Source organism: Leucopleurus acutus (assembly GCF_964270905.1).
Source record: "Leucopleurus acutus genome assembly, chromosome: 11".
Classification (NCBI taxonomy): domain Eukaryota; kingdom Metazoa; phylum Chordata; class Mammalia; order Artiodactyla; family Delphinidae; genus Leucopleurus; species Leucopleurus acutus.
The window spans coordinates 93,025,393-93,165,153 of NC_139152.1; the positions used below are offsets into that span (position 1 = coordinate 93,025,393).

Below are 139,761 nucleotides of genomic sequence, written 5' to 3' on the forward strand. Positions count from 1 at the left end.
TGCAGTTTCCTCATCTGTACCTGGCGAGGTTAAGAACGCCTGTGCAAGGGTGCATCGAGACTCCATGTTGTCTTGGACTTCAGAGGCAATGAGACAGGCTCGCGGGCTGGCTCTGCCCTTGGTAGCCGTTCCCAGCATCATTCAGGGAGGCCCATGGTGTTGGAGCCTCAGTCTCATCTTCCGTAAGATGGAGGTGGGAACAGGATCAATTGCATGGGGCTGTTGTGAGAATTATGCACCGGCTTGGCCCGGTCCAGAGTAAACCCTCCATCGGTGACAGCTCCTGTCGCTGTTACAGAATGTCTGGGACACGGTCTCTGGCATGTTAGATGAGTAAAGGGTAGCTCCTGCTATCACCTGTCTCCCTGAGCACACCTGTTACATGGGGTGATGCGCTTAGAATAGCATCTGGCACATAGGAAGCACTGAAGCAGTGACATAAAATACAGCGGAAGCCAGTGTGAAGGAAGAAGACCGATCTCTGTCCTAAAAACACTCCCAGCATTGGGGAGTTTTTGTTCCATTCGCCCCTCCTAAGCCAGGACCAGTGACACCTGGGATACAGCAGCCCAGGGATGGTGTCTGTCCTCAGAATGATCACTGTGCAATGGGGGAAACACAAGAAAACAGGATATGAGCAGGGAGGAGGAGGGGGCTCTGGGCAGGTCACCCCCATTTCTCCCTCCCAGACCCAGGTTCTCGCCCCAACCCGACTGTGCACCAACGCCAGATTAAACTTCCCCAAGTGCCACACGGATGACATGCCTCCTTAGCTTAAAAGCTCCATGCTGTCCAAGTGTGCTGCGTGGTCCATGCTCCTCGCCAGGAGAGGCAGCCCCAGGGGGGCGAGGGCTGGCCCGAGAAACCTGGGGTCTGCTCCACAACCGCTGAGTAACGCCGTGCAAGTTTTCTATGCCTCCCGGCCCCGGCTTTGTCACATCTGCAGCAACAGGCTGGGTCAGGCAAGCCCTGGGTTCCCGCGGCTCCATGATGCTGCACTTCCGCCTTCTCAGCTTTCACTCCTCATATGAACTTGTTCATTCAAACTGCCCCTTCTTGGTCTCTGGGGTATGGCTCTTGTTCCCTGCTCTCCAGACTTTGTCCCATCCTCTTCATCCATTGGAGCCACCCCCCGAGAGGGCCTTCCTAGGTTCCTCCCCACCCTAGGCTGGGGCCAGCCCCACCTGTCCTCTCCAGTCCATGCTGCTTTCCTGCATATCACACCTGCAAGGACAATTTTTGCTTGGCCCACAGGCACTGCAAATACAGGCTCCAAACCAACCTCCTCAATGCTGATCACTCCCCGTATCTGCCTCTCCTGCTTCAGGGAAACACTGTTGGTTCAAGCCAGAAGCCAGGGCTGTCCGTGTGGCCCCTCCTCCTTCCTCCTCCTCCCTCCTTCCCAGTCCCTTCAACCTTCACTTCCGCCTCCCAAGTATCCACGGAAGCCGCCCCCTCCTGTCTGGCCCAGTTGACAGCACCTTGGTTGGCGCTTCCCCACTTCTCACCCAGGTGGCCTCCTGGCTGGTCTCTTGGGGCTTCGAACCATCCCCTCTGCAGCCCCCAGAGTGATCCAAGTTACATATCTGACCACATCACTCCCTGCCTACACCCCTTAAGTGGAAAAGAAATATTCCCTGCTCTGGTTTTGTTTCAGCCGACAGTGCTTGAGGACTCACCAAGTGCCAGGAGTCCTGCTGACCTTCCAAGGTCAGTTCATATCCTATAACCCATTTCATTCATTCACTCATTCATTTATTCAGTATACTAAAAGCCATGGGCTATGCCAGGTGTTTTACCGACATAATTTAATCTTAACAACAATGTTCTCCAGTAGCAACTATTCTAATTCCCGCTTTGCAAAAGAGAAAGCCGAGGTCCAGGGAGGAAATTGCTCAAGATCATACTTGGATTTGTGTTTAAGAGAACACGAGTCCCCAGGAGCAGAAGTCTAGCAGCTGTGACCCATTCCCTGCCGAGGGTAAAGGTTTATGGAGAAAGCAGAGCCCGAGGGGCAACAGAACCCGCCCCCCCCACCCTGCCACTGCCATGCAGGGCCAGGCTGCCCAGTGTGTGACACTGAGACCACTGAGGGGAGCCTCAGACCCTCTCCCCTTAATCCAGGACCAGGACTGAAACAGTGAGAAGGAAAGGAGGTTAAGGAGGACAGCTTCCCTTCAGCCCTTGTCCCTCCCTGGTCCCAAACCACATGAGGAGCTGCTGCCTTCCCACATCCTGCAGGGCCCGCGATAGCAGTCCCACCTCTGAGTTATCTGGCTCAGAAGGGCATGCACAGAACCAATCCCTCTTCCCCCTCCTGAATTACAGATGGGTAAACTGAGACCTCTCCCAGCACTTCACCCTACAAAAGCCAGGATGAAAACCCAGTTCTCCAAACATTCATCCAGCACCCTCCTGACTCTTCCTCCCGAGAAATCTTTCCCAAGGAGCAGGAAAGGGGCCTTGGTGGTGGAAATGCAGTTGGAACCCACCTGGGTTCATGCCAGCCTGCCACTCACCAGCTGTGTGAGTCCAGCAGGTCACTTCACTTCTGTGTCCTCGTCTGTAAAGTGGATACAGTAACAGCGACATCACAGTGCTGCTAAGAGCACCAATGAGTAATATTGGCTTGACCAAACAGTTCGTTTGGGTTTTCCGTAAGATGTTACAGAAAAACCCGAACGAACTGTTTGGCCAACCCAATATAATAGATGCATAAAGCATCTGGAATATAGAAGGTGCTGGGCCAACTTTTAAGCCCGACGGTGGGGTCCGCAAAGAATTTATGTGGGGAAAGAAGCCAGCTCTCCTCACCCCCCAACCCCCAAAGGCAGAACGAAAGAATATTAGAAAACATATACAGGTAAATGCTATAGGAATTTGGGGAGGGAGAAGTTCCTTTTCCTGTCAGCTGTTTGATAACCCAAACTGGACAAAGGGAAAACAATGTGGCGATCAAATGGGAGGACCGCTGATTTGGGGTATCACTATTTTCCCAGTGACCTCGAACTTGACCTTCCCAAACACAGAGTAACTTGGCCAAAGAACTTCTTTACTGAACTCCCGTTTGTAGTCCTCCCGGGAAGGGCAAAGTAGGGCGGGGCTGGAGAAGGCGGGATAGAGGGCGTCGGCTGACCCTCACCCCTGGCCACACTCACGCGGGGCGGCGCGGACTACAACTCCCGGCATGCCCGGCGCGCGGTACATGCCCGCCTCCAGCCGCCTTGCAGGCAGGATGCAGACGCTGGGAAGAGCGATGAGGATGGAGGCCCGGGAGGCAGCGCCGCCGGCGGGGGCGGGCGGCTGGAGCAAGTGGGTGAGGCTCAACGTGGGGGGCACGGTGTTCCTGACCACCCGGCAAACGCTGTGCCGCGAGCAGAAGTCCTTCCTCAGCCGCCTGTGCCAGGGGGAAGAGCTGCAGTCTGACCGGGTGAGGCCCGCGGGGTGGGCGGCGGTCGGGGATCCTTAGGTCGCCGGAATCTGGTTGTCCAGCCTGGCCCGCCCGTGGTGCTGGAAACCCGGCTGGGTTTATTTCCGAAGAGCTGGAGGCGGGAAGAACTGGCCGGAGGAGGGGAGAAGGAAATGGATCGGAGAGTGAGGGATGTGCCCATTGCCGTGGCAACAGGACAACGCCGGGCTGCGCCCATTTGGAGTTTTTGAGCGCTGATCTGGGCTCCCTACCCAGGAGGCTGATGGATGGGGACTCTCCCCCTCCTTTGGGGCTGTGGGAAGAGACAGACACCTAGGGCATTCTCTTCTGCCCAAACTGGACTCCTGCACCACGGAAGGAGTTACTGAGTCTGCTTTTCCCCGCCTCCCCGCCCTTTGGGGTATGGGTAGCCTTGGAGTACAGGGAGCTGGGTGGAGAAATCCCGGGGTGCCTTCTCAGCTGGGCTTCATCAGGTAGGAGCGCTGGCCTGGGGCACCATTTCTGGGTTCCCATCTCGGCTCTGCTGCAAACCTCCTGCATAACCTTGGGTCAAACCCTATCCTGCTCAGCCTTCTGTCTGTAACCCCAGAGGGCTGGCCTGGCGATGACCTCTAAGGCCCCCTCTCTCCTGTTGCCTGACCCTCTGATGCTGTGACCTTGGGCAAGTCCACTCACCTGGTGATGTCTCCGTTTCCTCTCTGTAGAGTTGTATTGATGCCTGCTCTGCCTCCCTGCAGGCTGAGGGTATCCAATGAGATAGTGGCTCTTTTGGAAACTTGTAAACATCCCCAGAATGCCAGGGGATCTGGTGGAGACAGTGTAGGGCTGGCTTCAGGGAATAACCTCCAAGAGGGATAATCCCTGAGCCCTACGCTGGGTCAGGTGCCACTCAGACCTCACGGGATGCTCACATGCTCGCCAGTTATGGGAAAGAAGAGGGTTGCTCCGAGAGGCCACATCACTGGCCCAAGGTCACACAGTCAGGAAAAGGCCGGGGCAGGGTTTGAACCTAGGTGCATCTGACCCCAAAGCCTTTTTACTCCATCAGGACACTCTGTTCCAGGGAAGAGCAGACACTCCGCCCCCTCCCGCCCTCCCTCTGATCCTTCACTGAGACTGAAGTGAGAGGTCAGGCAGGGGAGCGGGGCTCACTCTTCTCTCACTGCCTGTGCCCCTTACCTTTGTAGGATGAGACCGGGGCCTACCTCATCGACCGCGACCCCACCTACTTCGGGCCCATCCTCAACTTCCTCCGGCATGGCAAGCTGGTGCTGGACAAGGACATGGCTGAGGAGGGTGAGTTGGTCCCGGGGAGGCCGGGGCCCATACCCTAGCCCTGCCCTCTGCAGTCTGCCGGGGCCTCCTGTGGAGGCGCAAAGCCATTTCGGCTGTCCTCAGGGGACATCTGCTTTCTTCCATGTTTCCTGCTTCTTCTCATTCCTGAGAGGACTGACTCCCAAAGCCTGTGTCCAGGCTGAGCCTAAGGACTGTGCCAAGGTGACTGGCCCAAGCTTCCACTGGGTGCTGCTGGGGAGGTGACAGAAACACGGAAGCAGAGGATAGAGGGAGCCAGTGAGGCTGGGCAGGGATGCCCTTTCCCCTGGCCTTCTGGGAAGCCAGTTGTGGGTGGAGATGGCCATGGGGAGAGGTGTGGCTCTCTTTGTCTGGGTGATGGGGTATCTCAGATGCGTGGTGAGGGCTCACGTGGGTCCGCAGGTGTGTCGAGTGGGTGACTCCTCGCCCAGATCCGGCAGCCCCTGCAGCACAGTTGCGGGTGAAGGCAGGGGTGGGCGGAGCCTGCTCTCCAGCAGGGCTTTGGTCCCTCCCAGGCCTGGCTGGCTGAGGCCCTGTAGATGCCCACTTCTGGGCCCAACAGACAGTGGGGAGAAAGACCGGATGCCTGCCTGGGAGAAAGGCTTGTTGGCAGAGCCCCTGCCAGGAGCAAGGGGTGCCAAGTCCACTTTTCCTTAGGGCACAGGGTGTGGCTCTGGGTCACCTGACCCAGCCAGGCCAGCTTGGACATGTCACTTCTCCTTTCTGAGTCTCCACTTGTGTATATAAGGGAGGGGCAGTGATCTACATTAGGGACATGTTCTGGGAAAACCAGATGTCATGAGTCCCGGGGCTTGTACCCTGGAGATGTCTAGCACAGCCCCTCCCTCCTTACTCGGGCCCACGGTCTTCCCTCCTGACCCCTGTGGGACACAGTGATCGAGAAGCCAGGTGGCTCCCCAGAAGGCCACAGCTTCAAAATCAGAGCCCGCTGTAGGCATCGGCTCTGCGGAGCCCCACAGCTTTCCCGGCAGCCCCTGGGGCAGCAGGTACCATGGGCGTGGCCTGGGCCCAGGAGTAGGTCCCATGGGGAGGGCAGGTAAACACTCCAGCGTCACGGCCAACACCTGTTTACAGGTTCTGGGTTTGTCAAGCCCTGGCACTCCCAGCACCTTTAGACAGGGCTAGAGCCCCGATCCAAGGGGCCAGGGGATCCAGGAGGAAACTGACTAGTGTGTGACACCTGGAAAGTCACTTATCCCTCTATGCCTCCATGCCTGCATCTGTGGAATGGGGTGACAATAGCACCCACCTTGCTGAGCTGCTGTGAGGATAAAAGGAGCTAATGCAAGTGCGTCACTTAGCACAGTGCCTGGCACTGAGGACCCGTGATGCAGAGTTAGTTGTCTGTCATCTGCAGGGCTCTACGGGGGGCATCCTGGCAGTAGCACTCGCTCACTGTGTCCTCTGTATTAGGTGGGTGTGGGCGCCGGGGACATCAGACATGGGCCCTGTCCCCGGGGAGCCCAGAGTCCAGTCATGGAAAGGACAGGAAGTGTCTCTGCCCCGCAGGAGCTTAGGGGAGTCCTAAGGCCGAGGGTCGTCCCCTTCACTGGAGAGGGCACTCGCTCAGTCTCTAAGACTCTCAGTCTCCTTAACTGTATGGGGACAATAACGCCTGCTTCCTCCATGACCCAGGGGCTTGTGGTGAGCACGGGAGGGGCTTTGCAAACTGTGAAGTGTAGGGATTGGCGAGATGCACGTGCACAAAGATTATGCATTTAGGAGGCAGAGGAACTTGAGTGTGAATCCCAGCTCTGAAGAGTGCCAGGTGTGTGGCCCTGCACAGCTGCTGCTTTGCCTGGTCCTCAGTTTCCCTGTTTGTTCAGTGGGGGTGATGAAAGTACCTGCTTCTTGTGCAGAGAATTAACTGCAGTGAAGAGTGTGACATGCCTGGCACGGTGCCTGGCACTTAGCGTGTGCTTCCTAAATGGGAACATGTAATCGGGAGCCACCCAAGCCCCTTCTCACTGTGGCATAGGGTCCAGTCCCAGCGGGCCCACTGCCTCTGGACAGCCCCAGACTAGAGGGCTGGCAGCCACCCCCGGGTCCTGTGCTCAGCACAGCAGGGATATAGTGCCCCTGAATGGCAGCCTCTCACCCCTACTACAGGGAGTGTGGGACCCAAGGAAGGAAGTGTTCCCTCTTGCCTGACCCCAACTCAGAGGCTCATCACCCTTGTGTGACTGGAGCAGGGGGTGGAGGTGGAGGGGACAAGGTGAGAACGGGGCACGGGGGCAGTGGGAGTGACGAGGGTGGGGTGCTGCTCTGTCTGTGCCAGGGGTCCTGGAGGAAGCGGAGTTCTACAACATCGGCCCGCTGATCCGGATCATCAAAGACCGGATGGAGGAGAAGGATTATACCGTCACACAGGTCGGGGGGCTGCAGGGCAGCGGGGCCACATCCCTGGCCCGGGCAGGGGGTGGCGGGGATGGGGGAGGGGGGTCAGGAGGAAGGTTGGGAGAGGCAGAGCCAGTTTTCCTGGGGGAGGCCAAGCTCTCCTATAAGGGGAGGAGTGGTTGTCCAGCTCCCAAACTGTTCAGCAAAGCCCCAGACTGGGAGACGGACTCGGGGTTCTTTCCCTGCCTCGGTTCTGTTTGCTGTGTGACCTTGAGCCAATCACACCCTCTCTGGACCTTGATTTCCTCTTGTGGAATATAGAGGTGCTGAGAACTGCCCACCCTTCCCTTCCTCCCAGGCAAAATGGGGTCACTGTGGAGGTACAGGGGGCCCTGTGGGAGGCAATGTGGGATTATTACATCGTCTACTTCATGGGCTCAGGTGGTCCCCTGGAGGTCACGGCACAAGCTTCTGGAGCTGGTGTTTCTGAGCTTGGACCCTAGGCCTAAGTGGCCAGGCTGTAGGAGGAGCTGGAGAGATTCTCTGCCCACCTTGGGGGAGACGTGGAGGGTGGGAAATGGGTAGTGAGGCACCGTCTCCCAGCCCCAGGAGATTGAAGAGAGGGTGCCCCGCGTCCCCTGGAGGACCTGCCTCAATTAGTGCCCCAGGATGTCCCCTAAGCCCCTCCTCCTTTCCCACTTGTATCACCTGTGTTCCAATTCTGGCTCTGCTACTCTTTAGCTGGGTGACCTTGGGCAAGTAACTGACCTTCTCTGAACTTCCATGAACATCCCATAACTCCTAGGGTTTTTGGAGGGATTAAGTGAGAACATGCACGTCGAGTGCCTGGCACATAGTAGGTACTCAGAACATGGCTCCCATCTCCCCTCCCCCACTTCTATCTTTCTTGGGGGTAGATGGTGGGGGGAGGACAGGTGCTCTTCCCGCCCCCGGGGTGCCTGGCACTCCCACAGGTGCCCTCCACGTCCCCCCTCTGCCTGCAGGTCCCACCCAAGCACGTGTACCGCGTGCTGCAGTGCCAGGAGGAGGAGCTCACGCAGATGGTCTCCACCATGTCCGATGGCTGGCGCTTCGAGCAGGTGGGCTGGGCCACACCCCCAGGCAAAGCAGGCCCCTCCCTTCCCGCAGCCCCAGCCTTGGGGTGCCCACTGCAGCCCCCACCCGGGGTCTTAAGACAGACTAAACAAGATTCAGAAAGGCCACACTTGGCAGCCGACTGACCAGGAAGGAGAGAGGAGGGAAGCCCCAGTGGCCGCAGGGCAGCTCCTGGGAATCATCTTTAATGGGAGTCCTCCCAGCAACCAGGTAGTGGTCTACACCGTAGTGTGTGAGTCTCTGGCCCCCAAGCGACAGCTCTGGTGCGAGGAGACAAGATCCACATAGGAGAGCGGAGGTCCCCTTGGGGCCACACCTTGTGCAACAATTCCATAGGCATAGATTCCAGGTCCCCGCGAGGGACATGCCCAGTTCCAAGCGTTGCCACATTCAGGGCAGCCCAGAGCAGCGGCTTCCCATGAGGTATTTATGGTGACCTGTACTTCCTCCCAGTACCTATGCAGTTTACCAGCAGGAGAGATTTTTATCATAAACGGTGTTGCCCTAGTAATGCAGCTGACGTCACACCTCTCTGAGGTTTCCAGAGGATCAGAGCCAACAAGTTAACCCAAGGTCAAATTTGCCCTTAGAGAAGGGGAAGGGTTGGGTTACCCTTTATCCTTACAAGCTCCCTTGCACCTGGAGGTTGAAGAAGGCCAGGCTTCCCAGGATGGCCGGGCAGGATGGAGGAACTAGTCCAGTCCAGGAGCCGGAAGCCTGGCTTCATATCTAGACCTCGCCACTGACATGCTGTGTGAACTTGAGCAAGGCGTATCTCTCTGGGCCTCAGTTTCCTAATCTGTGACATGGACCAGTAGTGCTTCCTTTGCAGGAATGTTGTATAGATTAGAAAGACCATGGATAAAGCCCCTAGCGCAGAGTAGACCTCTAAACATTGGAGCCAGCTAGCATCCTGTGAATTAATAGAAGCATTTAAGTCTATAGGACCCGTGAGAGGACTCGGGGTCCCAGATTCAAATCCTGAATTTGGATCCATTCACATTCAGATTCTTCCTGGCTGTGGGACTTGACCACCTCTCCAAACCTCATCTGCCTAAGGGGCTGATTTTTCCTCTCTGTCTTCAGGATGAGGGTTCCTGGGGGCCGAACGAGACCCATCATGTGCAGGACCTTTATCAGTCAGAAGGGGCCCTGCAGGTGTGGTTATTTTAGGGACCCCAGAACAAAGGTGGGGCCACTCTTGAAAGCCTAAGGGAGTCTTTGGCAACTGCATGGGCTCTCAAAGGCTGAGCGGGCATGTCAGGGACCGCTGGCGTAAGGAACGGGCGACCTGTTCTACCTCTGCTTCCAACAGTGAACAGAATATTCTATGGAGCTCCACCAGGTCATGCCAACCCTATCCTGCAGCCTGGTTCTGGGGCTGCCTCAGCCACATCTGGGACAGAGGGAGACAGCCTGCCCATTACAGGCCTCTGCCTGCTTTTAGGACGTTGCCTGCTAGATATGGGAGAAGAACAGCGGTGCTAACCCTCCTCCTCTAAGGACCAGGTCCAGCCAAGCCACATCGGGGGCCTGGCCCTGGAATAGCCCAGAGCCCTAGGCGGGGGCGGAGGGGGACAGGACTCTGACTTTGCGCCAGAGGCGTCCTCCGGAAGCCCAGGGATGGGCCTGAATGGGACAGCAAGGTCAGGGCACAGTTGACAAGCGCCGGTGTCCGCCCACCCCGTCCCCTCAACCTCATCCTGTCGTTTTCTCCCCATGCTCCGCCCCTCCAGCTCGTGAGCATCGGCTCCTCCTACAACTACGGCAGCGAGGACCAGGCAGAGTTCCTGTGCGTGGTGTCCAAGGAGCTCTATAGCTCCCCGCACGGACTGAGCTCCGAGTCCAGCCGCAAAACCAAGGTGAGCCCTCTGCCCCAGCCCCTGCCCTGCCCCAACCTCGGCCTCCCTGCCTTTCCTCCCTCCCCTCGCCGCCCTCCACGTAGCCATCCGAGCTTCTTTTTCCCTCCCGCTGCACACGCCTGACCCCCTGCTCACAGCCGATGCCATCCATCCCATGCCACCCACCGTCCTGCCTGCTCACGCCAGTTACCCAGGCCCAGACTTGGGGGACAACGAGATGAGATTATCCCCAGGGCACGGCGAGGGTGGACTTAGATGCCACTTGGATGGTGGTCGCATGGTGGCCACGGGGCAGTGTAGCACAAGGGGGAGTGCACTGGACTAGGGGTCTGGGCGTGGTGTGAGCGTTCTGCGTGACCTTGGACAAGTCCCGCCCCCTCTGGCCACCTTGGTTGTGTTCTCAGAGGAGTGAGAGGGGTGGACCCCCAGCTTGCAACTTCTGGGATCCAAAGGGCCCATTTATTTCCCAGGGGCCTGGGCTGGGGCAGGGAAGCCGAGTCCGTTAATCCTGCCCCTCCCGCAGGCTCCCTCCTAGGACTCAGCGTCAGAGGGGTCTGGAGCCCTTGGGGTCCGGCCCTGTGTTTCCACCCTGGCCTGTGAGGCAGCATCAGCTGGCTAGGGGGCAGGGGGCTCATCGGAGGTCCTGCCACCCTGGACGCAGAGCTGGTCGGAAGCCTGAGGGGCCTTTGGTAGGACCAGTGGGGCAGGCAGCTAGACAGGCTGGGAAGAAGGGAGACCGTTCCTTCTAGGAGCCTGTCCCTATGTGCCGGAGACTTAGGAACTCCGCTTCCCGTCTGGCCGTCTGCCTCCCTGGGCTGTGACTTCCCCTGCCCACCCCAGCCCCATGGGGGCCAGCGGCCGGCGCGGCCTTGCAAGGGTGCAAGGTGAGCTGGCCGCTCCTGCGTCTCTGGGAGAGACCTCAGGACCTGGGGTGTGAGAGCCTCGTGCCGACATCTCAGATCTGCCTGGGCCTCCCCTGGCCTCATTTCTGCTCTGGGTCGGTCCTCCTAAAACGAGGCCTTCCCAGGCAGCCCTCAAGGCTGCCCCGGCCACACACCCACCCCTTCCTCTGACACCCCTCCCCCAGCCTTGCTCCACGTCCCAGCAGCCAGGCCCACCCGTGAGCATCCTCAGCAGGACCCCACCCTCTGCTGGTTCCCCCAGGCCCCTCGCGGGCTTCCCCGGGGATCCGACAAGATGCCCCGGCTTCTGTGGCTGTAGCACTCCCCTCCCCGGGAGGTGCCCCTCGCCCGTCCCCTTCACGCTGAGATGGGGGCCTGCGGGGACAGCCGCCAGCGGGCCCGGCCCCCTCGGTAGCTCTGCGCTCTTTCTTCCCTGGGTCTGCCGGCTGGTCCACAGCGCGCGGAGGAGCAGCTGGAGGAGCGGCAGCGGCAGGAGGTGGAGGTGGCACAGGTGCAGGTGGAGGTGGAGGCAGATACGCAGCAGAAAGGTGCAGCCAACCCCCGAGGAGAACGATCGCTAATAAAGGCCGTGCCTCCCGCCGGCTCCCCGCCGGAGCCCGCTGCGGAGCCTGGGGTCCCGGGACGGCCGGGGGGCGGGCCCTCCAGGGTTAGCTCAGCCGCCTGCCTGGCGCCTCACCTGCATAACCATCCCTTCTCTCACTTTCTCTTTGCAGCCCAGTCATCTCAGGATCCCGCTAACCTTTCCTCCCTCTCACCACCGCCTCCTCCTCCTCCGCTTCCCGCCGGAGGTCCTGCCTCATCTTCATCCACCTCTTCTTCCTCCTGGATCTCATCTGCACCCTGCCTCTTCCCTCTCTGCCCCTGTCCGGGTTTTCTCTCTGCCTGCTCACACCTCCATCCCGGGGCTGCTGTGGTCCCAGCCTCCTGTGCCCTCCACCCAGGTGCCCCGGCACCGCATCCCAGAGCATCCCGCCTGCCGCCTCCCGCACCCCTTCTGCCGCCTCCCGCCTCCGGGCCCGGGGCAGAGGGGCACAGCTGCACCTCCTTGGTGCCCGCCGACCCCGCCGGGCACATCTGAGGCCGGGCCACCCTGCTGCAGCGCCTCACCTCCTCACGTTTCCTCCTTGCAGGTTCCCGTCTGCGCCCCCTCAGACCTGAGGCTGCGCTTGCGGTGAGGGCTTCTCCTGGGCCCCTCGCCCGCCCCCAGAGCTGCCACGCCTGGTTTGTAGCTTGGCAGAGCTGGAGGCAGGGGCGGAAGCCAGGAGGGTGCTCATCTCTTGTATTTTTGGACTTGAGCCGAACTTCCGGCTGATTTTCTCCCCTCCCCCAAGTCTCTCAGCCTATCTTGGCCTTGGGGATGAGGCTCTGAGATGAGACAAAAGGGGGAGGAAATTCTTTCCCACCTGCCCAGCAGCATCAGAGCCACACTGGGAAGGAGGGAAGGGAAACGGAAGCCAGGTGCCCTGACCTCATCCCTGCATCACAGCCTCGAGGCACTGGGTTCCCTGTTGCTGCGGGGGTGGGAAGGACAGGCCACACTTGGATTCCCTCGGCCTAGGAGGAGGCAGCCGGAGCTGGCTGCGGATTGGGCTGTGGCAGAAGTAGCCCTGGCCGGGTGCCCACAGCCCCCACTCAGTCTTATCTGCCTGCTGTCTGACCTTGGGCAAGTCACTGTCCCTCTCTGGGCCACAGTTGCCTCAAACATGGGGACGGACAGCTGCTCTCTGTGACCTTCTGCCTGAGACAGTGGTGACCAGCCTCTGGGCCTCGGCCCAAGGTGGGGCATGGGGCCCCCGAACGGGCGAGCTGGGTCCTCTCCCCGCTTCCCCTCCTGCTCAGCTCTGAATACACTTTTTCTGGGCCTCAGCCCCCCTCCTTCCCCCAAGAAAGGACCTCGTGACTCACCTGACTCTTTCTCTCTCCCTCTCTCCCCACCCCTCCCTCCCTCCATTCCAATCTCCTCTCCACCCTGCTCCTGGCCCTGCACTACCCCTTCCTCACCGGCCTCACCCTCTCCTCCTCCTCCCGGTGTTCTGACCACTCCCCACCCTGTCTCCCTGCCCCCTCTTATTTTCTAGCTGTTACAAGCCAGAGGCACCCGGATGTGAGGCCCCGGACCGCCTCCAGGGACTTGGGGTTCCCTTCTGAAATCCTTTATTTCTGTACCACGGGGTGGGCCCCCAGCCCGAGGCGGAGGAAGAGCTCTCCCCGCTGTCACCTCTGTCTACACCTGCGGGGCTATGATTTACCCCTGCCTCCGGGGGCCCACTGGGACCTCGCAAGGCCTGATGTGGGCCCTGGGACCCCTGGGCAGAGCCGCCTGCGGGTGGTCCAAGTGTGGCGCTGTCCAGCTGTGTCTCCCAGGCCCCTACGTCCCCTCCCTCAGGTCCCCCCGCTGCATGGCAGATGCGCTCCCCCCGCAGCCCAGTCCCATCACCTCCTTTGGTCTCCCTGTCTGTCACATGGGTTCACTTCCTGCCCGACCTACCTCAGGTTTGCTGTGATTTTAACGAGAGGAGCAAAGGTCCCCGAAAGCCCTCAGGGAGGGCACAAGGCGCAGACTCGGACCTGCCCGGCCCAGGATGGAGGTGGAGGGACTGGTGGGCGATGAAGGGCGTGGCGTTAGCGCTGTTGAAGGAGGGGGTGGGTGACTCGGCCTTCACCTTGCCTGCTGCCCGCGCCCCTGCTGTCTGTACTGCCGGCCGCACAGTGCCCTGGCCAGGAGGAAGGGAGGCATTGGTTCAGCAGGGGCAGCGGGGCCACTCAGGAGCTGGTGACAGGGGAAAGGGGGACACTCCTCCCTCTGCCCAAGGGAGAGTCTGGGGTGGCAGGGGCTGAGCAAGGGGCCCCTCCTGCATTTATGGCCTCCCCAGCTGGATACTTGCTTCCCAGCGGTGTCCAACACCACCGTGTAATAAAACCTGAAGAAACAGCCAGCCCGGCTGTCTCCCTCTCTTTCTCTGGGCCACGTTTGGGGACAGGGGCTAAACTTAAGGTGGTGTAGACAGCCCAAAGGTAATGGGGCTTTTTCATAAAGCCCAGGGACCCCGCCCTGTTGTCACTCTCCCGTGCGTGCTGGGGGGGGTGCACATCACGGTTGCATTCTCTGTCCCGTGGCCGGACACCGAGGGTACCAGCTCTGCCTTGCTGGGTGAACTTTGGAAAGTACCTTCCCCTCTCTGGGCCTCAGTTTCCTCAACAGTAAAGTGACGGGGTGGACCAGGTGACTTCTAGGGCCCCGCCCCCTGGAGTCACGCAGGTCTCTTCCGGCCTCCAGGCAGACCTAGATTAGCTGGGGTGCTGAGGGCTAGGGAATTGGGCCTCTGGGAATCAGAATACCAGGTCCTCCCAAGCCTGGCTCCCTACGTCCCAATTCCCAGTCTCACCTCGCCATTCAGGTAAGGTGCTCTCCTTTCTGGCTTCACCCTACCACCTCAGCTCCCTCCTAACCTAGCAGGACGTCCCCTCTGCTTCCTGCTGTGATAGCTTCTGGTCACCTCCACCCTCTGCCCCAAGTCCTAGGAAATACAACCCCCAGTCTCCCCTCCATCTTCTCTCAGAGTCTGACGGGACCCCCACCCCGCCTGGCCAGTTCCTTCACCTCCCAGGTCCTACTGAGTGTCTGCCTGGCTCCCCAGCCCCGCCCCCCAGCAGTTCAGCGCTGCCGGGGGACATCTCTGCAAAGCAGTGCTCCCCTTGACCGAAGCCTCCCGGGGGGACCTCACCGCTCGCCCTGGGGCCACGCGGCTCTCTGAAGTTGACCTCGCTTTTTGTGTCCAGCTTTGCTTGCAAAAGAGTTACCAGGAGCCTTGTTAAAAGGACAGATTACCCCCTACCCCCTAATTCCTACTAAGGCCATGAATTTGCACTTTAGCGAAGCACCCTCCAGCAGTGTTCTCCCCCTCTGAAATCCCTGAGAGGCCACCCGGGGTAGTCCTGCCCCCACCCCAAAGGTGTCCCCCCATAGCGTCTGCTCTGTCACCTCCACAGGCAGGACCCAGCGGGTGGAGGGCTCTCCACACATGGATGCCATGGCCGTTCCCTGTCTACCTTTGAAAACCCTCTCGACACTAGGCCCCCTCCAAGGCTCCCCGCTTCCTTCTCCTCCCAGCTAGGCTCCAAGAAAGACTTGTCCGCCCTTGACACCCCCCTTCCTCCCCTCCACCAGGGCCCAGCACTGTAGGCCTCCCTGACCACGCCCACTCAGGCCACAGCCCTGGCTGCTAAGACCCCACCCCCCTCAGTTCCCCTCAGCCTCCTACTCCGGACCCGCACGTCTGCAGTCTGTGTCTCCCCCACCTCCTCCGTCTTCCCTGGACCACCGTCCTTGCAGGGCAGCTCTAAAATCCCTCCTCCAAACCTCTCTCAGGCTCCGCCTGCCTCCTGGACATCTCCCTCCCAGAAGCATCCCAGGTTCATGACACCTTCCCAGAGCTTTTCCCTCCCCAGGTGCCCTGGGTGGGAGCGGTCCTGGGTGACTCCTCCCTCACGTCACCCCATCCACTGAGGCACCTGGAGGACAGTAAGGGTCTTTCAACCCTATGTCCATCCTCCTTGCCCTGCTCCATCCAGGACCCATCCTCTTCTCCCTGGAATTCCACAGTGGCCTCCTTACTGGCCTCCCTGCCTCCCACTTCCTCCAGGCTGGTGCCGGTGCTGGTTCTAAAATGGGAATCCATCCTGTGTCGGTCACTTCCCTGCTCTAGAGCCTTCCACGGCTTCCCAGAGCGCCCAGGGTCAATTCATAGCTCCACTCCAAGCGCTTTGCCATCTAATCTCAGTTTGCCCCTCCCCATGCATTCCTTTTTAGCCCTACCGCCCACCCCACCACCACCCCTGCCAACCTCTGTTCCAACTAAAAACAACTTACTGTTCCCTAACAGGCCACTGACTTTGGGGACTGTTGCCTTTGCACATGCTGTTCCCCTGCCTGGAATGCTCTTCCCCACCTTGGCCACCTTTGAACCCCAAGTCTCCTCCAGGCAGCCTTCCCGAGTTGCAGTCTACCCCAAAGCCCCTTCACCCTGGATCAGCATCCCCACCCCTCCCGAGATGAGGAGCCAAGTTCTGTGCAGCTCTGTGACCCCAGTGCGGCCCTCGGCACGTGGTAGGAGCCTGGAGCTGCTCGCTGAATAAATGACTCAGAATGCAGAGGCAGTGCCGTGCCAGAGGGGAAGCGGTAGCCTGGGAATCAGGAGATGGGGCTTCCGCTCCAGGCTCCACTCCTGACCTCTCCCTGGTGCGATCATGACACTCTCTGCCCCTCAGCTTCCTTCCAGGCTTCCAGAAGGAGTGCATCACTTGTCCCAGCCCTCACTCTGACCTGAGGGGCACCAAACCATTGCCTCCCTGGGGTTGCTCCCAGGACCTAGGCAGCTGCCCTGGAGGCCACCGCTGCCCCCACTGACCGCCCCCACCCCTTGGTCTTCCGGACGCTTAGCCAACAGGCTGAGCAGATAACAGGGGCTGCTCAGTCAAAGGCGTGAGATTGGTGCCCGGGGCCCCATTCAATCCCCAGAACAGGACCTCGGGTCAGACAGCTTTATTCCACAGGGCAGCTGAGCTCACCTCCAGGTGAGAGTGGGCAGTGAAGGCCCGAGGAACAGGTAGGCGTGGGAGGACCCTGGACCTGGGGCTCCCCACCCTTCGGCCTGCCGTGGTGGCTGGCCCACTTGGCTGTCTCCAGGGCTCTGAGGGCCCTTCCTGCGGGGGCACCTTCCTCCCCCACCCCTCAAGTTAGGCCAAGGGCTTCAAAGGCTGGAATCTGCTGTCTGGAGAGGATGCTGGCCCAGCAGCCTCTGCGCTGGGGCGGGGGCAGGCGGGGGGCCTGGCAGCCACATGACTGCTGCTCGACCCTTGCCGACCAAAGTCAGCAGCGGAGGAAGGGGAAGGAGGAGAGAGAATCAGGAGGGGACAGGCTGGATGCGAACCCCCCAGCCGGGCCTGGTGACCGTCCCAGGCCCTCAGGGGAAGTCTTGACCACCAGCTGGTGGCCCCTCTCCCTCCTTGTGTCCTCACTGGGGCAGATGTCAGGCAACAGGTTGCGGGAGAGGAGAGACACCACCTCCTGTCCCCACGGGGCCCTGCCACCGGCAGAATACTTCCTCCCCTGCCTGGTGGGCGCCCGGGGCTCTCTGAGTCCAAGAGGTGGGGCCCTTGCTCTGCGGGGGCAGCTTCTCAAGTCAGCACCTGCTGGATCCAGCCAATCACACCTGTGATGCGGGTGTAGACGCCGAAGTAGTTGGGCCGGCCACAGCCCAGACCCCAGCTAACCAGCCCCGCCAGGAACCAGCGGCCACTGGGCTCCTTGCACACCAGCGGGCCGCCCGAGTCGCCCTGTAAGAGGGGAAGAGACAGGGCCACGTCAGGGTGGAGACATCCCCTTCCAGGCAAGGGTCCCGACTGCTGGGGATGTTCTGAGTGACACGTCCCCTTTGGAAGCCTCTGATAGATGGAGGCGGCCCAAACCAGCCCAGCCTGGCCTCCAGCAGGGCCTGGCTTTCGCGGAAGCGTGGATGTGTGTCCCCGCGCCCTGCCCAGCCCCGCCTGCCTTCTGTGGGCTCTAGTCCTTTCTGCTGCCTCACTTGGGCAAAGCGCCTCGTGGAGGGCAAGGAGCAGAGCTGGGCTTGGGCCTCAGCCCTGCCCCCCGGGGTCTCTTCTGATCTGGGGCCTGCAACCTGGAGCAAGTCTCGCAACCTCCCGAGCCTCAGTTTCCTCATCCATAAAGTGGGGACAGCCAAGCCCACCTGCCGTGAGGCTGCAGCAGGCCCTGGGTGACGAGAGCAGCGCCCTCTCTCCCCGATCTGGCCCACCCCGCAGGAGTCACCTGGCAGGCATCCTTCTTGCCCCTGCGGTAGCCGGCGCACAGCATGCGGGGGGTCACCTGGTAGCGGTAGGCCTCGCTGCACAAGTCCTGCGGGATCAGCTGCACGTCCACCTTCTGCAGACCGTTGCTGGTGGGGCCTGCCCGGCGGTGTCGGGGGCAGAGGTGAGAAGATCTGAGGTGCCCGGGGCCCCCACTCTTCCCGTGGCTCCTCCAGGAGCCCCCTTCCTCGCTCCTGCTCTGCCCACCGTCCCATCCCCGCCCTCCACGTCTCCATCACTATGTCTGGCTCCTTCTCCGAGAAGCTCATGGTGACAGACCCCACCCCGACCCTGCCCAGGGCCTATCTGGACTAGGGTCCTCCTGAGGTCCTCCCCCCGCCACCCCTCCTGCTTGAGGCTTCTTGGCTGCCTCCCCTCCGCTCTCTGACAGCCCTGGGAGATTTTTCCAGAACACACATCTCACCCCTTCACTCCCCCCTAAAACTCGTCAGCGTCTCCCCACTGTCCAGCCAGCACTTCTCCCGAGGAGCTTCAATCAACACTGTGCCTAGTTCCACCCGGAGATCCGGTCTGTTCGGCTGGGCTGGGCCCAGACATCTGTGCTTTTTCTCAAAGGCCTGATGCTTCGAGCAGGTCAGGAGGAGGACTCCTGGCTCCGGATCCGCACCCAGATCCACCGGCTCCCCTCTGGAGCTGGGTGTCCTCAGGGCTCCCTGGGTTGCCACCTGTGCTCTTACCAGAAGTGCCTTTCCCCTTCGCTGGGACACTGCTGACCTATCCTCCAAGCCTGAGCTCAGCCCGCCCTTCCTCTGGGCTGCCACTGCCCCCCGTACCTCCCCATCCATGTCAGCTCCCCAAAGCATGTTTCCTGTTTGTCTTTATATTCCCTTTGTCCAACTCGATGCCTGGCATATAGCAGGTGCTCATAAATGTGTCATTGAATGAATGAATGAGGAAGTGGACCAATCCTTGTTTTACACTATTCTCTATCATCCTCTTGGACATGTCACTTTTCACCTGAGCCTCAGTTTCTCCATCTTTAAATTATCCCTCAGTCCTGCCCACCTCCAGATTGTAAAGCACAGTACACATTTTTAAAGCCACCACCGCGAAGGGTGCAGGGTGTGGCTGTAGTTATGTACAGAACTGAGAGCTGGCCTCTAGGGATGGCCAGCTCCGGTCAGTGTAGGAGGGAAGGGGAGAAACTCATGTTTCTGAGAGGCAGCATCCAAACAGCAGGGGCTCTGGGGTCAGATCGTCCTGGGTTCTAGTCTCTGCTCCAACCCTCTCTGGCTGTGTGACTCTGAGTCACAGCTAAATGTCTCTGAGCCTCCGTTTCCCCATCCTTAAGATGGGGTCCGTGATAACCAGTAGCTAGGGTTATTGGATGGATTCAATGAAATCATGTTCCCCTAAAATCTAACCTCCATGCGGTAAGTGTTAATAATTAAGAGCCTCCCCCCAACACAGACACATACCCCCCCACCCCCCGCTGTCCAAGGAGCAGAGGGTTGGAGCTTGCCCACGGGCTGCGGGGTCCCTGGCCTGCCCCATCACTCCACACTTATCCCCTAGGATATCCTTCCATGACCTTGGTTCTCCTTAAATGCCCTTCTGGCAGGAAGGGAAGGGGAGAGGCCCACGGCCATAGTTAAAGGTTTTTTTCCATGAAATCCAGCCCAATTTAATCCCAGGACTAGCGGGCCTCTGGAGGAGAGCCCCAGGGCCCCCTGCCAGTTCACCTCCAGGCTCAGAAGCTACATGAGGGGGACCCATCCCATCTCCCCTGCCCGCAGTCCAGCTCACCACCCTCACGCAGGGCACCCCAGCCCGTGATCCAGCAGTGCAGGCCCGGCTCGAAGAAGTGGGAGCGCGCGGGCAGGCAGACGGGTTGCACGGAGGCCGAGCGCACCACGGGGTGGTCGAGCTGCAGCAGGGCCACGTCATAGTCGTGGCTGTCCTCCTCATGGTACGGGTGCAGGAGCAGACGGCTCACCTTGAAGGACACCTCACCCGGCCAGCGAGCGCTCTGCCACACTTTGCCCAGGAACACGGTCCACAGCGCCGGGGACGCCATGCTGAGGGCAGAGACGGGGACTCGCTCAGCGGCCGCCTCCCCGATCCCATCCCAGATCCCTAGGGTAGCCAGCTTTCCCCCGGGACACCAGCCTCCAACCCATCCCCGCCCTGCTCTGGAAGGCCAGGCGGCTGGTGGTATGGTGTTCAGTGTTGGCCCTGGAGCCCTCCTGCCTGGGTCCCAGCTCCAGCGTCATCCCTCCCGAGGTGTGTGTGTACCTCTCTAGGCCTCAGTCACCCCATCTGCAAAATGGGAACAGCATCACCTACTCATATGTTCCTGAGGGAATTCAATAAGACTGTGTATGTAACAAAAATTAGCACAGTGCCAGGCGCTGGCAGATCATTCTTTCCTTTTTTCTGTGCACTTTATAGATGGGGCAGCTGGGAACGCCCTGAAACTTGCTGGTCCTCAGGAGGAGGGGGAGGGAGTTGAGTGTGGGGGAATTGGAAGAGACTGGGCTGTGCAGACCCCTGGAGGCCGGGTCAGCGTCCAGGTCTTTCTCTACCTTGTGGGCAGCGGGGAGCCAGGGATGAAGTGAAAGAAGCTGGGTAGTCAGACCGCACCCAGAAGGGCACCCGGGCACCTGGGCAGAGGATGCAAAAGGGAACTGGGCTCTGGGCTGCCGGGGTGACCCAGGGGTGATGGTGGCAGCGTGGACAGGCAGTGGCTGAAGGTTCTCCAGACCACTGAGAGGGCCTGCTGCCTCGCTGAGTGTGAGGGGAGCGGGTGCCCTGGTGGCTCCAGGCCTTTGGCAAGGACTGTAGACCCAGGACAGAGGAGAAGGTGTGGGGACAGAGTCCAGAACTGGCCGTGCTGGGGGGCGGGTCTGGGACACCAGACCTCAGGCTAGGGGTGGAGAGTGGGTGCTGTCAGCCCACCACGGAGATGAGGAAGATGTCTGTAGGGCAGGGTGAGATGTCCCTTCTTGTGGGTTTCTCTGCCCCACCTCTCCCGCCCCGGGTCACAGACAGGCATGCCTGGAGGAGGGGGTTTATGGCCTATGAGCAGGTCAGGCAGTTCTGTTTTCTGCTGTCCCCCAGTGTCTAGCACAGCCCCTGGCACACAGTAGGAGCACAACGAATATCGTTGAATGGATGAATGAGTAAATAAATGAATCACTGACCCAGCTGAGAGCAAGATACCAAAAGTAGAGCACAGAGAGGTCAGGCAGCCTCTCCGGGGGCACAGCGCGTGCTCGCGGTGGAGCCAGGGCTGAACCCAAGGGGCGGAGCAGCCAGTCTGAGGGGCTTCCCACCGCCCTCCCCTCTGTCTGCTTAGGTTTCAGACACACCGTACCCCGTCACAGCCTTCCCTACCCCACCTCTCGCGGCCCACGTCCCCGTGCCATCCCCCTCACCTGTCCTCCTGGAAGCAGTGGGCAGCGGTGATGACCCAGCGGTCAGCGATGAGGGCCCCCCCACAGATGTGTCGGCCCCGAACCTGGAGGCTGGCCTGCCAGGGCCACTCACCCTCCGAGGACTCGACCCCGCCCACGATGCGGCCCGAGGGGCCCTGGAGGCCACAGTCTAGGGGTGGAGGAGGGGCAGGGATGGACAGAGGGCGAGCGGCCGCAGAGAAACAGACACAGAGAAAAAGAGAAGGGGGAGGCAGGAAGGGCGAGCAGAGGAACGACACGAAGGGGACAGGGAAAGAGAACGAAGGGGCGAGGGAGGGAGAGAGGCGGGCAGGACCCACACCAGGGGGCAGAGGCGGGGTAGAAAGAGACAGATGGACGGACTGATGAGCTCTCCCTCCAGCTCCGCAGGGGGGTACCTCCCTCGCTCCCACGCTGGACGGCCCAGCAGGCGGAGGGGCACGCCGCCCAGCCCAGCCTGTCGGGGCCCGCAGGGCTCACCACAGTGCTGCTCGTCCGAGCCGTCCTTGCAGTCGGGGTGCCCGTCGCACCGTGGGTTGGGCTTCTTCACACAACTGCGGTCCTCACACTGGAAAGTGAACGTCCCGCAAGGCACCCCTGGAATAGAGGGGGTGGGGGCAGGGCTTAGAGGGTGGGTCCCTGAGCCCAAAGGAGGCTCCAAAATGAGGCCAGGGAAGACAGAGCCTGGAAGAGGCCAGGAGGCGACCGGGGAGGGGTCTCTTGACCCCACTAAAGGGTTCCCTGAGGCTCCTTTAAGGTCCCCTAAAGGCCACGTCCCCTCCGCACCCCACACGCTGATCTGTTAAGAGAAGGCAGTGTCTCCCCTCTCAGACCTGGGCTCCTGACCGTAAGATTATGCCTCCCTCCAGGTATGGTACCTGAAGGCAGACCCGTGCCTCCACTTTCAGCCCAGTGAGGCTCCCAAGAGCGCGGCTCTGCCTCTCCCATCAGACTGAGCTCCCCTCCCAGCCTGGCAGCCCTCCGGGCCCTGTCCCCCCAGCCACACAGCTGCACCTCACTGCCTTCACCGTGCACAGCTTCCTCCTCCACAGTTTTCGCCTGCTCTCCTTTCCTTCGCTACTTAAATTTCACCTCCCTTCAAGGCCCAGTTCAAAGCCTGCCTCTTCCAGGAAGCTTTCTCAGCCTGATCTCATTCTCCAGTCTTCATATGCTACTGCACATGATGTCCAGAAGGTCTGGGCCAAAGAGAGTCACCCATCATTTTTTTTTTTTTCCTACTATCAGATAATCCCCAGAGGGCAGGGACCACTTTGGTGTCTTTTATTCCCATTTCTCAACTCTGCCTCGCATATCACTGGGTCGTCTGTGAGTGAAGGTTGGCTGGGCAGATGGATGGATGGACGGACGAATGGATAAAACACTGGAGACTCAGGAGATTGGGCAGACCAACAAATGGGTGACTTGATGGTCTGGTAAGAAGGCTGACAAGCAGCTATCTGGATGGATAAATGAGTGGATGTAAGGACTAATGGACAAACACGTAGTTAGAGAGATCCGTGGATGCATGGCTGGAGGATGGAACAATGGACATGCAGAGAGGCAGTTGGGTAAACCAGTAAGTGAGTAGATTGATGGCTTAGTGGATAGGGAGATAGGTGGTTGGACAGGCCGATGGATGAGTGAGTGAGGGGATGTATGAATCAATGGACAGACAAGATGGTTGGGGAGACCAGAAGATGGATGGATGGATGGATGGATGGACGGACGGACGGACGGACATATAGGCATACTTATAAATGGGTTGGGAAGCATTTGGACAAGAGAGCAGAAAGCTTTGAGGAAGAAGCATGCAGAAGGGCTGGGCTATCTGGCTGAGCGCATTCTTCGGTTTCCCTCTAGATACCTGGTCGTACCCCACCCTACCTTCCTGGCACAGCTCTTCATCACTCCCATTGAGACAGTCAGGCTGCTGGTCACAGACCCTGGACAGTGAGATGCATGTGCTGTCCTCTTGGCACTGGAACGTGGCTCTGCAAACTGTATGAGGACACAGGGAGGGGACAGGTGGGAGGAAGCCAGAGGCACCAGGCTGGGACGTTGCGCTGCCTGTGACTGTGCATCGTATCGCGTGTCATGATCGCAAATCTCTTTCTCAGCTACTTTACGCCCGAGTGTCACAGCAACCCTGTGAGATGCTCCATTTCATCGGTGGAAACAGAAATGAAGTGACTTTTCCAAGGTCACCTGGCTGAGCCAGAACTTGACGCCAGATGTTCTGGTTCCAAATAGGAGGCACCTTCACGAGCAGGATCAGAGGATCAGCGCAGAGGCAGGCACACCTCCCTTCCCTCCTGCTTCTCTCCCCACATATGTAAAACTTTGATGGGATGCAGGTGGTCTGGGGAGATCAGACTGGAACAGGCTGTACTGATGGTGACTCTGGGAGCCAGAAGCCAGGATTCAGAGGCAGAGGTATTGATCCGAGGGAGCCCTGGCTCGGGGGCCATCAGGACCCTGAGCCCCTTCTGCCAGGGCTGGGCAGTGGTGAGCACAACCTCAGGAAGAGTTGGCAGCTCCAGTCTGAACCCCTGCAGTGGAGGACCCCACTCAGAGGAGGCAGATGAAGGATCCTCTCCTTGGCCAACCTGGGTCTGCTGGGCTCTTCTTGATAGCCTTCCCCCTTCTGGTCCTACCCTCCCTCATCTGCTCTGTTCCTTCTTGGACGGCTGTCCTGGCAGAAGGCTGGGGGTGATGGCCTGGTGGGGAGAAGCCCTGAGCTGGGAGTCAGGACACCTGGGTCCCAGCTTGTCCCTGTCACTGCCCCACTGGGTGGCCCTCACTCTGTGCTTCCACCGTGCCGTGTCAGCACAGCGAGGGAGCCCTACTTCCTGGGTGCTGCTAATGGGAGCTGCCTGTGGGCAGCGGGTCTCGAAAGGGTGGGCTCAGCCCAGCACAGAGGTGAGGAGAGAGGAGCGACGGGGTGGGCGGGCAGCTCACCACAGTTTCTCTCATCCAGGCCGTTGGGGCAGTCTTTGACCCCGTCGCAGGCAGGCACACAGAGTCCATTCACAGAGCAGAGGAACTCTCCAGGGCAGGCTGGACAGGGAAGGAGCCATTAGGACACGCGTCAGCATGAAAACACGTGCAGACACAAGGCACCCGCGTGCTCACATGTGTACCCACAGGCCTGTGTACACGGTCCATGTGGACATACATGTCCAGGCACATGCACGCAGCACACACTCGGGTAGGTATGAGTGTATATACCTCGTGAACACGTATGACTGCCTTGCACACGTGAGCACACGCAAAGCTGCATATGTTTGTGCACACGTGTGCACATGCACAGACACACACACACACACTCCTTTTGACCAGCCTCTTGGTGCTCCCAGGGACAGCTCAGAGGCAGAGAGAAGCCGCGGGGGCTTAGGGGGTCCCCGCCCCAGTCCCCAGCCTGCCCACACTCACGGTCTGACTGGTTGTACAAGCCGTAGTGCACCTGCACGCCGGGCCCGGTGAGGGAGATCTGGGACGTGAAGTTGATGGTGATGCCAGCGGTGGCCACCACAGGGATCCTCTCGGCGTAGGGCTGCAGGGTGCGCAGGCCACACAGCCTGGGGGCGACCAGAGACAGGCTCAGGGCCACACGGTCTGGTCCTAGGTAAGGGACAGCCTGGGTCCCCGTGTACAGACAGGGCAAGGACAGGGCGGTCGGAAAGGAAGGGGGAGCCACATCCCCAGCCCACCCCCACCTCCTCTGTCTTGATTTCTCCCTTGGGTGGCCACTCACCCCCAGAGTCATCTAGAAAGCAGCCTGGCTATGTCACTCCCCTGCTCAAAAACCTTCAATGGCTCCCCATTGCCTGCAGGATAAAAGTTAACGTCTGGACTCTAGTTCCAGTCACCTAGGAGCTGTAAGAGTCTAGCAAGTCAGAGTCCTTCTCTGAGCCTCACTTTCCTCCCTTGTAAAACAAGGGAAATTATCATCTCTGTTGACCTGACATCTGACAAAAGTCTCCAATGTGTCAGTGGGAGCAATAGTCCTTGACTGGTCTACTCTCCATAGACTGGAAGGGATGTTCCTCCTGTGCTCGGTGTGGAGTGAGAAGGCAGCCTCGCTCCCCATTCAGGCCTTTCCCTCCCACTGAGAAGCCTCCACAGCCCTGGTGGCTTCCCTGTGACCCTCTGGGCATGAGGGAGGCACCAGTCCCGCTCCCAGGATCAGCAGTGCCATGCTGATGGGCGGCACCTTCTCCGTGAGTGGCCACACTCGGGTGGGACCACCCCCCAGCTGTGGGAGCACACTCACATCCCTGTCGGACACCCCCGTCCCCATCAATCATGCTCTCGTTCCCACAGAGCAGGTGGGATTCCCCGCAGAGAGCAGGTAAGAATCCTCCCGACTCCAGGGTGAGGGGCACGGCGCTCATCCCACACGGTGCCTGGTCACACCTGGCCTTACACAGCAAGAGGCCATGCTTTCATGGAGCAGGCGCAGCCACGCCCCCCAAGCAGCGGGACCCTCCTCAGAGAGCAGCCTGGGGTTCCCTGCCTTCCCAGGCGGGACACCCTCAACAGAACAGATGGGTTGGCCCCATCAGCTCCTAGGAATGCCTCCCACAGGGAAGGGAGTATCCTCACAGAGCAAACAGGAATGCATTTACAGGTGAGGGAAACACCCAGAACACGGGTGGAAAGGTCTGCAGACAGAGGTGAAAATGCCCCCAGCAGAGAAGGTAGGAGGAAGTCAAGAGAGCAAGTGGGAGTGCCCCAAAGCATGATGGGAACATCCCACAGCAGATGCAGCAGCCCACAGAGCCAGAGGCCAGAGGTTTCCTCAGAACTTCCAGAACACGGCAAGCATTTAATAGTTCAGTAATAGTTGGAGGCCCCGTTGCATGGGGATTTTGAGGTTCTCACAGCAACTCCACCCTGTGAGGAGGGATTGTTCTCATCCCGCTCTCCAGATAAGGCTCAGGAAAGGAAGTGCTGAGGTGGACGAGAAGCCAGCTTCCTCAGGACCCAGGAGGCCCCACCCAGCCTGCACTGTGCGGAGGTGCACCCTGACCGTCACTGCCACATGAGCTCTAGGGGCTGAGCCCTCACGTTCCCCATGACTCCCCTCAGACCTGGCCTAAGGTTTAGTTTCCCCATATACTGTTTGCCTGCAGTGATATTCTTGCCCCCATACCAATAAACAGTTCTCAAAGTATGGTCTGGGGACCACTTGGGGTCCAGAGTAAAAATTATTTTTATAATAATTCTCAGGTATCATTTGCCTTTTTCACTCTCTTCTCACACAAGGTAGAGTGGAATTTTCCAGAGCCTATGTGATGTGTAACCCATTGAATGAGGAAGCAGGTGTGGGGATTCATTTGTGGTCTACTAATCCAATTATTAAAGGAAGTTGCAAAAATATAAAACGGTGAGATTATTCCTCACCAAATGTTTTTAGTTTGGGAAATATAATTAATTTTTCATAAAATATGTCCTTTATGTTAAAATGTAATGGGTTTCTTATTATTTTAAATGAACTGATAAATATTTTTAAATGTTCTCGGTTTTCATTTCTAATACTGTAAATATAGGTTAAAAATATAGTTTTTATACAAGGCATAAAACTCTCTGGGGTGCTCCATAATTAAAGAGTACAGAGGGGTTCTGAGATGGAAAATTTTGAGAACCACTGCTCTGCAGCCCAGGGGGACCAGAGCGGGATGAGGTGCCACCAGGGGGCGCTCCTGCACAAGCCTCGTCCTTATCCTTTTAAAACTAAGGAAGCAAGGGGGTGTTGTGGTTTGTTTTTAAAGTAGATAAACAAATGCTATCATGGATTACTATCCCCAGAGAATTGCCCTGGAGAGTGGACAGGGGATCTGGGGGCTGGGAAATACCGGGCAGGGGGAAATGAGGAATCAGGTGCGTTCCTGAACATGCTTAAGGTTCAGGGGCCTGGGGCACTGTCCCCAGACAGTCACGGGAGACTGTGGAGAGACAGGGAAGGAACCAGAGCCGGGTTGGAGGGCAGTGGAATGTTTCAGTTTATAAGAATTTGAGGGCTGCATGGTCACCTCAAGCCTTAGCCAGAGGCTCTAAGACACCAGCATCTGTCAGTAGGACATTTCTCTACTGACATCCAAGAGAGGATTCCAGGGTCAGCCTGCAGCTCAGCCTGGTACTCAGGAACTGCTCAGCCTGGGCAGCATTCAGTTCTCAGCCTGGAGGCCTGGGGCAGACAGGAGGTGGCAGAATTTCTGGGGCGAGGCTCTTCATTAGCAGGAGCCAGAAAAGAGGCTGTAATCCGGCAGCTCAGGCTGAATCACTCAGCCTAAGGACGATCTGTTTAGCCTGTGCAGTATTAAAAACTTCTTTTCAAATGTAGTTGCCAGCTAATTGCACATAACATCTTAGATTCTTGCTTCTGAAAAATAAGCCCTAGAAACACTGGCTGGAAGTGATCAGAGGCTGCCCGAATTAGGCAGGGCACGTGCGGCCCAGCTAACCAGGCTCCTCCCTCCCTCCCTCTCCCCCACGCAGCCTGCCTCAAGGAACTACGCACGCACTGGCCCGGCCCCTTTGCACATCATCATTTCTGGTTCTTGCCACAGTGCCTTCTGCGTGAGGGTTTGCGTCCTCTGGCTCTCCAATCCCAAATGCTGTCCCCTCCCCCCAAACCCTGTCCAAGGAGCACCAGAAGTCTGAAAGCTGTGGAGCCCACGTCTCGTCTCAGCTACAAAGTGCTGGGGGTCTGACAGCACATTTTTGCCCCGGGGCTGCCTTGCGCTTTCTCACTTTTCTGGATTTGGAGAATTTTCCTTCCTGCCTCACCTAGACAGTAAGCAGGGATCCGGTCAACCTTGCATGTCAGCAACTCTACACAGGGAGGAGTTCAAGAAAGATTGGATGGTAGATGGATGGATGGATGGACAGAAGGAAGGAAGGGTGGGTTGGTGTATTGATGGATGGGTAAATGGATGGAAGGAAGAAAGAATCGGTGGATGGATGGATGGATGGATGGAAGGAAGGAAGGATGGAAGGATGGATGGAAGGATAGATGGATGGATACACACATACATGCATTCCCTTCCCTAAAGACAGGTTAAATGGGAAAGACAGTCAGCAAAGACAAGCACTAAGAAAAGGGAGGACAGCAGTCTCACTTGGTGGCCAGGGTGGTGGACCTGCAGCTGCAGAGCTGAGGCTGGGCTCTGCCACGTGAACCAGCTGTGCGACCTTGGGCATCTGCCTCAACCTCAGCAAGCTCCCATTTTCAAGTCTGTAAGATGGGGTGACAGCTCCCTTGTAGGGTGTTTTATGGCATGCGTGAGAAATGATTTCTTTGAAAACCAGCTGCTATCGTCGGGCTGTGCGCTCACCAAGGGCAGCAGCTGGAGCTCCTTCTTCCTCATCGCCAGCACCCGGCAGTGCCCGAGGAGCCTCTGTGGCCGCCCAGGGGATCAAAGGAGCAGAAGGGCCGCCCCATAGCCAGGCCGGGCCTGAGGGGCTCCAGCAGACCTGAGGAGCCAGGGGCTCTGCCTGTCCCCATCGGTGAAGTGGAAATGGTTGCCGGATTTCACGAGGTCAGCTCCCTGCCCCGCCCCCAGGCCACTCAAAGGGCATGAGGCCTCTGCTGGGGAGAAACTGGGTAGAAAACAGGGAGGTAGGGGGAAGGCAGAAAGGGCTCGGGGGAGTGAGGTGACAGTGCCCAAGGATGCCCCGCCCGTGGGGGAACCCGCGCCAGCCTCTCCTCATCACTGTGCTGGCACCTGAGGGGTGAGACACCCTCTCCCCACACCCACCCTCTGTCGCTCCTCGTCAATGGCCATTCTGGGCCCCAGGACTGTGCCTCCCCCTCCCTACAAATCCTGTGCCTGGAAATCTACACCCTTCCCCAGACCTCTTGTGTCTTTGCCACCCACACAAGCAGATTTTCCAACAAATGCTTATTCAAAGAATTTCCCAGCAACTACATAGGCCGCTGGTTATCAAAAAAGATCAGAACTAGAGGAAATGGTTTGTCCGGTGCTTACAGTCTGGAGGTACACCTCTGCCTTCCCTTCCACCCTCAGACACGGGCAGGAGCCTGGGGGCAGGGGGCCACGAGTCTCCACCGCGGGACCCCGGACCCTTAACGAAGGTCTGAGAAGTCAGGGATGGGACTTCCCAGGCTGCTCTCGGAGCTGACAAGAGGAGAGCCCCAGAAGCTGTCCGTCCCCTCAGCAGGATGCCAGTGCGTTAGTCGGGACGGCTCGGCCAAGGGAGGGAACAGCTGGCACAGCTGCTCGGAGGATCTGCAGGAAGATTCTGCTCGAGTGTGAGCGCACAGATGAGCACGCGTACGTGCATGGATGTGCGCACACAGGCCCGCACGCTGCCACACACGCTCTGGATCATGCTGCCTAGCTCAACTCTGGTTTCTCTAGTTACGAGCTGGGTGACTTTGTGTGGATGTCTTTGCCTCTCTGTGCCTCAGTCCCTCATTGGTCTATGAAGGAGGCAGTGCGGGGCCTGCTTCCTCACCAGGTTGCTGAGGGTGATGGAAACGGCACCTGAGCTCTGGGCCTGCCTGGTGCAGAGCCCAGAGCCAGTTACGAACTCATGGCCAGTGCCTTCTGGAGCTCCTGCCCATCCCGGCCTGCAGGAGCCGGCGTCCTCCACCCACGATCTCACTTACTCCTCCCTGGATGGGGACCTGCTGCATGCCCACTTTTCAGATGAGTTACCTGAGGCTGGGAGGGGTGAGTCCTCGCTGAATGGAAGGAGAGGAGCCAGGGTTTGAACACTGCTGTGTCTCATTTCAACAGCTAAGCTCTTTCCACCTCTCCAGCCCAACGTGGAATGACATTTCATTAGGAGCTAATAAACACAACTTATTGGAAGACATCTTTCTGATGGGTAAATAATAAAAAGTTGGGGCCCTGGACCCTGGGCAGGCCTAACCCCCTTGTTTTACAGATGAGGAAGGGGGTGTACCCAGAGTTACATGCAGAAACCAGGTAACCAGACGCCCCCAAGCACATCTTCAACCCCCCAGCGGGGGGGGGAGGCTTGGGAAGAGGGAGGAGGGGGTGGGAGTGCCGGGCCTTGTCAAACCTCACCCTCCCACCCCACCCACAACCCAGCTGCACCCTGGTCCCTTGCCACCACTTCAAAAATGCAAAAAGACAAGGACAAGAAGCCAAGTTTTTAGTCCTCCCTAGACCTCAGTTTTCCCACCTGTACAATGGGTGAGGGTAGGGCTCGATGGTCAGCCCAGCCCACTTTCTATAGCTCAACGGTGCTTTGAGACAGTGGGGAAGGTGAGACCCCTCCAACCCCGATAGACTCTGTCACAGTGCCTGAAATTTCACCATTGCACTATCATTCCTTCTGATGAAGACCCTCCCCATCTGTGGTCCACACTTGAAACCCAAGGGTAGCTCATGAAGTCCCAGCCCCCAGTGCCCACACCTTTACCTGACCCTCCTGGCTACGTCAGGGAGGCAGGAAGAAGGCCCTGCAGGGGGAGCACATTGTGGACCACCGTGTGACCTGCTGTTCATGGCTAGTGGTGGGCATGGGAGAGAGGCCCTGACTGCGGACCCATCTGGGTACTACTTAATCCCACTGAGCCTCGATTCCCTTCTCTGGGAAATGGAACGATGATGCCTCTGACATCACAGGCTGTCGGGCCATGAACTGATGCCCTGTGCTGAGCACCAAGCAGGTGGAATGGGGCGCCTGGTGCCAGGGCCCGGCTCCCGGCTCCCGGCTAATGGAATAGCCGTGGCGCTGGGGGCTAAGTGCGGGAGTATCAGGCCCAGGCCCTTCTCACCCCTTCCTAGCCCCTCGCCGAGATATCAGATTCAGCTATGGGGTTGAGAGGGTGGAGGGAAAAAACGTTATCATCATGTGGAGAACCGTGAATCGAGGACCACTCTCAGGGTCACTCTGGGCTCCTGACACTGGGGGGTGAGCCCAGCCATCCTCAGTCTGGGAAGCCCCCAGGCAGGTGGGGAGGGGCCCTGAGGGAGCACCACAGAGGTGGCACAGAAATGCCACCCACATGCTGGGACCCGTGGGACAAGATGCCTTCTGCTCTCCAAAAAGCACCGGGCCAGAGTCACACCACCTGACATCACCCCCAAACAGCACAGGCCTGAACTCACACCCTCGGCACGTCTTCTTTTTCCTTTTAATCATGGTCCCTGATAAATTGCAAACTCCCTGGAAAGGATGATGACGAGTGAACGAGCATCACCAATCCCCGTCCCCTCTCGTCTGGCTGACACTTTTCAAAAGGATCAACCGATAAGCAAAATACAAGCGTTGGACTTCCCTGGTGGCGCAGTGGTTAAGAATCCGCCTGCCAAGGCTGGGGACACGGGTTCGAGCCCTGCTCCGGGAAGATCCCACATGCCGCGGAGCAACTAAGCCCATGTGCCACAACTACTGAGCCCGAGTGCCACAACTACTGAAGTCCACGCGCCTAGAGTCCATGCTCCGCAACAAGAGAAGCCACCCAATGAGACGCCTGCGCACCGCAACGAAGAGAAGCCCCCGCTCGCTGCAACTACAGAAAAGCCCACGTGCAGCAACAAAGACCCAACGCAGCCAAAAATAAAAAATAAATTTATATATATATAAAAAATATATGCAAGCATTGGTGAACGTGGACACCAACCCCAGAATCCAAGAATTCCAGAGTCCTAGAACTTTCCAATTTTAGTGTGCTGGAATCTTGGATACTCAAAATCTTTGAAATCAAGAACCTTGCATATTAGAATCCCAGCCTCCATTAGACCCCTAGGACCTTAGGGTTGGAAGGCGAGCAGACGCCCAATCTGCTACTAGATGTAGAATCTTCTCTTCAGTATCTCTGTACCGCAGGTGGGGAGGGGTCTCCCCAGATCTGCAAGGCTACTTTGAGATCCCTTCTCTCTCCCCAAGCCTCTGCCCCCGCTGCAAAAATGGAACCATGGGAGGGTGTCCTTCTGCTTTCCCTCCATGCCCCCATTATCCCCTGTGCGTGACCCATCCTCTCTGCCTCTGAGGGACGCTCCCGCACAGCATTTAGACACAGAGCCCCTCCCCTTGTTAATACCCCCTCCTTGAATGCCCTAGTTCTCTCCTTCACTCCCCAGACCAGGAAAAGCGCGTCTGCACTGCCTCCGTTCCCTGCTTCCCTTGCAGCCGTCAGGACCAACAGTGGCCCACAGGGTGCCAGCCACAGTGGGCATTTCCCAGCCTTCATCCGACTGATCAAACTGCATCACGTCGACCAGAGGACGGCCTGGCCACGCTGCGTCCTGCCCACCTCCCCAAGGGACTCAATTCTTCCTCAGGAAGTTTGTCACCGGGGGGCAAAGGGCAGGACAGAGAGCAAGGGCTGGCGCCCCACAGGGGGCATGGGTGACTCAGGGTGGCCCTGGGAAGCGGTCGGGTTAGCAAGAGCGGCATGGGCGCTGGCTCTGCAGCTTCACAGCCGGGAAGCCGCTTGAATGTGGCCAACAGCAGGGAGCGGGATAAGCAAGAGGTGTCTGCATTTGCACTTGGGCGGGTTTAGGGAAAGGCACCCTAGCACTGCTGAGTCCTGTGGCTCTGCGTCGTCTCACTTAAGGATTTGGGGTGACAGCACCCAAGGAAATGAAACCATTTCACTCTAACTAGGACCAACATCCAAGGCGGCTGATGACAAATGTGTGTCTGAGACTTCTGGGTGGCAGGAGGGGAGGCTGAGGCCCGGGCTAGGGGCCGGGACAGGGACTGGGTCAAGGGTGAGGCAACAGGCCTGATGCCCCTCTGAGGTCCCAGACCTGGGCTCCCGAGGGGGGTTACCTGCAGGGACAGGAAGGGGGTTCCGGGCGGGTACCTCCGGTTCTGGATGGTCCACTGGCCTTGGGTGCATGGCATGTCGTATTTCTGCCTCCGCAGAGTGTAAGCATCAAACCAGAGGGCCAAGCCGTAGTCCAGGGAGGGCACCTGGGACAGAGGAGCCAGTCACCAGGCGGCCCATGGGCTGCGGCCAGGCGGTAGTCCCACCTCCCAGGACAACAAAGCGGGGAAGGGGCCTGCCAACACAGAGTGCCAGCTGGGGCTGAGGTCTGTCAGTCACTCAGCAAACAGGCGTTGCCATGGCAACAGAACCATCCCACCCGCCCTGGAAGGATTGGTACCCAGAGCTCAGCCTGTGGGTGCTTCAGCAGAGGCAGGACAGTGCTCCCCTCCCAGCTGGGATCCCCGGAGGTCTATAGGGTGCTCTGGGCAGAGGGTAGGTGGGCTCACCGTGAGGTGCCAGGAGCAGTGGGTGCTGGGTGAGTAGTAGCTGGGGAAGTATGGCGTGCTGAGGACACCCTGCAGCTCCAGCCGGCCTTCCAGGGTCAGATTCACCTCACAGGCTTGGCCCGGAGAACAGAAGTTACACAGGGTGCCTTGGACCCACCCCGCTGCACCTGCCAGCAGGTGGGGGGCAGCTGAAACCCATGCCCCCTACTGCCACTAAACAGTACAGCCTGATGACTGAGTGTGAATGTGTGACCTTGGGCCTCAGTTTCCTCATCTGTGAAACAGGGACAATAACAGTACGTACCTCATAGGGTAGTTGAGTGGATTAAACAGACGTGGTATGTAGTAAGTGCTCAATAAATGTTCGCTACTGACATCAGCTGTGCAACCCTTCACGGTTTACTGAATGTGCTCACTGCTGCGCCAGCCTCACAGTTACGGGGGTTGGGGAGGGAGAATCGATCCCCTTTTCAAAGATGAGGTTTGCGGAAGAGGAGCCACTTGGCTGACGTCACACAGTGAGAGGGCGAGGCATGGGTAGCAGGTGTGTTCCCAGCTAGCACAACACCTTCCATGGAAGTCAGGGGCCCTAAAGCCCCCATTCCCTCCCTGTAGAGCTATGTCAGAGACGCCCATGAGAACGGGCAGCTCTGGTACCTCTTTAGCTCCAGGGACTCCCAGGGGTCACCTGTGGACCTGGGCCACCAGCAGGAGACCAGTGGGGTGGACACCAGGGGACGGAGGGGAAAGCCGGTGGGAAGAGGCAGACTGACGGCAGAGGCGGGGAGAGGCTCTTTGTGTAGCTCCTGTTTGCAACCCTCCCTTCCACTGAGCCCAGGACAGCCCAGGACAGCCAGCCAACGGGTGTGAAGGGTGGGACGTGCTCTTCCTGAGAAAGGGGGTGGAGGAGGGGGAATCTGGAAGCAGGAGGAGAGTGGGGAAGTCTCAGTGGGGCAGCCTGGGGGACCCTTTCCCAAGGAATGCTGGGACTCGCCCTCCCCTGAGCCATCTCCAGGGACGACTGTGTGGTTGGCCTTTGGTGTGAGAGGGTGTCTGGTGGACCCCACGCTCGAGGCTCAGCCAGGGTGGGTGCAGAGGGAAGAGGGGGCAGGGGAGGACAGAGAGAGGAGGGCAGACAGACAGTAAACTCAGGAAAGAAAGAGTCAGAAAGAGGGCAGGAGAGAGAATGAGGGGGAGATGAGGGAGGGCGGGAGAGAGGGGCAGGGGAGGGGGTGAGGGAGAAGGTGGGGGAAATGGAGCGAGAATAGAGAGAGATAAAGGGGGTCCAGGGGTGGGGGTGAGGTTGGAGAGCAGAGGCGCTTCCAGAACCTTCCCTCCCCCATCCCATCCCCAACCAGAGCAAAGAAGGTGAAGGCAAGCCCGAGGAGCACCCCTGGCTTCTGCCTCTGTGCCCCTCCCATCCCCTGGGGACCCCTGACCCCTCACCCTCGAAGGCCACGGGCTGCACGGAGAGCACGAAGGGGTCATAGTAGCTGTGCAGGCCCTTCTTCCAGACCACCGCCATGACGGCGCCCGATGCCAGGACCTCCACCACGGGCTCCTGGCGACTGCAGCCATAGACCCTGGTGGGACAGAGAAAGGTGGCGACGGGGGAGGCAGGGTCTGAGACGGGCATCAGGGGGGGCAGCGGGTTTCCGGGAGGAGCAGAGGAGGAGGGATTGGCAGCCTATACATCTGGGTCTTCGGCTAGTCTGCTGTGTGTCCTCAGGCAGGTGTCTGACCGTCTCTGGCCCAGGGGGCTGACTGGAGGCCCTGTAAGGGTCAGGCCAGCTCCTCAGGGGAGAGAAGCCAAAAGGTTACCCAGACTTCTGGAGCTTACAATTCGACTGTGAGGGCTCATTCCAGGCCCATAGCACCCCTCCACCCCCTCAGAATCCCTGTGACCCCTGAGTGCCCAGTAGGCAGACCAGACTGGCACTATACACGCTGGCTGGCCACACCTGACCCCTGGCCCTGTTCTGGGCTGGAATAGAAAGAAGACAGGTGTGCGGTCTGGTGATCCCTTGGGCACCTCAGGATTCTACCCAGAGCCTGCCATGGGGGAGGCACAGAGGAAATAGCAGTATCTTAGAATTCTAGACTCTTAGAAGAATGTCAGCCCTGAAAAGGCTTTTCAGAGATTGTCAAGGTCAACCGCTTGGTTTCCAGGTGGGGAAACCCAGGCTCACGAACGTGCCAAGGCCCCACCCTGGGTCCACAGCAGAGACAGACCCACGCTAGGCACTGCCTGTGACGGCGCCTGGCGCCCCTGCTGTGTCCATGCCCATGGTCGGCCCATCTCAGGTGGGGTGCTCCCGGCTTCCCTCTCCCTCACTCTTTGCCGACATCTGCCAAACTTCCCCTTGCCTCCGACAGAATTCTCTGGAGCCCTTGCTAATCGGTGGACCAATTCCCAGAAAGCTAATAACCCTGCTTCCCCCGGAGGGGGCACGCCAGCATCCAGCTGCGGGGTACCGCCTGGCCGGCGCCGGCCCTGGAGCTCTGGCCTTGACCGATGGGAGTGGGCGGCCACGTGGGGGGCTGCAGGCACCCAGGGAAGCGCGAGAAATCCAAGCACAGCCTCAAAAACACCACCCACAGCAGCCCTGGCAACCCTGGCCACTGTGGAGGGGAGACTGAGCAATCCCAGGAATTTCCCCAGGAGGGTCCTGGGGCCCCAGGGTCCTGGGAAGGGGCATTTCCCCTGGCCTCCGCCTGGCCAGGCACTGGTCCCCACTTCCTCATCCTCCTGCTTTGACTACCGCTGGCTTGATCTCACTGCAGGGGGCGGGGGGAGGGGTCCACCCTGCGGTACCAGGCCCTCCCCAGCTCCGCTGCTCCTCTCCTCCAGGAGGTGGGAGGTAAGATATTCGGATTAAGAGGGACCTGAGGTCGCCTTTATTGGTTGCTTTTAATATTGGGGATTTCTTTTATTTACTTAGCAGCTGAGCCCTTGTTGTAACTAAAACGAGGTGAAAGTTGGTGGAGGTCCCACCAGCTCCCCCCGCCCTCCAACCCCGCCCCCACGTCTTCCCATTACCACCAAAGTCCCCCCTTCATGGTCTGGGGTGCAAGTCTGAGGACCTCTCCAGTCTTGTCTGACCCATCATTTTACACCTTCTCCAAGGGTCTGAGACGGAGTGAGCCACCTGGTGCCACAGTGAGTAGGGACAGAGCTGAGCTGGCAGTCAGGTCCCCTCTGCAGCAGCAGGCTGCGGGGGGCACTTGGAGAAGCCCCAGGGAAAGCGCTGAAGCGTTCCCACCCTCATCATTCCTGGAAATGAGCTGTGTCTGGCTTCTCTGGGCTCCCCAGGGCCCTCCAGGAACCCAGCCCACGCACACGCCAGATGGCGGTCAGCACGTGGCAGGGCGGTGGGGGGGCGGGGGGAGGGCTGCAGATGAGAGCACAGCCTCAGACCCTGGAGAGTCAGAGAGGCCCCAGGGGAGGGGGCCGGGGAGAACCTTCACCCAGCTCACCCTTCAGGACTGCCCTTGATCTTGAACATGCAGGTCCCACCCCCATCCCGAAAGCTGGAAGCTGGGTGCCTGAGAAAGACAGAGGAGGCAGCAGCCTGGTGCCCCACGGTGTCCCCTGACCTCCTACAGACCTACTCCCCTCTCCCACCCAGTGGGGGGGTGATCAGGCTCCTGGAGGCCAAGGCCATTTCCAGCCCCTTCATGGTCTCCCCACAGCCCACCACCTGCCCGCCTTCTGCATTCCATGTCATATCCTAAAGCCCTTCTCCTCTGCTCAAGAACTTTCTGTTAGTTCCTCACTTAGCAAGTATTAAGGTTCAGATAGCTCCTGGCATTCCATGCCCTTCGTGACTCAGCCCCAACTCGACTCTATATAGTGATAGTAGTAATGGATAGCTACTGGATGTTTAATGGATACATTTAATGTATAGTAATAATGGACAGCATTACTGTGTGTGAGGAGCCTGGCCCAGCAGGTCTGATTTAAATCCTCGCAATAACCCTGCAAGGTAGGCATGGCTGTGCACCCATTTTACAGGTGAGGAAACTGAGGCGCAGAGAGGCAAAGTAACTTGGCTTTCTAGAGCACACTGCTAGAAAGCGGTAGAGTATGGTTGGAAGTCTGGGGCTGCCAGACTCTGGAGCATTCTAACAAGATCACGTCGCCTCCCAGAGCTGACCTTAGGGGTCATCTAGTACACCTGTTTTGTTATAAATGGGGAAAACGAGGCTAGGGGAGGGGAAGGGGATTGCTCACAGCACATAGCCTTTTCCAGTCTCCTCTCACCATCTCCCTCTGGGCTGGCCTCACTGTCTCCCGGATACCAAATACCAGGGCCTGGGGTCACACAGCCCCTTGTCTCAGAACACTGGGTGTGGCTTTGGCCCCACACCGTCACCCCCTTCCCAACCTGCCCCCCACTGCCCTCCCAGGGACTCACGAGGTGATCAGCCTCCTCTCGAGGGGCCCAGCCACATCGTACATGGCCAGCCGGTCCCGGCAGTCAGCCAGCATCCACTCGAGCCGGAGTTTGAGCATGAGATCCTCGGGGCCCTGCAGGTGCCACAGGCAGCTGGAGGCCAGGGGGTCGGGCCCCTTCAGCCGGAGGACCTGGCCCTGGCCCACGTAGCTGTAGCGGTAGCAGCCTGGAGTGGGGAGAGGGACAGGCCCCCTGAGCCCTGTTAGCTGGGAGGAGAGACCCGCGGTGGGCCCAGCCCTGTCAGGTCCTCACCCAAGCAGGGGTGGGGCGAGGAGAGTAGCTGGATGGGGGTCAGCCCACATATGCTATATCCCAGCTTTCTGTTTCCCTACTGCCCCATCCCCAGCCTCCTCAACCATGCACTCATTCATCGGTTCATTCATTCGTTCCCTTAGCACTCACTGAGCTCTCCATGCCAGGCGAGCGCCAGAGAAAGGTCCCGTCACTGCCGGGAGCAACGGGAGCAGCAGGGACAGATGCAGGCACTGGGCGGAATAGCTCGGAAGTGAGGGCTCCCAGGGAAGTCCTGGGAGGTCACAGAGTGAGGAAAGGGCCGCAGGCCAGGGCGGACAGGGGACTTTGAGTCAGGAGGGCAAGTGGAAGGAGGGAGGCAGGACCCAGATCACGCCCAGGAGAGAAGCCTTTTCCTCCTGCGGCCGTGGGAGCCATGGAAGGTTAGGCAGGGCTGGGACACGGTCGGGCTTGGATCACAGACTCCTCTGGCTACTGGGAGCAAAGCTGAGGAGGCCGGGAGACCAGTGGGATGACCAAGCAATAAGGGGAGCGGGCTGGGGCCTTCATTTCAGGTGGAGAGAAGGGAGTGTGTTCCAGTGGGGCTGGGAGGCAGCCCGGGTAGAGGAAGGGAGCTCAAGCTAGCATGCTGCCATAAGTATGTCGTTTAAACGTCATCATGAGCCTGTGAAGCAGGGAGGATGGCTGCTCTGCCAGGAAGCAGTAAGGATTCGGGAGTAAGCCCCGGATGTGGGAGGCAGCCAGTATGCGGGGAGTCCAGACGCTGCGTGGTCGTCCCGGCACCACCTCTTATCAGCTGCGTGACTCTGGGCCAGTCACTCAGCCACCCTGAGTTCCGTCAAATGGACAAAGTACTAACCCCTGTCCCACCTCCTTCTCTGTGTGGTTCTGAGGACCAGGAAGGGAATGGAGGTGAGTGAACAGGCTTTGCTCTGATACTGCTGTCTCTTGTTCAACTTCTTCTCCCCTGGCCATCCTGACTCCAGCTGGGGAGCCGACCTCCCCAGGGAGAGACCTCTGACATCTGCAAGGGGAAGGGTCAGGACCCCTGGGGAAATGTGCCTGGCTGTTCCTAGGCTTTTATATTCTTTAAATCTTGCTCCAAGGTGATGCTTTGCTTTTGCCATTTTAATAATTACTTTTTTTGTGAAGCAAATTAAGTGGAGAGGGATGTGCTGGTTTCTGTTGATAATCAGAAACATCTTTGGGGAGCCTGGGCGAAAGTAAATGAAACTGCCTTCTGTGTTCTCCTCACCTGGCCCCTTCCCCGCTGGACCTGACAGATTCCTACCTACCCCCCAATCCTGAGTCTGTTGCCCCCTCCTCCATGAAGCCTTCCAGGACCCCCCGGTCAGGAGCAACTCCTTCCTCCCTCTAGAAGCACATCCCTTCCTCTGCTTTGGCTCACAGCTCCCAGGGTCCACCTCTGTCCCCAGGGCAGAACGATTCCCTTTCTGCACTGCCTCCAGGACCTCTGTCCTAGCCCTGGCACTAGGTGATGTGAGATTCCGTTTATGTGTGTGTCTCCCTCATGGGGCTCAGAGCTCCTCCGAGGGCAGGGGTGAGGACACGGTCAGCTGGTGTCTTCAGAGCAGGCATGGGGCCTGGCATGGACAAACCGCCCCAAAAGCCTGTTTAGAGGACTTGAATTGTCATCCTCGCCCCATTAGGCATTGCGCTCCAGGAGGGCAGGGGCTCTGGACATGCACTGAACTAAATAAGGATCATGATAAAGCAACTGCCAGAAACTTGGGGACACGTGGACACCCGGCACAGCCAAGGGCAAAGGAAAGGCCCATTCCAGACCAAGGGTCAGAGCAACATGTGCACCAATGCAGTGTTAGATGATAGACAGATGACAGATAAGCACAAGATGTGTTTCTTGTGCTCTCCTTTGGACACAAGGAGGGAACATCCTACTGGTCCCTTCATCAGTGAGTTAAATCAATCTTTGATATGTGCTCATATCTTTGTATGAGAATCATGATTTTCAGTATTTGAAAATTGTCCTTTGACTCCATCACCTCCATTCACCAAGGAAATAAGCATGTGACCAGCCACATGGGAGGAGAGGAAGGTCAGAAAAGGTATAACCAGGATGTCAACTCTGCCTCCCCAGGTAGTCTAGGAAGAATCTGGGAATTTTGGAACTCACGCTCGGAGCCACAGGGTACAGTAGCCTAGGTGACACATTGCACAAGTGCAGGAGTCTCCAGTCACACAGACCATAACGTGGGCAGTGTTCCCTGGCGTTGTGCAGCATGGTGGCCCTGCTGGTGCTTGGCTTCCCAGGGTTCAGTGGGAAGACTGGAGCCCCTTGGAGAAAAGCAAGGTGACTCTAGCAATAGGGCATGGGGGTGGGGTGGGAGGAGAGGGCAGATTAGCCTGGCTGGCTGAGAAAGGGAAGGAAAAATTGGAGGGAGTATCCTTGAATGTGACAGAAATATCTCCCAGAGATCAAGTTTTAAAGCCAAAGTGTTGATATACCTCGAATTGGCAAGATTATTTTCTACCATCAGTGGAAATGGTAGATTGTGGGCAAATGGAATTCCATGATCGAAAAGTAGGGTCACATTGACGTGCAAGTAATCTGCTACTCGCTCACCCCCCACACACGCAACACACACATACTTTTGTACAAGACACACACACACACACACACACACGTGTTCACATGTGCACAACACCGCCTCCCCTCCCCCCACAAGCCCCCAGTCTCGCTCAGGACCCATCACTGAGGCCACCGTGGTGCCCCCTGGGTAACCCCAGACCATGCCTCCTGCACCCATAGAAGCCATGTGGACCCCTGACACTCAACCAAACCAAGGAAAACACTGACTCAAAAGGAAAGTGGGGGGGAAAAACCAAAGTCGCGTACCCAGCGTGGAATTCAGTGCAACTATGTCTTTCACACTGGCTTCTGTTAAAAGGAAACGAACAAACAAATAAACAGAGATCAAAAATAAATAAATAAAATGAAATACAAAATAAAAATAGAAGAGACTATCAGAGCCAGCCTGTCTGACATTGACCCTGACTGCCCACCCTCCCCCAGGCCCCCGCCCCTCAGTCCTGGCTCCTGGCCACTCAGTGGGGGGCCCATCCCCGAGAGCATCCCAGCCCTGGCAGCAGCCTTCCCAGGCCTTGCCAGACCGTCCCACGTTCCCCGTCCCCAGTACTGACCCAGGATCACCAGGCCCTCGGGGTCCACCTCATACTCGGCCCTGTAGGGAGCAGGGGCCGAGCTGTTGGCCGTGGACAGCAGCTCCTCCACCAGCAGGGCCCGCACCACCTCGGGGCTCAGCATCGGCCGGCGGTGCTCGGGGATTTGGAGGATGAACCAGAAGAAGCAGGTGAGCGGTCCCTCCCTGATGCAGCAGCAGTGAGAGGGGCTGGGGGCGGAGCCTGGGCTTTGGGCCCCGCCCAGCACCCTGCTCCTGATGGGAGCTGGGGGAGGACACCAACTGCGGCTCATGCGCGTTGAGCGCTTACTACTTGTCAGGGTCTGCTCTCCACTATCACTTGGAAGTCTCCTAACAACCTCTGAGGAAGGGGCTCTCAACAGCCCCATTTCACAGATGAGAAAACTGAGGCACGAGAGGTTAGGTTGTGTGCCACGGACCCTGTCATAAGTGAATGGGACAGCTGCCTACCGCTCCTCCATGTCCTCACCTGATACCCGTCAGGCCGTTGCTAAGGGCGCCACGGCCACTGTCTAGGGTAATCCCTACCACACCATTGTGCCTATTCTCCAGATGAGAAAGCCAAGCTGGGTGAAGGGAGGTCACCTTGCAGGAAGCCAAGTTTCCTCTCCGTGCCTCAGTTTCCCCATTTTAAAACATGAAGCCATTGCCTCAGAAGCCTACAGTGTCTTTCATTCTTTGAGTCTAAAGATCTAGCAGGGGCCGGTCGTGGGGCCCGGGCGACTCACCCAAAGGAGTAGACGGAGCTAGAGTTGTAGTAAGTACCCAGGCAGGTGCTGGCAATGAGCTCCTTGAGCTAAAAGGAGGGGAAAAAAGCAGAGCCCCCTGGTGACCCTCTGTAGAAACTCCCTCCTGCCCTGGGATGCCCTTTGCCCCTCCCAGCAGCCCTGCTTGACAGAGGAGCCTATGGGGTAGAGAGGCTTTCCTGTGGTCACACGGTGGGCAGTGACCACGCCGGGAAACAAACCTCATTCCATCTTTTTACCCCTCCCCCTACACCCGGGCACTGCCCCTGACACCTCCACGTCTACCAGCTCTGACCTCAGTCAGACCGCCAGTGGCCTCTCCCCCTCATCAGAAGTCACTCCTCGACTCTGAGAAGCCCCACTAGGTTCCCAAGTCCCCTCCTCAGCCCCAGCCACCAGCCACGGGAGCTGAGCTGGCTGGTCTCTGCACGTGTTCAGTGGCAGTGCCACCGGCAGGGTGGAATGCAGGACTGTGGGCTCTTAAAGCACTCTGAACGGCGTAGAGGTAATGTCCACACTGTCCTCTCTCATTTCAACCCCACGACAACCCTACAGACAGGCACTGTTGTTGTCACTCCACTTTACACGGAAGGAAAGAGAGCCTTGGGCGGGTCTCCCAGAAGCGGGTCCTGAGGCAGGCGGCTTATTTGGAGGTGATTCCAAGGAACACCAGTGGGGAAGACAGATGGGCAGGGAGGCAGCCATTCACGGCTGTGAAGGTGCCGGCCAGAGCTGTGGCAACTGAGGTGCCAGCCGACAGGGACCTCTGAGAGGCTGCGGGGGCATCTTCAGAACCGCTCCCACCAAGGGCCAAGGGAGCCGGGGTATTTATCCACCTTCTCCATCCCTCACGTCTGAGGGTTGCTGCTGGGCGTAACTCCTCAGCACTTCCGGCCCGCCCTTCAGGGTGCTGTCCTGCGACCTAAGAGTGACAGGTGCTGGCCATGGGAGACCATCCCCAGTGAAGTAAGCCATTGCCCGGCAAGAGAGGGTGTGTGGCTGGGTCCGGGCAGCATCCCTGCACTGCCCTAATTTCCTAAGGTCATGCTTCTACTAAGTGGCACAATCAGGATTTAGTCCAAGTGCATTTGACCCCAGAGCCCACTACCTTTCCCACCACCCTACACCACCTCGTTTCCATTGTGCTTGGAACAGGGCTCTGATCCCAGTGAGTGTGCTGGATGGACTAACCCACTGGCTTGACGTGATCAGGCCCCTCCCCTCTCCCTTCTTGTCCCCACCATCCTTCCCTCCCATCCCCGCAATCCTTCCTACCATCATCTGAGCTTTGGTGGTTTCACTGCGGAAGGCACTGGACTCCCGGCGGGCAAGGTCCTGGGAGAAGTGGCGATTGAGCACGCGGAGACTGCCTGAGTATACCTGGCTGACCGTCATCTCTGCCTTGTGCCCTACCCAGAAAGAAACCAGCAAAGTTAACCAAGGGAACAGATGGGGACGGCTCCTGTGTCCCCCACACCTTCTTCTGCCACCCTGAACACCCAGCTCAGCCTCCAGCATCTTGGGCCTCCAAGGCACCACCACCATCATCATCATCTTTGTCACTGTCATTCAGAGTGTGTGTAGTGACAAACTGGTCCCACAACGCCAGGGAGGAGAGAGGCCAACTGATGAATGGTGTCCCAGAGGCTCCCAGGCAGAAGCTGACACAGTGATCGGTCCAGGACACAGATGCCGAGAAACCCACATGGGCCCAGCAGGTCACGTTCTTGGTTTAGCACCTCTGTGTTGTCCAGCGGGTTGTCCAGGTGGCACCTACCATGTGGGGTACACTGATAAACCAAGACAGATGGGTCTCCCTGTGTGGAGCTGACAGTAGTGGGTAAGGCAGGTGTTCCCCCAGTAACCGTACAACCTGTGGGATTCATATGCCAGCAGCGTCTTGAAGAAGCACAAGTTGCTATTGAGGGGGGGACATGACAAAGAAAACCTGGGCCAGGGTGACCCTCCATCTGAGATGGGAGGAGTGGAGAGTAAACTGGGAAGAGGGGAAAGAAGGAAGTACCTTCAGGGCAGCAGGAAGAGCACGTGCAAAGGCCCTGCGACAGAGGGATCATGGCGAGGAGCAGGGCCAAAAGCCTGTTTGGCTGGAGCAGTCAGATAGGGGGAGGTATAATAAGAGATTGAGACATCAGCAGGGCAAGATTTTGGTCTTTCCCTAATGAGCAAGGGAAACCACGCAAGGTTTAAAATCAGGGATGACGTCATCAGATTTCCATTTTGCAAAGATTGTTTTGGCTGATGTGAAGACAATAGATTCACAGCCCAGGGTTTATACCCCTATTCAGTCATTTATTCATTCATTCAATAAATATTTATTGAGAACCTGCTATGTTTAGGGACTGGCCTAGAGCACTTGGGAATATACCAGTATAACAATGAACAAAATAATCAAGAAAAAACAAACCTGTCCTTCAGAGCTTGTAGTCTAACAAGAAAGACAGACAATAAACAACAAACATAGGGCATAACACGTTGGAGGTGTAAGTGGCGTGGAAATCAAGGGCTGGTGTGGGCTGCAACTTGGAGGCCAGAGAAGAGGGAGATGGTATCAGCCATGTGGATGTTAATCTATGGGACGAGCACTTCAGGCAGCAGACTGGCAAGTGCAAAGGCCCTGGGGCAGGAGCTTGTCTGGATGTTTGAGGAACAGCAAGGAGTGAGCTAGGGGAGGGCAGGAGGAGATGGCACGGGGGAGGGGGAGGTCATGTAGGGCCTTGCAACCCTGGAAGGACTTTGATTTTTGCTGAGTGAGACAGGAGCCTGGGAGGCTCTAAGCAGAGAAGTTAGATGATCTGATTTGCTTCGTAAAAATATCCCTCTGCCTTTGTGTTGAGAACAGGCTCTAAGGAGGCAAAGGCAGAAGCAGAGAGAACTACAGGAGGCTCCTGCAGCCGTCAAGTGAGAGTGGTCCAGGGGAGACTGGACCAGGCTGCGCAGCGAAGAGGGAGAGAAGTGATTGGAGTCAGCATATGTTTTGGGGTTAGAGAGGACCAGGTTTGCTGGTGGCAAATTGGGGCTGGGGAGTAAAAGAAAGAGAGCAGTTAGGGGAGCAACGGGAAGGATGGAATGGCCACCACCTGGGATGTTCTCTCCATTTTTTTTTCAATTCTAAAGGATTTTCTTAGGTCACTTATTTAGTTATTTATTTTTTTGCAGTACGCGGGCCTCTCACTGCTGTGGCCTCTCCCATTGCGGAGCACAGGCTCCAGACGCGCAGGCCCAGTGGCCATGGCTCACGGGCCCAGCCGCTCCGCAGCACGTGGGATCTTCCCAGACCGGGGCACGAACCCGCGTCCCCTGCATCGGCGGGCGGACTCTCAACCACTGCGCCACCAGGGAAGCCCTCTTAGGTCACTACTGATGATACCCTAAAGTTATATACCATTTTCTCAACATCTCGAACTTCCAAAAATCTCATATATAAACACACATTGCCTCTGAAACATGGAAAATCAATAGTTCAATATCATTTTATATTAACAACTGGTAAACATCAATTAAAAATGAAAGCCCCGGGGCTTCCCTGGTGGCGCAGTGGTTGGGAGTCCGCCTGCCGATGCAGGGGACGCGGGTTCTTGCCCCGGTCCGGGAAGATCCCACGTGCCGCGGAGCGGCTGGGCCCGTGAGCCATGGCCGCTGAGGCTGCACGTCCAGAGCCTGTGCTCCGCAACGGGAGAGGCCACAAGAGTGAGAGGCCCGCGTACCGCAATAAATATATATATATATATGAAAGCCCCTTTAAAATATCCTCAAAAGGTAGACTGACAATTCACAGGAGAGTTAACTGTCAGTGGGGTCTGAGATGCACTTAGACATCCTGAGGGAGGGGCAGGCCCCGGTGATACAGTGGCGCTCAAGGGAGAGGCCCAGACTGGAAATGAAAATTTGGGAATCTTCAGGGCATAAGGGAATGTCGGGGTGGCGGGGGAGCAGAGAGGAGGAGGAGGAGAAGTCACCATGAGCTGAGGGAAAAGAAAGTGTGGGCGCCCTGGAAGCCAAGTAAGGATAACGTGTCAAGGAGGAGGCAGGGAGGCGCCCGGTCACGTGCTGCCAATGGAACAAATGCAACGAGGACTGACCGCCGGATTCTGCAACGTGAGGACTGGTGACCCTTACAAGCACTGTTGGAGTTTCGGGGGTGAGGGGCAGGGAGTCAGATCAGAAAGGGCGCCCGAAAGAGGCGTGGAACGGGGGGCCGAAGCGTTTTCAAACAACAGGGATTTGCTGCAAAGGGGAGCAGAGAAATGGCTGTGTGTGTGTGTGTGTGTGTGTGTGTGTGTGTGTGTGTGTGTGCAGGCACGAGAGGGATTCGGTACAGGAGCAACGAGAAGCCCTGTACAGTGATGGACGATGCCACCGGAGGAGAGAGGGGACATGGCTGGAGCCTGGCCACCACGAGGACAAAGGGAGTGGGATCTGGGCCGGGAGGACAGCTGACTTTCGATGGGGCAGGGCTGGTTCACGCGTGGGGATGGGCAGAGCACAGAGCACGTGGGTACAGCTGGGAGGGCATCTATGGGGCTTCCCTTCGGAGTGGTTCCGTTTTCTCATTGAAGCAGGGGGCAAAGTGGGTGGGGGGTGAGGGAGGTTTGAGAATAAAGCATAAAACTGTGGCCCAGGAGAGCAGGAGGAGGAGAAGACCAGGGAAATACAGCTGGGCGGCATGAAGGGCCCCGCTACTGGGCTCCAAGTGGACCAGCCCAGGGCCCACCGGCCTTGGGAAGCCGGCCCCCACCCTCTCCTCTCCTGGGCCACTTTCTGGGTCAGGCTGCCACTTAACCAGTCATTCGCTCCTTCAGGCTTATCCTGTTCCAGTGCAATAGGCCTCTCGTACAGCTCCCCTTCCAGCCCAGACACAGCGTGTCTCTGACTCATCTCCTCGTCCAGTGCCCGGTACCCAGAGCACAGCCTGGCCCAGCGTGGGAGGAATCGTTCACATATCTCCAAAAGTGCCTCCTCTGTCCTCATCCCTCTGGGGAAGGGGTTGGCTTCCCCCAGTGGAGGCTTTGGGGCACCCACCCCCTGGGTCCTCAGCCCCACGGAGCACCCACCCCCAGCGGGGTGATTCACTCTAGGAGTGTAATCAGGAGAAATCAGACTCTGAGAAGAAAGACAATTGGCAGGTGAGTTCCTGGCCCTCCAGCCTGACTCTCTATGGTTTCCCCTTAAGACTAATTATCCCGCAGCCTAAGGAGGCCTCGGCAGCCCCGTGTTATCTGGGGCGCCGGCTTCCTGCCGGCGGTGAAATGCACACAGCTTCCACTCCCGGCCTGCGTTGCTCGGCTCTGAACAGAATCACAGTCCGTCCGGCATCACGGCCGGTGGGTCCTCATCAGATCCAGGCTTCCTAACAGCTTCAACCCGGGGGTTCCAGAATACCCCCCACCTCGACCCCCTCTAGAGCTGGGCCGAGGCTGAGCTCCCCAGTGGCTGCTCCAAAAGGGGTCCCCATTCCTTTCAGTGGACCTGAAATTCCACCAGGAGATGCAGTCAGTAAGAAAATGATCTAACTTTTGCAGAGTGCTTAATGGGAGGTCTCTGATCACTTGGGCGAGGTGGGCTGTCCCTGCTAGGGTTCCACCGGGGCACCCTCTGCTTTCTCTGTCCTAGCACATGCCAAGCATTATGGTGAGAACAGAACTATCTCTACAGCCTGGCACAGAGCTGGCATATAGGAGGTCCTCAGTACTGAATGAATGAACAGAAGGATGGACGAATGGACCCAGAGCATGGGCCAGTTGCTCCTGGGGCTCCAGGGGACTGACTGAGGGCTGTGATACCAGAGAGGGAGGGGCCAAAATTCAGGACATGGGAGATGCGGGAGCTACCTGCTCTGGGCATTCTTGCCCTCCCCCCACCCGCACCCACATTCCCTCTGGGTTGAATTCCACATGTGCCCATGCTGGGGTGTAAAGCCATCTACGTGCATGGACACCCCCCTGGACACCTGAGTTCTGTGCCCCCCTCCCCTTCGTTCCCACTCATGCTGGGCCCTGGAGACCCCAAGATGATAGAGCTATGGTCCCCACCCTAGAAGAGCTCCCAGATCGGCCTCCAGTGAGCAGACGCACTCATTGGTGCCAGGCACCACCAGCACCACTGGGCCTCCTCCAGCTGAGCCTGGTGGCTCCAAGCCCCAGGGGCAACCCAGGAGGGCTGCAGGCAAGGGGAGGCAATGTTTACACCCCTTCAGCTTGTCACTTTACAAGAACTGGGTACTGGGAGAGCACTCCTTCCGCAGCTGCTGGGAACTGTGGCCACTAGGCCCCAGCAAGGAACTTGCACTCCCATCTCATGGGACAGGAACGGAGACTCAGAGAGAAGTGCATGTCCAAGGTCACACAGTGGTTTCTAGGCATTGCTGAGCCTGGAATCCTGATCTGTCCTGCTGTGCCCCCTCGACCACCCCAAGTCCTCCCCAGGTACCTTTCCCAAGGGCCCCGCAGTTACCTAGGAGATACCAGAGCAGGACCCCCAGTGAAGCCAACACAACCAGGGCCAGCCAGAGGGGAGCCAGGCGGAGGTGGTCGCGGACTTTTCTCTTGGAGTCCTCGGGGGCCTTAAACATCCCCTCTGGCTCTGCCTCTTCTCCATCACCTCCATCGCCCTGCCCGCCAGCCGCTTGGGGGGCCTCAGCCATGGGCATCCTGGCAAGGAAACAGACCAGGGTTGGAAAAAGCCTGGCATTTGCAAGGGAGTCTTTACTGAACACCAACCTTGCGCAGAAGTAAGATGGCACCCCTGCCTTTTGGGGGAGGAGGAGAATAACGCCAGCTAGCAGTAATTGAAAGTGAGCACTGAGCCCGCTCACAGAGGAGCGAAGCACGTCTCAGAGCAACTCGCCCGGGTGACCAGCTGGACCTGGTCTGGCTCCAGAATCCCTACCTTTGCATCTGCGGTCAGAGGAGAGTTGGAGGTTTCACTGCCTGAACCCCACCCCCCGAGGTACCCGCAGATGGAACTGGGGTGCATACACGGAATACAAGTTTCTGTAAACCAGCTCCTCTTGCCCTCAGCTTCCCTCCCATTCGGGGGATGTTTTTTCCTTCCTCCTGTTTCTCAACAGCAAAGCTTCCACAACATCGATTCAATCCATTCACTTCACCCTCCCCCAGAAGCCCTGAGCCGGCTCTGTGCCGAGCCAGGGACTGCCTTCCAAGGAGCGCCGCCCCTCTTTTCTCCCCACTGCCCCAAAGTCTCTTAGGGGCAGAGGAAGGAGAAGGAGACAAAAACTAATATTCATTTAGTGTTTGTGCAAGACATTTTACGGATATCACCCCATTTAATCCTCTGGTCACTAGGATGTGGGGACCATGGTCCCCATGCTCTTCCTCAGCCCACTCTGTGTAGACACTTTACATATATTATCTTGCTTAACCTCCAAAAGCCTTTCAAGGTTCTGCACCCATAGGACAGATGAGGAAACTAAGACCCAGAATGTTTTAGCAATAACTCAGTCCAGGGGTTTCCTAGCCTCATTTTCCCAATATGATTTGAATGTCTGGCATTGACAACCAGCCCATTTTGCAGACGGAAAAACTGAAGCCCAGAGAGGCTAAGCCACTCGCCAAAGATCACACAGCAGGTAAGTGGGGGTCGAGCCCAGGTGTCTGACTCCCCGCTCTTTCCACTACTCTGGGCTACTTCCTGTAAATGAGCTGTTAATTAACGAATCATGATGAAATAATACCTGAATGCCACCCTGGCCAGTGCCCCAGACCTGTGGCTGTGTCTCTAGACCCCCAGGCAAACTTCTGAGTGCTATTTGCCTTCTCTGGCAGGTTTTCCCACAGTCCAGAGAAGGTCCTTCACTTGCCCACCCACCAGCAGAGCAAGTAGGAAATGAGCCTCCTCTTACCACATCCCAAAGGCCACTGCGGCTTTAAAATACATCCCCAGGTGTGCGTGGGTGGGTGGGCAGGGTGTCCTTTGCCTTGGGTCTTGGATTTTCACACAGAGGGATTCTGAAAACAGGGATCTTTTGTGATGCTCAAAGGTTCTCAGTCAAGGATCTCTGGCTCCAGCCACAGGGGTCTCCTGAGTGGTCCCCATGGATGCAAGGAAGGGAGGTGACCGCAGGTGGTTCTCACCTGGGTATAGGGCTCCCCTCCACCCCAACCAGAGGACATCTGGACATCTGTATCAGGCCCTGCTGGCTTTCACGGGGCCAGGGCCACGGATGGGAAAGGTCCTGCATTGGGTGGGGCAGCCCCTCCAGCCCCGCCCACTGCCCGGAGTGTCCAGGGCACCCCTGGTGAAACTGGCTGTCCCCCGTGAGCTGAGTGGGTGGCTAGAGCCGGGAAAGCCCAGTGACGGGCCGGCTTCTGCCCTCTCTCAGCCCCAGGTCCACTCCCGCTGCCAGAGAGGCACATCCCCATTTTACTCCGAGTCTGGATCACCAAGGAGATATTGGGGACTCGGGGAGCACAGAGGTGATCACAGCTGACATTTATTTGAATTGTTTCCCGTGCTTTATACGCACTGTCTCATGTAAGCCTTCCACAGACCTGGTGGGGGGGGGGGTGGTAGGTTCTCTCATTATCCCCATTTTACAGATGAGAAAGTTGAGGCACAGAGAGATTGAGCAACTTGGCCGAGATCCCACAGTTGGTTAGCGGCAGAGCCAGGCTGCAAACGCAAGCGGTTTGTCTCCAGAATAACACCTTGACCACTCTGCTCTACTGCCTCACAGGGTACGAGGGGAAACTGAGGCTCAGAGAAGGTCATAGGTCCATTAGAGGAGGCCCTTAGGGGAGCAGTCCCAGGTAGGATGCTCAGAACGCCTCACCCTTCCTCTCCCCATTCCCCAAGCCAGGCTTTCACTCCATGGATTTGCCTCCCTCATAAATGGCTCTCACATTCGTCTGGGAGAACTTTGAGTATCACAGAAGATCCCATTTTGAGAAAACCCAAAATTAGACACAGCCCAAATTGGTGGGGGGGGCCATACACCTGGGGTTCCCATTGCCTCCCACCTGGACTCCTGGGGCAGCCTCCCAACTGCTTTCCTGCCTCCCAGCTCCTCCTCCAGCCCCTCCTCCACATTGTCAGGAGAGAGCTCTCCCTGCCCACCTCCAGCCATTCACCTGCTCAGAATCCCCTCAAAGTTCCCAGCCACCTCCAAACCCCTCACCGTGGCACCCAAGACCCTCCATGGCCAGGCTGCTGCTCTCGTCCCTGGAGCCCTACCTTCCGTCATGCACATCACCCTGCAGGTCCACAAGATGCTCCTTTGTACAGACACGCCCTCTGCCTAAAGGATGGTGGGACCCTTAAAGGCCAGCTCCAAGGCCACCTGCCCAGCGATGGGCTCTGGGCCCTGGCGAGTAAGCCACCTCCTCCCCTAGGCAGCCCTTGGTCAGATCAACAATCTGACTGGTTTTGGCTTCGTTTCTCTCCCCCACAAAAAAGGCGGGCCTGTGTCTCATTCACCTCTGGATCCCCATGGAACCCAGCACAGGGCCTGCCACCTGGACAAATCCTCCGGGAAAGGGTGGATGAGTAGAAAGCAACCTTTAAAAACTGAATTAATATCGAAAAAAATACAATTAGAAAAAAAAGAAAGAATGGGTGAGTAGAGCCCCCAGGGCTCCAGACTCCCAGTGCAGTGCTCTCTCCTACATCTCACTGCCTTAGGGGCAAGGGCATGGAAGACGGTGCTGGTCTCTGGGGCCCTAGATTCCGTCACCAGACCCCTCCATGCTTATTGAGCATCTGCTTGGGGCCAGGCTCTGTGCTGGGCACGGGGGTCACACTGGTGAATATAAGAGACCTCATTCCCACCCTCTTGGGGCTGACAGCCCAGCAGGAAGTGGACAGTTGTGACAACTGACAGTTGTGAAGATGACCCCAAGCTCCTGTCTTTTATTCTTATTATATAATGGTTCCCCCATTGTTTTGAGGATCTCGTCACCAGAAAAGTCTGTGCCTCTACCTTCCAACCAACCCCAGAACCCAACCTCTTCTTGACACCTCAGTGGCTCCAGGTCGCCGTGACTCCTACACTAGCCAGTGGTCCGGCCACCCTCACTAGCCAATTCCCACATGACCACCAGAGGGGTCTTCACCACGTGGCCTGCTCACAAGCCCCGCCTACAGAGTTCAAAGCCCTCGTCACAGCCCACCAGGGACTCCGTGATATGGCGCTTGTGCGCCTTTCTGTCCTCTCCCTCCTTCTGCGGTAGCCACACCCAGCTCCTGACCTTCAACAGATGGAGGACAGGTCGCCTCAGGACCTTGGCACTTGCTGTTCCCTCTGCCAGAAATGCTTTTCCTTCAGTCTTGCCTCATGACCTGCTCCTTTACCTCCTTCAAGTCTTTGCTCAAATGTTACCTCTTCAGTGAGACCTGCCCTGACCACTGCCCTCTCTCTGCTACATTTTTCTTTATCGCTCTTTTCAAGACTAACGTGGCAGGATATGCTTCTGGGTCCTTGGTCTGTGTCCTCCCAGGCTGGAATCTGCACCAGAGCAGGGGCTTTACTCTGTGTGCCCTGCGTGCCCTGCACTGAGAGCAGAGAGCGCTTCCTTCGTGCTGGGCCAGGGTGCTGGGTGCACGTGTGGCCTGGCCAACTTCTTCTGCCTCCTTCTCCCCTTTCCCGCTCTTCCCTTGCTGCACCCCAGCGACATGGGACTTCTCGGCGATCGATTCTAAAAATGAAGATGGTAGAAACCTTTAACAGATCTAGGGTTCTTAGCCTGCGCTGGGTGAAGAGCATCGCAGGATTGTTTCTTGAACCCTGAAAGTTCTTGCTTACCACCTGCTTTCTTCCTTCTGCCTGGGCTGCCCACCTCCCGACCTGGCCCCTTCACACCTCAGCTCAGCTCTCACCTCCTCCTGGCAGCCCTCCCAGAGTGCCTCTGGAGGCGTGGCCGCTCCTCTGAAGCATCCTGGGCCACCCCCATCAATGCACAGCTCATCTTGGGGGTATTCTTTCTGCCCCCCGTGTCCCCCGGAAGGTGAGTGCCTGGAGGGAGGGACTGGGTGTACCCCCAATTTCCACAGGGGCCTGAGGCTTCTCGCCTGATCCAAGAACCTGGACTCCAGCCTGGCACCTGCTCCTCAGCCCCTCCTGCCCTTCTGACCACTGGCGGGTCCTCGGTCTGCCCACAGGAGGCTGAGCTCACTGGGGCAGAGCCGTTCCTCCTCCCGCGTGCCAGCCTGTGCTGGCTGTCACCACAGCTGAATTCCATTTCAAACTCCAGCAGCCTTGCTGTCTCTACTTAATGGCTGGGGAAACTGAGGTACAAAGAGAGAAAAGGACGTACTCGAGGTCACTCAGCCAGGGTAAGGCAGAGCAGAGTGAGGTAGAGCTGGGATTCTTATCTAGGACCTACCAGGGAGGCCATTCGGGCCTAGAGTCAACCGTTACCATGAGCTGCTTTGACTCTGAGTCCCCAGGCGTGGGGGGAATGGGTGAAAGTCCCTTCCATACACAAACTCATAAACTCACACACAGATGTACACAGATGAAAACACGCTGAAGTACACGCGCAGCTATCTGTGACATACAAACTGCTAGATGCATGCTTGCACACACACGCACACGCACACACACACGCACGCACACACGGCCACATTCAACTCTGAGCCTGCCCCCTGTATAGTGCAGTGTCGGGGGGCTCTGGGCCTGTCTCCCATACCGGAAAGCCCAGGTGGGGTACCTGCGTACGAAGGGGGCAGCTTGTCCAGCCCAGAATCAGGGTGGGGTGCTCAGACTGGCAGACCAGGCCTCTCTCCTGCCCCGTCCCTGCCCCAGAGTCCACCAGCTCCAGCTGAGCCCCAGGCGTCCCAGCCCCCGGAACCTGCAGCCCCTCCACTGCCCCGTGCCTGTCCATACACCTGGCCTCCGACCCCAGCTCTGTGGACCCCTCGCCTTCTGCTCGCTGGGTCACTCTCTGGCCCGTGAGGCCCAGCAGACCAGGCCTCGGAGCAGGGCAGTTGGTTTAAGCCCCAGGGAGCCAGGCCTGGCTCTCTGGGTAGACGCTGTCACCGGGTCATTCATAGATCCTGGTCCCCTGGCCTGGAGGTCCCCGCTTACCTTTGGGAGTGGCAGGTGGGTGCCGGGCCTGCCGCACGCAGACCTCAGAGCCTCTGTTTGTCCAGACCAAGGTCTCCCCACCCCCTACCCAGCCAGCCTCGGCTGGATCAATGGCCCACAGCCATGGCTGGGGTGTCTGGCCCTTGTCCCCTGTGGCCTGTGGCCCCAGGCTCCACGGGCCTCCTGTTGGGCTGGGGACAGCACTGTGACTGAGCACGTAAACAGGCCAGAGGCAGGAGGCAGGCAGTGCCCCGCCCCGCCTCGCCCCGCCCCATGGGCACCCTGGAGGCTGGCGGGCAGGTGCAGGAGATCTGAGCTCTCCCCCGAGGCCTGTTGCCTGGTGACATTCCTGCCTGGTTACAGCTCCTGGTCCCCTAGAGCATGAGGTGGGGTGACCAAGGACTGGGGGCTGTGTGGGGGCCCGTGCAGGGTGGGCAGGGGCTCACGCGGGTCTCCTTACCTGGACAGGTGAGACCAGAGGAGCCGGCGGCTCTGAGAGAGACAAGGAGGCTGGGCTCCTGTGCTCTGGGGACGGGAGGGCAGAAAAATGGAGTTGGGGTGGCGTTGGTGCTATTTTCTGTTTAGCTGGAAATTAGTTGAATTTCTACCTGATTCTGGAGAGCTGTGCTGTCCATTTTGGTGGCCTCTGGCCATATGCAGCTCTTGAGCCCCTGGGATGCGGCCAGTCTGAACTGAGACGTGCCACACGGGCAAGATATATACCAGGTTTCGAAGACTGAGTGCAAAGAATGTAATATGAGCTCAAGGAGCATTTTTTATGTTGATCACGTGTTGAAATGATAACACGTTAGCTGTATAGGGTTAATAAAATATATTACTGAAATTCGTTTCATCGGCTTATTTTTACGTTTTTTAATGTGACTACAAGAACATTGGATACTTCAATAAAGTTTTTTAAAATATCACATTTGACCAAAACGGAACACTGGGATCACAAGTGTGGTATTGAACGGAGCTGCAGCAGAGGTGGTGGGTTTAGACATGACCGTGCTCCAAAGCACGTGTTGAGAACCTAAACATGACCTAAACCCATGCTCCAAAGCACGTGTTGAGAACCAGGGTTTTCTGGGTGTGTACAGACTGATGGCCACCTCCAGGCAGGGGAATGGCTGGGCTCAGGCTCAGGCAGGGGGCACACTGAGGGGCTGGGTGGGGAGCACCTTAGAGACTCTTGGGGGGGAACACCTTCCCTCTCTTCTCCTACCCCTCAGCCCTGCCCAGGGCCCACCCTGACCTGAGATCACGGACCCCAGCCTTGCCCCCGCCCTGGAGAGTTTTCCCTACTCCCTCCAGTCTCCCCTCCTCTCAGGCCCTGGCCCCGCCCCCCTGCAAACGTTCCAAGGGACGGGTGCTTAGGATGGGAGCAGGTAGAGACACCCACAAGCCTTGCCTCTGTCCCCCTCCAAAGCGGCCCAGGCCCCCGGCCCAGGCAGGCTGGTAGCTGGACAGTCTTTGAAAAGCAGAAGGTCTTGTGCAATCACGTCCTCTGTACTTACCTGCCGCCAAGCCATCGATTGGCCACAGCCTGGGGGGAGGGCTGCCGTGGGGGGGGCAGCAAAGGGTTAAGGGAGGCATCTGAAAGCAGGGGCAAGGGTGCCAACTCCCCAGTTGCTCAGAGAGCCGTGGGTGGAGACTGCCAATGAGACAGGCTGCCCTCTGTCAATGGGGCAACCATATGGCCTGGAGACTCTTGTCCCTGAGGCAGCGGGACACGGTCACAAACAGGGGATGAAGGCCTTTCTTCTCCCTGGGAATCTGCATTCCACACTAACACTGGGTCCTCTTGGTCTGCAGGGACAGAGGAACCACCTGGAGGCCTGGCCGGTGAGGCTTGGAGGCCACGGGGCGCAGCGGGCTGACCCAGCAGGACAGGGAGAGAGACAGGCTTAAGCATGTGCACCACACTCGGGCGACAAGGGTCCAGCTGGGGGCTGGACAGCAGAGGACCTGGCCCGAATCTCAGTTCTTCCACCTGCTGTGACCTGGCAAGACACATCACCTCCCCAAGCTGCCGTCTTGTCACCTGTGGAACGGGGATGATAAAGCTGGGCTGCTGTGGAAGGCATCAAGATGGAACTGGGTGTGAATGGCAGACGCTGTGCGTGGCATGCGGGAGGCCCTTAAAAAACCTTAGCTGCCTTTCTTTCAGTCCAGGTTTAGGGTAGAGTCAGGGGCAGGGGCAGGCGGCTACACCCTCCCTCACCCTCCAGGTCCTGACTGATGCTGTGACGAGGGCTCACTCTGGGCCAGGCACTGTGCCCAGCACTTCTTGCATTGTATCATTTACTTCTCACAACCATCCTTCTGTCGATACCATTTTTAGCCCCAATTTGCAGAAACTGAGGAGGCCCTGGTGAAATTTGAACTCACGACTCCTGGTTTATTAATCACGCAAATGTATTAAGCACTTACAAAGTGTCAGGCTGTGCTGGGTACGGGGGACAGGGGCATGAATGAGACACGTCTGACATCTGCTCAACAGAGCTGGACGTTATGCAAAAGTCCTCGGTTGGAAAAGAAGACAGCTGGACATTAGCATCCCCCTTCATAAGACATTCTGAAGATGAGTTGACACTCCAAGAGGGAGGCTGGGGGGTGGCAAGTCACTACCCTGACCTCAGCCCTGGGTGCCTCCCAGCATGATGGGTGCCTCCCAGAGGGATGGGCGTTGCCTGCCTTCCTGGTAGTCCAGAGAAGATGCTTCATATATGGAAGCCCCAGTACCTCTGGATATGACCTTATTTACAAATAGGGTTGTCACAGATGTAATTAGTTAAGATGAGGTCACACTGGAGAAGGGTGGGTCCCTAATGCAATATGATTCATGCCCTTATGAAAAGGGGAAATTTGGAGACAGACACACACACACAGAGAATTCCACGTGAACATGAGGGCAGAGATCAGGATGATGTTTCTACTGGCCAAGGCGAGCCAAAGATCGCTAGCAAACTAGCAGAAAGTAGGGAAGAGCCGTGGAATGGATTCTTCCTCACAGCCCCCAGAAAGAACCAACCCTGCGAACTGCCCTGAACTTGGACTTCTCATCTCCAGAACCGTGAGACTTTACATTGCCAGTGTTTAAGCTGCTCAGTTTGGGGAACTTCCTGGCGGTCCAGTGGTTAGGATTCCGTGCTTCCATTGCAGGGGGCATGGGTTCGATACCTGGTTGGGGAACTAAGATCCCGCATGCCACGAGGCCAAAAAAGCTGCCTGGTTTGGGTATTTTGTTACACAGCCCAGGCAAACTAACACAAGGAGCTGGGCAAATACCACGGCAACTCTGTGCTGTGTGAACACACCAAGTGCTCACAGCTGGCCACCAAAGAGGCTGGAGAGACAAATATCTGAATTTTTAGCGCTGTCTTGAGCTCAGTCATGGTGGAGGAGGCTGGGGAAGCTGACCTCGTCTGAACTCAGGAAAGCCCCGCAGAGAGAACTCCAACAGCCCAGATGCAGCTCGTGTCACAGCGTGTCTCTGAAATGATCTCCCCCTGCTCTCTCCACCCCTAGACTGTGAGGCCCGTGAAGACAAAGAGTTTGTCTGTCTGGTCCCCTGCTGGATCCCAGCCTAGAACACTGCCTAGCACACAGGACAAACAAACATTTGTTGAGTGAACAAATAACAGTTCCTGTCTACTCCATTGATAACAGTATTTTGAGCTCTGGGCCCCCAGTTGGGCCCTTCACAGTGATGCCTCAGGTTCAGGCTTGGGAGTGGGACTGTGTGTCTCCACTCAGCAGAAGAAGAGACCAAAGTTCTGAGAGGAGAGGTTGGCTTGCCCCAGGATGCACCGCCCAGGGCGGGTGGAGCCGGTCTTCTTGATGGGAAGTGTATCGGCTTCCTAGGCTGCCGTAACAAATGACCATAAACTGGGTGGTCTAAAACAAAAGGAATCTCTTCTCTCACCATGCAGGAGGGGAGGCCAAAATCAAATGTCTGTCCATTCTCTCTCTGAAGGAAGAAAGAATCCTCCCTTGCCTCTTCCTAGCTTCTGGTTGTTGCCAGCAATCCTTGGCGTTTCGTGGCTTGGAGAAGCATCCTTCCAATCTCTGCCTTTATTGTCATGTGGCCGCTTTCCTGTGTGCCTGTGTCTCTGGGTCCAAATTTCCCTCTTCAGATATGGACTCCAGTCATAGAGGATTTAGGGCCCCCTCTAATCCAGGATGACCTCATCTTCACTGGCTTACATCTGCAAAGACCGTGTGTCCAAACAAGGTCATGTTCACGGGTTCCCAGTGGACGTGGGCTCTGGGGACACTGTTCAATCCAGCACAGGGGTGAGGGTACTGTTCCAGGGGGATCAGGCTGGGGGACAGCGGGAGAGCTCCCCTTCTGGTCCAGCCCTGGAGAAGGTTCTCAGCCAGCTGAGACTCCTCTGAAACCCTCTGAGGAAGCACAGGGCTCACAGCCCTGGGGCTGCGGTGAGGGGTGAGGGGCGGGCTCGGGGTGCCCCTGCCAGACGCCGTCTAGACAGTGTCTGGGAAAACGAAGCTCTTCTAGGCCCCGAGGCGGAGTAGTTGTTTCCTAGGACTGTCCTAACACGGTACCACCAACGGGGTGGCTGAAAACAACAGAAATTCATTCTCTCACGGTGCTGGAGGCTACAAGTCCATCAGGGTGCTGGCAGGAACACGCGCTCTCCCAAGTCTCTAAGGCAGGACCCTTCCTGCCTCTTCCAGCTGTGGTGGCTGCTGGCCTCCTTGCTGTTGCTTTGGGTTGTGGCCACGTAACTTCAACCTCTGCCTCCTTTACTGCATGGGTTTCTCCCTGTGTGTCTTTCTCAGTGTCTCTTCTCTTCCTGCAAGGACACCGGTCATATTGGATCAGGGCACACGCTAGTGACCTCATCTAGTCACAAAGATGCTTATATCCAAATAAGGTCACATCCAGAGCTACTGGGGCTTGGGATTCCCACATATCTTTTGGGGGACACAGTTCAGCCTGTTACAGACAGGATGAGAGGGTGGGAGTCAGCTGCTTAGTGACAATGCTGTGGGCTGCTGTTCCAAAGGTCCGAGTCACCCTGAGTCCTCAAGTCACTTCTGAAGCCTATTCTCTCTCTACACCTGAGCTCCTACCCTCCTCGCCCTTCTCCTACACAGACACAGGGGCGACCTCTGGAGACTCCGTGTGGCTGGGAGGAAAGGAAACCCCATGAGCTGCACCCACCTTTCCCATTGCCTTCACCAAGCCTTCAGAGGCCGCTCTGGCAGGTCCCTCCAGGGACACTCTGTCACTTCTGTCCACTCGCTTCCTCCTTCTTTAAACAGGTGTCAAGCACCTACGCGGTGCCGGCCTGTGTGGACCCCAAGGCCATGGAACCAAGCAAGTCTCGGTGTCTGCCCTTGAGGGATGCAGCCCAGCCCGGGGGACACAGACAGTGGGACACACGGCAGACACTCTGTCATCACAGCAGCAGACGGAGGACAGGGTCCTCGGTAGACTCAGCTGCCCTTCAGAGGCAGCTCCTTAGTGCTTCGAGAAGGGAAAATCCATCAGGATGGGCTCCCATCGATCCAAATGGGAGGCCTCTCAGGAGGCCCCGCCTCGGTGGCCTGAGTTCCCTCACCTGCAGAAGGAGCCAAGGTCCTAAGGGCCTCCGGGACCCTTACAGAGGCTAAGACTCCGTGACTTTATGCTACTGCTAACCAGACACAGGGCTGGCCTCGTCCCCTAATAAGAAAAATGGTCCCATTTACCCCATTTTACGGGTGAGAAAGTGGGGCTCAGAAAGCGATTGTCATTTGCTCTTGGACACACAGCCAGGACCCCCCGCCTTCAGAACCCTCTGACGTCATCCGCTCTGGGTGTGTGTCCCTCCCTCCTTGCCACCCCTCCCCTCCTGGCCCTCCCAGCCCTCCTGGGCCCTGGCCTCTGGTCTCTGGCTGCTGGGGGAGAACTCACAGGCCCCTGGCCTGCCCTCTGGCTGCTTTCCCAGCGGGCAGTCAGGGAGGTGGCGTCTGATCAGGGGTTTGAGGTTTGAGAGGCGCTGCCTCAAGCCAGGCCGCTGGGGACCCAGAGTGGAAACTCTTCATGTGTCATTCAGCCTGGCCTCCTCCACCGTGGGGTCTCTGCGGGAGGGGTTCCAGGCAGGGGGTTGTGGGGAATTACCCAAGGTCATGGGGCAAGGCTGCGGCAGGGGTGGGGCTGGAACCCAAACCACCAGGTTCCCAGTCGTGTGCTCCTTCCTGCATTCTGTCCAAAACTAAATGTTTAAAAATAAAGTCGAAGGGCTGTATCATTACTGAACATGCATGTCCTTAGGTGGAGAATTAACAAAAAGTTCCAAGGCACACAGAATTCCAATTATATATATATATTTTATATATATATATAATATATATATAATATATATATAATATATATATATTCTCTATATATTTCTATGTATATATTTTTCTGTGTGTGTATGTGTATATATATATATATATATTTTTTTTTTTTTTTTTTGCCTCAAATGTTGTTGCAGCCGGAGCTCCTCCCTACAAGCAGTTGAGTTTGAGGGTCCGGACCTTGCTCTCCAAGGAGCCCCTTTCCTGCTGCCCTTCAGAGGCAGCCCCAGCACTGGCTCCAGCCTTGGGTGGTGCCTCTCTTCTCCTGATACTCCGTGTCATGAGGGCAGCTGTTCGTGCTGGTGGGGCTGTGTGAGGTCCTAATGCCTGTGGGCTCTGTCCCTTTAGCCATCCACGTTGGTTTCTGATTTCTATGCAAGTCCAAGTTCTTGGAACCTCTATGTAACTGCCCCTCCCTCCCTCCCTTCTTGCCTCCCTCCCCTCACCCCTTCACAGTCTACACGTTCACTCAATGAACATCCTGTGGCAGGTGCTGAGATGCGTGATGGATGGGACTTTGAGGGTCAGGGCCAGCAAAGGCTCACAGAGCGGCTCAGAGCACAGGGGCGGGAGGATGGGGCACCCAGCCCAGTAGAGGTCAGGGGGAAGAGACCTTTTGCAATGGATCCCAGAGGATGGCTTTCCTTTCTTCCTCCTACGCAGACACATTTTGCTTAGCCTGCTTGTGTTGCAAATTTTCTTTTAAAGTTAGTTACCGATATTTAAAACTCAGGACACTACACATAAAAAGCTGAATTTCCAGCTTCCCTTAAGTGTTTCGAAGATCTGGTCGACCTCCCAACATGGCAGCCATCAGCAGTGGCTGCCCTGAGCGATTTCAGTACGACACAGACCCCACCACTCTCAACTGTCTCCACTGTATGGGTTAAAAACACAGGTACTGAGGTCAGCAGCCTGGGTTCAAGTCCTGACTCTGACTCTTATTATAAGACACATGACCTTGAGTTACAAGTTATTAGACCTTATTGTGCCTCTGCTTCCTCATACATAAAATGAGACAATAACCATAAGTGGCGTGAAAATTGAAAGAGATAACTTACGTGGGGATCTTAGAACAGTGCCTGTACCTACTAAGTGTTCACTGCACTTTGCTGGCATCATCTTCTGTACTGTTGCTATTGTCTGCCCCCCTCTCCTTCTCACATCAGTGTCAGCATCTGAGTTGGGATCCTAGCGGTCATGGGTTTCATTGTTAGTTTCATATTTGCATAAATCACAAGCAACAGACTTCGCTCGCTGACTCAGCTCCTGGCTGGTTGCTCTGACTGCTGCAGCGGGCGCTCTCCTGCACCTACTTTTACAAGAGTCACTGGACCCTTTGCCAGGGGCACCCTCTCAAACACTGGGGTTGACCAACACCAAGCCCTGACCCGGGCAATCCCAACTCCCTCCAATCCAAATGTCTACTTTGAACAGTGCCGTGCACACAGGAGGAGCTCATGAGTTTATCAGAATGAATGAGGCATGGGTTGCCTGCTGCAGAGTGAGCTACCAATCATGTCACATGAGGTTTATCTAATTAGTAACTCCCCCAGGCATTTAAAATTTAGGTGGAGATCGGGGAGGAAAATTGCAATGGCAGATTTTCTGGGTCATCTTAGCCGAGTGAGTGGGGACCCCATCCCAATCCTTCCAGAGGCCACAGAACAGACTGGGTCAGCCAGAAGGAAGCTTCAAGGTAAGACAGCTTCCCCTCGCCCACACCTTTCACCCCAATTTACAGACAAAGAGACTGAGCCTCAAAGGGGACAAGTGGCTCAGAGTTGGAACAAGTGGGACAGCCTGAGTGCCCTTGGCCCTGGTCTAGGCTGGTGGCAGCTCACATAGATGGATTTGAGAGGCAGGCGGAAGACGCAGTAGCTTTCTTTCCACCTTTCTCACACCTCCTGGAATCCCCCTGTCAGAGATTCATCCCTTTGGGCATTTGAGTGCCCATAGGGAGGGTCACACTTTAAACCATTATCCCCTGAGACCTACGCAGGTGCTTGGGGGAAGATAGACACTGCAGTGGCATCCAGCTCAGCCCCGCCCCAAACAGCATCACCAAGGCAGCAGAGAACATCTGAGAGGCCGCCCAGCAAGCCAGCTGCCTTCACACCTGCGGCCCTTGGGTTTCCCCTGGTCACAGCCCTGTCCCTGTCCCATCTGCCCTGAAGCCAGCTCGTCTCTTCTAAGTACTTTATAGCCACTCACTTCTTTAATCCTCACAACAGTCCTGGTACTCCTCCCTTTTTACAGATGAGAAAACTGAGGCACAGAGAAGTTTAGGCACTTGTCCAAGGTCACAGCTGGTAGGTGGCAGAAACAGGATTTAATCCAGGCCACTAGGTCTAGAGTTAATGCTTTAACCACCACCCCAGTTGTCCCAAAGGGGCTGCAGGGGCCTCAGGGCAGGCTGGACGGTGTTTCTTCCACTGCTGCATCCCTGGCAACTGGCACCATGCCCTGCACGTAATAAGCTCTCAGTAAACGCACAGCGAGTGAATGAATGAATCTCAGAACAATTCCTCCCTCTTCCAAGAGCCAACCTCGGCCAACTTCAGAAATCCCCCCTCATCTGAGGTTTCAGTTACCTGCGGTCAACCTCAGTCCGAAAACATGAAATGGGAAACACCAGAAATAAACAATTCCTAAATTTCAAATTGGGCTCTGCCCCACCCAGGCTGTGAATTATTCCTTTGTCCAGCATATCCTTCCTGTTAGTCACTTCGTAGCCATCTTGGTTATCAGATGGACTGTCGTGGTATCTCAGAGCTGTGGTCAAGTAACCCTTATATTACTTAGTCATGGCCCCAAGACTCAAGACTAGTGACACTGGCAGTTCCGATATTCTCTTACTGTGCCTCATTTATAAATTAAAATCTACCCTAGATATGTAGGTATAGGAGAAAAATATAGTATGTATGGGATTCGGTACTATCCTCGGTTGCAGGCATCCATTAGGGGTCTGGGCTGTGTTCCTCTCGGATAAGCAGAGACTACTACTGTGTGTGTGTCTGAAACTAGCCGAATGCGGCGGAGCCCCTCTTGCTAAAGCCCCATACGACGTTCCACCCTCCATGCCTGCGTTAGGAGCCTCCAGAGCCTTCCCAGGTCGGGCATTTTCCATAGAGGCTCTGATTGACCGCCTTCCACAGCAGGAGGCTGTGACTGTCAGTTGACTTATCTGTGTCCTCCGTGGCCATGCCCTCCCCCACAGGGCTGGGGACTCTTTGCAGACCAGATAACACCCAGCCTCCTCTCTGTGGCCAGGGCTTGGCGTGTAGCCAGGTGCACAGAGCAATGGAAGATGATGCATCTCCCGCCAGCTCCTCCCTCCCCTCTGCATCCTGACTTCCTGGAATTGTAGACTGGGTACCTTTTATCCCCACAAGCAACAGTCCCCCCACTCAGCACTTCCGGCCATGCTTTCTCACAGCTTTGTCCGACACCCTCCCTCCCGGGCGCTGCGATGGGATGTGTGTCATACCTGCGGTGGCGGAAAATGTCTCAGAGCCAGCCAAGGGGATGTCCCGGGGCTGTCTCAGGGGCCAACCCCAGGCTGCTAGTGCTGAGCTCAAGTTTAATCAACAACCCAACCCCCCCTTCCCTGCCCCCAAAGACAGTGGCCATGAGACAGCAAGATGTAGGGGTGAGACCCCAAGTTTCTAGTCATCCCTCCACCCACACTTACTGTGTGGCCTGGTAGAGGGCGCCATCCTCTCAGGGCTGCCTGTGCGGATCTGTGACGCAGAACCCAGAATTTTGGTCATTCCTGCCTTGCCAGGTCTCTGAGAGATTGTATGAGATCCTTGAATGACCACACTTTACAGCAGTGAAGAGCTTGCCCGTGTGAGTGCTAAAGACTGCCTGGGTTCAAATCCTTGCTCCACTGTGTTCCATCTGTGTGGCCTCGGGCAAGTCATTACCCACTCTGTGCCTTAGTCTTCTCATCTGTAAAATGGGTAAGAAGAGTCCCTCCCTTGTGGCATTGTTGTAAGGATCAAGTGAGTTGATAATACAATGCATTTAGAGCAGAGCGTGATGCCTGCTAAGTGCTCAAACGCCCCTCTTGAAGAGACCCTGAAGGATGGAGAACATTCTACTGTGGCCCTCACAGGTCCTCGTCCCCATAGCTGTCCCTCCCCCACTGCCTGTTGATAAAATCCAAACTGCCAAACGGTGGCTGCTGATCTGTAAGAACAATTTCTCTCTCTTCCAAGAACCATCCTCAAACAGTTATTTCCAATACAAGCTGAACTCTGGCTGCCCCTTACTACAGCCCTGCACAAAATTTTGTCTTCCTTCCCCAACTTAGAAGCTCCTTCAGAGTCTCCTCACGCCTGGTATTCCCAAATAAAGCTTGTGCTAATGGGACTCTGGCTGATTTTCTTCCAGAACCATTGTCATCACCCCTGTATCCCCAGAATCTAGCACAGGATCGGGCCCATAGCACAAAAGATGGTTTGAAAAGAGCGGTCTCAGGAGGAGACAGTAGAAGGAAGTAATTAACCCTAATTGGAATGAATTAGAGGGCCTCCGACAAGTGGGGATGCTTGAAGGTCTTGAGGGATGTGTAGGAGTCCGGGAGTGGATTGTTTGGATGGCGGGACTGTTTCAAACCTAGGGACCAGCGTGTGCCAAAGCAAATGAGTCAGTTGCGGTCCCTGCTCTCATGCCCACCCCCTGCAGGCCCAGCCTCCCGCTCTTGAAGTGAAATATATGTAGTCCCAGCCACAAGCCACATTCTGTGTGGCACCTGAAACCACAGACTATCAGGGCTAGGGGAGCACTTAGAAATCACCCAGTCTGACTACCCCATTCACTGATGGAGCGACTGAGGCATGAAAGCAGATGAGACCTGCCCGAGGTCCCCGCGGCATTGACTATGACATTAAGGAGTTCGGCCAGGGTACTGAGGGTTTAGGGAGTCACTGGGGGTTTCCCTGGGGATTTAGGCAAGGGTGTGGCATGGCCAGATGTGACCATATCTTGAATCCTGGATCCGCCAGCAATCAGCTGCATTTCTTAACTTCCCTGAGCCTCAGTTTCCTAATCTGCAAAATGGGGAGTATAACACCTGCCTCACAAGGTCCCTGTCAGGTGATGAAATGATGCTTGAAAAGTGTCTGGCCCCGTGTCTGGAACATAAATATTAGCCTTCTTCCCACTTTTAAGATGTGCTTCTTGATGATTTTTGAAACTGTCCTGGCTGTCCCCAATAATTAGGAGGACAGTGGTAAGTTATTCATCCTAGCTATGAACTGGTTCACCGTAATTTGCTTGGTTAACTGCAGACATTGAAAGTTGCTTAGAGTGGGAATTGACAGGTAGGAGGAGAGCAGAGATAGTGGGGGATTGAGGAAGTGAAGGAACAAATACAGCTCAAGAAATTGGAGACCTGAGGGGCTGGAAGGCCCTCCCACCTCTCCTCCCTTTTCTTTTATACCCCAATCTGCCCTGGCTGCCTCCTGCTTCCTGCTCTGCATCTGACAGCTCTCCAAGGCCCTAGGCTGCCTGGTCCCCGGCTGGTGCCACCCCTCTCTCCTGGAATCTGACCCAGGCAAGCCTGTCTCTCCTTCATCCCTTCCACCCCTGCCAGCTGCTCCCTCCTTGCTCCGTCTCCCACGGCCTATACTCTAATCCACACTGGACATTCACACTGTGGCTTCTAGCCCATCAGTCCATCTGCACTTGGTGTAAGGCGGTCCCTTATGCCACACACTACCAGCTCAGGTCTCCCACCGGACACAGTAAGGACAGCTGGGTTCCCTGGGTGTACTTGCTTATACGGCCCTCTCAACTTTCCAGTCTCCACCATAACAGCCTCAATTTTCCCTGCCTAGAAAATCGGAGTCAGGAACAATAGTTTCTTATCTTATTTATTTATTTATTTTTGGCTGCGTTGGGTCTTCGTTTCTGTGCGAGGGCTTTCTCTAGTTGCGGCGAGCAGGGGCCACTCTTCATCGCTGTACACGGGCCTCTCACTGTCGCGGCCTCTCTTGCTGTGGAGCACAGGCTCCAGACGCGCAGGCTCAGTAGTTGTGGCTCACGGGCCTAGTTGCTCCGCGGCATGTGGGAATCTTCCCAGACCAGGGCTCGAACCCGTGTCCCCTGCATTGGCAGGCAGACTCTCAACCACTGCACCACCAGGGAAGCCCAGGAACAATAGTTTCTGTTGTGGAAGGAACCTGAGGGATTATCTGGCCTAGACATGTCACCAGGTACCAGCTATGATCAATCCGGCCTGCCTACAGAATCTAAGGCTGCATCCAAGCTCCAGAGAAAGGAGGAGTATGGTCAGTTAGCAATGTCTGCCAGGCACCACTGCAGTTGATTAGCAATGTCTGCCAGGCACCACTGCAATTGATTAGCAATGTCTGCCATGAGTGCAGCTTTATGAATGCCAGATATTGCTATTCATGATCTGGTCCAACTTTTCAGAGTCAAGGATACTTGAGATAGATAGATGTAAAATCAAGAGCAATATTTTCCCATGAGACCATATCAGATGGTGCCTGGACACCGAATAAGATCAATCTGACTCCTTTTAGTGAAAAAGATATTTCCCTTACAATCCTTCTGCATTTTCTCAAGGAAGAAGTCTCTGGTTCTGGCATGTCTTCATCAGCTTCCCAACACTTGCTTATCTCCCCTTTAAGCTAAGAGGTAGAGCAGATTTCCAGCAGGCAATAAACTGAAACATTTTGTTTTATTGTACTTACTTTGTACCATTACCTTTTATTTATAGTGAATATCAGTTTTCCCATTTACAGAACCAATATAAAATGTTTTCTTTAAATAAAAGTATTAAACAAAAAGTGAATTGATTGAAAGAAAAATATTAAGTAAACAATAACAAAGATGGTACACATAGATCATTAAAATATATATATATATATATATATATATATATATATATATATATATATATATATATACACACACACACACACACAGGACCAAAGCCTGAGAAATGTAACCCTCCCAAGAATTCTGCAAAGTGGAAATTCACTTGCAGAGAGATTTCCTGGTTTGCCCGAGGGCACACAGCAAAGCTGTGGGCACTGAGCTTGGGTCTGATGCTCTCCTCAGGACTGAGGAGTCTTACGGCCCAGAACACACAGCACCATATGGCAGGAGGTGGGAAGTGCGATGGCCCGGTAATTAAGCTATTCCATGGTAAGGATCCAAGACTCAGACAACCTCAGGAAAAGGGAGTTTATTTTGGGCATAGAAGAAACAGGAATCCTGAGTGAAATGCAGTAACCCCCTGGGGAGCAGCAGTATTAGTAATAGGAGCCCAGGCCCCTCTGCTAACTCCTCTCTAGCCTTTTGGGGCTCTTCTCCACATGCACCTGCTCCTTGGGGCCACCCTCCTGCCCTGTATTCAAATGCCCAAGACTAAGAGAAACCTGATTGGTCAGTTCAGGCCTGGCCTCCCTGATTGGACACAGCTTCTGTTCTAAGTCATCTCATAGGCTGCTGCTGAACCTATGGGTGGGCTTGTGTCAGGTGCCCAATCAGCTGCAAGCATGGCCTATAAATGCAGGCACTGTGTTTTCACACCTTGGGGTTAGCTGGGACTTGCTGGGGTTCCTGCCTTCCGAAGAACTCTGGTCAAGAAGGGAGGTTGTGATAGGCATCACAGGTGTGATCAGTGCCAGGGACAGAGGGAAGAGAAGTGGACGGGTGGTGGGGAGCACTGAGAAGGAAGGGGTTAGCTGTGTGTGGCTGGGGCGACTGCCACGTGAGGGGATGAGCCTCTCACTGAAGCGGGCATGCTGGAATCTAATGGGCCTGGATCGCCGCCTCTCCAAGTCTTGACCTCAGAAATGTCAAGGCGCCAGGGGTGCTCCTGTGAGGTGGAGGGTACCCCCTGCACGAAGGCAGCTGGGCGCAGGGAGCCCAGGCAAGATGCTGCCAGATAGTTCATCAGTTCACCCAGGGAATATGATGGAGTGCCAAGTGCGCTGTGCCAAGTGTAGTGAGTGGAGCTGCCATCTGGAGGCGGTGTGCCAGCCCCTGAGCTGCAGAAAAGACCAGTGGAGGCTGGAGCGGGAGGGGCCCAAGGGAGGGCTCCCTGTGACAGCATCAGGACCTGCCACTAGGAGGGGTTTACTTTCCAGCAGCAGGCTACTGCGAAGCCATTGTGGAAAGATCCAGCCGGTGTCCACTTTGCCGGGGCATTCGTGTCCATACCTGGGCCACAGCGTTAAGGATGCTGTAGCCAAGCATTCAAAGGTCACAAGAGATCCCAAATGGGAAGTGACAGGGCCACTTTCTTCAGCCACCCTGTGACCCTGAGAGCCTGTCCCTCCAGCACCGAATCTCAAAGTTTGCGCACATTGAAGGAGGTGGTGTTTCCCTCCCAGGGAAGCAGAACTGACACTTGAAGGATGAAGGGAGCTTGTCACCTAGATGAGGGAGGCGAGGGCACCCCAGGCACAGGGAAGAGCATGTGTAAAGGTGTGGGGGAATGGGGGAGCTCCAAGTGGCTCAGCAGGACCCTTGGGACGCTACCAGAAGGGAATGTCCCAACACGATGCTGGAGAGGCAAGGGGAGGGCCGAGAAGTGGTGCTCAGGGCAGTGGGGAGCCACGGCAGGGTTTTAAACCCGGAGCAGCACAGCCCTCTTTGTGTTCTGGAAAGAGCACTCTGGTTGTCCTGCGGTGGGTGGGTGCAAGGGGATGTGACTGGGGCCCTGTGAGGAGCGCAGGGTGAAGGCCCGTGGAGAACCCCAAATTCTCCCTGAAGAGGAGCTGCCGGGCGGGAGAGGAGAGACGCTTCAGAGGCAAAACCCGCAGGACTCCACGACTGATGCGGGAGTGTGGAGTCAAAGTGCCTCTCCCCCCGAAGTTCTTGGCTTGGGCCGCAGGACCGGGGAGGAGCAAATGAGGTGTGGAAGTGAACAGCCGAGTGTGCAGGGCTGGGTGAGGGCCCTCTGGCCAGAGATGACCGGGGGCAGCCGGACACCGAGTGTCAGCAGTGGACAAGCCTCACAGACAGAGAGTCCTCAGCTGGGCCTGGTGCAACAGCGGAAGGCCACCTGCCTCCCAGCCCTGGCCGTCTGTCTACACTGTGTGAGCCGGGTCCTGATCCTGGAGCTCTTGGAGGGACAGGTAGGCATCGGTGTTCAGGGTCAGGCAGGAGGTGGGGGCCCGGACTTGGCCTTGCCCAGGAGAGCTGGCCCAGGGGAAGCCGGCCCCCTCCCTTGGGCTGGGGACAGGCACCTCCTCTCCTGCTTCTCCCAGCGCGTGCTCCGGGGGTGACTGCAAATCCACCAGGTCAGGGGCTTCCTGGGTGGGAGGCGCCAGGGGCTGGGGGGCCCAGTCTCCAGGGACTCCCTCCTGCGGGGTGGGGGGCAGCCTCTCTTCACCAGCCCCAATGCCCCCAAGGGCAGTGTTCCGGGGGCCTGGGCCACCAAGGAGACTGGGGGAGAAGAGCAGCAGGTCGTCCCCAGAGGGGAAGGTGCAGTAGGCGTCTTCCTCCCCTGGCGGAGGTGGCAGGGGTGGGAGGAGAGCCCCCTCTGGCACCCTGGGCCCACCCTCATCGGGCTCCTCCGTGAAGGGGTCGTAGGCGAAGTACACCTGGCAGGCCTCGATCTCCAGCGCGTCTGGGAGGTGGAAGAAGAAGTAGCCCTGGTTGGTGAAGCAGCTGGTCACCGAGTGGCCGCTGGTCTCGGTTGAGGATGACGAGCCCTTGTCCTGCTGCTGCAGAAGGAGCAGCTGCGTGGCCTTGGCGTCCCTGTCCAGCACCTCCAGTGGGGAGATCTCGGGCACTGGGCCGCTGGGGCTGAAGGAGGATGAGGGGAAGGGCGAGGAGAGCCACTTCTGCAAGGAGAAAGAGCAGAGGGAGGGTGAGTGGCCACCTCTTCCAGACTCAGCAACATCCCCTATCTCATCCTCCTTCAGCAGTCCGCTCAGGGCTGCCCCCTCCAGGAAGCCCTCCTTGACTGTAGCCCCCACCTCCCAAACACAAACACACACACACAAACCCTGCCCACTGGTTTGGGGAACCCTCTGCATCAGCCCAGGGGGTGTGGCTGTTTCCCAGCCCCAGCACAGGCCTTCCTGGCTCTCTGTAGGTGCCCAGGGGATGTCTTGGTTCAACGTGTGACTGTTTATCGAGCAGCTCCTGTGAGCCTGGTACCGCTCTTGGTCCCGGGAACATAGCAATGGGTAGAATCCTCAGAATGTCTGGTGGGGACCAGTGTGAGTGTGTAAACCAGCCAACCACTGCTGAGGCAGAAAGGGTCCCGAAAGCACATCACGGTCACCATACAGACGCCCAGAGAGGGCCTGTGCCCTGGCCCTGGCCCTGATCACACAGCCAGCAGGTGGAAGAGCTGGGTCCCAGGTTCCCCACTCACACTGCCATGGAACCATCTCCAGTGGGGAGCTAATTGTCCCCCAGTTGACCACTCCCTCCTGGTGCCCTGCAGCCCTCCACCCCCCACGCCCTCCATCCACAGAGAGAGGAAAGCACCCATCAGAGCACTTCTCAGTTGCTCTGGAACCCACAGAGGCCTGGCAAGGAACAGGGAGACCCGGCTTCCAGCCCTGGCGCTGGCACTCTCTAGCTGTGTGACCCTGGGCAGGTCACTGCACCTCTCTGAGCCTCAATTCCACAACATTTAGCTGCCCCTTTCCTGACTTCCTCACTATGGGCCAGCAGAGAGATGTCAAAGAAGACAATGAAGGTGGAAACACCTGGCACAGGTAAAACGCAGACTACCCAGCAGAAGTGTAGGGGCGTGTTCACCCCTCAGGGCAGGATGATGAGGCCTCAAGAGGGTGCACTTGAGAACCCCCAACAGCCTTCTGTCCTGGGAGCCCTCTGCAGCTGGACTGTGGTCCCCCCAGCACAGGGACCAGGCCTGATGGGACCAGGCCCCCTGCACTCTTGTGCCCAGCACAGGGCCTAGGGGCCCAGTTGATGTTCTGCAGATGAATTAATGGACCAGAAGAGAAACATCCTGCTTCTCCATCCCCGGAGTGAGTTCCCGGGGCTGAGCCACTCAACAAAATCTACCCCCTCCCCCAAACCAGGAGTTCACGTTACAGAGAAAAGGCCGAGAGAGAGGGACAGCGAGGACAAACTAAGGATGGCAATGAGGAATAGCAGGCTGGGGAGGCAGGGCGAGAGCCAGGTCAGGTGTGGCTCCAACGCTAGGAGAAGCCGCGGAGGCAGGGCCAGGCAGCAGTGCTGAGCAGGGGCCAGAAGAAGCGGCCAGGCCTGGGGCCGGCGCTGGTGTGCTGGGCCTCGCTGGGCCGCCCTCAGAGGTGTGTGTGGTCAGGCACTTCCTGGGCCTAGGCCTCCACCCACAATGCCCTGAAGTGCAGGTGGGCGGGGGGCACAGGAAGAAACTCATCCCCCTTCACATACACTGGCACACGCACTCCCAGGTCCCACAGGCAGGGCAGTGGGCCTTGCGGTCGTGGAGCCAGGGGTTCTGGGGCAGAGAGAGAGACAGCAGCTGGCCTGTCACCCACATGCAAAGGAGGGCGTGGGGTCCCTCTTGGCCAGCCCCCAGTCACATCATGCATCCCCAGGGCCTCCTCGGGATACCCCCTCCACACAGCAGGCCTGGGCCAGGCATCTAGACCTGGGGATGAGCTCGTGGGAAGATGGAGTGGCTCGCAACTCTCTAGAAAGGACCCCAGTCCCACCACAAAATGTCCTAAGCCCATAGAATGAGAAGGACTTCAAGGCAGAAGAGGTCTGAGGATGCATCTAGTCCTGCCTCCAGCCGGATGACTTGAATACCTCTGTTGATGGGGAGCTCACTACCTTTAGGGCTGAAGGAGGAATTTTAAGGAGATACATTCCCCGACATCAAGAGTGCTGTAGGTAAGCTACCCCCAGTCATGGGAGTTTTCCGAAGAATTCCAGAAGGGGCTCTGATCAGCCCTGATAGAGAACACCAAAGCCGGCTCCTGACAGCTCTGGTCCAGCGTGGCTTTCCAGCCCCTCAACTTTCCTCCTGGCTTCTCTCCGCCCCCACCTCACCCCTCCTCCACCAACACCAATCCAGGGAGCCTAGAGTGGGGGTGGGGCGGTAGAGGCAGCCCACCACACCCCCCTACCCCCTTGAAGCTTCCTTCCTGAAGCACGTGTGGGCTGAGGGAGGGGAGACGACTAAACTTTAAATGGCGCTGAGTGTTCTGACATGTGGGCGTGCACTTTTAAAATGAATCTGTGTTTTGTAACTAGAAATGCCTAGAGGCCTTGCTAACATCTGTGATAAGTCAGGGAGTTTCTGCAAGAGCAGGGAAAGCACTAGCCCCACGGAGCAGGTCTGCACAGGGAGCAGGGTGGAGAGAACTTGCACCTGGCAAATCCTGCTCCACCAACAACCTGGCGCCAGTCATTCTGGCTAGAGCTTCGTGAGCACTTGCTGTGTGCCAGGCAATGTCCTTGGGACCATACACAGAGTAACATTATCCCCCCACCACCCATCAGTTTACAGGTGAGGAAACTGAGACACCGAGAGGTTCTAGAGCTTGCCCAAGGCCACACAGCCAGGAAGTGGTGGAGCCAGGGTTAGAGCCCAGGCAGTCTGGCTCAGACGGGAGCTGCCATTCAGCCTGAGAACACAGGGGAAAGGGGCCCGTGCCCACACGCGAGGCAGCTCACTTTACATTTCTTCTTCCAAAAAGGGCAAAAACCCGCTGTTCCTGCACCTCCTCCCCACCCATTCCACACCCCCGCCCACCCTCTGGCCAGCCCGTGCCACCTGCCTACTCTGCCCTCCACCTCCAGACGCCTACCTGGAAATCTCCTCCATGCTCGGAGCTCAGCTGGGAAAAGAACTCCGAGGGGTCTGGGATGTGACACTTCAGAACCTTCTTCAGCCTGGACAGGGGAGAGGAAGGGAGGGAAGGAGGGTGAGAAGGGAAGGGGATCGCAGTGTCCTGCCATCAGCCCCGCAGCTCTGAGGGCAGGGCGCAGAGCTGTTCATTTATTTTGTTGGTATTGATCGTGTGCCCAGTAAGGGAGGGTATTGTGCTGGGCACTGGGGACACAAGAATAGCCAACAGAGAAGGTCCCTGCTCTTAAGGAACTGACATTCTAATGGGGAGCCAGACAGTGAAGCAAGTGTGCAAGTTTACCATTCATTGTAATGTGGAGACAGAGGGCAGGTTGCCATGCAAGAGAAGGATGTGAGGGTGGGGGACCTCGCAAGCCAGAGCGGTAGGGGACAAAGAAGACTGGAGCAGAGTGAACCAAGAGGAGGGAGGTAGGAGAGAGGCCAGATGGTGGGCCACCTAGTCAAGGCTGCCATGGACGGTGGTTCAAGCTGTGCACTGCCCAAGAGCACCTGGGGATTTTTGGGGGGTGGGGGGGCAGTGGTGAACGGAGGCTGAATTCCAGCCCATGCTCTGCTTGCCAAGCTGAGTGCCCCAGTATCTGTGTGCATCTGCCTCAAGTTGTATGCCACAACCTCAAGACCCCAGAAAACCTGGCTGCCACCCAGAGGTCCAGGCTCGGGTCCCAAACTCCTTTCTGGTCTCTGGCCACACCCACCTCCCTGCATTTTCAGTTCCTGGAATGCTCCTGCCTTGTTCCCACCCAGGATCTTTGCACAAGTTATTTCCTCCTCCTGAGATGTGTTCCCCGACCCTTCCCTGCCTGGTTCAATTCTCCTTCAGATTTCAGTGGAATCATTACTTCCTCAGGGAAGCACCCCCCCAACCCCCGGCCACCCCTTAGCTGAGGTTCCTTTCCCTGTTGTCTGCTTCCAGTACATATGGTACCTTCCTTCCTTCACCAGCCTAATCACGTGTGTCGTTATAAACGTGCATGATTAAGATGTATCTGCCTTCCCCCATGGGACTGTGGGTCCATGAAGATGGGACGACATGCCTGTGGTTGCCCTTGCGTTCCCAGCACTCAGCACCGTACCCAGCCCAGAGGTAGGACTCAGTAAATAAAGGAATAAACAAATGAGTGCCCAGATGCATGAAGACCGCCCCCAACACACAGGCAGCTGGAACGTGCGCACACACATACTCAAGCCCTGGGCATGATGCTCTGGGCAGGGCTCCCATGGGGCTCTCCCTGCCCCACTCCCCTCGGGCTGGTTCCATGGGCTTCCATCTTTGGTGGAAAGGCCAGGTGTTAGGCAGGGGGGGCTCTTGGGAGGGCAGAGGGGGCACTGGAGAGTGAGAGCAGGGCTTTCAGCCCAGAGCCTGACCTGGTGGGGAGGGGGTCGTGTCAGACAGGAGGATGAAAGACAGGGAAGGGAGCGCTCTTACCACAGCCCGTTGTACCGAAAGCTGGTCAGCATGTAAACCAAGAGGGCGAAACCGAAAGTGCAGGAGAGGCCCAACACGATGTGGCCCATCGAAGGAAGGGGCAGGGTCTTCTTCCTGGTTGCTGCCGGGGTGGGAGGAGGAGAAGGGGAGGGGTTAGAGAAGTGCTCCCACCCACCCTGGCTCAATCCAGCATCCCCCACCCATGACCTGGTGCTGAGGGACAGGCCGACCTCTGACCCAAGGCCTTTACAGGGTCCCAGCTGGTCCAGCAGAGCTGCCGTGTGCCCAGCCAACAGGGGGCATCACGGCCGACAGGATTCGTCACAGCATCCCTGCCTCGGTACCATGGTACCCACTTTACAGATGAGGAAACAGGCTAACAGGTGAAAACAGCCCACCCCTGACCTCGGCAGAAACCAAGAGTTTGAAGTTTCAGGGTGGAGAGAGTAGAAGGAGCCTCACCGGCCTCCCCACTAACTCACGAGGCCAATGGCAAGTCCCACCCCCTCACTGATCCCCTGTTCCCATCTGTAAACCACGCCCATGTTGCCCAGCCTGTGGTCACATCAAGTGAGCTAATGATGGCCAAAGGGCTGTATACCTACACCCCAAGCCTCCCGCACCAGCCTCTGCCTCCCGCCGGAGCTGCATGCCCACCCCAGCTCCCCTTCAGTACCTGCAGGCCTCGTCCTGAAGACCAGAGGCTGGCTCCAAGGGCTCCAGGCCTCGTGGCTGCCTAGCTGGGGCCTGGCCCGCACCTGAAGCTCATACAGCGTGTCTGGAGCCAGCGTCTCCAGGGAGATCCATTGCTGGTTCTGCCTGAGGGTCAGCAGCGGGGTGTCCTGGGGCAGAAACAGGGCTGTCAGACCAGAGGGGTCCCCACTGCCCACCTCACCTCCTGTGGCAGGGCTGGCCGAGACGCCGAGCAGAACAGCACCTTCCTTTCTTCCCTCCAGCCACCTGCCCTCCACTGTCCCCTCATCCTACAGAAAGGCTGCCTGACTACCCAGTTGCTGGGCCCCAAAACTCCAGGGTCATCCTAAACGCCTCCCACACCCAAAGCCATCTGCCAATCAGCTGGTTCCACGTCCAGAGCCTGGTTCCACCTCTGGAAACTATTTCTGCACCCTTCCGCCTTCTCTCCACTCCTTTCTCCTCCAGGTCTGAGCTCCCACCACCTCTGGGCACCATACAAGGTCGCCCTGCTTCCCCTCCGCCCCCCACCCCGTGCTCTGCTATAGTCTATTCTCCACTCAACCAGAAAGAGGGATTTCCCAAACACTTCTCCCACCTCTGCATCACCCTTTTTGCTTTTCTTCCGGTGCCCTAGACACACAGGCCATGTCTTGCCTTTGCAATGGCTCTTTCTTCTGCTTGGAAGACCCTCCCCAGATCCTCAAAAGGTCAGCTCCTGCTTGAGCCCCAGATCTCAGAAAGGCCTTCCCTGGTCACCTGAGTCTGAAGTAGCCTGGCCCAGCCCTTCTCAACTGTGTTATCACGTTTAATTTTCATGATAGTATGTATTGACATCCCATAGTCTCCTGTTTCTGGGCACCAGCTGTCTGCCCCCATCCCCCACGTGAGTTCCCTGAGAGCAGGCAGCTCACCAGGCCCGCCCTCCACTCTCTCCCCGCATCTAGCACGTAGTAGGTACTCAGTGAATGTTTGTTGAGTGAGTGAGTGAGCGAATAAAGGAATGGATAAATGAATGGGTAAGCAACCAACCCCTGTGGCCTTGTTTTTTTGTTTGTTTGTTTGTTTGTTTTTGGCAGCACCCCTTGGCATGTGGGACCTTATTTCCCTGACCAGGGATCGAACCCACGCCCCCTACAAGGGAAGGGCGTAGTCTTAACCACTGGACCGTCAGGAAGTCCCAACTCCCGTGGACTTGGACCACACTGGATTTGAAGAGGGAAGGGTGGCTGCTCAGGGCCTCTGAGATCTCCAGAGAGGGCAGTCGCCTGCCCCTTGGCTTTGTAAGTCTTGCCTGGAATCCACCACCAGCGGGACCCCTGGGGCGTCAGGGGACACACGGAGGGAGAGGGAAGCAGGGCAGGCAGTACACAGGAGCGGCAGGGGTTGCTTAGGGGCTTCTGTGGCTTTGCTGAGATGAAGGATGGACAGGGTGACGAGGACAGGAAGGAATCAGGGCAGGTCGGGATGGAGCTAGGTACTCACCTCCCAGCTGTGGCCCGGGGACCTTGTCCGGGCCTCAAACTCCACATTGCTTTGAATGTAGTGGGAGAACTGGGAGACATTCCAGGTTATGTTGCATCTGTGGGTCTCTATGTGGACGACTTGGAGGGAGTGGGGGGACATCAGACGAACTGGAGACGGGAAGAGGAAAAAGGAGAGAGAAAGAGCTTGGGGGACACCGGAGGCCGATGCTGAGATGAGAAACCGTGCCGGGCTCCCACCTCCACCTTTGCACAAGCTGCTTCTCCCTCCCTGCGTTCCCTTTCCCCAGAGACTGGCAGGTCCCTGCTCAACTAGCACATATTCAGAGAAGGCTTCCCCAACCACCCACCACTCTCTGTGTCCCTCACCTGTTTCATTTCTCTTCCTAGCACTTATCAACACCCAACGTATTAAATATCTACTTCTGGTCCTTTATTCATTTTCTGTCTCCCCCACCAGACTCTGAGCTCATTGATGGCAACGACTTGATTCTTTCGGGTATCCTTGGTTCCTGGAACGTTACCTGGCACATGGTAGGCTCTTGATTAAATACCTGCTGAATGAATGAATCAAGGCAGCCTTTCTCTGCACTCAGAATTGACCAGAGAGTTTTACCTGGATCATCTCATTTTTTTTATTTAATTCTATCTCATCAACCTTATATGATTGTAAGATTGTATGATTCTGAAGTTCAATTGTTCTAAATTTTTATGCTTCTGAGACTCTGTAGAACGACACAAGTAATAATAAGCAAATGTTTACTGAGCACGTGCTAAGTAGTTTCTGTGTCTTGGCTTATAGACTCCTTACAGCAACCACTGGCAGCAGGTAAATGGTTATCCCCACTTCACAGATGAGGAAACTGAGGCTCAGACATGTTAAATGATCTGCCAGTCAGATTACACTCAATTAAGGCAGGGCTGCATGTAGAACCCTGGATCTCACCCTCTGTCCCCGTCTCTTCCCTAGAGATGACCTCCAAGTTCAGGAAGGGAGGGGGGTGAAAGCTGGGGGTGGGGCAGAGCACTCAGTCGTTCAACAAACCTTCCCAGAGCACTGACCAGATCGAGCCTGATGTTGACTATTCAGAATGGAGACACAGGGATGGCAGAGGCTCTGCCCTCAGGGAAGTTCACAGCCCAGTGAGGGAGACAGACCCATGATCAGGCAGCAAAGACCCAGGACATAAACACCCTGAAAGAGGTGGGGGAGTCTGGGAAGGACTCCTGGAGGAGGTGACTCTTCACTGAGCCTTGAAGGGTGAGTGGGAATTTTCCAGGTGGGAAGAGCCTTCCAAGCAGTGGGGCCGGCGCGTGCAAGGGCTCAGAGGCATGGATGGGCAAGTTGAATCTGGAGAGCTGGGCTTTGGTGTGGCAGGAATATAGGCCATGAGAGGAGGCGTGCTGGAGAGGGACGCCAGGCCAAGTGACCTTGAACACCAGGGTAGCAACCCGGGACTTCATGCCAAGTTCAGCGAGCAGTGGGTTGGTCAGATGTGGACATGGAAGCTGATGGGGAGAGACTGGAGCAGGGTGACCCCAGAGGGGGAGACAGGGAGGGAGGTGCCCACCCCTCCAACCCCCTCCCAGCCCCACCCTGGAGTCCTCTCTCACTGTTGTCAAAGGGCTTGAAATTCTGGGTCATCATCCTCCTCCACCTCTCCCCTTCGCGGCACATCACGGTCAAGTTGATGACGTCAACTATGGTCAGTTTCTGAGACTGCAAGGGAAGGAGGCCAGGGATGTAGCTGCCGGCAGCTGGTGCGGGGAGGGGGAGGCTGCTGGGATGAGGACGGGGGAAGACAGGAGGGGAGACCGCGACTGCGACAAACAAGACCCCCTCCCTGAGCCCCTCCGCCTAAGGCAGGGCTCAGCAAGCTTTCTGAAAAGGGTCAGTTAGTTAATATTTTTGACTTTGCAGGTCACGTGGTCTCTGTCACAACTATTCAACTTTGCCGTTGTCGTGTGAAAACAGCCGTGAAAAAACATGAGAGCAAATGTGCTTGGCTGTGTGCCAATAAAATTTTATTTATAAAAACAGGCAGCAGGCTGGTTTTGGCCCATGGGCCATAGTAATTTGTCAATCCCTGATCCAAGTGAAGTGAGCTGCCTTGGGAGGGAGGGAGTTCCCCGTCACAAGAGGTGTGCAAGCAGGATGAGCCCCCAAGAAGGTGCAGGTCCGGACCTATCCTTGCATTATAGCTCTGAGTGTGAAAGCTTCCTCTCCCCATCTCTCTCCAGCCCCGCACCTTCACTTTTCTGGAAGGAAATGGCCAGGAACCGAGCATCTCCTGTGGGCAGGCCCTGTTCAGGTACCTTAGGCACTTCTCTGGCTGAAGCTCACAGCTGTCCATCCATACATTGCAGGTAAGAAACCTGAGGCTGGGACTGGTTAAGGACCTTGCCCCAAATCACGCAACCGGTCAGCAGGGGAGCCTGGATGCAAACTCAGGCCTCTGCGTCCAGAGCCCCACAGAGACTGTAGCCCTGGCCAAGTGAACAGCTTACGGCGGCCTCCTCCCTGTGCGGAGGGCAGCTCTGCAGCCCTGCAGGAGGAGGGTCTGGTGCAGGCTCTGTTAGCATCTGCATTCCGGGGTCCGGGGTGGTGTTTTCAGGCCCAGGACCCCGGGCACAGCCCCTCTGACCTGCCGCAGGGCCCACTGTGAGCAAACCTTGAACTTGATCATCAGAGTTCCTGGAGCGGAGAACAATTGCTTCGTCTCCACCCCGAGGACCCCGCCCCAGCCGTCTACCAGCTGCTGTGGGGGCCAGATTTTCCCAGATAATAATAGTATCATCACATTATTACAGTAAGTCCCCTACATATGAACGAGTTCCGAGAGCACGTTCGTAAGTCCAATTTGTTTGTTAAGTCCAACGAAGTTAGCCTAGGTACCAACTAACACAATCGGCTACATACCACTGCCTTTACACTGCTTCCACCAGGTATCCCGGGCTTGAAAGAAAGATACTGTACTACTGTACTCTATACAGTACTATCCAGTAAAGTGCATAAAACACAAGCACTTGTAGAGGATGCACGCACGTGACAATGTACGCCAGACACGTGAACTAACTTACACGATTGGACATGCAAACGCACACACGCACCTTTGAAAGTTTGCAGCTTGAAGGTTCGTATGTAGGGGACTTACTGTATTATTATTAATGTAATTGTCGTTGTTGCAAAGATGCCAATAATACATTCTGCTGAGTACTGACCCTGTGCCAGGCCCTCTACTAAGCACCTCACGTATATTATCTCATTTAATTCTCTCAGTACCCAATGAGACGGGCACAATTACTATTCTCATCCTACAGGTGAGGAGACTGAAGCACAGAGAGGCCGAGGGACTTGCCTAAGGCCACACAGCTAGATGGGGCCGGGATCTGGAGCCAGACCACCTGCAGAGCTGCAGGGGATGGGCACAGCGATCTGGTTCGAGGGGCTCTGCCATTATCAGCTACACCGTGTCATGTGAGCTCATCTCCACAGTCTCCTGCTCCTGGAGAATGTGTAGAACCTGATGAGGGTTGGAAAATGTGGTCTGGGCATCTCTGGTGCCCACCGCTGCCAAGAAGGGTTTGCCAGACAATAATTTGATGCACACAGCCTCCTGCTCTTTGAGAGGCAGCCTAGTGCAAGGTTGAAAGGCCCAGGCTGGGGGTCTCACAGACCTGGGTTCAATCCCAGCTCTGCCTCTCCCTGGCTATGGGACTTGGGCAGGGACCTCACCCCCCTGAGCCTCAGTTTCCTCATTGGTAAGAAGGGGACAGTGCTGGTACCCACGCACGGTCGTAAGGATCCCCTGGCAATCGGGTCAAGGGCACGTTCTGTCCTGGGTGGCATTCACTTGATTCTCAGAACAACCCTACCGGGTAAGGATCGTTATTATTCCCTTTTACAGAAGGGGTAACGGGGACTCAGAAGATGCTCAACGCCACCCAGCTGGTATACGATGGAGCCAGGGCTGGAACCCGGACCGTCCAGCTGTGCGATCCACACTGCTAACCCCACCCCGCCCTGTACTTGCCCAGACCTCGGATACGGAGGTTACTATGACTAGTAGGTGCTCTCCCCACTTGGTAAAGAACACAGGAGTGTCACGGGCTCCACAAAGCATGGGGGACACAGCAGGAGCAGAGGCAGAGCGGCCGATGCCTCACGCACCTCAGATCCCTCGACCCCCAGGTCAGGCCTCTGTTCTCCTTGGATGCCACCTCCCTCGTTCTGCCTCCTCAGCCCCAGAAGCCTGCTCTGCCGCAGCCCCTGGCCACCGGGCTTGCTGAGCCCCGGCTTCTTCCCCGGAATGATGCCCCTCTGCACCCACCGGCCCCCCAGCCTCTCCCCTCAGCTACGGCTACTCACATCTGGGGGTCCTAGGATGAGGTTACATGCCCAGGATCCCGGCTTCACTGGGAGCAGCTCACAGGATTCGTTCCACTGCCTTTCAAGACAAAAGAACCCTCTTAGAAGAAAAAGACGGACCCCCCCGCCCACCCCGACCAGAGCTGGCCCTTGGGAGAGTCCCATGCAGCGTCGCTGGTCTGTGCCCGGGCTCTATGCCAACCCCCACGTGCCCACCTCCCTTCTTGAGCATCTTTTCCTGCCTCTTCATCACAGCCAGGCCTCAATGCGGCTAAAGTGATCTAGAAACAAACCAGTTCAGGACACACGGCCTTCCCCGCCTAAAGCTCTCCAAAGTCTCCCCATAGGGTTCAGGGTGAAGATGACCCTTGATGGGGCCTTCAGAGCCCCTTGGAATCGCCATCCACCTGGGAGCCAAGGTCAAACCCCAAAGCCACCTCTGCTGGCTGCCACCAGGGTGTGTGGATCACGGTGACACTTCACCACCTCCTTCCCAGTCTCCAGATTCCCCAGGCACTCCCCAGCTCCCTGTCCCCACAGCTGCCCTAGGCATCTGTCAAAAGCCCAGGTTACTCAAAAAGTTTGGGGATCTCCCTTCTGCCCGCTTTGCCTCTAACACTGAGTCCAGCCTCGGCATAGCAGGTGAGCAGCCCAGTGTCCCCAAACTACCTTGTCTGGCTCACGCCCAGCCCCTCCACTGCAGCCTGGACTGCACGCCCCACTGCCACTCAGGGTCCAGGAGTCTAAATGTCCGACCCCCAAGTTCTTCCAGACCCCTGTGACCCCAAGAGTCTGTGGGTCCTATTAGTCCAAGATTCTCAAAGTGCAGAGTTCTTGGGGTCTGAGAGCTAGGACTTCAATAGTCTAGAAGTCAGTGACTATCAGATCTCACCTCCCTGAGATTCTCTACATTTGTCTGTCGACCCCACACACACCTTTTATCCGGCTGGGCATGGATGTGGCACGTCGTGACCTGCAGTCCCCCATCCCGGCTCCAGGCACAGGAGATGTTGGCTCTCGAGTTATAGAAGCACGTGAGCTTGGAAGCATCTGCTGGTAAGATGAGGCGTGCGTGGCTGGCTGCAGGGTGCCCATGGCCCTCTGGGGTTCGCCCGCCACTCCTGTACCTACCAGGTGAGGAAGTAGTCAATCCTGGCAGGCAGAGAAGGGGTTCATGAATCCATCTGAGAGAGGACAAAACTGAGCCCCATAGCCTGCAGTGACCCCCAGACAGGTCGAGGCAGGGCAGGGACAAGAAGACGGTGTCTTCCTGCGGCTTGGAGGGGCACATGGGTGCGGTACGGGCAGGTGGAGGGCTGAGGGAGAAGGCGGACACCTGGTCTCTGGTCCCACTGCCCCCCTCCCCCCCCCCGCCACCTGCCCCAGCGGATGGAGCTTCTGCCAAGAAGCAGGGGTCCTGGAAGAAGTTCTAGAAGGGCCTTGGTCTCCTCCCTGAGGGAAAGCACAGCGGTCCAGATGCCAGGGTCCTCACCGTTCACCGATGTAGATGCCCGAGGGATGGCCAGGGGCCAGAGGACAAGGAGGCACAGACACCAGGACAGGGCAGGAGGCGCCATCACAGCCACGGGTGGGGGCTGGAGAAGGGAGCCCTGGATGGAGGAAGCAGGGGAGAGAGCACGAGCCACGTCCTCCCCCGCCCAAGAGACCGGCTGGGCCCTGTCCTCTCAAGGCGCACCCGTCTGCTCCCCACCATGCCAGCCTCAGGGCCTTCGTCTCTGTTGGTCCCTCTATCCCACACACGTTCTTTCCTTCCCTTTCGAGATTCTGGGACCCATGTTGTCATTGCTGAAAGGACTCTCAGAGCAGGCCCAAGCCCTTGTTCAAAAGTTGGGGACACTGAGGCCCAGAAAGAGGAAAGATCTGCTTACGTCCACATAGGGAGGCCAGCTCAGAGCTGGAATTAGAACCCACCTCCTCTCTACCCGGCTGCTCCCTTAACCACACCAAAACTATTTGTCAACAGGTTCCTCTATGCTGGGCTCTATTTTAAACTCTTCAACTGCGGCAATAAGAGCATCTACTGGAGATACACTCATTATCCCCATTTTCAGATGAGAACCTGAGGCACAGAGAGGTGAAGAAGATTACCCAAGGTCACACAGCAGATAAGAGGCAGCTGTGGAATCTGAGCCAGGGTAGACTGCCTGGAGCCCAATAGACGTGTGCTGACTACCTCACAACAATACCTCACAGCAGTACTCGTGGAGGGAGTGGGGTGGCGGGTAGGGACTGGACACCCACCCTGTGCCGGGCGCTTCCCGTACACCAGCTTATCTAATCTGCCCAGCAACAGGGGTTGGGTGCATGCATTGTCCCCTTACACAGATGAGGAGACCAAGGCCCCAAGCCATTAACCAGCCCAAGGTCACATCGCAGAAGAGGCAGAGCTGGGATTCCGTCCCCGCGCTCCACCCCAAAGTCCATTCCCTCACGTGGTTCTGCCCTGCCCAGACCGTGTCCCAGGCGCTGGCCCCAGAGGTAAGGCCCACAGTATCCGTCCACACCCTGGGGAGGCAGGGACCGGCAGGGGCATGGCCGACCAGTGGGCATCTGGCCTGTGTGTGGAAAGGAGCCCAGAGAAGTACCCGGGGGCACCTCCTTGCCCGTCCCACTGTCCCCACAGGGCAACACTCCTGGAGCGGACCTGCTTGCCTCTTTCTTTGGACCCTCCAACCCCCTATAGCAAAGGGCGCAGGGTTGGGACCCCATAGGGCACAGAGCCCAGGCAAGGGGTTCCAGCAAGACCCCTGTGCCCCTTACTCATCGATCATGGCCCTGGGGAGGGGCCCTGGGGATCCCCTGGAGGGTGTCACCTGGGGCCGGACCCCCGCCAGCAGGGCCAGCCAGGACTAGGACAGGGTCTGGCGCAGAGCCTCAGGGTGAGAGGAGAAGGGTGGAGGCAAAGGTGTGCAGGATCCCAGGAAGGCCAGGGCCAAACCACAGCCCCAGCCGAAGCGAGTTGGGCAGAAGTAGCATCATCTAGAATGAGCTCCCCTCCACCTATAGCCGAAAGGGTGCAGCAGTGAACCCCAAGAGGGCAAAGCGCGAGGAGGATGCAGGGGGCAGGGTGAGGAGGGCTTCTAGCAGTCCCCAAGGCTGACCCTCCTGCAGAGGAGGAAACCGAGTCTCAGGTAGGTTAAGGAACCTGCTCAAGGTCACAGAGCAAGGAAGAGGCCCAGCCTCAGGGAGGGCAAGTGGGACCTCTGAGTCCCCAGTGCCTTCCGTCCTGGATTCTCACGCACACCCATGCACGTGTGCCCTGCCCTTCGTGACTGCAAAGCCGATCGCACTTACTGACTCATTAGGTCCCCAGCGCAGCCCTGAGCGTGTGTGTTGTCATCCTTATTTGATAGACACCGAGACTAATGCTCAGAGCTGCCCAAGGGATGGGACTCAAACCCGGGTCGTCTGATGTCAAGTTAGAGGAAGAGGATAACGCTGGTGATGATGGTGGTAATGGTGATGGTAATGATATGGTGGTGATGGTGATAATGACGATAGTGGTGATAATGACTAACACTCAGCCCTCAGCTGCCCGGCACTGCCATCAGCACTTTGCAGAGATTACCTCATTTAAAGTTCACAGCAACCCCATGAGTAGGTACCATTATGACTCCTTTTATCAGATGAGAAGACTGAGGTACTCGTTAAGCCTCTTGGGGTAAAGCTGGGATTTGAACTCAGTCAGTTGCCGTCTGAGGCTCTGCCAGGGCTGCCATCATGGGATGTAGGGTACAGGGCGGCTGGGGGAGGACACGAAGCACAAGCTCGGTAGCCGGAGACACGTCCTACCTGACCTCTGACCTTGACGGACCCCGTCTCCCCTCATCCTCTCTGGCCAAACCCCCCACCACAGGGCTCCCTCTTGCTGTTTAAGTCTGGGGGCGCCTCCCCAGCTGGGCGTGGGATGCTGGCTGTGGGGGAAGCAGGGGGACCCTTGGGGATGGCTCTGCCTCTCAGGTGCTCCAAACACAGTTAAGGGTGGGAGGTCTCGGCCCCCAGGAGTGGAGGGAGAGCCTGACCCGCAGGGAGCCCCAGAGGTGGAGTCCCATCCCCTCCAGAAGCACCTGCAGAGCCTACTGACCTGACCGGTCACACCGCCAAGTAAGGGACAAAGCTGAACTTGAACCCAGGGGTCCAGCCTCCAGCCCAGGGCTCCCAGAAACCTCGCAGCACACTCACTTCATAGCCAGGTCTCAGAGGCGTCCCTCTCTTTTCCCCTCGCCCCACAGCCTCCTAAGGTATCCTTTACACAGGGGCACCTCCCCGGTGTAGGCCGCACCTCTCCCACCCACATCCCACACCTCCTCTGGGCACCCAGCACATCTGAGTCTCAGCTGGCCTTGCCCCTCCCAGGACTCCCACCTCCTTCCCCACCCCTCTGGGTTGGGGGGCCCAACACAGGGCCTGGGGAAGCCCCTCATCCCAAAGTAGCCCCCGGCCTCCCATGGGGAGAGCTGGGAGGGAGGGAAAGCCTAGGACCAGGGACCAGCTTTTCCTCAAGCCTGAGCCATGAGAGCAGGGCCTGCCTCGTCACTGGGGGATTCTAAGATAAGGTTGGGGGTGAGGGCTGGCAGATGGGAGTTCAGGCAGAAACTTCTGGAGGATCTGAGTCAGAGCTGAAAGTCATCCCCGTGAGCTTCACCTCCAGCCCCCTGGCTGGTGGCAGGGGCCAGGAGGGAGCCCCGGGTACCTGGGGACTGGGCAGGGGCAGGGTAAGGGCAAGGTGGGACTTTACCTAGCTGGGACATGGGGCTGCGGCGTGCTCTCTCTGCTTCTCTCCACTGCTGGGACTGCAGCCATCTCCCCAGGGCCCAGCTCCGGCTCCCTCGGCCCAGGTAGTAGACGGCTGATGGGGCCAGCCAGCAAAGACTAAAACCCCAAGGCCAGCCCACTTCCTGTGCAGAGGATGGAGGGGGCAAGGCCTGGGGTGGGGAGGCGGGGGAGATCTGGCTGGTTAGAAAGCCTGAAACTCCTGTAGCACCGGGGGCCAGATAAAGATCTCCCTCCTCCGCTGGGGGTGGTGAGGGAATGGGGGGGTCCGGGGGGGCACCGTGCGTATTGCAGCAGGAGGCGTGAGTGTACACCCTCACACACAGGCTGTCTCTCACTCTCAGATAGATGCCTTGCTGCATACAGGAGCCCTTGGGGCAAGGCCCCTTCTTTTCCCTCCCACCCCATTCACAGGCCACCTCAAGCCTCTGATACCTTCATCCAGTCACACACAGTAACACCCAGACCTCACACAAACATGTCCCTTTAGGTGTACCCCAGCCATGGGATAAGACACCCCAACTTGCTGAGACTTCCCTTTTCACCCAGCCTTCCAGGAAGCCCCTTACTCAGTTTAGCATTCAGAGGCGACTATTTTGGGAGGCTTTGCAAACAATTTGATGGCTACTTATTGAACCTTCTAGAACCTTCCTCTTCTTCTCAAGTCATGGTTTATAATCCCTTTTTCCTCCTTTTTGGGGAGGAGGGATCAGTTCAGGGCTTTTTTTTTTTTTTTAATGATGAAAAGTGACAGACCCCTCTTTGGAAAGGTGCATGTCTATCTATGTGCAGTGTCACAGGCCCAGGGATCCCGTGAAGTTCCATCCAGTGTCAGAAGAAGCAGCTCTGCTGTCTCCTGATTTTAAACTCTGCCTCTGGGGGTTTTCCTGTGAGCTGCTGTCTCTCTCAGAAAAGGGAATGGGGAGAGCAGGAGGGAGAGTAGAAAGAACAGCTCTGCAGATGTTTCTGTCTGCAAAGAAGTGAGAAAACAGCATTGAAGACCTTGGGGAGAGAATCAGGCTGACTCCCTTCCAAGCGGGAAGCAGGACCCGATTCGAGGCTGCTTGGAAGCTGAGTGACCTGCTTCCCTGTGTTTCAACGTCCACACCTGTAGAATGAGGGATAACAGTTCCTGCAGGCGTGTCAGGAGAACCAAACGGCAGGAGAGCGTAAAGCACCTCACCTGGTGACCACGCGTAGTAGGCTCGCAATAAGCCCGCTTCTCCTCTCCCCTAGAGCAAGGCTTTCTGGCTGCAGGAGAGGGTAATAAACAGAAGCACCACAGAGATGAGAATAATAGCCGAGATTTATTAAGCCTAGAATAGTTCTGGAAGCTCCTTGAGAAATGGGGAATGCTGGTTCTCCCAGGGAGGAAAGCCAGGTACGGAGGGGACAGGAAGGCCGTTTTTCGCTGTAGACACTTTTACACCACGTGCATGTATTTCCCACCCCCAAATTCATGAATTCAGTTAAAACTTTAAAAAATGCATATAAAGAAAAAATCCAAGAAAGACAAATAGACAAATATCATGTGATATCGCTTATATGTGGAATCTAAAATATGGTACAGATGAACCTATCTGCAAAACAGAAACAGACCCACAGACATAGAGAACAGACTTGTGGTCACCAAGCGGGAGGGGGGAGGGGGAGGGGGAAGGGGGAGGGGGAGGGGGAGGGGTTGGACTGGGAGTCTGGGGTCAGTAGATGCAAAAGCTATTACATACAGAACGGATAAACAACAAAGTCCTACTGTGTAGCACAGGGAACTATATCCAATATCCCAGGATAAACCGTAATGGAAAACCATATAAAAAAGAATGTATATATGTGTATAACTGAGTCACTTTGCTGTGCAGCAGAAATTAACACAGCATTGTAAATCAACTATACTTCCCTTGATCCTAGCCAAAAGGCCGAGAAGCGATCAATCAACTATACTTCAATAAAAAATAAAAAGAGGGCTTCCCTGGTGGCGCAGTGGTTGAGAGTCCGCCTGCCAATGCAGGGGACGCGGGTTCGTGCCCCGGTCTGGGAGGATCCCACATGCCGCGGAGCGGCTGGGCCCGTGAGCCATGGCCGCTGAGCCTGCGCGTCCGGAGCCTGTGCTCCGCAACGAGAGAGGCCACAGCAGTGAAAGGCCCGCGTACCGCCAAAAAAAAAAAAAAAATTTAATTTTAAAAATTAAAAAAATAAATAAATAAAAAGAAAACTCCACCCCCAGGTGAAGGCAGAAATGCGCCCAGCTTGTAACAGTTTTGTCCATGGGGATGGCCTTGGTCTGCCCTGCATGTACTGCCCAGGGCTCCTCGTCCTCCATCCCTCTGTCCCTCTGTCCTTCTCTCCTTCATCCTGTAAACATTTACTGAGCACCCAGGATGCCCAGTGGCCAAGCCAGGTACGGAGGAGCCTGAGGTGACTGATGCCAGCCCTGCTTCTATGAGCAGCACGCAGGAAGGCTGGGGTAGGAACAGGGGAGGCGGCTCTATGCAGCCCCGTGCCCTGGGTGTCGGGGTGCAGCAAGTGCAGAATGGGGCAGCCCCCAGACTCAGAATCTTCTAACTCAGGCCCCGGGGGCTCTGCTTTTGCCCAAGGACCCAGGCTGGGATGCCTCAGGTGGAGAGGCAGGTGGTGGGCTATGGAGAGCCGGGAAAAGTTCAACATTGCACGCGCTTTGCATCCCCCGCCGAAACCTCACAGCTGTGGAGCATGGGGTTGTGGGTTGCAGCATGCAGACGGTGTGGGAATGTATCCCCTGACCTCGCTGTGCCCCTCCAGCCTGGGCATCAGCTAGACTCTATATGCCAGCCTCCCTGCGGTTAGATGCGACCGTGTGACAAGAGTCTGGCCAGTGAGATGTGGGTGCAAGTGATTTAGCTTACTTTCAGGCCTAAAAAACCTCATTTTGGTCCTCTTCGGTGTTCCTCCCTCCATCCCTCCATCCCTCCCCCTCTCCTCCCCTCCCCCTATCCTGCAAGAACCCACTGGAGAGAGTGAAGCCCTGCGGGACGGGGCAGGGGGAGCCACCTGAAGGACAGACCCTCACCCCCTGCTCCCCAGGCAACCCACATCGGACAGTCACATGAGCAAGAAATACACTTTTACTGTGTCGGACCTCTGCTATCTGGAGGCTCTTGTTTCAGCAGGTAGCGGGCTCTACCCTGACTAATAGGAAAAGTGCCCACAGGTCCCTGAGCTGGATGTTAAAGCCAGGTGAGGGGGTTGGGAAGGGCAGGCCAGGGAGAGGCCCCAGGGCTTGGGTGGGGAACAAGCTGAAAGAGACAACCAAATGCGTTATTCAGTCCCCACCCCAGTCCCAGCCTCCACTGTCCCCCCAGCCAGGTCCACGGTGACCCCCTTACTGGCCTCCCGGTTCCCCCTGCTGACCCCTCCAGTCTGTTCCCCGCTCAGCAGCGAGACCAATCTTTCCCAAGCTCAAATCAGCTCATTTCACCGCACCGCTCCCTTTACAACCTTCCAGTGGCTTCCAGTGCATTTAGAATTAAATCCAAACTCTTAATCTTGGCCTTGAAATCCCAAACGAGCTGGCCCTGCGCTCATCTCTGAACTTCCCTCCAGCTCTGGCATGACTGCCGCTCAGCAAGCATGCCAAGCTCCCCAGATCTACCCGCTGTGTACACCCTGATACCCACTTAGCTCCTCCCCCGCTCCCTACAGAGCTAGCGTCTTCCTCCCCATTTTACAGGCAAGGATACTGAGGCTCCTGGGTCACGCAACCAGAATGCGGCAGAGCCAGGATTAGAACCAGCCAGGATTAGAATGGAGGACATCAGATTCTTTCTGAGGTGACCTGAAGAGGAATCCAGAAACTTCTCCGATGGCAGGGGACCGACAGAGTCCACTCAGGCCTGCCCAGACCTTTGTCTCCAGAGTTCCGGGGGTTGGACCCAGCCTCCTCCAGCAGGCCCCCTCCCCTCCCAGCACCCAAACCACCAAGCACATGAACCCCTCGTGCCTGTAACTGCCTGTCCAGCACCCTCCACACTGTGTCCTCTGTGTCCCATTGTGAACCAACTTCCTGCACCCTCAGTTTTTGTGGACTAGCCCCGACCCCTGCCCAGAGACCCCACTTTCACAGGAGCCACGGGGCAAGTGCATGCGGGCTCTTTTGGCTCCTGTGTCCCCTCCTGACCATGACATTTCCTCTTGCCCATCGCGGGGCTGCCATTTTTTGGGGGATCAAGCCAGGCTGCGAGACCCCACGCCCTCCTCAGCCCTGACATCTACCAAGAGCCCCCTCCCCCTCCTCTGCGCTCCAACTCCTGGAAGACTTCAGGACTCCTGCAAAATCTTCTCCTCAGGGACCCTCTGTCCGACTCCGTATCTCAGCCCAGGCCCAGGCCCGCCCTGGGACCCTGTCATCACTCTAACTTGTGCCAACCCAGACCCCCGAACTACCACCTCACCTCCCTTGCTGCCATCACCCCTCCCACTCTCCAACAGCGTCCCAGTTAGAATTGGGTCCAGCTGCGAACTGAAGAGGACAACAGTGCCCTAAAGTAAGAGAGGAGTTGCTCTCTCACATAAAAGCCGTCCAGAGGCAGGCCATCCACAGCTGCTGGAAGGGCTCTATGCTGTCATCAGGATCCTGAGCTCACTGTCTGGCTACTGGGGCATCCTCAATACCTTTCTCCTACCTCGTGGACCAAGGGAGCGGTTCAAGCTCCATCCATCACATGTGCATTCCTGCAGCTGGAAGATGGAGGAAGGAGCAAAGAAGGGCATCCTCTACCTGTCAGGACCCTTCCCCAGAGTTGCCCTGGACACTTCTAACTTACATCCCATTGGCTATAACTGAGTCACATGACAAACCCAGCTGCAAAGGAGGCTTTGAAATGTGCCTGGAGGGTACACAGGCTGGGGAGAACAGGTTTGGAGGGACCATTAGCTCTCTCTTCTGTGACTGTCCTCTGCCATCATGAAGACGTCCAGTATCTCCGGGTCACCCACCCCGGCGCCGGCCCCCCTCCCTGCCTTGTTCAGCCCTGACAGCACAGTTGTGCATCTGATGGACCCTCCCACTTCCACGCTCAAGTCCCTGAGCCCCAGCCCTTCCGGGGCCAAAAGTCAGCAGGTGGCTGAGTCCTCAGCTGGAGAAATTCCTACCACCACAGAGCCAGGCTTCACTGGTAACCAGATACGGGTCCTAGTCCCTGGTCAGGAGGCAACGCCGTGGATGATTTTGCATCCAGCCCTCAGCCTGGTCCCTCCCACCCCACACACTGTGAGGTGCCCCTCACATCAGATGGGAAGCACAAGGTAGGTCAGAACTGCAGTGATCAGAGCAGGACAGGAGGAGGAAGAGCAGTTTGCTGGCTGACTGCGCCCAGGGCTCTCCTCCCAGCCACCCCCCCACAGACCATCTCTTTTCCCTGGGACACGCCACCCACCAGTCCCCGGAGCCAGAATGTGACCCTCCTCCACGGCTCCTTCCTCTCTCTCACCCCCCACTGCCAAGCTATCACCCTTGCTGTCTCTGCTTTGCCAGCGTCACCTGCTTGCCGGCCTCCCAGACTCCAGACCTGAATACCTGTGTTCATCCGTGTTCCTCCATGAGTGGCCTGGTTCACCGGCCACCCCAACACCAGTGCCTCAAGTAACTCATGTCTCATGTAAACCACGACGTTCACATAGAAAGCCATTCCCCGTTCTGGTTCCTCACCAACACGGCTCCAGGGAACCAGCTGTCCTGCTTTGCCGCAGCGGTTTCCAGGACACGGGACTCTCAGTGCTAAAATTGGGACAAAGTGGGTCACCCCATTCCCACCCCACTCTTCTGGACTATCTCAACTCCCCGATTCAAAACCAGCCCTTCCCAGATCCCCCACCCCAGCCAGGTCGGATTCGATGCACACGACAGTTACCTCAACTCATGTCACGACCTTCTGTTCACGTGTCTACACTGGAAGTTCCCTGAGAACAGGGACCATGTCTGATGCATCCAGATTGCCCCAGAGCCTAGAAAATGACCTGACATACAGAGGTGTCAAGATGCAAAGGAGGAAGTATAAAAGGAAAAGAACCAAGGTTTCTAAATCTCTAGTGGCCTAAAGGATCCAGAAACAGCAAGTTAAAAACAACCCGGGGAATAATATTTGAAGTTTCACAAGGTTTGCCGGGAAAAAACAGTCACAAGGGTGCTTTGCCTTGCTGGCATTCCTCTCTGGGAGGCAGCCTGACAACATCTCCCAATGTCTCCAGCACATGACCCAGCAGTGCTGCGTCTCAGACTCATCCTACAGAGAGATGGTGCCGCGTGGGAAAAGTGGGCGAAGGAATTCACGCGGTAACGAGCCTGGGGGTGGCCCAAACCTGCAGCCCCAGAGGACTGTTGGTGAGGAAATTAGAGACATCCACCTGGCGGAATACAGGGTCACCGTGACAAAAAGGAAGGGACAGCTCTCCGTTCCTGACGTGGAACCATCGCCAGGATGTGCAGCCGGGTGAGAAGAAGCCAAGTTCAGTTCAAAGTGTGTAGTGGGCCAGCGCTCGTGTAGGACAGGGGTAACCGTGAGTGAGTGTGAGAGGGCGTGTGCCAGGGTGTGGGTGCATGTTTGTGAGGGAAGCCTATGGGCATGTGTGTGTGCATTCGTAAGGGTGCGTGTGAGTGTGGGGGGGGTGAGTAGGTGTGAGTGCCTGACGGGTGTAAAAGTGAGCCTGTCTGTGTGTGAGAGCGTCTGCGGGTGTGAGGGGGAGTGTGGGTGTGCGCCTATTGTGCGTTTGTGAGAATGTGTGTGCAAGTGAGCGTGTGTTGTGTATGTGAGCGTGTCTGCGACCTGGCGTGCACGTGCACCGAGTTGCTCTGGAACGAGTTCCTAGGGTCCGGTAGCAGCATTTTCCTTCCGGGAGGGAAACTGGGAGACCCAGGAAGCAGAGGAGGGGAAGGAAATTTCCTGAATAACGTTTTGTCCCTTTTGAACTTCGTTTCACAGGAACATAATACCTATTTCAGAAAATAAATAAAATTAGAACCAAAACTAAAATGTAAATGTGTGGGGCCCTTGGTGGGCGCTGGAGCTCCCCTCAGGGCTCCCCAAACACCAGGCTTCCTACTACCGCTGATTACTTCCAAGCTCTCCTGAGGAACCTGAAAAGTTCTGGAGTCACCAGGCCCGGAAACCACGTCCCCGTGCCGATAGCACCCAGGGAGGGAAGCATTTTGTCCACAGTCACCCTGACTCCCAGCCCCCATCTCCTGACTGCCGGGCCAGAGTCTTGTTACGGGGACAGTCAGGAAAGCTCCGAAGACCCTCTGACAGCACCTGCAATGGTTTCCCCCTTTCCCGTGAGAAACAGGTAGAAAAAGATCTTTTCGCTTGTTCTTATTCTTAAGTAGGTTTCACCAAGATCTGTGATCTTTCTCAGAAGACGATCTAGGTGTTGCAGCGAGGAAAGAGGACGTGTGATGTTTGCAAAGTGCCGTGAGAAGTTCCTCTCTACCTAGAGGCTGTGCTTGCTTGCTTTTTCTTCTTGATGTTTTTATTAAGGAATCGGAAAAAATTTAAATGTCCCGTTACAGAGATTGTGCCCGGCTGTCAGCACTGCCCACAGTGTCTGCTTGGAGGAGAGCAGTAAATGGGGTCAGAAATTCACCCGAGCTCTGGAATAATGCCCCCGGTCAAGCCTGGATCCAGGGCCAGGGACCCTAGACCCCCCACCCCCTCAGAGAACGGGGACCTTGAACTCCCCTGAGCAGTGAAGATGCTGCTTCAGGCTGTGGGCAGGTGCAAGGTGGGCTAGATCTGGGTACCGCCTGGCCCAGCACCATAGAGAGAGACTGAAATCTTCCCCTGGTACCTGACTCTCGGCATCCTGGCACGTCGGTCTCATTGCCACCTCAAGAATCTAAATAAGGTGGGGCTGAGAGAAGACAGGCAGCTATATGTTGGCACATCCTGAAACAGCCAACATGAGGATGCAGAAAAGACCACAAGTCTCCTTCAGAACAAAGGGGTCAAACTGAGCCGGAGGAAGGGGAGCTCCAGGCAAGTGCAAAGGCTCGGAAGGCGCTGGGCCAGCAACAAGGATTCGTGGAAGAGGGGCCCCTTTGTGTGGCACTTGGGGAAGCACGGTGGTAGGGGGAGGCCCTGTCCTTATTCCCCTGCATCTGCAGCTCAAAGCCTCCCCTGTTGTGTGCTCCCACGGAGGCTCCACCAAGCTTAACACAGGCCTCCTTTGACATCGTTTCTACTCATCCAGGTTCGCAGGCCCGCTCGAGGGCCACCCCTACCGGACTGTATAGACATCAGGGACCAAGTGGAGTTTTTGGAGAATCAAGTAACATACATCTGACTCTCCTGGCCTCCCAACATCAATGACTTTCGGGTGAGGGAGGCAGCCTCGTCTCTCCCTCACCGTGGGTTTCGGTGGGGGACCGCAACTCAGATGCCATGGGGGCCGGACAGGAACGGAAGCCCGAGGCCGTTAGATGGAGACCATGACAAACTGGGAGCTCCATCTATAGGGGAGAGGGCAGATGGGAACGTTGGCTCAATACTGCCAGAAAATTCTCAATTTTTCAAAAAAAGCAGAAAATTGTGATTTTTTTTTTAAATATGAAATTCTCTCACTTAAAATAGTGGTCATTTAATGCTAACTTCAACCCACAGCAAAACACCACCACCAGGCCTGCCGCAGAGAACACACTGCTGACCACGACGTGTGAGGAAGGGGACTTCCAGAGGGAGGGTTGAGGCTGGGGGCTGACGAGGACCCTCTGTCGGGGAGGTTCCTTCTCAGGTGCCAGCCGGATATTTATTTTTCATCGTGGTCACACAGCAGCTTTGCACACCTTTCCTGTATTTGTGGTGTTTACATGTTTAGGAGCCCTGGGTCCCAAGCAACAAGCCCAAGCTTTACTTTCCCAGCCTCCCTTGCAGCGGGAGGGTGAGCACGTCACTGGGCTCGCCCAATCAGGAGCCTCCACGGCAGACCTCGGGATGGGAGCCAGGGATACCTGTGAGGAGGCAGAGAACTCCAGGACGCTGGTGAGGGTGACATCAGAGCATCGCATCTCAGATGCTGCACCCCTCCAAGCCTGGTTTGTAGAGATCCCTGAGCTGCAGAAGGTCCGGAATCGGATGCTTTTCTAAGGAAAGTGGCCAGCTTGGGCTCTACGGTTTACGCCTGAGATTCCCAACTGACACAGATGTTTTAGCCAGGCAGGGAGGAACAGTCACTTAGCAAGCAGGTTAAGACTCGACATCGTCTTTAATTACCAGCCCCCCAGCCCTCCCCACCTCAGCTTTCAGCTAGGGCTGACCAGCCTGGATGACGGCGAGGTGGGAACAGAGTAAGCGGGTACAAGAGAGTGTGTCTGCCCGGGGTTTTCTCTCTGCTGGGGCCCTTGGAATAGGGTCTTCGTTGTAACACAGGCGCGATGGCCAGGCGTGCGCACTGGGTCTCGGGAGCAACACAAGAGTGTCTAAAACAAAAGCCTGCCTCGTGTTCTCAAGTGGCAGGTGATTCTAAAGAGGGGGTCGCAGCTGGATGTCTTCCTCGCTGGCTCGGTGATTGAACGCCTGACTTCCAAGGCCTGGGAGGCCCATGCATTCCCCAGCTGGCTGGCTCACCTTGAATCTCTCTCGCTGACTGGTTTCCACTTTGGGTGCTGGTTAATAAAGAGACAGCCTGCCGGAGGTTTCAGAACTAGCAGAGGCGCCTGTGTTTGGTGGGTGTCTGGTTTCACTTTCGGGGTGAGTTAGACATGGCCCGTTGTGAGTCCTCCCACTGCCCGGAGGCACAAACCCACCCTGGCTTACCCGAAGCAGGTCAGTGCACGCTCTGTTTCCCAGATCCTCCTTCCCTGGGGGGCCTGCGCCCCTCATCCCCACCCGGAGCAGAGTTTCTACCACGTGCCAGGGGTGCTGGGCACGTGTGAGGGTGGCAGGGAGCCTCAAACACCAGCTGACCCCTTCCCACCTCCACGCGCCTCCTCCCATCCTGCCCGGCAGTCAAACCACAAACCCCCACGCCCAACACCACCGGGCCAGAGCTGAGAACACACTTATCTTCTCTTCGATTCCACTTCATTTCAGTCCTGCCGCTTCTCCCAGGCCAGGGGCTCCTCCCAGGGGACACGAACACTGGCTGGGAGTCTAGAGACCTGCGTCCCAGCAGTGCCCCCAGCTCCCGAGTTGCATGTCCTTCCCTGCAGTAATCGCTATTCTGGGGCTACAGACCACAGGAACAGGCTGGGGCTAACTTGGGTGAAACAGAAATAGAAGGATCTGGAAGGAGTGGTTCACAGGCTCTGGAGGCAGCTGAAGACCCAGCCCTCGGGGAGCAGACTCCAGGTCAGCTGCGGAGGCCTGGCAGCAAATCTGCCTCCAAGGCACCGACATCCAGCTGTTTCCTGGCCTCATTCCACTGGAATTCAAACAGCATCATTGGCTGTGATGAGGTCAACTGCCCACCCCTTGTCTGGAGAGGCTGGATGGGGTACTTTGATTCACAGCTTGACCAAGGCCTTACCTGATGCAGGAGGGTAATCTCCTAAGAGAAATGGGTGCTGCTACCAGAAACAAGCAAGAACCAGAGGCTCCAGGCTTCCCCTCTTTGGACCCAGCTTCCTAGCCTCCCAGCCCTACAAGAATGGGATCAGGTCAGATGATCCTGAAAGTTCTTCCAGGAAAGGCATCCTCTGATTGGAGGAATCTGAACTGGGCATCTTCCTTCCCTGGCAGGGGTGGGCAGGGTAGGGGGAGGCTGGGGGTGGGAGAGACTCTTCTCAGCTCTCAGGAGGGGCTCCTGGCATGAGGATGCTTTGCACACCCACCCTGAAGCCCCCCATTTAGGAGAGAACCAGGCAGGGTCAGGGCTGCCTCCTGAGTGGAAAGGAGGGAAGTTTACCTCCTCCCCTACATGTGGCTTAAACCAGTGACCTTGATCTCATGGGCCCCAGGGAGCTCATGAGCCAACCTGAAAGCAGCAGAGGATGAGGGGCCCCAGGCTGCATCACCCTCTCTCGGGGCGAGGCCGGAGGAACGCTGTGACTAGCTCATTCCTCGGGGCCTGGAGCTGCTGTCCGGGAAATGACCTAAACTGGAACTCGGGCAGCAGCCAACTGTACCCGCCAGTAAGCCCTCGCCCACTCCTGACTGATGAAGGGGACTTGTGTACCCACTTTTCATAGGTTGCCACATGGGACCCCTGGAAACACCCCTGGGAGGCAGAAAACAAAGACTGTGGGATGAGGGTGCTCAGGGAGGGGCAGCTCTTAAAGGCAGAGACGAGTCAGACGCTCGGCCATCCAGGCCCCCAACACAGGATTCTCTCTCTACACCACCTGCCCCCGGCCTCTTCACTCCCCCATCTCCCAACCTCCACCTCTTCAGAAGCACCTAGGAACCCCAGCGTTACCCCTGCCTGAGCCAGGGCTCGAGGACCAACCAGGCCTGGCCAGTGCACCAGGGCCCGGAGGCAGGGGAGCAGGGCTAGGAAGAGGCCAAGGGACACTTCCTTCAGGAGGAAGTGGCTGAGGGCTTCAGGCCTGTGGTCCCAGCCCAGAAGTCCTGCTGGCCCCTGGCTGAAGCCACCTGTGCCCTTCTCGCAGGAAGCAGGGGGCGGCAGGAGCAGAGGGGGCAGGGGAAGCTGCAAGGTATGCGGTTTAGGCTGTGAGGTTCACACCGGGGCGAGTCCGGACACTCGAGTGAGTGGGCCTGCTGAGCCGCCCTGCCGCCAGGCCCTCTTCCTGTCTCCTTCTCAGCTCTGTCCTGAAACCACCCTTTGCCTGCCCTCCAACACCTGTCCCTTCTCAGTGCCCAGAGCAGAGACCACCAAGAAGTTTCAGAACAACCCACCTCAGACAGCAGGGGCTCCAGCATCACCAAGACTCCAGAGAGCAGAGCACCAAGAAGGTGAGCTGGAAAAGGGCAGAAAGTTCTAGAAGCCTTCCCTGAGAGGTACCAGGTAACAGTGCTGACAACACTTCCCCAGTCCTTACTATGCTCCAGGCCCTGTTCTTAGTTTAAAGGTATTAATTCCCCAATATGCCAAGTGCTGTTTGAGGTCCAACAGCACCGGCATCCCCAGGTGCTTGTGAGAAATGCAGTATCTCAGGTCCCAGCCCAGACTGAGTCCGAATCTGCATCTTATCCAGGTTCCCAGGTGATTTCTGTGCACATGGAAGTTTGAGAAGCATCGTATTAACTCATTTAATCCTGACAACAGCACTTTCAGGTAGGTACTCTTATGACCCTATTTTACAGACGAGGAAACTAAGGCACAGAGAGGTTAAGTGTTTTGCCCGTGGCCACACAGGTGGTGAGTGCCAGGGCTGGGACCTGAACCCAGGCCATCTGGCTCCAGAGGGTACTCTCTGAATTGCTGGGCTGCCACTGCCTTTGGAACGGGAATTCCAGGCACTGCTGGCCATTCAGTGCCTGTCCTGTGTGTGCCGCTCTGGCCTTCCAGAACCCACTCCAGCCTTCCCACCATTTCACCTTGCCTCTCCAGGGAGAGTCTGAATCACGTCTGAGACTCACGTCTGAGTCTCCCAGGCGCAGGAGGTAAGGACACCTAACGATCTGCACGGAGCGTTCATCACGCATCTGTGCCATCCCAGCTCTGGGCTGGGAGTTATGGTAGCTACAAAAGATGCTCAAGGTTCAAGTCTGCCTCGGGGGGTCCAGGGCCTAGCTGAGGAGACGGGAGACAGGAAATGGTCACGTGGGTGAGTATAACTTTAACTGGGGGTGTTCAGACACTCCCCGTGCAGCTGCCTCTTCAGGGCAGGCCTCGTGGTGAAGGCAGCTTTGAGCCAGACCTTGAAGGCTGAAATGTCTAACACAGGACAAGGGTCAGAGACCAGCCTGAGCAAAGGGGCAGAGGGGGCAGTAGACACAGGTGTAAAGCGGCCCTTGTGGCTGAAGCAGATGCCTGGAGCTTTTTTTTTTTAATAAATATTTCTTTTTCTTGTTTTTGTTTTTGTTTGTTTGTTTGGGCTGGGCCGCACCGCACAGCATGTGGGATCTTAGTTCCACAACTAGGGATCGAACCTGCACCCCATGGAGTGGAAGCTTGGAGTCCTAACCACTGGACCACCAAGAATTCCCTGCCCGGAGTTTTAAGCATCCCCCAGTCCAACCCTCATCTGATGCAAGCTCCCCTCCACAGCATCTCCCCCAGACTGCCCAGACTCCCCTGAATTCCCCCTGTGTTGAGGAGATCATTCCTTCCCATAGGGGAAAAGCCAGGCCATCTCTGGTGTGCACACAGATGTAGTTTTTCAAGCCAGTACACCTGTGTACAGGTGGGTCTCCTTGAAGCACACCTGAGCCATGCAGATCCAGCAGGCCCTGCCGCAACCTGGGGAGTGAGAGATGCCTCATACGCCCAAGACGTCAGCTGTACCAGACGGGCCCCGCACCTTTAGGCCCTTGAAGTCCTGGCTCCTTGGAGATGCCGCCATTAATCAGGAGTGTATCTGCAGGGGACCTGCACAGCTGGGGGATCTGTTCCTACAGCAGCTGCTTGGGGGACCCTCCACCAGAGCACTGGCCGGCACTGGAAAGGGGCCCCTCAGCAGCTGAGCTCCACCCTGACTGGAGGAACCCCAAGGCCAGCGTGTCCACGCACACAGCAGTGCACCCCTCTTGACGGCAGGCTCTCTTGAAGGCCCCGAGCATGCGTGTGTAATAAACACAGCCTGCGTGTCCTGGGCCGGGAGTGAGGCTGATACACGCTCCATGTACGATGCCATTTAATACCCATTGCAACCACAGGAGCCCCCTCTACCATGGCTCCCACGTAGAGATGAGGACGCGCAGGACTTCCTCGTAATCAGGATCTGAGGACAGGTCGGTGACTCTAGAGTTGAGCTCTGAGTACCCACGCAGGATTCCGTCCCCCTCCCCCTCACTGCCCACCTCCTCCACGCCTGCCTCAGTACTCTGCACACAAAGGGCGCTTAATAAATGCCTTAAGGACACTTCAGTTGGGACTTCCCTGGTGGCGCAGTGGTTAAGACTCCGTGCTCCCAATGCAGGGGGCCCAGGTTCCTTCCCCAGTCAGGGAACTAGATCCCACATGCATACCGCAACTAAGGGTTCGCATGCCGCAACTAAGGAGCCCACATGCGGCAACTAAGGAGCCAGAAAGCCACAACTAAGGAGCCGGACTGCCACAACAAAGACCGGATGCAACCAAATAAATAAATAAATAAATATTTTTTAAAAAACAAAAACAAAAAAACGCTTGAGTTAAAAACACTGCAGGGCACTGTAACATGTGGGCCCAGAAGTTGCCACCAGAGGGCGATGCGTGCCTCCACAGCCTCCACACGGGGCTTGTTCTGCAGGAGGGAGGTGGGGTGAAGGCAAGGAGAATGGCCCAAAGTAGACAGTGACTGCTTCCTCCCTGGGGGCTCCAGGTGCCCACAGGGTAAGAGGGGGAAGCAAGCAGGGCCCCTCGATTCCAGGAAGGCAGCATGAGGGAAGCCCAAGGAAAGCCAAGAGCAGTGACCTGCAAAGGATCTTGGAGACTCTCAGGTCTATCCTCTCCCTGTAGAGATGATGAGTCTGAGCCCAGAGAGAGACAGCTATCAGCCTTAGGTCACACAGCATGGCACAGGTTTAAACCTTGGCCTCCAGCCTCCCAGATTCCTTCATCCCACTTAACACTCAGATTCAAAGCAGGGAACTTAACCCAGGTGGTTCCTCGCCTTCCTCTAGTCAGAACATACGAGAAATGGATTCCTGAGACAGCCCCAGGCCCCGGCCCTCTGCTCCTCCTGTATCTCCTTCCCTTAGCCCTGGGGAAGGCGAACACCTCCACCTCCAACCCTAACCACCCCTGAGTGCCGAGGACTCCCAGTCCTGCACTTCCCGGCCCCACCCACATCCTCGGCCCTCCGCCTCCCCTGTCCTGATCATCCGGCCATCCCTCTGCCTCCCAAGTACCACTGCCATGCTTTTGGCCTCAGCTGCTGTCCTCTTAGAATGAAAATCAGATAATGTCCTGTCCCTGCTTAAAAGCCCCCAAAGGCTTCCCACGGCACTTGTGACACAACCTCACCTCCTTGCCCTGAAAGACCCAGCCGCGCTGCCCCTGCCGCTGGCTGCCTGTCAACTCCTGGAGGGCTCAGCGCTCTCCCCTGCCTCACCCACACTCCCCCGAGCTCCTGCTGCGGCCTTCCTGGGCCAGTCCACCCTGCCTAAAGCAGACACGGGCCTGTTCAGTCCCAGCACCTGCCCTTCTCTGCCAGGCATTTGCTCTCATTTATAATCGGTTGGGCACCGGTGAAGGATTTGTTTGGGGTCTGTCCTCCTGGCTGGATTATGGCTCCTCAAGGTCACAGGTCAAGTCCATGGAGACCCATGGCTTCTCTGGCACCTAAAGCCATGTGTGGCTCAGGGTAGGTGCTCAAATTGTATTTGTTGAAAGGATGGGTGGATGGAGGGATAGATGGAGGGATAGATGGGTGGAGGGAGGGGTGGAGGGAGGGGTGGAGGGAGGGATTGAGGGATGAATAGAGGGAAGGTTGGAAGGATGGAAGAAGGAAGGTCTTGGCATTGGGTTGAGAAGGTGTCTATTCATCCCTTCATTAACCTAACAGGGATTTACTGAGCACCTACTCGCAGCACCGTGCTGGGCACTGGGGGAGTTACAGGACGTGCGGGACCTGAAGTCTGTCTAACTCAAGGAAGTGTCTCTTAGTAAGGGAGTAGGACAAAATGCACATAATTACAACTAAGGGAGCGTGTCAGTACAATGACTGTCAGGTCGAATTTTCAGGACAGTCCTAGTATCAAATGATAAGAGTAAGTTCATGTGATTTGATTCTAAACCTTTCAAGGTTTGATCTAAATAAAGTAACAAGGCAGGATAAACCATTTTTAAGACTATATAGGCAATTTTGTCTTTAGAAAATGTGGTCATCTCGGTGCTTTGTGACCGCCTGGAGGGGTGGGATAGGGAGGGTGGGAGGGAGGGAGACGCAAAAGGGAAGAGATATGGGAACATACGCATATGTATAACTGATTCACTTTGTTATAAAGCAGAAACTAACACACCATTGTAAAGCAATGATACCCTAATAAAGATGTTTAAAAAAAATGATGTCTATGGAAGCATTTAATTATGATGGCAAAAATTTGTAAGGAGTCTCAAATGTCTATCACTAAGAGATTGGTTTTATAAATATGGTACGAATATACAATATAATACATTGAATGAGGATGTGCATCTGTACTATTAACATGGAAAAGTGTCCACTACATATTATTAAGGAAATAAACAAATTACATGCAAAAAAAAGAAAATGTGGTCATAATGAGTATAAAAAGACATAGAGTAGGCCTAGTTTAAATAAAACACATGCCGTGGAAAAATAAAACAGATCCTTGCTTGACTGAGGTAAGCAGGGAAGGCCTCCCTGCATACACCCTTAACCTCCCCAAATCCTAGGACTTGTATTTATCCAGTCAACGAATTTTTACTGAGTACCTACTATGTGGCAAGCTCTCTTCTAGGCTCATGGACTATAACAGTGTAGAGCTTACAGTCTGGTGGGGGTGGGGAGGTGGGGAGGCAGCGGCGGTGGGCGACCAGGGACCATAAATGCAACGGACAGGCAACTTCCGTAGGGAGTTAGGAGAAGACAAACGCCAGGGAAAGGAAAGAGCAGGATACATGAGATCGGGAGCACAGGTTTAAATGAGGGGGTAGAGGAGACCTCACGAGAAGGTGCTGTGAAAATCTGAAAGAAGGGCGGAGCCAGGCAGAACTGGAGAAGGGATAAAAAACAGAGAGTGTCTCCTAAATTTGCACAGCAACGGATAGCTCCCTGAAATGTGCCCCAAGATCACCAGTCCACCCTTTACCCGTGCCAGCCAGGAGTTCCACATGGGATGAGGTGGACTTGCTCTCAGAAAGTATTTGCGGGATTTGTGGATTGGATTGAACAAAACGGAACACTACCTGCAACCTTCTTCTTCACCTTCCTCCTAGCAAACTCCTACTCATCCTTCAAGACCCAAACATATATGGACAGAGTTGGTTGCTCTCTCTTCTGAGCTACCCACCTTTATACAAACTTTGCACCATATACAAGCTTCTTTTATAGTCCCCGGTGTACTGTACTTCCCTAGTTTGCCCGCAGGTCTAGGCTTTCCCATGTACTAGGAGCCCTCGAGAGGGTCTGACTTGTCCCAGGTGTTTTTAGATGCCTAGAGCCTCCTGGAGACGCTTGATTAGTGGTGACAGACTTGAAATGACCTATGGTCCTTCAGCGCTCCCTCTCAGGTAAGTGGTTTGCATTTCTGCGGACCTGGGGTACATTAGTTGAGGTCCTTTTAGAATTCAACCCCTGTTAGTTAACATTGAAAACAGGTGACACTGGAAATGAAGGCAAGCAGCTTGAGCCCCAACCAAATCTCGGGAAGGGAGAAATCAGGGCAGCCCCAGGACCTTGGTACCACCATGCCTGGGTGCCGTGGTCAGCTCCAGCAGTGGCTCTGCTGGGGTTGGGGACTCCCTTACAGCTATCAAGTACCCTGGCCACCAGGGGACAGGGTAGAGTAGACAGAATGGCCCTGGGTGGGATAAAGGGGTGGTGAGGGGTCCCAGGGAAAGAGGAAACTGAGCCTGGGGACCACACCCAAAGTACCTCCCTCACAGGGCCCTGCTCCACCCAAGCCTGGCCACCCCTTCACCTTGTGTGAGAGGCCCAGGGACTCCAGCCCAGTTTGAATGGTCAGTGCAATGGAGGTACATGCCTGGCAAACCACCAGGGGCTGCATTTTTATTTATTTATTTATTTTTTTTTTTGCAGTACGCGAGCCTCTCACTGTTGTGGCCTCTCCCGTTGCGGAGCACAGGCTCCGGACGCGCAGGCTCAGCGGCCATGGCTCACGGGCACAGCCGCTCCGCGGCATGCGGGATCCTCCCGGACCGCGGCACGAACCCGTGTCCCCTGCATCGGCAGGCGGACTCTCAACCACTGCGCCACCAGGGGAGCCGGGGGGCTGCATTTTTAAAGAAGGCCTTCTTTTGAAAAAATTAAAATTGTAACATTTGCCAATTTCTATGGTGTAGGTACTGCCACCACGGCCGATCTCAAGCTAACGCTGTGATGTGCAGTGTGCCTCCGGCACACCGTTGGCTGTGGGTAGCGAGGTGCAAGGGCATGAGCTCCTCCCAGACTCCTGTAAGGGAGTCCTGCCCTGTCATGAGACTGACCAAAGAGCTTGGGGAGGTGTTGCAGCCTCCGAGAAATAATAGCTCAGGATATGGGTTTGAATCCGGCGTCCACCTCTGACCCAATGACCTGAATCTCCTTCAGATGCGGCCCACTGGATAGATCCCAAATCCCAGGTCCTGCACACCTGCTCCTTCCTGCCTCCAGGCCTTTCTTTCAGTTCCTGGGAAGTGCTGAGCAGTTTCCTATCTCCAGGCCTTTGCCCACGTGGGTTCCTCCACCTGCGGTTCTGTCTCACCCTCTGGGGCTCAGCTGAACCACCTCTTCCTCAGAGAGGCCGTCTCTGACCACCCCCCCAACCTTCCAAATTAGCTTCTTCCATTATTACCTTGAGAGCACTTACCCTAATGTGAGGCCCTCGTGTGACGGTCTGTATAACACTCATCTCCCCTACTAGACAGTAAGCCCCACGAGGGCAGGGACCGTGTGGACTTTTGTTCACTGCTTTGCCCCTCTGCCCAGCACAGAGCAGGGCCCATCATGGGTAGTGAACCCCAAACTGTTGAATGAATGAACATATGACACAGGAAGGAAATTTTCCAAATACAGTTTCTTCTTCTGTAAAATGAGTATAATAAAATGTCTACCTTCAGATAATATTTAAACCTATAAAGAGCCTACTCTGCGCCAGGATTTTCATATACTTACCCCTTTAATCCTCACGACAGCTCTCTGGGGTAGATGCTGTTATTATCATCCCCATTTTCTAGGTGAGGAAACTGAGGCACAGAGAGGTCAGGAGGTGACCTGCTCTCCTTTATCCGGTTAGATCTGAACCCAGGCAGCAACTGTCTCCAGCAGCCTCGGTTAAACTCAGGGAGTTCAAATCAACTCTTCTGGGGGAGGGTTGGGGAGGGCTTGCGGAGGTGATGGCATCTGGTGCTGCTACAGCTCCCGTGCCCCAAGACCTCGGAGCCCAGTGGGCAAGGCTAATAACTGATAAGCACTGTGATCAGGGATCGCTCAGGACCAAGGCTGTCCCCCAAGTCTGAGAAGTCTTCCTAGAACCGAGATACCCTGGCTGAGGAAGACAGCCGCACCTGATGACGTGGCCGGAGAGGTTTGAAGAGAAGTGAAACAGCGGTGCTCGTGACCACTTCTCCCTGCGGCCACAACACTTCTGACCTCACTCGGGAGCTCAGCCTAGACCCTTGGGGCTCACAGGCAAACCTTGCTTCCCATCGTCCTGTTCTCCTTCCCAGGGGTTGGGTTAGTTGTGGTCGTATGATCAGTTCTGGCCAATGAAAAGCGAGCAGGGGCTGCTGGGTGAAAGAATCTCTAGTTCTTCTTTCACTCCCCCTCGTGATGCCTGATTTGACACCTGGACAGCCATCTTGTGGCCACCACCTTGTCAAGGCTGCCATCCTGTGGCCCTGAGGGAAGCTGGCTTGAGAACAAAGTTGTTGCTAAGTGGGCCGAGTGGAAATATGGGACAGATCAGGGTCCTCAGTGCTTTTGCTGAGCTGCTGAATTAACCAGCCCCAGAGCTGCCCCACCCTGGCATTTAGGGTTCGTTTTCTTTTTTGAAGCTCTTTGTTCAATATGTGTTCCTTGCACCCAAGATCATCCTAACAAACACAGCAAGGATATGGAACAAAAAGCAGAGAGAGGAAAGGAGCCTTGTCCAGGTACTTGCGTTTCAAAATAAGAAGGAAAGAGCTGCATTGCCAGCCAAGAGCTTTGGGAGAGGATGCTCTGAGTAGACACAAGGTCCCCTCTACCCAGACACCCAAGATGCCCCGGGGGGAGGCAGGCAGAGGGGAGGAAAGGAGTGTCAGTGTTGGGGTTCCTGGTGAACATGGATCCGGGCCCCTCCTTCCCAGTTGAGCCTGGCAAGGGCTCCAGGGAAGACCCCCAGCAGGTCTGGGGCATCTGAGACTCAGAGGGGCCGTTCCTCTCTTCCCAGGCAGAACCCTGGGGAGGTGGCTGAGACCCCAGGGAAGAAATGGCCAGATAGTGCATTCCGGCAGATAGGGCTGGGCTCAGATGGCCCTCTGAGGGTTACAGAATTTGTGAGATAAGCGTGCGTGCAGAGAGGATCCGGATGTCCCAAGAGGAATGAGGACCCAGGAGGCTCTGCAGGAATGGGCGTAGTTCAGCAGGTATGTAGGTGGAACCGGGAGCCTGGAGCAGAGGGGACATTGACACACTCAGCAGATGTCCTTTGGACATGCACTGCCAGGTGACCCCTCCCGCTGCCGGGATGTGGCGCTCAGATGCAGCCCCCCAGGAAATGTGGTACGAGAAGAACCCCAGCTGGCCAAAATCGCATTTCTTCAACTTCAGCAGCATGGAAATTAAGCTTAGTCATGGAGAAATAAAGCAAGTTCTATTCTGTGTACATCTGAGTTTGCAGCATCAACTCATTCCCCGCAGTGGTGAAGAGCAAGATGTAGGTCAGCCACCAGCGACCCCACCACCACCAACACTGCTGCTTCCCTGCAGAGGGTCCCCGGTTTCCTCCATGTGCCTGCACCCCAATTACTACTTTCTCCTGTCCACGCCACCACCTGCAGGCGACCTCACACCTCATCCGGACCCTGAGCTGCAACCCCAAGGCTTGCTGCTGGCCACCCAGCCTCCCGTCTTCCTGGGTTTGCAGACCAGCTGCTCCCAGCCACGCTGGCTTAGCTCTGTGCCCTCCTGACTCATGTCGTGGAAATCCCTCCTTCCTTTCTGGCTCCTGCGGCCACCCGCTGGCTCCAGCTCTCCCCAGCTCGGCCCCACCCATGATGTTCTTGACGTCTGTTTCTGATCTCGTTGAGTTTCTGCCCGTGTTTTTCCCTTCCTCCAGATGTACACGTGGCAGCATGTAGCTACTGGGACAGGCCTGCGGAGCTGGCCGGAGGGGAGGAAACAGGAGAGTCGCAGGATTTTATCCCCTGGCCCAGGATTCCTGGTTCTTGCTTCCCGCTGCTTCTCTCCTTATGCTCAGTAAAAGTCATTCATCCCACAAATGCTCTCCACTCTTCAAGGACCCACATGCCAGCTGCTGCTAATGCAACATCATTACAGTCGGTCCTCACTCAGGACAAGAAAGGGATGGTCCCCGGGGTGGGCAGGCGGCTACACGGGCATTTCGCTAGCTCGCTGGGGTCACCAGGACCACACGTTGCAGATCCCCGGGGGATGTTGTCCCCACAGACCTGGCAGCGGGCTGAGGGGGGCCTCCACCAAGAACTTACCTGTTGGGAGAGTCTCCATAACAAAGATCTAGTGGCTCTGACCCCCCCACTGACGATGTGCCTCCAAGTCAGGAACTGGGATCCCATGGGAACGACTGGCCCAGACAGACCAGGGGCCGCCTCTGAAGCACGGATGGAGAAGTGTTTGTAGCAGGTCCAACTAGACAACGGAGGGCTGCCAGTTTTGGAGACCTGAACTAACGTGGCCTGGAAATATCTGGGGCCTTTGGCCTCAGCTTGCAAAGGGCAAGCTTCAGTCCTCCTGCAAGTGCTTGGCAAGCAGCGTCAAAAGCTCTTCTGCCTCAGTAATCAGCAGATCCAGTCCTCATGCTGTCCATGACCAAAGGCTCCTGCCTGGCGCTGGAGGTGACCTTTACCACCAGTGTCGGAGCAGGGGTGCTGGGGAGGCCGATGACACTTCAGCAGATCCTGGGCCCAAAGTGGGCGGTGGGATGGCTCCCCTGAGTAGCCTCTGACCTGTTAGGGCCTCTTGCGTGAGAGCTGTGAGGGCTTCAGGTGTGGTGGGAAGCCTCCTTCGGGGGCCAGATGGGCTCCAAGGAAACTAAGACTTATGTCTTCCCCTGCCAGGGTGGCTGCAGGCTCAGGTGGATTCTGGGGCAGTGATGGTGGATTTGTCTTTATAGCATCCTCTTCCATGTGGTACCCAGAGAGCCGTCAAACACAGGCACGCAGGCAGGGCTGAGGCCCCATCAAGCCAATAAGAGGAGTCGCCCCCGATTGCGTTCAGTATGTGAGTAGCTACTACGCTAGCTCGGAAGTCAAAACCCACCAAGACTGCCCGTTGTAGGACGTGGAGCATTTTCCCACCAGAGAATATACAGCTATTCTCTGGCAAATATTACACACAAAACGTGAGACAGGAGCCCCAGGTAGGATCTGTGGTTCGTTCAACACATCCAGGTGCCTCACTAGAACATAAACTCCATGGGTGTTCCCCATGGGGAGGTGATGGCTTGTGCCTGCAGTTACAGCCTCCAAGCCCAGCAGCACACCCAGCACACAGTAGGTGCTCGGTAGCTGTGGTTCAAAGGATGAACGCAGGGACTTCCCTGGTGGTGCCGTGGTTAAGAACCTGTCTGCCAAGGCAGGGGACACGGGTTCGAGCCCTGGTCCAGGAAGATCCCACGTGCCGTGGAGTGACTAAGCCCGTGCGCCACAGCTACTAAGCCTGCGCCCTAGAGCCCGCGAGCCACAACTACTGAGCCCGCGTGTCACATCTACTGAAGCCCACGCGCCTAGACCCCATGCTCCGCAACAAGAGAAGCCCACGCACCGCAACGAAGAGTAGCCCCCGCTCACCGCAACTAGAGAAAGCTGGCACACAGCAACGAAGACCCAACGCAGCCAAAAATTAATTAATTAATTATTTTTTTTTTAAAAAGGAGGAATGCAGTGCTCACCGGGCAACCTCTCTTCTAATCCTCATGGCCACACCATGAGATAGGTGATCACCATTCCCATTTTACAGACAAAGAGACTGAGGCTCCGAGATGTGAGGACTTTCCCAGGGCCACAGCCAGGGCACCGCACAATAGACCCTGAGCTGGTTCCACTGCCTCCAAGGCACAGCAGCTGAGTGAGTGACCGAGGCCGGCTGGTTCTTTTGTGGGTGGCGAGCACGTGGAATGGAGCCCTGGGCTGCCTTGGTCCCTCTGGGACCCTGTCCCTGGGCCCAGCAGAACAGGACGGGCTGCCCTCCCAAGGTGGGCAAAGGAAACCGAGCAGAAAGAGCCAGGCTGAACTGCCAGGAAGACGCACAACTTTTAATCATGCTGGACAAGCAGGGCAGGGGTGAAGTCGGGCTGGGGGTGGCTGTACAGGACCAGCCTTCACGGCACCGGGTCAGGCCCTGCTGCCATCCCCCAGCCATGCAGCCATGGCTCCCCTGGCTACGAGTAAGCACCAGAGACCACCACCGGGGCCACCTCCGCCCCGGAGTCCGTATAAGCACCAACGGGCGGAGACTGTCTCCCTCTGGGGAGAGATTCGGGCCACCTGGGGTTGCGGGAGGGGAAGGCTGGGGGCCCCCAGGCTGTCCCACCCTGGGAGAGGGGGAAGGGACAGAAGTCCTGATGTCCCTCACTTGGCCTCAGCCTCGCCCAGCGCCTCCCTTGGCATCATGGCTCAGAGGAGGGTCCCCCCAACTGACCTGGAACGTTGCTCGCTTTGGTTCCCCAGACCTGCTGAGGGGTCCAAAGCCCGGTGCCCTCTGTCCTGGCTCACTGCCCGGCAGCATTTGTAAAGGCAGCAGCGGGCCAGAGGCGGCTCTGCTGGGCAGGAGCTGCCCACCCGGGGCCTCAACACCTGGAGAGCCAGAGGCACTGGGCTGGCGAGAGACACCAAGGAGGTCAGAGCACCTGGGGACAGACGACAGTGTCTGACAGTGGCTGGGAGCCTGGGAGAACTGAGGCCCAGGCACCTTTGGCAAAGTGGGCTGAGCACGGCCCTGACAGCCGCCCAGCAGCAGGGCAGGGAGGGCGTGTGCTGAGGAGGGTAGGAGTCCTCACAGGCTTCCATCCCAGCCGTGTGGGGAGCTATGGTCTGGGCCCCCTTACCCCAAAATGCCCCCTAACCCCTGGGTCCTCTCCTCACAGCACCTTTCCCCTGACCAAGGCCCCCCTGGGTTTGCTTTAATGATGGGCATTGGGAAAAAAAGAAAGGAACAGGCAGAGGATACTCCCCACCTGGGGTACCCTATCCTGCCAGCCTTGGGGAGTGGTGGGTAATGGGGGGCCACAGTGCCTGAATGCCCAGAACACAGACTTGTGTGATCAGAGAGCCATGTGTTTCTCTGGGTCTGGTTTCAGAATCTGTGTCTCCCCACCCTGGCTGGACTGGGTGCTCACCGAGAGCAGGGCCTGTGTCTGGTTCACCTCAGCCTTCCCAGAGGCTGGCACAGAGCAGGCGCTCAGTGAGTGTTTGATGACTGAATAAATGAACTGCGGCTGCACAAGTCGGGGCACAGACAGGAGCTCAGAGAGAAGGGAGAAGGCGCAAGAGACAAGAGGAGGGGGTGTCCTAGAAGGGTGAGAGAATTTAAGGATGTTGGGAAGATTCTAGAATGTTTGGAAGATTCCAGAATGTTGTGAAAATTATAGGACCTGGTTACTCAAGTGGGGTGCATAGACCAGCATCACCCAGGAACGTCCTAGAAATGCAAAATCCTGGGCCCACGCCACACCTGCTGGATCAGAACCAGCATTTTCACACAATCCCTGGGTGATACAGATGCACATTCAAGTTTGAAAAGTGCTGGTCTAAAAGGTTGGGAAAGTTCTAGAAGATTGAGGTTAGGAGGTTTCTGAAAATGTCCAAGAGAGGAGAGAGGCAGGAACAGATTGGGAGGGGTGATGGAGGGAAGGAAAGAGGAGGAAGGCTGCCCAGAATGCCAGGTCCCAGGGCCAACTTTACAGACAGGCAAACTGAGGCCCCGCAGGGCACAGACCTGCCCGTGGCCACCCCAGGCCAGAGCTGCCCCATGGGAGGCACTAATCGTCCTCAGGCTTGATGAGGTGGCCGCTGAAGGTGATGTAGGTGTCGATGTCGTCGCTGTAGACGGCGTTCTCACGCTCACGCTTGAAGAGCCGCGCCCAAACACGGTCGCCGGGTGCCAGGGCCAGCATCACACTCTGGCTCTGCATGATGCTGCGGTCGCTGGGCTGCGCGTACAGGATGACGGCTGCCTCGTCGTTGTGCACGACGTGCACATAGGTCTCCTTGAAGTTCCAGCTGTGCACGTTGAGGCTGAAGAAGTAGAGGCCGCGCAGGGGGGCGACGAAGTGGCCGGCAGCCAGGTTGAAGTGCCCGTCCGGGTTCACGAAGACCGTGTCGAAGAGCAGCGGCTGGAAACCCTCGCTGCTGTGCAGGGCCGTCTTGCGGCCCACCGAGAAGGCTGAGAAGCGCCTCTGGCACGGGCCGCCAGGGCTGCCTGCTTGCCCCTTGGTGCCCTTGATGCCCTGGGGACCGCGCTCCCCCCGGGGGCCCTCCCTGCCCAGCTTCCCGGGCGAGCCCAGCAGGCCTCGGTCCCCTTTGTCACCTGCGGAGACAAAGAGGAGAAAAGTCAGGGCAGGCACCCACGCCTGCACCCAGGGGGCTCCTAAGCGTTTGCAGAAGGCTCGCCCCTGCCCAGAGACGGCAGGTCGGAGAAGAGCCAGCACCTACTGCATGCCAGGCATCGCCACCCCAAGGCCCCTCTAAAGGAGACACCACGCCCACCTCCACCCGCAGAGAGGTGACGGGACTCTCCCAGTGGCACAGCTTGGGAGCAGGACCCCAGCTGTGGTCTGTCTCCACGCCAGCCTGCTCCCTCCTCAGCAGTGAGGGTCTGACTGTGATCTCTGCCAGAGCAGGCCTGGACCCCAGGTGTCACTGCACCCAGCGGGACTTCAGGGGGATGTGGGCGTGGCATTTCTGCCCCAGAGAAGGGATCACCCGGAAGGAAGTGTCCAGAGTCGGAGCCAGGAGGCCCTTGGTGGGCGTTACCACCCCTCTGCACGACCTGGGGCCTTCATGTTGGTGTCTTGGGATTTTTTGTCTGTATCTTGAAGAGGATCGTGCTTGCCTCACGGGGATGTTCCTGAGCCCTCTGGGAAAGCACTGGGTGAACTCTGCAGATACGAGGCAGGACGATGCACCCAGCACTGCCCAGCCCACCTCCCCCTGCCCTGGGCTCCGGCAGCATCTCCCCTGGTTTCCAGGCAGGCACGCCTCTGGCCAGCCCTTGTTCCAGGCTGACTTCGAACGCAAGAAAAGCAGGTGACCACCTACTTTTTATATTTTTACCACCTACTTCTTGAGGGACCAGATTCCAAATATTTCTCTGCTGCTTGTCCCAGAGCCTGCAATCACACCCTTAGCCACATCCCTCTGAATGAACTAGACAGCCCTGTGTTGTCCCGGGGTCCCCTATGACCGTGGCAATGCTGCTGGGAAGAGGGGAAGAAGGGGCAGAAAAGAGGACACAGGTCCTTGGAGGAGAAGCCTGGAGAGAAGCGGGGAGGAGGGAGTCCATGGCTCTGTGGAGGTCTTCCTCACTGGCCTCGTTGGTGAACTGCCTACCTCATCACGTGCCCTGCACTTTACAGTTTGCAGAGCACTTGCTTCGCCCCAGGCCCAAGGGAGGGTGTGAAGGGTAATTATAAGAGGGGGTTACCTTCTCCTTTTTACAAATGAGGCAGTAAGCCCAGGGAGGGAGAGACAAGCCTGCCCCACACAGCAAGGGAGCTGAAGAGCTGGGGCTGGGACCCAGGACTCCTGACAGCAGCCAGACGCCTTCTGCCCAGCAGGCAGCTAGCCTGTCCCAGGAGAGGTGACATGGGGTTTTAAGGAGGATAGTGAAGGGGGAGTTCAGTCAGTATCCAAGCACCTCGTCAACCTCACACAGAGGGCTCTGCTGGCCTTGGGGAAGCGTGATGTGTGAGGTGGTGGGCCAAGTAGGGAGAGGACAAGAGGGGTCCTCAACCACAAAATCTGAAGGCCCGAGGGTCTCAGGTGCCAGCTGACCCTCTGGAGTCCTCAGCGACAAATCTTAGCTCTGCCCCTAACAGCTGTGTGACCCCAGGAAAGCTTCTCCCCTCTCGGAGGCTCTGTTTCCCCATCTGCAAAGTGGGAGGAATGACAACATACCGAACTTGCGGGGTTGTCGTGAGCAAAGACAGAGGTTAAGGATGTCAAGGTCTGGCCCCAGGACCAGCCATTCACAGCCCCCAACAGCAGAAGTAGCTTCCTTGAGATTTGGTTTTAGAGGACAGGCAGCCAGCTCTCACCCGGGCGGCCCTAGTGGCCCCCACGGCTCTCCCTGATTCTACCCTTGTCTATTCTCCACAGAAATTAGAGTGATCCATTTGAAACCTAAGCTGGGCCAGGTCCCTCCTCTGCTCAAACCCTCCCCCACTCCCCATCTCACTCAGAGGAGGAGCCCACATCTGATCTGTTTTGTCTCCAACCTAGCTCCTCCCCTTGCCCCCTGTTCCTTCAACACATGAGGTCCGCTCTGGCCCCCGGGCCTTTGCACCTGCTGTGCACTCTGCCTGGAATGCTCTTCCCCAGATATCCACGTGGCTTCTCCCCACCTTCTCAGTGAGACCTACACTGACCACCCCCATTTAATATGCAAACTGCCCCCCACAGCTGCACTCCAGACACCCCTTACCCTGCTCCACCTCGTCACTTCCATAGCATTTATCACCATCCATTTCATTAACTTGGGTGATATGTTTACTGCTCACTGTCTACCTCCCCCGCTAGAACAGAAGCTCCACAGCGGTGGCATCTCTGTCTGACGTGTACACGCTCCATCCCAGAATTCAGAATGGTCCTGGTATGCAGTAGGTACTTAATAAATGTGTGAATGAAAGAAAAGGTCTGGGACAGTTTTCTGTCCTGGTTTCTTCTGCTCCTTCCACCTCACCTCCCTGAGCCCAGGAAGAGATCCCCATGCCCTCCCTGTCCCCGACCGGGCCAGTCCAGCCCAAGCCACGTGTGGGTCCTCACCCTTCAGGATGGTGATGTTAATGTAGGGCCTGACCTCAGGCAGCATGTACGGGAGGGCAGACGGAGAGGCCAAGGACGTATGTGCAGCATCAGCAAGGACCAGGGGGTCCTCAGAGTCACAGCACCGTCGACAGAGCCCAGGGGAACTAGAGGCCACGGCTTCCCCAGAGGTGGGCTCCTCGGTGGGGATTCCAAACACAGAGAGAGGGGGCACGAGCACTGCCCAGAGGAGGCCCAGGGCAGCTATCCCCATGGCGACCTGGAGCAGGGAAGGAGGGACAGAAACATATTACCTTGACATCTACACTCTGTTGATGCCCAGCGTGGACGCCACCACCCACAGCACGTGCGCTCCTGACGTAACTCGGGGAGGGGGCATTAGTGCCCCCATTTAACAGATGAGAAGACAGAGGCCTACACAGGGAAGCAGGTTCTCAAGGTCACAAAGAGGTTCACAAAAGCAGGTTCTCAAGGTCACAAAGAGACTTGTGGTAGTGCGGGGCCTGGAGGTTGAGTCTCCTGGCACCCAGTCCCTGGGCATCTCTGGCACACATGGGCCCACGAAGGAGGACCCGCTCTGAAGACGAGGGTCCTGGGAGGCTTTGCTGGGGTGGGTGAGGAAGATGCCCTGCTGCCCATGTGTCATAGCCAATGAGACTGTAAAATGCTTTTCCCAACTTCCCTCTGGCTTGTTTTCTTGCCCCAGACTCCACCGTCACTGGAGGGCAAAGGTAGAAGAAGGTGCCCCTCAGGACGGACAAATTAGAAACAAACAAACAAAAGAAGTCCCTGCAGAAATGCACGCGGAGGGTGTGTAGCTGGTCTCAGCCCACCTCCTCTCTCAGCATGTTTGCGCAGTCAACAACCTACCAACTCAACCTCACAGAAGAAGCCCTGCAGGGAAAGGAGAAGGAGAGAGTAAATTCATTGGAAGGTGGTTGTGTCAATCATCGTAGACCTGCCAATCAGCTGCCAAGGTGGTAAACTGGAACTAAGGGGCGGGACCCAGGAGGTCTGGAAAATTCAAAAGGAACCGGGAAGCCCAACGGTTTGTGAGAATCTGTCTTTGGCCTTGGCCAAGAAGGGATCCAGAGTTCACGGAGAGGGGCAGAAAGCAGCCTGGACAGCAGTGACTGGAGACGAGCTGGGGCTGGGTGGGCAGGAAGCCAAGCAAAGAGCCTTTGAGGTGGTGGCAGTCTTTGGGGGCTGGCACTGAGTTATCACAGGATCAGAAACACTTTTGAAACCAGACTGGTTTTTACACTTCTGGTGTTCTTTGTTTATTTCCTTTGTGTTCTCCTTTAACATTTAGTACAATTTAAAAATATTTTTCTGTGGTTAATATGTGTAGAGAAACTAAAATTACTATTTTTTTTTAAATGCCATTCTAACCTAACCTGAACACTGAGGTAGGAGTTGGGTTTTAAAGGGGCAGGAGCCCTCCCCCGCAACAACCCCCTCCCCGCTCCCTGGGGGCTGGGTAGCAGCAGCAGGAGAAGAGAGGGGTGGGCAGGCAGTCTCCAGGGCCATCACCCCTCTCCTGAAGGTGACCATTCCCAAGCCTCCCCCACCTCTCCAGCCCCCGTTCTGCTTTCCTGGTTCTGCTCAATAAGGCACATCAAATCTTCAGAGATCAACATCCCTTCTGTCCGAGATTATGACCCTTACCTTTTATTTGTAAATTACACAACCCAGTGGTTTTGAGAAGAGCAAAATCCCCTATTTTTCTTCCCATGGATGTGACCTCATGGGAAAAGATGAGGCTTTGGAGTCAGACTTGAGATCCCAGAATAGTTTACAAGCTGTGTGACCTAGGGCTAGTGGCTTAACGTCTCTGGGCTTCTTGCTCCTTGACATTTACAAGGAGGAGACAACACCACCTTCCTCCCCAGGTTATTTGGGAGGATTTAAATGTAGGGAAATTGCCTGACTTGTAAAAGACTCGTAATCAAATGTTTGTCCCTTTCTCTGCTGCCCAGCACGACCTCTCCCCGGGGCCTGCATGGGATAGCAAGAGCAGAACTGTTCCCAGAGGATTAAAACTGTTTGGGGACATTTCTGTTGGCCTAGCCAGCTGAGAGTCAAAAAATCTGTGACACAGAACTGTGACCTGGTGGGGTGGGGGGGTGGGGAGGGGGGATGCAGGAAGCAGGAAGCAAAGCAGCCTTTAACAAAAGTAATAATAACCATAGCCATGGTCACTGACTGTCCCTGGAGGAAGGTGTCACACAGGGATCAAATGAGTGAGGGACCACGCCATTGGGGGTGATTTGGGGCTCCCTGCTGCCTCCATGAGGGCGCTGGGGCCTCTTTGGAGTGGGGGAAGGGCCAGGCCCTGCTGAGCTGAGTTGGTGCCTGTCCAGGCAGGGGTGGGCACAAGACAGGAGCATCGGAGGGCAGCCCTTCACCAGGGCTAAAGTCTCAGTCAAAGGAGGGAGTGGGGAAGGGAGACCCTAGAGGGGCTGGCCGGGGTCAGAAGGAGACAGCAGGGCCCCGAGGGAAGAGAGGAGAAAGGAGAGGAATTCCAGGCTCTGACCCCAACCCCCTCTGCCCTGCTGGAGGAAGTTGCAGGACCTCCCATCACTCACCCAGTGTCCTGCAGCCTCAAATAGCAGCTCACAGACCCCGGGCCTCTGGGCCGCCTCTGGTTCCTTGGTCCATGTTTGCAATTATAACTTGTTGCTGGCCCAGAACCCCAGGCCCTGCGGGCTGGCCAAGGAGGGAGGGAGAAAGGGATGGAGGCAGAGCAGAGGGAGGGAGGGAGGGCGGAGGGGGCGGGCTGAGCTGGCTTCCCGCTTCCCCTGCTCCCTGCTCCCTCCCCTCCAGCCTCTGGGTTCTCCGGAGATAAAGGGAGCTGAGGATTTCCTTGTCTTAACTCTCTGGTGGTCCTAGAGGGTCTTGTTTCATTCAGAGACCCCGTAAAGCTCCAGCAGGAAGGGGTCTGAGGCCCCTGATGGGAATTCGAGGCTGGGAAGGGGGAAGGGCAGGGAGCCCCAGAAGTTGCTCAGGAAGGGAAGGCAGTGCTGGAATCGCCATGCCGGGGGCTCCAGCCTAGGCTGAAGAGCTCGTTAGCTCTGAGTCACTGAGGCAGGCGGCACGGAGGGGGCACGGGCACGGGCACCAGCCCAGTAGCCTCAGGTTCAAATCCTGGCACTGGCACCCACTGGCCAATCCCTTCCCCTCTCAGACCCTAGCTGTCTGTAGAACTCCAGTCCCCAGCCCCATCCGTGCCAGTCACAAGAGGAAGTTTAGTAAATGTTTGCTGAGTGAAGGTCTCACCTCCTCCGAGATCAGGTAAGAGTATCAGGTAAGGGTGGCAGCCGGGTCAACAGCCCTGCCTCCAATGGACCCCAAAGTCCTCCTCCTCTGCCTGGAAATGCTGCCGTGATTCTCCATCTTCCTGGTCTTCCACAGCCAATCCGCCCGTGGAAATGACCCCCAAGAAGGTCATTGCAGCCTGTACAGAATGCCCCTGGGCCTCTGCTTCCTCTGGTTAGGCTGCAGGAGGCTTTGCAGAGGCTGCAGTCCTGGTTCCCTGGGCTCAGAGACCCCTGTGCAAAGACTCTCTCAAACATCCCTCGCCCTCTAGCCCCCTCTCATGCTACATTTGTTGAGTACTTACTGCCTGGGGCAGGCTTCACCTTTGCAGGGGTTTTTAGGAGTCAAAGCGTATTTACATCCATTTTCTTACTCTTCTTGGGAAAGGGAGCTAGTGGTGGGAGCTGATGTGACTTTCACAGGGTCACGCAGTTAGTGAAGAGGAGCCACAACCCTACAGGACGGAAGTGCTCCCACGATGGCACAGCTGGGCACGGCTGTGGGCAAAGGTTGCAATTCAGGGCCTGCCCCCTGGGCAGAGAGAGGTGGTGACATTATCGCTCTCAGGAGGCACAGGAACGCAGCGACCTAGGGGGACTTACTGAAGTCTGGGGCTTGGGGCACTAAGCCCCAGGCCCCACTCACAGCTGGGCAAAGTGTGGAGGATAGAACAGCCCTGGCTGTGTGTCCCTGACCATCTCCCATCTCTGAGCTTCTGTTTTTTTATTACTTTGGGGGATAAACACACAGCAGAATATCCAGGCCTAGAAGGATCCTTAGAGATGATCTAATCCAATTCCTGAATCTGTCCAGCAGGGACACTATGACCAGGGAGGGCAGGGACACTATGACCAGGGAGGGCAGGGAATCTTTGGCTCAAGGTCGGACAGCAGACTGGAGTCCAAGTTGGGATGAGGGCCAGACTCCTCCAGCTTCTAGTTTTGTGCTGCTTCCCACTCCCAACCCACTTGGAGTACCCCACCCTCACCCCAGGCCTACTTAGGGGTTCAAGGGGCCCCAAAGGAAAGCAGATGGAAGGCCTAAGAACACTGAGAAAACTGTCAGGTCCACACTGGCTGTGCCCGCTACGTGGCCCTGCCCCAGGCAGCATTCCCAGGGCACAGAGCCAGGGCTGCAGAGGGAGGGAGGCGAGGGAGCCCCCTCCCCACCCTCGCCTCACTGCTGCCTCCAGCGGGAAAAGGCCTGACTCAGCAGCACGGGGGCAGGACACAGCTCCTGGCTGCCTCTTAGAGATCTGACTTAGGAAGCCTAGCATCGGAGGAAAAAGAGAAGAGAAGGGAAGACGGATGGGGGATGTGGAGAAGCAGGGTGGGGACACAGAAGTGGTTTGGTCCAGGGCCCATTGTGTGCTCCCTGCCACGCTCAACAGCCCCGCTGCAGAGAAGGAGCCTCATCTCACTCGACAGGTGAGGTCTGGAAAAGCACATGATTCTCATCAGGTTCTAGGACCAGCTCCTTTGACTCCCAGCCAATGTCAATGCCCCAGAAAAGGGTCCCTAATCCCCCTTGGTCCAAGGCAGCTGGCTGGGGGCAGGGCAGACAAGAGAGTAGGACTCAGGAATATTATACACTACTCTAACATTGTTCCTCCCTCTCTCTTTCACCATGTCGCAAATTACCCCATTTGTGCATCAGCCCTTGGTCTCCCAGCCACTCTGAGGATCTCCCGCGCAGGCCAGCCAGGCAGTGTGGAGACAGAGCCCCAGCCCTGGGGCAGACAAAACTGGGTTACGTCTCAGCTCCACCTCCTTCTAGCTTCGTGTCCTTGGGCATGTCTCCCTACCTCTGAGCCTTGGTGACCCGAGGCCAGAGGAACATGAGGAGGCCAAGACCATCTGAGCAACCTGGTGGGATAACCAGTGGGTGTACTCTACACCGGCCACCAAGCACTGCTTCTCCCGGGTTAAACCCTGAACATGGTGAGGGCATGAGCCCATTCTCCTCATGCACACAGATGAGGCACACACTCCCCAACTCTCAGAACCAAGCTCCTAGCCACATCCACCTTCCAGCCCAAGGTTGGGAAGAAGATATAAAAACAGTGACATTTGGTCAGTGCTTACAAAGCACCGAGAACCCTTCAAGCATTTTAAAAAAATAAAACGTGTGCCTGTCATAAAGTGAGACAGAACCCAAAACATGATTCCTGGAGTCAGCTGTGCAAGTCGGGTTGGCTAATGATCTAAATCATTAGCCAGATCTAATGATTAATGATCTAATCTAGGACGGTAACAAAGAAACTAAACAAAGGAAACCGTGAGCGCCACCTAGTGGGGAGAGGCTATGCGCCTGGCACCCACCCCATTCCACCACGGGTTTGCGATGCTCCCCACCCGTCCCCTTCTTAGAGAGCTAAGGAGGGGAGAAGGGGAAGGATGACGTGCTACGGGCTGGCTGGGGCGCCCGTTCCCTCACCTCTTCCTCCAAATCCCACTTCCTGCAAAGTGGGCAGAGGGTCCAATGGGACCCTCCCTCTTCAAAGCAGCTCGCTCACTCGGCTTCCTGGCTCTGCATACCCCTCCTTCGACTAGCGGGGTCATCCCGGGTGAACTTCGCTCTCCGGACTCAGTTTCTGCGTCCTGGGCTTTTCAGCAACCCATGTCTGTTCCTACGGGTGTTAATCCGAGACGGGCGAGTTTAATCCCATTTTACAGAAGGGGGAAAGAGAATCCCCAAGGGGCCCAGAGAAGGAAAGAGCCAGCCCCATCCCAGTCCTCCTGGACCCTGACGAGGACCCTGTTGCTACAGAGTGGGAAACTGAGGCTCAGGGAGACAGGTGAAGCAACTGGCTCCCTCCCCACGGCTGACTAGTGGCAGAGCCGGATGATGGGGTCGCCAAGGCACGCGGGAGGCCAGCGCCATCCTCCCCGCTTCTCTCCGCAGAATTAAGGGGAGTGACTCCCACCCCCAAGCCGGGGAAGCCCCTCCACGCCCACCCGCTTCGGGCTCAAACCCTGGGAAAAGACTGCCGCCAGCTGCAGCCACTCTTGGCACCACCTAGGGCTCAGCCAGACCAGACCCCCGCCACGGAGAAACCCGCCGGCTTGTGGACGGAGGGAGCGGCTCTGCTCCGGCCACCGCGCCTCTATCCGGGAAGCAGACAGCCAGCGAGACGAGAGGAAAGAGCCGCTGCGGCGCCGGGCAGGGGCCTTTGCGAGTCCAGCTCCCGGCGGAGTCGAACAGAACCGAGCAAAGCCGAACTTGGCCGAGCAGAGCCGAGTCCGGCCGAGCCCAGCGTGTCCGTCCGATTATCGCCGGGTCTGACCGAGTGGATCCGACTGGTGCCGAATAGAGCCGAGTCCGGCTGACCGGAGCGGCTGAGGGCGCCAAGCGGAGAGGGGAAGGTTACGCGGCGCCCCCTGCCGGACACAGAGCACAGTGCTGGCGTCGGCCGGAGCCAACCCCGCCGCCTCCCGGTCCTGCGACAGTCCTGTGAGATGGGGCTACGGAGCCCATTTTACGGATGAGGAAACTGAGGCTCCAAGAGGTTTTGAGGCTGGCCCAAAGGCACGCAGAGCTAAGAAGTGGTGGCTGTGAGGCTCGAAATGGATTGTGTGGCCGTGAGCTCACCCGCCACACCACCCATGTCAATGGGCATTGTGTGTTTGCTTTGTCCTCCCCATAATCGCTGCCATTTATCATGGTCAGCAAGCAGGAAGGACCCACCCTGTCTGATGAGCGGGCTAAAGGCCCGCGCCAAGCACAGAGGCAACCCCTCCTCTTACAGATGGTGAAACCAGGCAGGCTCCGGGCACACTGACCAAGTGCGGCAAGGCCAGCACTTCCTGTGTGCAAATATTGCCGTATTTCCTGTCATTAATGCAGAGAGCAGGACCGAGAGGCCCCGTACTCCTGCAGGCCTCATTTTCCCTTCCTGTTAACAAGATGGCCAGAGGGTAGGAGATCCTGGCTGTGTACAGGCTGTGTCCCTAGGCTGTGTGAGCCAGGACCTGGGGTGTCTGGGACCCTGGAGGAGGCCGAGTGTGGCCCCGGGCACTTTCTTTGAGCCTGTGAAAAAGTGAAGACTGGCTTTGCTCTCCGTGCACACGTATGTGCATGAGTGTGTCACTGACATTCACTCCTGGGTACACACCACCTTAGCCTGCCAGGCAGGCCTATGCCGAGGCTGCAGGGCTCGCTAGAGGGTGCTCGCAACGAGTGAGCAGTGTCAGAGGAAGCCAGCGGTCAGACTGCACTAGCGGGAGCAGCCGCCCCTGCTGGCCAGGGACTCCTGGGGTTGGTCCAGCTCTATGTCGAGCATCCCTTCTTTGCTTTTCTCCTGGACGTTCTCCATTCCAGGCAGAGCCGAGGCCACACGTCGGAAGAGCTGCTTCACGTTGTAGCCGGTCTTGGCACTGGTCTCGATGAACGTGGCGCTCAGTTCTTTGGCACGCTGCTCGCCCTCCCGGAGGGTCGCCTGCCTCTTGTCGTCCAGGTCGGTCTTGTTGCCCACCAGCAGGATGATGACGTCACTGCCCCTGTCTGTCCTGACATCATCGATCTGCTGGTCTGGGCTGCCCTTCACGCCTGTTGAGTCTTGCCCAAGGACATCATCTGTTACCGCCGGTGGCCGCCAAGGAGCTGGCACCATTGGCCTCAGAGCTCTTTCCACCCCCAGCATCACTCCTGCCACCCTGGCCCTCAATTTCATAGTTTCTAAAAGCTACAGACACTGGACTGGGGACTGGGAAAACGTGGTTCTTGGTCCTGCCTCTGGTGCTGTGACCCTGGGCAAATCACATGACCATCCCAGGCCTCACTATCTTCAGCTGTAAAATGGGTAGCAGAGCTGTTCTTAGTACCCTGAACATCTCGCATGCCGCCTCCTGGTGCACAAACTCCAGTTCCCTCTTGATGCTTGGCTGGGCTATAACCCTTCCGGGGAGACGTCCTCCCCAACCCATGGCTGGATTCTTGCCTCTGCTAAAGCACTTCTCATGTTTATTTAACACATAGCACCTACGATGCACTGTTCTAAGCTGTTTATAAACCTCTATTCATTTAATCTTCCTAACAGTAGACATCTACTCTCATCTTCGTCTCAAAGAGGAGGAAACTGAGGCACAGGAAGGTTAATTAACTGGCTCTAGGTCAAACAGCTAGTGAATGGGTGAGCCAGGATTCAAAACCAGACAGTTCCAGGTTCCGGGGGCTTAAGAACCCCCTCTTTATCTCTTATGTTCAGTACCACTTCCTTCACCCCTGAAGCCAGGCCTTGTAATTCTCTGCCTTCAGCTTTTTGCGCTGGCGGCTGTTCCGTAAACACTTGTTGAAGGAAAGAATGAATGAATTAGTCCAAGGTCCTCCAGAGACCCAGGAGAGGAGGGACTGTTGGCTCCGTTTTGCGGGTGGGAATTGTATTAGTTTGCTGCCGGAACAAAGTACCACAAACTAGGTGGTTTAAACAACAGGAATGTATTTTCTCATCGTTCTGCAGGCTAGAAGTCCAAGATCAAGGTGTCAGGCAGGGTTGCTTCCTTCTGAGGACTGTGAGGAAGGACCTCTTCCAGGCCTCTCTCCCGGCTTCTGGTGGTTTGCAGGCAATCTTTGGCATTCACTTGTGGAAACATCACTCCAGCATTTTCCCCATGCTCGTGTCTGTGTCCTAATCTTCCCTTTTCTTAAAAACACCAGTCATATTGGAATAGGACCCCACCTGACTCCAGGATGACATCATCTTAGCTGCTTATAACTGCAAGGACCCTATTTCCAAATAAAGTCACCTCTGGAGGTACTAGAGGTTAGAACTTCATATGAATTTGAGGGAGGAGCGGTACACAATTCAATGCACAACTGGAATTAAACCTCCTAGGCGGCCCTGTCTGACACAGCTTCTGTCCCTGAATTGGGCCTCACCTCTGCTTTTCTCCCTTTCATTCACTGCCTTCCTTCAACCCCAGGGCCTTAGCACATACAGCCTCCATGCCGGGCACACTCAGGCTCACCCTCTGCTCTCAGTGCCGCCCCCAACACGGACCCCTCCCCCCAGCTGTGATCCCCCAGAGCACAGGGCACTGCCGTCCCTACTGGATGGTGGTCCATTTACTTGTGCAGCTGCTTGTGAGCGCCACAAGGCCCGGGAACCGTGTCTGTTTCCCCAGCCCGGTGTCAGGGCCTTGCACACAGTGAGTGCTCAGAAAAGTCTTTATTAACTTAATGAACTTTGCCCCGAGAGGTCAGTGAAAGGCCAAGGCTGTGCGGTAGGTTCATGGCAGAGTGGGCCTAGGTCCCAGGCCTCCTGACTTTGGGTCTCATGACATTTGGGGGATGTGTTTGCCCCATGGCCTTCCAGTAGAGTCACCAAGAGTCTCACCAGGGCCTGCCAGTGACAGGGGAGCACCCGAGGTTTTGGCAGGACCGTGGCCTTGCACAACTCCAGGGAAAGCTCCTCACATTACAGCCTGGGGTTCTTGCCGCCTTTAGAGTGCTTTCTTCTGTGTCTGGAGTCCTGTGGCACCCAGGCTGTCACCTCCCCATGGGACTGTGGCCTCCGTCTCCCCCACCCCTTGGAGGTGAGGAGGGCCTGAAGCCCTGGGGCCTTGGCCTCCCCTATCCCAGGGCCTACAGGCTCCTGACTCCTTTCTGCTCGTGCTGAGGCTGACATATGAAGTCCTGGTCCAGAGCCTGGTGGCCATGGGCTGTTGCCAGGCAACAGCCTCTGAGAGACAAGTTCAAGGTAAGGTCTTGGGTCTGAGCAACTTGGATGTCTGGAGAGACGGAATCAGGCAGAAAGGGTCATTGCCACCCCTTCCTGCTGGCTCGAGCTCACAGCCCCAGAGCCTACCCTCAGCCCACAGCCCCTGCAGTTCCCATAACCCACAGATCCCAGCCCCAAACCCCCATATAACTCCTTCCATTCCCCTGATGCCCCCCCCCCATTTATTAAGGGTCACCACATTGCACAGATCCAAAGGAGGCTAGAGTCACAGTGTGAAAATTCCCCCCTGGAATTGAGAAATGGAATTTCCCCCATTCAGTCATTTATTCCAAATAGTCATATGAGGGGCCCACAGCACTGCCAGGCCCTGGGAACACAGATGCATCAGGCACTGTCCCTGCCTGGAGGGACAAAGCTATTGGGACACCACACACACACACACACACACACGCGCACAAGAGCGTGCACAGGTAGTGACATATGGTGAGATGGGGAAGCTGGAGGGCTGTGGGATCCAGAGAGGGGACCCTGGCCCAGGCCCACTCCCCACACAACCTGGGCTGCAAGCAGGTCCTCTGCTCCCACCCCGTGCACACCTGCCACACACACAGCAGGCCCTCAGTGTTACACCCCAATACACATTCACTCGTGGATATGGTGAGACGCCCTGAGCACCTACTACGTGCCCTGCACTCCGTTTACACACCCCTCCCCCATCCCATTATTGTTGCTGCCTGGCTCTTCCCTCCCTGCCATTGATAGTCAGTCCCTGACCCAACTCCTACCCCACTGGTCAGGCCAAACTGTCCATCACAGTGTTCCACCTTCTCTCTAGCTGGAAAGACGGGCACATGACCCGCATCTGGCCAATCATGGCATTCTAGCACCTTGTCTTTGGTGATTGGCCCAAGGGGCCATCCTGTGACTCAGTTAGAACCAGTCAGCTCTCTTGCATGAGATCTGATATTTGGACACAGGAAGAGAGTATATCTGCTGCCTTTGGATCAAGATCTGTAAGGGTGCAGGCCGAGGCTTGTCAGGGACGTCTTCCATGCCTCCTGGAGGACCAGGATTCTGGGAGGCTATACGCAAAGTAGGCCTGGGCACGCAGAGCTGAGAGACAGGAGAGAAGGAGCTCCCCGGCAGAGACAGACGCCCGCGCCCACCCCCACCCATGCACACCCGCCTAAAAACACAGCGCCCGCCAGAGGAATCGGCCCAGGCCAGCTGTCATGTGTCACTGACTTTATTGACAAGAGTTAGAGTCAGCATTTCCCTAAGGGGCCTCCCAGCCACCCTTGTAGAACAGGCTCACTTGGCCCAGGAATCAGGAAAGTAGGGTTGGCCAGGAAAACAGGAAACGCTGGAATGCCAGGGGCCCTCTTTCCGCAGACCCCCAGATCCGCCTCAGGGGACACCAGACTGAGGACGGGGCCTCCAGCCTCCACACAAGCTCTAGTTTTGTAAACTTCTTTCCCCCTGATGGGGCCTCACTCCCCCCCAAGCCCTGCCTCCCTGATCCTTGGTCTCTGACCCCCAGCTTCCCTTCCTCATGTCCTGTAGCGCCCTCAGCCCCAAGGGCTGGAGACAGAGAAGCCACTTGGAGAAGGAGAAGGGGTTGAAGGCCACGCCTGGCAGGGGGCTGCCTCCCTTCTGTAATCTGTTAAGGCCCAGCCCCAGCCATCGCAGTGTGCACGGCAGTTTACCCCAAACGACTCCTTTTCTTCCCAAATCCCAGGAGGCAGGCAAGCTGGGACAAGCACTTCCACTTTATGATGGGAAACTGAGGCCCAGAGAGGTCAAGGCTACACAGGATCTGAAGGTGAGTTGAAGATCTAGGCCTCCCAACTTGTGGTTCCCATGCTTTCCCTGAGGACCCCCTACCCTCTGCGGGGTAGGGGGTTGGGAGACTTAACTGGAGGTACCACCGTCCCCGGGACCAGTCTCGCTGTGGCTCTAAGGGGTCATCTCTGGGAGGGCGTCCAGGCCAGCCCCAGGCCCAGCCTTGGACAGTGGCCTCTCCCTGTGGCCTCTCTCTAGCCTCCTCTAGTCTTGTCTTCCTTGGGCCTTTCCGACGTGCTGCCCCAGGGCATGTAGAGGACCGGGATGCCTGCTCCCCAGCCTGCAGCGCTGCCCCACTCCTCCCAACCTCTCTGGGGAGCCAGGCCTTGCTTCTCAGCTCTGCCCCCAGGCTTCCACCAAGGCCTAACCCTTCTTACCAGCACTGCAGCCCTCAAGGGGGCTGAGCCTGTACCTTTCAGAGCATTTGCTTTTCCACCCTGATGGCATCCTTTCCTTGAGGTTCATCAGGCCAGGCACCGGCAACCATGTTTCGTTGATGCTGCAACTGAGCTCAGCCCAGAGGGGCCAAGGTCGGCCCCAAGGTCATGGAGCAGATCTGTCCTCCACCTCCTCCTCCTCTGCCTTTCTCTTCCCCCTTCCTCTCCCTGCTCTTCTTCTTCCTTCTCCTCCCAGCTCTGTTTAGACACTCTGCCTTTCTGTTCCAGTCTGCCTGGGCCAGGTCCCTGCTTTAGTCGCCGAGTGGGGAGAAGCAGGGAGGATTTCTCCTATGAGAAATCTCCTATGAGACCCCCTCCAGCCACAGGACACAAAGTGAGCCGCTTTGAGGATTGATTAGCTGCCCCCAACAGGGCCTGAGCTAGCCTTTGGGTGGCCTAAGCTTATGCAATATGGGGTACCTCTTTAAGAAAAGGGTACAAAATTACAAGTACGAAATTAGACTCAGGGCCTCAGAAGGGCCCGAGCAGTCAGGGACCCTGAAGCTCGACTCAATTAGCTTCCTGGAAAACCACGTCTTCCCCTCTTGTCTGGGAATACAGGAGTCCTGGCATTGACTGTCTGGGCCAAGGGGGCCTGGAGGTTATCGGGTTGTTTAGCAGGTGAGGCCTGAGGCCCAGAGAGGAGAAGAGCTGGCCCACAGCCTTGCAGCAAGACGGGGAGAGCTGATGGGGGCCTGGGCAATCTCACACCCCTTCTCCCTACCACTCCCTGTGAATGTGGGCCCCCACTCCCTCTTTTGTGAACCTGACTCTGAGCCCGGGAAATCCAGGCCTTGGTTTATCCCTCTGAGGGCCAAGATTGAGGATGCTCTGTTTCGGAAGGGGAAAGCCAGTCGGTACCTATCCCCTTAACCTGACCCTACCCAGCCCGGCAGTGATGTCCCTCCAGACTTATCTGATAGAGCTCGTCCAGGCCGTATCTCCCATCCCTGAGTCACAGAGGAGAACACAAGGCCCAGAGAGGGGAAGTGACCTATCTGAGGTCACACAGCAAGTCTCGGCAGCAATGGCATCAGAGCCCAGGCCTCTGAACTTCCCATCACGGACCCCTGGCACCTCAGGTGGCATGCCCTAGGCGTACCCACAGTCTTTGCCCTGTCCTTGGGCTACCCTGGCCCTCCGCAGGCCCTTACAGATAGCTGATGTGCAGGGTGCCTGACTTCTCCGCAGCTGAGGGCTCTTGGGGTAGGAACTGACGCTCCTTTCTGGTGGGGCCGCTGGGAGGCTGCTCCTGTCCGCTGGGACCCGGCTGCGTGATGCGGTTGACCCGACCATTCATCTCCTTCGGCCCTTCATGCTCCCCTGCTCCCTCCTGCCCAGCCTCCCCACCTCCATCCTCTCCTTCATCCTCTTCTTCCTCTGTCTTCTCTGGAGGCCCCAGGGGAGGCTCCTGGTTGCGCACACGGCGGGAGGGCCGCAGCAGGACCCTGCGGAAGCCCTGCTTGAAGCGGTAGGAGAGGAAGCCGTAAAGGATGGGGTTGGCACAGCTGTTGGCGTAGGGCAGCGCCACCACCAGGAAGTAGAGGCCGAAGAAGGCGGGCTCCTCGGGCAGCGGGCACACCACGTTGATGATGTTGAGCACATAGAAGGGCATCCAGCAGAGGACAAAGAGTGCCACCACGGCCACCACCATGCGCGTGACCCTGCGCTCAGAATGCCGCCGCCGCTGGCACGAGGGTGCCCACACCCGCCGCCCAGCTGAGCGCACCTTGACCACGATGAGCAGGTAGCAGAGGCAAATGACCAGCAGCGGCCCGAAGAAGCCCAGTGCGGCCGTGTAGATGATGAAGCCAGCCCGCCAGGCCGCTGCCGGCTCGGGCCACTGCATGTGGCAGGTGCTCATGCCACGGGGCACGCCCGAGAACACCACCACGGGCAGCACTACCACGGCTGAGGCCACCCAGACGGCCGCACTGACTGTGCGGGCCACGGGCGCCGTGCGCCAGCGGGCCGAGCGGGTGGGATGCGCTACCGCCAAGTAGCGGTCCACGCTCATGACAGTGAGACAGAAGATGCTGGTGAACTGGTTGATGCCGTCCACAGCCATGACCAGGCGGCACATGAGGGCCCCGAAGGGCCAGTAGGACAGGGCGTTCTGGGCGGCCAGGAAGGGCAGCCCCAGCATGAAAAGCTCATCAGCCAGCGCCAGGTTGAGGATGTAGATGTTGGTGACCGACGGGCTGGCCGTCTGTCGCAGGACCACGTAGATGACCAGTGAGTTGCCCAGCAGGCCCACGACGCACACCACCAGGTAGACCAGTGGGATCAGAATGCCACTGACAGCCAGCCCTACTGCACTCTGCGCTGTGGACGCGTTTCCGAGGATGGCATCCAGCGGCCAAGCGGAAGAGGCGTTCCAGGGTTCCGAGGGCGTGGGCAACGGTGAAGGATAGCCAGGGGTGTCCATGGCCAAGAGAGGATGGTCAGCAGTCAGCTACTAGCCTGGAGGAGGGAGGACACAGTTTGGTCATGGCAGGGCACGGCTTTGTCTCTTCAGCCCCTCCCCCATCACACTGAACTTGGAGACTTCCCGGTCACCTGGCCAGAGTGTGACGTGTCACGGCTCATTCACTCTGCACAGGCCAGCAAGGGAGGCGGGCAAGGTACCCCCACTTCTCACATGAGGAAACTGAGTCTCAAAGAGGTGAAGTGACCACGCTGTACCACATAGCGGGGGTGTGGCATGGGACTCCGGCTTGCCTGGCCCCAAAAAGCAGGAACAGCACTGACCTGGATACAAGCGACCCTTCACTTGCGCACAGGGCAAGTGCTCCGCAAATGTTCAGCAAGGGGATCATTCGATAAGCTGATGACAGCGTAAGCCCTTTCCTCCATACCAGCATTTTCCAAACATTTTTGACACCAGTGCATTTTACATTGCAACCCGACGTCATATTGTTCCATAAAACAAAATCTGCCCTTTCTACATATGACTAGCCTGCTGGCAGAGCCCCAAGTGGATCACCCGCTGTGATAGACTGAATGTGTCCTCCCCCACGCCAAACTGATATGTTAAAATCCTAACCCCCAGTGTGATGGTATTAGATGCGAGGACCTTTGGGGGGGGTGATTCGGTCGCGAGGGTAGAGCCCTCATGAATGGGATTAGTGCCCTTCTCACCCCAGAGAGCTCCCATGTCCCTTCTGCCATGCAAGGAAACAGCAAGAAAACAGCCACTATGAACCGGGAAGCAGGTCCTCACCAGACACCGAATCTGCCGGCACACTGATCTCGGACTTCCCAGCCTCCAGAATGGTGAGGAATGAATTTCTGTTGTTTATAAGCTACCCAGTCTATGGTATTCTGTTACAACAATCTGGACAGACTAAGACACCCCCCAAACAGGTCTCAGCGCTCATGCTAGAAAAACACTGCTGCATATCACAGGTCCTTAACCTTGAACCCAAGTATCCTGATGAACTTCAGAGGATCCATAAACCCCCCAAACTCTGGTGAAAGTTAACACATCCTTGTTTTTTCTGGGCAGAGCCCAGCGCTTTCATCAGATTCCTCGAATTCTGATTGGAGTTAAGAACCACAGGCTCAGAGGTGTCCCTTCCCCTGGAAATCAAAGCCCTTGAGGACTCTCTCAGCCCTGCTCATCCCACTGCACTGCGACAAAAGCCCCGCTGTGAACAGGGCTGTGAAGGATGATTGGCTGTGAACCTGGGGAGGTGGGCAGCTGGGGCCCCTTCTGCCCCAAAGGCTGGCCGATGGTGGAGAAATTCACAACACGCTGGGGGTAAGGACAAGAACAGCCAGCTCCCCCCTGCGCTGGTGGGGGAGGCTCCCCCGAGAAGAGGACACTTCAAGTGGGTCCTGAAACGTGAGTAAGAGCTTGCCCAGCGGCACAGTGGGAACAAGCGTCCCCATTCCCTCTGAGAGCACCTTCTTACACTTCTTGTGTGTTATAAGGAGCTGAGACTCCTCCTGGCTACCCTGCTAGACCTGACTCTCAAGCGTGGAGATGCTAGGACTCGGCGCTGGTCCTTTCCCTCGTCCCTTTCATATAAGCGCAAGTTCTGCATCAGCGTTTGAGGCATCGAATGAATCAGAGGAACCCCGGTGGACAAATCTTAACGCAAAGGGAGGATGAATTGCTGACAGTGGGAATTCGGGCCCTGCTGGGAGAGACCTCCTGCCCCAGGATTGGCTAACCTCCCTCAGCAGGACTTTCTGGCTCTCCGGAGACCCAGTTAGAGGCCAGGGCTGAAAGCTGGAGCCTCTCTGCGACGGGACCTCCTCCCCTCCTTCCAAATGACCACCCCCTTCCCCAGTCCCTTGGCCTGCTGGCTGCCCTGACTCTCCCTACAGAAACCCCAAGGGAGAAGGAAACCTCTCAGAGGAGCCTTCCTCCAGTGTTCTCCTGCCCGCCGAACACTGGACCTGAAATGCCGCCAGTGAGACCTATGGTCCCCACTGCCCTGTCCGGACACCACTTTTCACATGCGAAGCTCCTGGAAAGGGGAGGCACCCCAACTCAGAGCAAACGCCTCTGGGTGGGTGAGCATGCCTGGTGCCCCTGCCCAATACCTGGGACTTCCAAGGGCTCTGAACACCAGGCGGGGTGATGCCAAGAATGGCAAAGAACCCCTTGGCCCTGCCTCTTCCTGATGCTTCCCCAGGCTGGCCGGGCTCAGAGCACCCTCTCCCTGCTCCTCCAAGCCTGGTGAGAGCCCTCGACCTGCCCTCACCCCAGGCACTAAGCAAGGGGCAGTCTGGACAGTGGGCGCATAGGGTCCTAACAGTGCTGCCAGCCCTTCGTCACGGAGCTAAGGTTCCAGGCTAAGCAGTGACATGCAGCATCCTATAGGGTCCTATGAGGGAGGCACTAGGGTTGTCCCCACAGTACAGACAGGGAACAAAATTGAGGCCATGCACTCTGGTCACACAGCTAGGAAGGGACAAAGCTGGGAGGATTCGTAAGACCATCTCCCGTCCACTCCATTTCACAGGCCGGCAGACTGAGGCCAGGCCTGGAGGAGGCACTTGTCTAAGGGTCATAGCTGGTCCGGCCAACTAGCTGGCATCCAGCTCTCCCACCAACCTATTCAGAGCTCTCCTCACTGCTCCTCAGGCTCTGGAACTATTAAGATCACGGGCCCACATCCCTAAACCCTTAGAGACCTAAAAATAGAATTTTAGAGTCTTAGAACTGAGTTGTAGAGTCATAGACTTTCAGACTCCGTATCTTTGAATCGGAGAAGGTCAGAATTCCAGAACGCTGGAATCAGCCCTTCTTAGACCTGGAATTGTGACCTTAGAGTCCAGACTTCGTCAGCTGGGGAGTCCTACGTCACCCGTCCATCCACCTCGCCTCCTTGTGTGCACATTCTCTTTATAGCATCCCCGCCAGGTGACAAATCACAACCCAGGGCTGGAGGAGGGAGGGGAGCAGCAGACTCCCAAGAGAGGAGCAGTGAGCCCGGAAAACCTAATTTCCAGGCTGCAGGCACAGCTGCCCCCGGGGAAGCCGGAGGGTGAGCTCTGAGGACGGCCCCTCCTGCCCAGACACACACATGTGTACCCACAGGCACACGTGCTAACACACATGGCCCTGGCGAGAACACAATGTACCAGCCAGGCCCTGCCTTTGTACAGGAGGGTGAAATAGCCCCTCCCCAAGCCCTTGGTCCCCCCAGAAGACTCCCTGCCTCCACCCTTATCTGGGCCCATCTTCTCTGTCAAAGTTTAACGGGCCAGAGTACCAGAAGCAAGGAAATTATAGCTTTCCATTGGGGTAAGTCAGACCTGCAGTTTAGATGCCACCTTTTCTTTAAGCAGCTAGGGTGCTGTGCTGATCTAGTTTGTCCTTTGGAGAGGAGGGCCTTTTTCTCCTTGTCTGGTTTATCTTTGGCGCAAGCTTGCCTGAAAGCTGGGGGCGGACTCCTCAGAGGACCATTCCAGACGGAACAGAGGTCCAGAGAGGGTGAGTGGTTGCCCTGAGCCCCACAGCAATTCAGAATAGCCCCTCAGGGATGCCAGACACCCCAGTTGTCCTCCATTTGTCTATCTCCCACCCCCTCCCCCTCTAGACTGCCGGCTCTTGGGCGCAGGACCCTGAGTTATTTATAGCTGTAACCCTAGCACCCAGCACGGCACGCAGGACATCTGCAAACGTGAACAGACCAAGCAGTTCAGCAAGTAGAACTAGGAGTGAAGTAGGAGGGCGCTCCTGGGCAGAGGCCTCGAGCTCACATCATGAGAGCCTCACCAAGCCCAAGGGGAGGGTGGTTAGAGAGGAGGAACGTGAGGTTCAGAGAGGTTCAGTAAACTGTGCAAGGTCACTCAGCTGCTGAGTGCGAGGCTAGAAGGTGAGCCCAGTTCTGTTTGTTCCTAAACCATCCCTACCTCCCAGCCCTGTGTGCTTCCCTGAAGACCTCGGGCTGAGAGGCATCAAGGACTGAGACAGCCCTGGACAACGCAGGCAGGTAGTCCCTGGCTGACTCTATGTCCTTCTTTCTCTCTGCTCCCCTGGGCCTGCCCCCAGGGAAGAGGCCCAGATCTTCAGTGCCCCCCCCACCTCAGACCTCGGGTCTGACACACAGGAACACACCCCACAAGCCCACAAGCCCTAGGTTGGGGGCTTGGGCTCTGCCACAGAGGGAGGATGCCAAATTGCTGTGTGACCTTGGGCAACTCACTTCCCATCTCTGGACCTCAGTTTTTCCTATAAAAATGAAGACAAGCCTACCCACCTCCCAGGGTTGTTGTAAAGATTAAATGGGAGTGTGCTGAGCACGGTGCCCAGCCCAGAGGGGGAACTCAGGAGAGCTGGCATTTGAGCCAAGGAGGCTAAATGCCGTGATGCATCTGGTTTTGTCCAGCTCCGACACTCTGCTGATCCGTGACTCCACGATTCTGGAATCATGGTATGAGATTCCGAGATTAATGCGCACCCTCCAGCCCCCCGCTGTCCACGAAGAGGTCGCAGGTTGTCCTCCTTCCTCCCTGGACCTTCCACCCTCTCCCAGTCCCCATCCCCAGCCTCCCAAGTTCATCCTGCGCAGAGGGTGAGCTCCAGCACCCCACCCTCTGGGACCCCATCCAGGCCCCAGCCTCCTTACCTGCCCATGGGGTGAGGGCTCCCCTCCTTGCTGCCAAGCCGGTTATCATTCTGCTGCCCCTCACCCTGCCCAGTCCCCAGTGCCCCCGAGCACCCCTTAGCTGGGCTCCCCACACTGTGCCACTTTTAGATGGCTCGCGAACGGAGCCCCCTCCTAGGCCTGCAGCGACCACGTCTGCCCACAGAGCCGCTCCCATCTGGTCTCCGGCCCTGACTTCCCACCAGCGCCTGGTGCGTCACCCCCCATCTCCAGGACACGTCTTGGGTGGCGGTGGGGGGGGTAGGGGAACAGATGGGGGGTCTGCAAGCAGGAGCCTGGGGTGGGGGAGGAGGGAGAAGCCTCCCAAGAAAAAGAAGAGAAATGGGGAACAGGGGACCATAAAAAACCAATAGAAAGAGAGGGGAAAGGGGGGTCGGTCGGAGGTAGAGAGAGAGGGAGAGACAGAGAAGACGGCAGTGGGTGGAAAGCCAGAATGAGGGGGAGTGATGAGAAATGCGTGACAGGAGAAGAGAAAGGAGGAAAGAGCGAGAGAAGGGGTGAGAGGGAGGGATGCAGAAAGAGATGCAGGGAGAGAAAGCGGGGAAGGAGGGAGGAGAAGGAGGGGGTGGCAGGGAGAGTGACAGAGAAGGATTGTGCCACAGATGGTGACATGGAGAGCCAGGGAAGGAGGGAGCAGGAGTGGGGTGCGGGAGGAGCCCGGAGGAGGGGGCGGGAGGAGGGGCTGGAGCGCAGGTGCGGGTGAGGGAGGAGGGGCGGCAGGTTAGGGGAGGAGGCTGGAAGGGGTCGCAGATCCTGTTACCGGGGAGATTTCAGCCACCCACGCTGGCCTTGGCTCCCCCAGAAAGGGGTTGGAAAGGAGAGCGTGGTACTCAGGGCAGCTGGGGTCCGAGAGCCAGTGGTGGGACGCCGCCCAGACTGTGCACACGTCCCCCAGGGTGACAGCTGGGTTCCAAGGCCAGTGCCGCAAGGAGGGCTGGGAGCACGGGGCGAGCACTGGGTGGGGAGTACACAGTCCTACGGTCCGGGTTCCCCAGCCGCAGAGGAAGGCCAGATGGAGGTTATCAGCCCTGAGACTGGTTGAGTCTGGAAAGCCCCGGGCAGGGTGAGGAATAGAAGGACAGGGTAAAGAAGAACTATTTCAGGCTTTGGGGGCCAAGAGGCAACATCAAAGCCAGTATACAGGAGAACACAAATTTCCACTCTTCGTACATTGACAAAATTTCAAATGATAAATAGTTGAGGACTTTTTTGTCGTTGTTGTTAATACAGATCTACTACCGACGAGGGTGGAATTCTTTTTTTTTTTTTTTTTTTGGAGGGGTAACATTTTGCTTCATCGGAGTTCTGGTTTGTAGAAAACAGCCCTAGCCGGCAGGCTGTACAGAAACAGGCGGTGAGCCAGACTTGGCCCCTGGATCCCCCTGGACAGAGACCCCTAAGATCTCTGTCTGGAGCCTGAGCACAGGCCTGGCTGCCCCTGGACGCCGTACCCCGGCTTGTGCCAACCAGCCATGTGACCATGGCTAAGTTGTCCCCTCTCTGGGCCTCAGTTTTCTCATCTGGATCATGGGGAGATGGGACTAGATCACTCCTAAGTTCCTCTTTGGATAAGAGCATCATAAGCGCATAAGGATCAGTGAGTCATGACCACTGTTTTATGAAGCCCTCCTCCGAAGCGGGCTGCTCCACATATATCACCGAGCTTCATGGCCACCACACTGCCTATGGTGGGCAGTGTTAGCGTATCCAGATGGGGAAGCCGAGGCTCAGAGAGGGCAAGCAGTTTACTCAGATCGTACAGCTAGTGAGTGGAGAGGCTGGATGGCTTCACGCCAAAGGCGTGCTCTTAAGCACCTTGCCCACCTGAGAGGCCTGACCCATTTTGAGAAGGCAATGGGGGATAACAGCCAGGAAGGGAGAGAAGAAGGAAAGGAGTGTTTATTGAGCACCTACTGTGTGCCAGGCCCCTTTCCACACTGGGCCATTCCTCAGGACCAGGGCTGGACTGACTTTGTCCCTAGGCCCCCAGGGCTGGTGTGTTATAGGCCTTCAGACAGCCTTGCTCTTGCAGAGGTGGCGCTCTGGCTGCTGCAGCACACAGTAGGACAAAGGCGGGGGAGGGGGGACACCGCTTCCGCCTGGAGCCCCCCCACCCCCCAGCAAGGCCCTCCCTCCAGGCGCCAGTGATCTGTCTGTTCAGAGTTCATGAGGAGTGGGTGGGCTCTGAGGCAGCTCCTGGGAGTGAGGGGGGCAGTGTCCACGGCTCTGTCCCTCCCCCGCCCAAGGTCCTCCTGTGGCTTCTCAGCAGCTCAGAATAAAGCCCACCCCTTGCAGCCCACCAGGCTTTACACCCTCCCTGCCTTGCCACCTGCCCAAGTCTCCTCCTCTGCTGGTTTCCTTCACCTACCTGTGCTCCAGGCACACCCGGCCTCACTAGTTCATTCATTTGTTTGGTCTTTCCTTCGTTCATTAGACGGGTGAGCTCAGAAGGCCTCTCTGAGGAGGTGAGAGAGATGGGGTGGGACGGCGGCCCAGCTCAGCTCTGAGGTGAGGACAAGCGTGTGTGTTGGAGGGACGGGAAGGAGACCAGTGTGACTGGAGAGGAGGGAGGTGGAGAGGCCGCCGAGGCCAGACCGCGTAGGGCCTTTTCCTCTCAGGCTGAGTGTGTTGGGAGCCTTGTGGGGCGTGAGCAGAGGAGTTTTGTGACCCGGTTTATGTTTTTCAAAGGCTCACCAGTCAGGAACCGGTGAGAAAGTGTTGGTCCTCCTCAGGGCCTTTGCACAGGCGGTACCCTCCGCCCGGCCACTCTCCTCACCCTTTCCCACCCCCACGTGTGAGAGGAAGTCCTCCTTCAGGGGGCCTCTTCCTGGATGCTCCCCTGCCCTGGACCAGCCGGGCCCCTCCCCTGGACTTCCCAGAGCCCCCCACCCCGACCCTGGCCTCGCATGGCCTCTAATCCAAGTTCATCAAGATTCAGCTCAGGGGGCTGTGTCTTCTGTGCTCAGCTGTGAGCTCCAGAAAGGCGGACTCTGTGTGCGTCCCCACCATGTCCCCAGGCCTGGCACCAGCCTGTCTCTGCACATTCAATGAGGAGAACAGGATGGATGGATGGATGGATGGATGGATGGATGGATGGATGGATGGATGGATGGATGGATGGATGGATGGATGGATGGATACATGGGTAGCTTTAGGGTAGGGGAGGTGGGGAGACTGATCTGCTGAATGTCGGCTGGAGGCTGGAGAAGTGGCGGGGGTTCCTGGGCACCAGGCTAGGGGAGCTGTGACCTGAGTTAGATCCTGACCCCCACCCAGGCGCCTTCCCCAAGCAAAAGTGACCCTGGCGCCCCTCATCAGCCCCTCCTCCTGGGGATGGCGGGGCAGAAAGAGAAAGTGCAACTCCACAGCTGTGAGCTCTGGGGGTGTCTGGGAGCTGTGAGGTGGCCCTGCCCTGCCTGGCATTGAGGTCCTGGAGCCCGAGCGCCTCTAACTGCAGGCCTGGACCTGGCACCTCAGTCTGTCCCTGGTGTCCTGGAGGGGCTGCCGGGCCTGCCTCCTCAAGACAGAATAATGTTATGTCTCCCCCATCAGACCCTGGGCTCCTTAAAACTAGGGCCATGTCTCCACCCTCAGACTGGAAGGCTTCCCAAGACCAATGACTGTGCCTCTGCCATCGGACAGGCGGTTTTCCAGGAGCTGGGGCCCAGGCTTCTCCCTCCCTGAGAGCCAGGACAAAGCCTCTTCCGCCTCCTTCTCCTCCACAATGCCCAGGCCAGAGCCGGCCACAGGGCAGGGTTGGGGGATCAGCTACCGATGCTGAGGTCTGTCCTCTCAACTAAGATGAGCCAAAATGCCTTCCCAGCCCAGCCCCTGCGGCTTCGTCACAGGAGTCCCTATTAAGGGCGTCCTCTGGTTCATCAGCCCCGCTGTCTCCTGTTGGGGTTGAATCTCAGCTTTGCCACTTACTGGCTGTGTGACCTTGGATATGTGACTTAACCTCTCTGAGCCTCAGTCCCTCTTCTTCAAGACCTACTGCATAGGATTGCTGGGAATTAGAATCAGTTAACCTCTTTACCCAGCAGCCCTTCCCAGGGACACCTCCTGCAGTCGGGAGAGATGGGCTAGCAGACTGGGCAGGTGAGTTTGAGCCCCAGATCTGCTTCAGTCAAGCAGCATAACTTTGAAAAACTCCTCTGCACACCTTCTTCAGTATAATGTGCTCCCTTGCCCACCCAGCCCCAAAATTTCACGTGAAGGTCAAATGAAGGAAATGCGTCAGCTGGTCCCCACCGCTCCCCGCACCAAGCCTTATTGCTTTTACTTCGAGCTCTCATCGTTCTAACCTGTCCACTGCTCTCCATCCCCGGAGCCTCCCTTCTGGGCCAAACCACCATCACCTCTTGTTGGTCCCCCTGCTTCTGCCCTCACCCCCTCCTCAGCAAGGAGAAAAAGCCTGTTAAAAACAAATCACGCCAGTTGCTTCCTCCTTGAGACCATCCTAGGGCCACCTGTTGCTGTAGAACGAAATCTGCAGTGCCTGCTATGGCTGGGTGCCCCCGTAAGCTGCCTCTGCCTGCTTCTCTTCCCACTCACCCTTCCTCTCTTTCTAAGAGCCATGGCCTTCGGGCTGAACACACATGCCCCAGGCCCTTTGCACAGGCTGTTCCCTGGCCCTCTCTTCATCCTTCAACAGGTTTAGGGCAACAGCTGCTCAGGGGAGCCCTCTCTGAAGCCTTTTCATTCTCTGACGCTATTTTAATGTGTTTTTATCAAAGTACGGTTTGCAAGTAAATTTCAAAAACCAATAGTGCTAAAAACGACTTATAACAGCAAAAAATAGGAGTTCTCCCGTGGCCCTGCCCCATCCTCTATCCCAGCGGCAGTTGCACCCTCTCAGCTATTTCTCCTTGTGTTTCTCTCCATCTTGTTAAATAGCCAGTTTATTTTTCTACCACTTGAATCCCCAACTTTACCTGTTATCTACTGACTTCATATTAAGGAAAATGAAGCTTTTAGATTTCTTGCACACTCTGGTCCCTTTTCCCTCTCCTCTCAACATAACGTATTTTCCGTTAAATGCATATTCAGAGTTTCCATTATTAATGCAATGTACATATTATTTCCTGTTCAGCCGGGAGTTAATAATTGTCTCATTTTTTCATTTGCTCAAGGTTTTTTTTAAAAAAATTTTAGTTTTCTTGGACTAAGTATTTCCATACACTCCTGTAGCTTCATAAAAACCGCACAGTGGAATTTCCAGGGTCTAATCTCAGGGATAATTTTTTCTTGGAGACTCCTAAACTCCTCCTCTCTGCCCCAGCTGTCCCCCAGGCCTGTGCACAGCTGACACCCTGGGATTCTTTCTCCACCATCAGATCAGCGATTCCCTTCATCTTCTTCCTATGTTCTGTCCTGTTTCTGGAATCCCACACTTTCCTCTTCAATGGTTTACGCCCTTATTTGGTTGGCCTACACCCTCCAGTAACTTCCTGAGAAAGGATGCAGGTTTGAAAATTGTTAATGCTCCTCTCACACTTGTTGATAGCCCGTCTGGGTTTAGAATTCTAGGTTGAGGATCTAGACTTTGACTCGGATGGTAGAAGGCATCTGTTCATGTCTCTAGCTTCCAGCCCTATTCTTATTTTCAATATTTTGTGTGTAACTTTAGGTAGCTTTTTTCATTATTCTGGAAGCCTCTAGGGTCTTTGTTTTATCCCTAAATTTCTGAAATTTTATAACGCTTGGGTCATGTCCCCCCCAACAGCAAGTGTTTGGGGCACGCAGCAAACTACTTTAATCTGAAGAATTGTGTTCTTCAGCTCTAGGGAAGATTTTTTATTATTTCCTTCTGGAACTTTTGTTATTTTACTACTGGCCTCCTAGATTAATCCTTTGATTATTTTTTAATTTTTATTAAATACAATTAATTTACAATGTTGTATTAGTTTCAGGTGTACAGCAAAGTGATTCAGTTATATATATATATAGTTCCCTGTGCTATACAGTAGGTCCTTGTTGGTTATCTGGGTGGTTGTTTTTTTTTGTATAATTTTATTTTTTTAACATCTTTATTGGAGTATAATTGCTTTACTATGTTGTGTTAATTTCTGCTGTATAAAAAAGTGAATCAGCTATATGTATACATATATCCCCAAATCCCTTCCCTCTTGCATCTCCTTCCCACCCTCCCTATACCATCCCTCTAGGTGGTCACAAAGCACCGAGCCGATCTCCCTGTGCTGTGCGGCTGCTTCCCACTAGCTATCTGTTTTACATCTGGTAGTGTATATATGT

General features: G+C 56.7%; 5 protein-coding genes across 6 annotated transcripts; 1 reads left to right on the forward strand and 4 right to left on the reverse strand.

The window, feature by feature from the left end:
* Nucleotides 1-3,256: 3,256 nt before the first annotated feature.
* KCTD17 (potassium channel tetramerization domain containing 17) lies at nucleotides 3,257-13,111 on the forward strand (the record flags this gene model as incomplete). Its single annotated transcript, XM_082849828.1, has 6 exons — nucleotides 3,257-3,430; nucleotides 4,618-4,726; nucleotides 7,044-7,135; nucleotides 8,107-8,202; nucleotides 9,955-10,080; nucleotides 13,082-13,111. 6 exons carry the CDS (start codon nucleotides 3,257-3,259, stop codon nucleotides 13,109-13,111), a joined length of 627 nt encoding a protein of 208 aa, XP_082705954.1.
* A 3,426-nt stretch (nucleotides 13,112-16,537) lies between these two features.
* TMPRSS6 (transmembrane serine protease 6) lies at nucleotides 16,538-54,420 on the reverse strand. Of its 2 annotated transcripts, none has more exons than XM_082849456.1 (18): nucleotides 54,231-54,420; nucleotides 48,641-48,837; nucleotides 43,445-43,578; nucleotides 42,152-42,219; nucleotides 41,404-41,588; nucleotides 41,099-41,140; nucleotides 37,930-38,134; nucleotides 34,958-35,094; nucleotides 33,512-33,624; nucleotides 33,099-33,208; nucleotides 24,716-24,861; nucleotides 24,242-24,340; nucleotides 23,168-23,281; nucleotides 21,764-21,880; nucleotides 21,266-21,434; nucleotides 19,842-19,906; nucleotides 17,830-17,966; nucleotides 16,538-17,339 (listed from the first exon to the last, which is right to left on the reverse strand). In XM_082849456.1, the coding sequence occupies exons 2-18, from the start codon at nucleotides 48,834-48,836 to the stop codon at nucleotides 17,181-17,183; spliced, it is 2,196 nt and encodes a 731-aa protein (XP_082705582.1). In that variant the 5' UTR covers nucleotide 48,837; nucleotides 54,231-54,420; the 3' UTR covers nucleotides 16,538-17,180. The 2 variants fall into 2 exon arrangements, with proteins under 2 accessions (XP_082705582.1, XP_082705581.1); XM_082849455.1 differs by having other exon boundaries at nucleotides 19,635-19,906.
* Nucleotides 54,421-69,658: 15,238 nt separating this feature from the next.
* Nucleotides 69,659-86,200, reverse strand: IL2RB (interleukin 2 receptor subunit beta; the record flags this gene model as incomplete). Its single annotated transcript, XM_082850362.1, has 10 exons — nucleotides 86,151-86,200; nucleotides 82,884-83,001; nucleotides 82,323-82,518; nucleotides 81,392-81,466; nucleotides 78,637-78,742; nucleotides 77,024-77,172; nucleotides 75,522-75,687; nucleotides 74,846-74,966; nucleotides 73,358-73,442; nucleotides 69,659-70,417 (listed from the first exon to the last, which is right to left on the reverse strand). The coding sequence occupies exons 1-10, from the start codon at nucleotides 86,161-86,163 to the stop codon at nucleotides 69,659-69,661; spliced, it is 1,788 nt and encodes a 595-aa protein (XP_082706488.1). The 5' UTR covers nucleotides 86,164-86,200.
* Nucleotides 86,201-111,099: 24,899 nt separating this feature from the next.
* On the reverse strand, nucleotides 111,100-114,356 carry C1QTNF6 (C1q and TNF related 6; the record flags this gene model as incomplete). The annotated part of the gene is made up of 2 exons (XM_082849600.1): nucleotides 111,100-111,647; nucleotides 114,104-114,356. 2 exons carry the CDS (start codon nucleotides 114,354-114,356, stop codon nucleotides 111,100-111,102), a joined length of 801 nt encoding a protein of 266 aa, XP_082705726.1.
* A 13,173-nt stretch (nucleotides 114,357-127,529) lies between these two features.
* On the reverse strand, nucleotides 127,530-128,807 carry SSTR3 (somatostatin receptor 3; the record flags this gene model as incomplete). The annotated part of the gene is made up of 1 exon (XM_082849765.1): nucleotides 127,530-128,807. The coding sequence occupies one exon, from the start codon at nucleotides 128,805-128,807 to the stop codon at nucleotides 127,530-127,532; it is 1,278 nt and encodes a 425-aa protein (XP_082705891.1).
* Nucleotides 128,808-139,761: the final 10,954 nt, after the last annotated feature.

Excerpts from the sequence above, each read along its gene's own strand:
- TMPRSS6 (XM_082849455.1), bottom strand. The coding sequence starts at position 48,836 with ATGCCCATGGCTGAGGCCCCCCAAGCGGCTGGCGGGCAGGGCGATGGA. Across the intron at positions 38,135-41,098 it reads TGCACTGAATTCCACGCTGG|GCTGCTACCGCTACAGCTAC; the intron begins GTACGCGACTTT and ends TCCCCACTCCAG. Across the intron at positions 21,881-23,167 it reads TGAAGAGCTGTGCCAGGAAG|GGGTGCCTTGCGGGACGTTC; the intron begins GTAGGGTGGGGT and ends CCTCTATTCCAG.